Raw genomic sequence first — 144,179 nt, 5'->3', positions numbered from 1 at the left:
AAAACAACAAAAATAATTAAAGGAACTTAACAAATACAACATAGAAACAAAAATTAGTTATGGGAAACTGACAAACACAACATCGAAAAGTAAAATTTTTAAGGGAAATGAGAAACAGTATTTGAAAAAAAAAAAAAGAAATCAAGTGTAACTTGGTGAGATGGTTAAAAAACCCTACTTTTCAACTGCACGTTAGAGAAGATAGCGAGAGAATGGATAAAATCCATCAACACTACTTTGGGTGTTCAATTAGGAGGAAACCCAAATAGAACCATATGTTTTCTGGGTTTTGCAGATGACATGACATTAATTACTGTCTCACTGAATAATTCCTAAGAACAAATCACAGAACTACAGAAATAAGAACACGAAGTACCTTTTGAACAACATACTTCATGACAAATATCGACTACGCCCCACCAAGCCTTAAAATTCGTAACAACACAACATCTACAAAAAACTATTTTATGTACCTAGGAGAATGGATAACAAAGAATACAAAAGAAAAGATAGCCGCAGAAAATAGGGTATGTAGAAAATAGCCGTAGAAAATAGGGTACATAGAATGGAAAGGGCATTCCAAATGACAAAAACGTGTATAGCAAAAAACTTCGTCCTGGACCAGGAAACAGAGACACTGTCAAAAAGTGAAACATTTAAAGTGACAAGATTTGGGGACCTTGAAAAGCTGGAATAAAGTTGAAAGAAGAATTATAAGGAAAATATTGGAACCCAGAAGTAATAATAATGTTTAATACAAATTAACATCACACAGAGAGCTCTCTTTGGAAAAGGAAAAGTTTACTGGTGTAATGAGGAAAAGAAGACTACAGTTTAATTCACACATTTACCGAATAAATAAGAGCCTAACCAAAATGATCTTCAACTTGCTAAACAGCTACAAATTCAAACCCACGTGGTTCACCGAAGTCACCAAAGATATAAAAAACAATGGAATTAGAATGGACATAACAGATAGAGAGCATCTTTTAGGGAAGCAATGAAAGGCAGGATTTCAGGAAAGAAAGAGGTCTAAAATAGCAAGAAAATAGACCCAGAAAGAAAGGGAACGACACTCTCGAATGATGAAGGAAGTCTGGGACACAAAGGAACGTAACCAAAGGTGATTTAGCGTACTGTCCATAAGTGTTATTCGAATAAATAAATAAGTCGAATGTGACCATATATTTCAAAATGATTTCTGTGCTTCAAGTAAGTAAAGAACTTAAGAGTGCTCGTACATAAGCATGTCCAAACGTCAAGGAAAAATAATCTTATTTTCAAGATTCTACGTTTATGAAGTCACAGTCTAGCGTCATGTAGCATACAGTGTCTTATATGCTTTTCTAAAGTCACTGCAGCAAGCTGGACCAGTCTGTGACAGCCATGACGGATCTTGTAATCCGAGCCGCCGCGAGTGAAGAGCCAAGCAGAGAATAATGCTCATGCAGTGGCAGCGGGGTGCCATCGGACGGTGAGGCAGAGGAGAGGCGAAGAGAGCGGCGAAGTGCGGAGCCAACAAGTAAGACAAAGTGCGGGCTCCCCGGGGACTCCCCGGGCTACTGATTGCGCTCCCCCCCCCCCCCCCCCGGCTAGAGGAGGCGGGGGCCACCTGGGGCTGAGCGCTTCTTGGGGAGCCGACCCTCCGGCGCGCCACTTTCACGCCACCTCCGTAACAACGGCGCTCAGCATTACTGTCCTCTCTCAAGCTGCGCTAATGAGCTCTCACAGCTTGCGGCCACTTAAAACTACCTGTACCGAGATAAGATACAATCCAAATTATTTCGCTCAGCATTTACGAGGGCCGTCCAGAAAGTAGGTTCCTTTCTCGTATATCATGGGATATAGTGGTGAGAATGGAATTGTCCCTACGCTGACTCATCATGTAGGTCAGTGTGCTTAACGCTGGAACGATTAGAAAGCTCGGTTGCTTCTCGTTCGTCTATAGCTGACGTCGAATATGAGCTTTGCAGCTGAAAATCCTGCCAAAAGTGAAATGCGTTCCGCTGTACAGCTTTCAAGGTGCTACAGTTATTTTTATAAGAATTCAGCTAGAGTTTTTGAACAGCCATGTCAGCATATGCTGCAGACACAGAGCCGCGCGGGATTAGCCGAGCGGTCTAAGGCGTTGCAATCATGGACTGTGTGGCTGCGGAGTTGGAGCCCTCCCTCGGGCATGGGTGTGTGTGTTTGTCCTTAGGATAATTTAGGTTAAGTAGTGTGTAAGCTTAGGGACTGATGACCTTAGCAGGTAAGTCTCATAAGATTTCACACACATTTGAACATTTTTTTGCTCACACAGAAGTCTGAAGCTCTAAATGGCGCAGCGACTGTTTCGGACTTCTTTCCGAGACCGCTCATGACTTGGCTTGTTTTCTGTTCAGACAGACGCCACGAATCACAGTCTCCGAGTAACGGGCCAGAACATCAAAAGTGTGATCGAGGTCTCAGGCTGCCTGCGAGGTCCCTGGTTCGCATGCAGTGGTTGCGTCGTATGTGAAACACTTAATGTCAACTGTAATTACACCAACAATAGTGGGAACAGCTCCGTCTACATAAAGACAGTTTAGACTATCAGATGAAACGTATCCGGACACCCCTCTGTAATGCGGGAATGACCACTAGATGTCACGAGAAGCGTACCCGCCAGAATGGGAACTGATTGTACAGGATTCTTCCTGGGTGTATACATATAATTATAAACAGTCCGCCCCGATAGCTAAGTGGTGCCGGCACGAGTAGCTCAGCGTGTACGGTCAGAGGGCTGCGTGCTCTCTGTAATTAAAAAACTGAGTCAAGGAATCAACGATCAACTTGAACGGATGTCTTGTGACGTCATCCCAGACCAAGCGCAACGAACTATATCGAACAAAATTAAAAACGGTCAGCGTGACGGGCTGCCGTCGTACGGGCCCGGGTTCGCTTCCCGGCTGGGTCGGGGATTTTACCGCTCAGGGACTGGGTGTTGTGGTTTCTTCATCATCATTTCACCCCATCCGGTAAGCAGACCTGCACCAAGGCGGCCGGACCTGCCCCTTACGGGACCTCCCGGCCCATGACGTCAAACGCTCATTTTCATTTTCCACTATAAACAGATGGCTATTGAGGCCTCACTTAGGCCATACGTTACTTAGAGCCGTGTATTATTAGTTGCTCCCTATAAGCTGAAGGCTATGCTACTTTAGTGCTTGACGTCTGGAACAAGAATGGACAAGAGCTCGTTAGAAACTTGATACAAGGTGCGGAGTGGCGCTAGTGGCGCTGGTCGCAACTCGCGGGCCTAACGACCCTAATACGGACCGCGGTCGGTAACTGCAACCCCTAAAAAGTGTGATATCGAACGTTGATACCATAACTTCAACCTTTCTAAAAGTGGTCAAGTCGGTGTGATGTGATGAAGGAGCAACTACAGCTAAACTAGCCTCCGGTAATCCATCGAGGACAGTGAGAAAGCAGCCGGACTTGAGGTACTTGAATAAGTTCAGCTACACTAAGAGCAGGCGGAATCTCGTATACTGACGGACAGAGACTCTCTCAGTGTGGTTGTAAAAAGTCGTATGAAATCAGGGGAAGGAATCGTCAATTCTTAAGTGCTGACACAGTGACTGTGCGTATGGAGTTAGAAAATAACGGTTCGCAACGGTCGAACCGCCGGCACGGTAGCTCAGCGTGTTCGGTCAGAGGGTTAGCTACCCTATGTTATGAATAAACTGAGTGAACGGATCAACGAACAACTTGAACGGGTGTCTTGAGACGTCCGCCCCGAACATATACAACGAACGAAATAGAACAAAATGAGATAAAAAAAAAACGCTGCTCGTAGGCCACAAATGTTTGTAGTCGATGCTAAGCGACGCGTGAGGTGGTCTACAGAGCGATGCCACTGGAAAGTGGGAGAATAGAAACGAGTGATTTGGAGTAGTTTGTGATAATCCGACGGAAGGATTTCCGTTTGACGGATGCCTGGTGAATGTTAGCTGCCATCATGTATGGCGCCAGCAGGAAAGTGTGGAGGACGTGGTGTTACGCTAGGTGTGGTTCTCGTGGTTATGGAGCGGTCACCTTATTGCACCAAAGAAACCACTAAATGTGGAAGGATATGAACATATTTCACGTTTTTTTTTAGTGTATACAGTAGAGGAACAATTCGGAAACGATGAATGTACCAGCATGACAGTGCACCCTCTCTTAAAGTAGCGTCTGAGGCAATGGTTTATGGGTAATAACGTTCCCAAAATGGCCTGGCCTACACTGATTCCTACCTGAACAGATTTGGGACGAATTATAGCGTTGACTAAGTAACGGACTAACTTCGCTCCACGTCCCAGCATCCAACACTTTGTAGAATAATGGGCCGCCGTTCCTCCAAACATATTCACACACTTCACTGAAAATGTCCCATGCGGATTTCAAGTTGTCATAAATGCCATACTTCTGACCAGATGGTCTTCACAAGTAGATAAAAAAAATTAATACTTTGTTCTGAATTCGGAAGGAAAGTGTACTTACTATTGATGAGATTTCGCACATTAACAAAAAAACCAGAGTTTAAAGTAAACTGTTTCAAAATCATTATTATCTATTTCGAATCCCATTGTGGGGTTAAAAAAAGACAGAGAGCGAAATGCGAGAGGTGACAAGCTCCAGTACAACACGACCGCCTGTTAGCTATGCTGCTTCTCGAGATGTAGTTGCAGACTTCAGGTCGGTGACTAATCTTTCGATCGTGTAAACCACGAAGGAATTTTTTTTCGTCCACGCAGACGGTAAACGTCAGGATTTGTGTAGAGCTGTGAGCTCTCAGTACAAGACCTTCGCCAACATGACGTCCGGAAGAAGCCAGTCAAATGGTTCAAATGGCTCTGAGCACTATGGGACTCAACTGCTGAGGTCATTAGTCCCCTAGAACTTAGAACTAGTTAAACCTAACTAACCTAAGGACATCACAAACATCCATGCCCGAAGCAGGATTCGAACCTGCGACCGTAGCGGTCTTGCGGTTCCAGACTGCAGCGCCTTTAACCGCACGGCCACTTCGGCCAAGAAGCCAGTCGTGTCGGACGTTGTCTACATGGTGCAAGATGACTGCATCAGTAAATTTGCTAAAATAAGAGTGAGTGACACAGCCGAAAAGTGTTTAAAAACTCTATGAGCATTGCGTTTTGAAACCCTGCCTCATGCACAAGATGCTAAGATACCCACATCAACCTTTTTTCATGTAACAGTCTTATTCGTCTCGATGGACGTCGGCTGTTCGCAGCGTTACCCAGACACCAACGTCTTACATTTTATTTCGACTGACAGCGTCATTTCAGCTGCTTACTTAACCAGCAGCCTCGTATTCGGCATCACCACTTAGGGGTGAGTACGGTGTTATCTGGGCTACGAAAAGGATGACGCATTCTTACAACTCGACAGGCAGTTAAACATGTGTGAAAGGTGGCTGTAGAACACACAAGCCGCTGGAGTGGTAGCAGTAAGCCCATCTGAGGAAAAAAAATGCAATTAATATATTGTGTATCTTGAAGTTTTCGCGGCGTATTGATTGGTCCATCATATTTCGGGCTTGCAGCCGGATCACGTTGACATCTTGGCACGATATTTCGGCTAACAAACATGCAGCCATCTTCAGGTGAGGCTGCTTTACGACAGATAGCGCAAATGTAGGTAAACCACTACGCATGCGCGGCCCGCTTCTGCTGCAGAGCGCGCCAAATTAGATAGGGGGCGCGGTATTAGCCTTCTCCACTGCGCAGGCGCCGCCGCGCCAATTTTCGGTATATATAGAACGACGCGCACCAGTAATCTTCTCCTTTGTTATGCTCATCCGGCTTGGATCTCCGCCCCCCTCCCTTTTATAAATCCCTCCAAATCCTTGAACGCCATGCTCTCCACCTCGCCTATCGCATCCGTCTCCCCTCCCCCACGCGGATCCTGTATGATCTCATCCCCTTCCCCCACCTCCTCCTTTTCCTTGAAAGGATGCAGATCCTGTACACCTCCCATAAACTCGACCCTCCTCACCTGCTCGTCTCCCCGATCCTCACCCACCCCCGCCCGCTGCCGCGCCTGTATTCCCATGTCTCCATCTCTCAACCCTCATTACCCTCTCCCAAGGTGGCTTCCGCCAGCTCCCCCTCCCTGATGATGTCCTCCTTTGCATCTACCCCTCCTATCAACTTTGACCCTGCCTCACCCCCCACTTCCGGTGTCCTTTCCCTTAGGCACCCTCCCTCCCTTCTCTTCCCTTCCCTTCTCTTTCCTTTTCCCACGTCCCCTCCCTCCACCGCTCTTCCCCCGGGCTTCCCCTCCCCCTTCCTCCCTCCCCCTTTCTCCCCTGCCCGTGGCATCTCTGCTCTCCCCTCTCGCTCTCCCACTCCCCTTCCTCCTCCTCCTCTCTTGGCAGGTCCCCGGACTCACACACGCATAGTGAACATTCGCGCGCCGGAGGTCATCGCCATTAGTGTCTCGTGTGTGTGTCTTCGTTTGTGTTTAGTGTTTGTTCGCCGGAACGCCGCCACTGTTCACGTGTACCATCGCCATCATCCCTGTTTTGTGCGCTGTGTCCACTAGTGTCAGTGATGTTTTCTCATCAGGCGTGAACGGCTCCGTGTTTTTTGTTTTTTGGTGTCTACATTGTTTTGCCCGCCATTTTTGATTGTATTCTCTGTGTCCCCTCTATTTCTTACTTATTGTAAATCTCAAGGCTGAAGATCGGCGTACTCAGCTGCTGACAGCCCGCCTTGTGTAAGGTGATAAAAATTACAATAAAGAAAAAAAAAAAAAAAGAACCAGTAATCTTCAGTCTCGTACTCACCTGAAGATGGCTGCATGTTTGTTAGCCGAAATATCGTGCCAAGATGTCAACGTGATCCGGCTGCAAGCCCGAAATATGATGGACCAATTAATATTTTATTTGCAAAATCACAGCACTGAACATGTGTACTGGAGACAACATGTAAAAATTTCAGTAATATAGATTTGTTACAACTGGCCCTTTCTTAAGGACTGTGTCTTCAAAAAATTTAACAATAAGATAAATGTACCGCTAATTTATAATATGGCAAATCTTTGGCTAGACGGTTCAAAGAGTATCAGCCAAACTTACATAATTTGCTGCAGCAAAATCCTTTACAAGTGAAGCATAGACTCAAATTTTCAAACAACTTGTGGGAATTCTGCCAGGTAATATTCACAGTGACGGCCGATATTTCGGCTGGAGTACACCCTGCCATTTTCGAGGCACAAACAGCAACTGACAGGCCATGTACAGGCAAATTTTAACATCGGTTCTTGAAGTAATTCAGGAAAGATAACACACACACACTGAACACTAGCGCCACCAAAGGAGACCAAAGTCAGAGGTATCGATAGTAAAAGACTATGAACTAGCAAGTGAGGTAACATTCACTGTGTCCTGTTCCTTGACAAACGAGAGAGCGGACTCCAAGCAGAGTTTAGACAAAGACCTCCATCCCTGTTTACAAGGTTTGTCGCTAATTTAATCTCAACAGCCTCCTTAATAACACTGTCCGAGCAGCTGGACGTGCATGCGAATATCGCGCTTTTGTTATACACTCCTGGAAATGGAAAAAAGAACACATTGACACCGGTGTGTCAGACCCACCATACTTGCTCCGGACACTGCGAGAGGGCTGTACAAGCAATGATCACACGCACGGCACAGCGGACACACCAGGAACCGCGGTGTTGGCCGTCGAATGGCGCTAGCTGCGCAGCATTTGTGCACCGCCGCCGTCAGTGTCAGCCAGTTTGCCGTGGCATACGGAGCTCCATCGCAGTCTTTAACACTGGTAGCATGCCGCGACAGCGTGGACGTGAACCGTATGTGCAGTTGACGGACTTTGAGCGAGGGCGTATAGTGGGCATGCGGGAGGCCGGGTGGACGTACCGCCGAATTGCTCAACACGTGGGGCGTGAGGTCTCCACAGTACATCAATGTTGTCGCCAGTGGTCGGCGGAAGGTGCACGTGCCCGTCGACCTGGGACAGGACCGCAGCGACGCACGGATGCACGCCAAGACCGTAGGATCCTACGCAGTGCCGTAGGGGACCGCACCGCCACTTCCCAGCAAATTAGGGACACTGTTGCTCCTGGGGTATCGGCGAGGACCATTCGCAACCGTCTCCATGAAGCTGGGCTACGGTCCCGCACACCGTTAGGCCGTCTTCCGCTCACGCCCCAACATCGTGCAGCCCGCCTCCAGTGGTGTCGCGACAGGCGTGAATGGAGGGACGAATGGAAACGTGTCGTCTTCAGCGATGAGTGTCGCGTCTGCCTTGGTGCCAATGATGGTCGTATGCGTGTTTGGCGCCGTGCAGGTGAGCGTCACAATCAGGACTGCATACGACCGAGGCACACAGGGCCAACACCCGGCATCATGGTGTGGGGAGCGATCTCCTACACTGGCCGTACACCACTGGTGATCGTCGAGGGGACACTGAATAGTGCACGGTACATCCAAACCGTCATCGAACCCATCGTTCTACCATTCCTAGACCGGCAAGGGAACTTGCTGTTCCAACAGGACAATGCACGTCCGCATGTATCCCGTGCCACCCAACGTGCTCTAGAAGGTGTAAGTCAACTACCCTGGCCAGCAAGATCTCCGGATCTGTCCCCCATTGAGCATGTTTGGGACTGGATGAAGCGTCGTCTCACGCGGTCTGCACGTCCAGCACGAACGCTGGTCCAACTGAGGCGCCAGGTGGAAATGGCATGGCAAGCCGTTCCACAGGACTACATCCAGCATCTCTACGATCGTCTCCATGGGAGAATAGCAGCCTGCATTGCTGCGAAAGGTGGATATACACTGTACTAGTGCCGACATTGTGCATGCTCTGTTGCCTGTGTCTATGTGCGTGTGGTTCTGTCAGTGTGATCATGTGATGTATCTGACCCCAGGAATGTGTCAATAAAGTTTCCCCTTCCAGGGACAATGAATTCACGGTGTTCTTATTTCAATTTCCAGGAGTGTATAACAAAGGGTGACCAGTATCCAAACAATGTTCGGCAATAGCAGATCTACTTGTCTGCTGTAATCGTGAATGCCGTTTATGAACAGCACATCGGTCCTCCACGGTCCTGATAGTCTGACCAATATATGCCTTGCCACAGCTACAAGGAATGCGATATACACCCGCCTTACGCAAACCAAGATCATCCTTAACAGAACACAAAAGCACTCTAATTTTAGATGGAGGTCGGTAACACATTTCACATCGTATTTCCGTAAATTACGACCGATCTTGTTTGGAGTACCTCCTACGAAAAGCAAAATGGCAGTAGACTTACGTGTCGACTCAATACTATCATCAATCACCCGATGCACAGTTGGTCGATAGCGCAAAGCACGTTCAATCTGTCTTCCACTATACCAATTTTGACGAGATGTAACTTCAACATGGGCCAGCTCATCCGGCAAAGCCTCACTGTCGGAAATGAAATGTGCCCTGTATACCAAGGTACGAAGAAGTACCCCTTCACGCTGAGCCGGATGGTGACAACTATCAGCCTCTAAATACAAGGCCAAATTAGATATAAACAATAGAAATTAATTACAAGCCAAAAAGATGACAGTGTTAAGCCATTACAGTTAAGAAAAGAAGTGAAGTAACGTTAAGTCGGATTATCTAGGTGTAATGCAACTGCAGCTCTTTGACAGTGACAGTTAGATTAACTGATTGTATGACCATACAAGCGAGGCTACTTTGAACCTCCATGCCAGCAAGTATTCGTGGTATTAAAGAAAGGGTAACTAAGTTCATAAATGAAAACTAATGGTTCTACAAATTTAAAAACATAAATGCATTTCTATGCAACTTATTGCATTGCAGAATAGACTGTGCAATATCAGGATCTGTGATCTGCAACTTCAGCTTCCATCAGAAATAATATGCGGTTGTAACCTCCAGAAGATCTTTATTTAATAATCTTCCAACACTAAAAAATGTAATTCTATAATTCACATTCAGTGTAACTGCCCAACAAATAAATTCCGTAACCTACCAATAACACAATGTGACTAATCTCTCAATAAAATTGTGGCTCACTTATAACCTTTCAATAATTGACTGTGAATGTAAACTGGTAAATTTTGGACGTCGGCAGTGCTGCATCATGGCCCTGGAAGATCATTCTGAATAAATAGAAAATTCTTACCTCAATAAGGTCGCCGAATAACGCATATATATCTGCTCCTATAAGAAATTTTTTTGGCACAGCCGTGTGCAATGCTGGCCGATAGATTTGTCGTGTATAAAAAGAACAACTGATTTTTCTTTGCAATAATCTGGATGACTAAGGATTGGAGAAATTAGTAAATTCTTTAAATTAAAATGAATGGTTGTCAAAAGTTACTATTTATGAGAAAGATTATTATTAAGAGATTTTTTAAAAACATTTACATGGGACTTGATATAACAATACTACACATGCGCGAGGCTGCTTTTACCTTATACTACAACGCTCAGGCTCCGCCATCGCTCCCCACGACCGGCCCAGCCAACTCCATACACACGACTGCTCGCTAGCAACTACTTACTGCTACTGCTACACAGTTCCTACTGCAGTCAACACTGCTCTTTGGTCTGAGATTCTCTTATAGCTTACATATCGCAGACAGCACGTGAGCAATCCATCGAAATTACATCTACTCGAGTGCGCTAACAACAAATTCCTTAATCATGGACCTCTTACATAACCCTCCACTGGGGGGCAAAAATTTGGCAGCGATGGTGAGTCAATTGGACTTGCCATGAGCAACAAATTTTTCTATAATCTATTTAGTTTACTAAGGCTACAGCACAGAGTATATACATTATTGATAAGTGCAGAACATATTACGATATGAAATAGAGTGCACACGCACTGAGTATAGAACTTATCAAGAAATGACAAAATGTATACGCAATGAGTACAGAACATATTAAGAAATGAAATACTGTATACGCAATGAGTACAAAACATTTTAACAAATGACATAAAGTGCACACGCACTGTATAAGTCTTTAGCATTTTTTTTAAATGAACTGAAAACATTAAGAAAAGAAATAAAGTGCACACGCACTGTAAAAGTCTTTAGCATATTTAGGACAACTGATCTTATTAACAAATGAAATGAAGTGCACATGCACTGTATATGTCTTTATCATTTGGCAAGAATTTAAACGCACTGTATAAGTCTTTACCATTTTACAAGAACTAGGAAAGGAATGGGAAGGATTGCATCATGGTTGTAGCACAGTAGGTTGCACGTAGCTGCACTGAAAGTCCATATCTTTCTACAGAAGCACAATACCAAGTGAGACAATCTGAATTTCTCTTCCCTGAAGTATTTATCAGTGTAGCCAAGATACTGAAATGTTGTATTAATATTGTTTGTTATCATTTTGGTAGTACATTAGGTACATCAAACTGTAGGACCATAATGACATCTCCTTCGGTCAGAGTGGTGGACAGCATAATATGTCAACACCACATTCTTGTAGAATCGATACTCTTACATCAACATAGAATTAGTGCAAAAACCAAATATAGTGCTCCATGATCATGAGCATGGACAGGACATACGGATATAGCAGTAATTGCTGGTAATAAGGTCAGAAGGTGAAGGACATTAAGTCTTATCCTAGTTATCATTGAGAATTACATTAGTGTATCAACCGATTTGAATAATTATTGGCACTCATTGGTTAGTTACTGAACATTTCTGTACTATGTATGGAGTATTACAGAACATTATTCATAAGTCATCTCGTTGCAGTAATTATTACAGAACATTATTCGTAAGACATCTAATTACAGTAACTAGTGGCATCATCAGTCTTCTCATTACAGTAATCATTAGCATCATAAGACATCTCATTACAGTAATCAGCGGCATTCATTGGCCAGTTACTAAACATGTAGCAAGTATTGAGTATTACAAAACACTATTCATAACTCATCTGATTGCAGTAATTATTGGCATTCATTTATGAATATGTCATCTCATTACAGTAATCAGTGGCATTCATTGTCCACTTACAAAGCATTTTTTTCGTTATTCAGACGTCATCATTCAAAACAAGAGTTAATTATTGGCATAGGATTTATGCACAAGTCATCATATTACAGTAATCATTGGTATAGCATTTATGCAGTGTTAAAAAACATCATTCATAATACATCTCATTACAGTAATCATTGGCATAGCATTCATGCATTATTACAAAACATCATTCAGTATTACTCAGAACTCATCATTCAAGTGACATAGGACATATTTAAAATGTAACACACTGTAACTATTACTCAAGGTCTGTAGTCCAATAATACATAGATATAATGGATTCAATACATCTGAGAAATTTGCATTATATTTAGGACTGGAAATATATCTTCCACTGGTAGCATTATTTAGTTGTATACCGGTAATAGTTGGGACCGGTAATAAGTTTTTTTTTTTTTTTTGCTAGCAATGCATTGCGTTGGGATCGATAATTAATTGCTGGGGCATGAAAATATTTGCTTTTGACTTATTGCTGGAAATAAGGATTAATAACGTCATGAGTCATGAGTCAGCTGTAGCAAGGTTATGAAACAAAGACAGTATATGTGATCACATTCATAAATGATAGACACAACTGGGTAAAAAAAAGAAAAATGCAAGTACTAGAACAGATTTAATAACTAACTGCTTATAACGCATTAACATCATGAAAAGCTTCTCCTGGAAAAAATACAAAATGGATTATTGAGCTGAAAGAAGAAATGTATTCATATTATGCTGAAAAGTAGTAAACTTCGAATTAACAGGTAATGAAACGTGTACTCAATATCTGTGTACTGTTGCTGTCTTTCCCAAAGCATTTTCTGGCTCCATAATGTGCGTAACTTGAATGAGTATACCAAATTAATTTGTTAACAAGCTCGTCAGGAATACATAATAACCAGTTGTTGCTGTCAGGGTGAATGTTATTGCGTACAGTGTAATGGTTTCTAATGGTAACATTATTCCTATCTTGCCAAAGGTGTTTAATTGCTTTCCATACGTTGTCTTTGCTCTGCTCCTGTGCTATGTCTCGTAATGACGACGAAATGAAATTTTCAAGTGCGACTTGTTGAATATACATGACGCTAAAATTTGCTTGGCAGAAGTTGGTTGCGATGTCTTGCTGATTGTTGCTGAGAGAACGGGATAGTGCGTCTGCTACAATATTTTACGAAAAGTAAAAACTGTATAGCTCTATGATCTGTGTAAACGGTAGTGTGTCTTCCATAAAGAAAATGCCTAAATCTGGTAAATGCCCATACAACACATAATGTTTCGAGTTCTGTAACAGAATAATTGCGTTCAGCAGGTGACAGAATCCGACTTGCAAAGGCGATATTTTTAATTACTGTATTACCGTCTTCTTCAATTTCATGAAAAATGTGTACGCCTAAAGCGGTGTTCGAACTGTCGGTGGCAATGGAAAAATTTCTAGTAAGATCTGGGTGTGATAAAAGAGGTGCATTCAACAAGGCATGTTTTAGATTGACAAATTCAGACTGTGCTTGGCTATCCCAGGACCAAATAGCGTTTTTACCCGTCAGCTGGCATAATCTAGGGGTGTCTAAAGCAGAGTAATGAATAAATTTGCGGAGAAAGTTAATTAAACCCAAAAAGCAGCTTAGTTGTTTCTTCGTCGTAGGAACAGTAATGTCACGTAAAGCTTGAAGTTTTTCCGGGTCAGGCGCAATGCCTTCTGCTGAAATTACATGTCCAAGAAATTTTATGGAAGTTTTGCCAAAGTGTGATTTGCTAAGATTAACTGTGAGTCCTTGTGCACGAAAAGTTTGCAACAGTTGTTCAAGAATCAGATTGTGTTCATACCAGTGAGCTTCTGCGATAAGGATGTCGTCTACATATGTTGTGATTCTGTCGTAGGTTCTGTCGGAAGTATAGTATTCAAACCGCGAATAAATGCTGCTGAAGAAATTGTTAAACCGAACGGTAATTTGCAAAATTGATAACAATCACCAAAACAGAGAAATGCTGTGTACTTTCTGCAGTTCGGATCGAGCTGAATTTGCCAAAATCCCAATTTCAAATCTAATGTGGAATAAATAGCAGTACCATGAAATTTCTGTAGAAGTTCTTCTAGTTTCTGTGGGCGATCTGTTTCATTAATAATAGTGTCATTGATGTGACGCGAATCAGTACGAGGCGAAGTGATCCATCCTTTTTCTTAATAATATGGAGCGGGTTTATGTACGGACTAACTGCCGGTTCTATAATACCTTGGTCAAGCATAGCTTGCAATTCTTTCTTAACTTGTTCTCTGTGAATATACGGAATAGGATAATGTTTGGCTTTAAACGTGTCGTGCTGTTTAACTTGAAATTCATACATGAAACCAGACATAGTACCAGGGATGTTGTCAAAAACTGGAGCTTGCTGTAAAAGAATTTTGCGTAGCTGCGTACGTTCGTCGTCTGTATTTGCGCTGCTTTGTTTTACTTTATCAGAAATCATTTGCATAACGTCGTAGTCAGCTTCGTCTGGTGTATTATAGTTGTGTACGTACGTATCTGTGAACAATGTGGAATGACAGTCCGTGTTACGCGATGTAGAAAAGACCTCTGTTCGATTAATTGCCTGTTCATCTGCAGATAAAGCGTGCTGATTCTAATGCCAGTTGTACATTCTCATTCTTTAACATTAAACAGGAATTTTGAAAGTCAATAATTGCGTCATGTTGTACCAAAAAATTCGTACCTAGAATAACGTCTGTTGTCAATAAGGGAACAATCCAAACATTTGAGTGGAACGTATGACCTGCAATACAAAATTATCAGTGTATCTGTAATTTTACATCTACTCCTTTACCAGATACTGCTCCTTTTACTTTAGTTTTGCCTAATGGTAACGTAGGATAAATATTCTCTTTGTTGCATTCGTTGAAGGTTTCTTCATTTATAACTGACATAGGTGATCCAGAATCGATTACTGCTGAAAATGTGGATGATCCGATCTTTACTTCAATGACAGTGTGGGGAATGGCCTTTTGAATAACTGGCTTTTCATGCAAAAGAGTGTCTTGGATGTCGTCAAAAGTAATAACATTTTCGTAAATAACATTCTGCGTGTCAAAAGCAGTGCTTACGTTGTTGGAAGATGCAACCTGTACTGTATCTAGTCAAATTCTTTCTGACGTGCTGTTATTTGCGGGAGGATGCTGTGGCATCTCGACTATTTGTACTGTTCTGTTATTTCTTCTGGATGATACCGACTGTCTGGTTCATTCATGATAATCTGTTGTTGTGGTTGATTATGCTGCTGGTAAGATCGACTGTTATTAAACGTACGCTGAAAACTGTGGTCTTTACTTTTACGTTTGTCATAATAATCGCTGCTATACGGCGCATTGCGATATGAGTTGAAATGGTGTGTTTTCTGCACGTAGTGATTTCCTTGTTGCTGTGCGTTACCATTTGGTGGAGCCGACGCTATACGTGTAGGAGGCGAAACATTAAAGCTTGGTTGACCTTGCAGACTACATTGTTCGTTAGGTATGCTAAGCGACTGGTTATGTTGATGTTGTGGGGAAAAGCCTCTATTGTTGCCAAACTGTCTTTGCTGTTGCTGATAACTGTGAGGATACTGATAATTAAAATTTTGTCTGTTATTAAAGTTCTGGTGGTTGTCATTCCTGAACCGTCTGTCACCTGTGCTATTAAAATAGCGTGGCTGATCGTAATTGCTGTATGCTTGTTGGCCTTGGTTATGATGTGAAAAATTTTTGTTAATGAAGGAATAGTCTGATTGCTGAACTTCCAAAAGCTGTAATAGATCTCTAAATGCCGAAATATTTTCTTTCTGCTGTCCTGTTAAAAGTGATTCTCTTAACGATCGTGGTAATTTAGAAATGCATAATTGGATAAGTGCTGATTCACTGCATGGCTCACTTAAGTATTGGTTTTGTGGGACCATGTGTTCAAAAAATTGCGTGACAGTGGGAAAATTTGAGTTCTCGTAATTCCGTAAGCTAATTAATTGATCCTTGATTCCGCGCTGTGTCGTCTTCGACCAATACGCTGACAGAAAAGCATTCTGAAATTCTTCTACCGAATAACATTGTCTCGCTATCGGTCTCATACGAGTTGCCGGTTCGCCTTCCAGAAAACTGCAAATAAATTCGAGTTTGAGTGTTACGGGCCAAGTTGGTGGAAAAGCAAAGCTAAATTGTATCCAATCCAAAGGGTGAATCTGTGTTCTGTCATTTTTAAATACTTTAAATTTCCTAACGGATAGAAAGTGCTTGTAATCAAAATTTTCATCTCTGAATGTCTGAACAGGTTCAGGATTGTATGCTAATCTGTTTGTCTGTGACTGTTCGGAATCTAAGTCACGTACTCTCTGTAAATTACCTAAATTACATTGGCTGTGTGAATGTGAGAAATGTTCGGGGAGTGGCGTATGCTGTGTCGTGTTACAGGCTGAGACATTTCTAATCTCTGTCATCTCTTGCTGTAAAGACGACACTCATCTACGCAATGTATTATTGGACGAACTTATCTCACTGATTGTCTGCTGTAAATTTTGGAATTCGGGTGTTTGATTGAAAGAAATTGGTGACGTGTCGTCTAATTTGGTATCATTGTTATTTTCGATAAAGTCAATACGACTGGCCAATTCATCAAATTTTTCAGTCAGTGCTTTTACCTGATCGTCATTTTTAGTGTCACAAACATTAATTTGTTTTTGGATTTTACGGGTGGTTTTGTTCAATTTCTTAACGTCTGCTTTAATGGCGTCGGGATCCTGTATTAATTCTAATTGTTCTAGTCTGTTGGTCATTGTCTGAAAGTCTACTGTATATTTATTTTCCAAAGTGTGAATATTAGTATCTGTTTTTGTTTTTAGATCGGTTATTTCGCCATACAATTCAGTGTTCAACTGTTTAATAGTATTGATTTCGTCTGATACTGTACAATGTTGTTGTCTACGTATGTTTTTGCTTTCGTAAATAACTTACGCTTATCTTCCTGTCTCTGTGCAGTAATTGTTTCCATGACTTGTTTCTTTACTTTGTTCTGTTCCTGTATAAATTTACGGTAACGCGTTTCACTGATTTGTAGGTGGTGATTAAAACGTTCGTCAATTTGGCTGTTTTGTAGTTCAAATTTCATGTCTACTTTCGCATCAAGTGTGCGTGAAAGTTCTGATGACATTCATTTAAACTCGTCGCGTAACTGTGTTGCGTTTTCAGAACATTGCTTAGTGACTGCACTAATTTCATCTCTAAGTAATTTGGTTGTGGTTGCATGTGTATTACTTAATTCTTGTGCCACAGATCTAATTTCTTCACTACTGTTCCTAGCACAAGCCTTAATTTCCTCACGTAATTGTTCTTTAGTATCATGACATTGCACGGCAACGGCTGCAATCTGTTCACTAAGTTGTTTGAAATTATTGTCTTGTTTTTCATTCGACTGTTTGAGATTTTCATTAAGTTGTTTGTTTGAGTCATCAACTGTTTGAGATTTTCATTAAGTTGTTTGTTCGATTCATTGAGTTGTTGTATGAGATTTTCATTAATTTGTTGTTTGAGATTTTCATTATTTTCATTAATCTGTTGTTTGAGATTTTCATTAAGTTGTAGCAATAATGCCATAACTCGATCCATGCCAAAATTAGCTGCTGTATTCTCTGTGCTGTGTGATGGTGTATGTGCATTTGTCACGTTTTGTGTACCGGTAACCATTTGGTCATTGTCTGATTCACAAAAATGTTTGCCAATCGGATGTGCACTGTTGGTCATTACATCGGAATCAAATAAACTTGACGTGTTTTGTGAATATTGTTCACCTTCGTTAGAATCATTTATCTGTTCACTGTGTAAATTTTGCAAATCAGGTGTGTTAAACTGGGCAGCGTTCATTGTAACGAATCGTCCTGCGTCATCAATTGCCGTTAAATTAAGTGTGGACATAACTGAATGTGTTTGTTCATCATTTGGAATTATGTCATTAGTAGTGATCAGTACACAATGATTATCTGTAATTAGAGCATTATCACTACGACACTGAGTGTCACTAGTATCATCGGTCAAATTATTCGAGTCGGCTTTTTCACTCATTGCACATCGCGATGTACTGTTAGCAGTTTTGCGCGGCATTTTCACAAATCAAAGTTAAGCACAAAATGAAACAAAGACAAAGCAAAAATGGAACAAATACAATTACAACAAAGAGCAATAAATTGCCGATGATATGTGAAAGAAAGAGTGACAAATTAGTAAATGCGTTGCGCCAGATGCAAACTACATTTAAGTAAATAAGAGCAGATATATAACTGACTACCTCTCAGAAATTCACAAAAATACGATCCTGACCGGTTGTCGACATGTGTAACCTCCCAAAGATCTTTATTTAATAACCTCCCAACACTAAAAAATATAATTCTATAATTCACATTGAGTGTAACTGCCCAACAGATAAATTCCGTAACCTACCAATAATACAATGTGACTAATCTCTCAATAAAATTGTGGCTCACTTATAACCTTTCAATAATTGACTGTGAATGTAAACTGGTAAATTTTGGACGTCAGCAGTGCTGCATCATGGCCCTGAAAGATCATTCTGAATAAATAGAAAAGGTCGCCGAACAACGCATATATGTCTGCTCCTATAAGAAATTTTTTTGGCACAGCCGAGTGCAATGCTGGCCGATAGATTTGTCGTGTATAAAAAGAACAACTGATTTTTCTTTGCAATAATCGGGATGACCAAGGATTGGAGAAATTAGTAAAATCTTTACATTAAAATGAATGATTTTCAAAAGTTACTATTTATGAGAAAGATTATTATTAAGAGATTTTTTTAAAAACATTTACATGGGACTTGATATAACAATACTACATATGCGCGAGGCTGCTTTTACCTTAACTACAACGCTCAGGCTCCGCCATCGCTCCCCACGACTGGCCCAGCCAACTCCATACACACGACTGCTCGCTAGCAACTACTTACTGCTACTGCTACACAGTTCCTACTGCAGTCAACACTGCTCTTTGGTCTGAGATTCTCTTATAGCTTACATATCGCAGACAGCGCGTGAGCAATCCATCGAAATTACATCTGCTAGAGTGCGCTAACAACAAATTCCTAAATCATGGACCTCTTACACGGTGTACAGCAATAAGTTAGTGACTAAGTTTCTTGAAACACTTTCAATAAATGCCTGCTCTTTGCTGAGTAACAGAATTATTCTAAAGGAGCACACACACACACACACACACACACACACACACAACACACAGCACACACACCTGAGCCAAATGACACACAGTTTGCAAATACTGACGTCTAACACAATGTTGCAGTTTTAGAGTTGCATTACAAGCACGAAATGCTCACCATTCGTATACATCGGTGGCCGAAGCTATTGCTAAGGCGTCAGCCAGAGTGTACGGTTCCCGGGGGCTAGGTGTTTGTATTGTCCTCCTCATTTCATCATCAGCATCTTCATTCGTGACAGTGGCTACGCTGGACTGTGTAAAAATTGGAATGTGTAAAATTGCGACTTTGTACGGGCGCTGATGATCGCGCATTTGAGCGTCCCGCAAACCAAACATCATCGTCGCAGGGTACGGATGTAGACGACGTATCGTCATGTACCAGTACCGCTGTCCCATGGTCAGCAAAGCTCCTACCGCGGCCACTACTAAACCCAGTTCCGGAATAACAGATAAGCCGCTTCCGTCCGCCATCTGAACAGCTGAGCTCCAGGCTACACCGCGGATAGAGCCCGTCCCACTTCGCAGTGCTACTCATCAGTAACTTCGCAACCCGGCAACAGCGACACACCCCTCTTGCAGATAGCAGCGGCACAATCTCCACCACGCGATTCTCCCCGAACGTCTGCTTCCCATAAACAGCAGTTTCCTCCGTAAATAGCAAGTGTCCGCCAATCGCGAGCCATTAAAAACAGCTTAGCTGGAAAGAGCGGTCGCCAGCGATGTTCTGTGGTGCCACGACTCCACCTCCCTTCCTTAATGCGGAACTGGGAGCCCAAGACTGAGATCTCTTCTCTTGGAGCTCGTGGGATTGTCAATTACGTCATGTCTCTTTATCTGCCTCAGGTGGGACCTAATCTTCCTCCCTGTCTTGACATCCTTTAGCAGAAAGTCCACCAGTGGAAGTCACTCAACAATTATATGGCCCAGAAAACGTGTGTAACTGCTTTGCGTGACACCTTGACTTGCTTTGCTCTGCCCCTAAAAGTTCCCAAGAAAACCTTATTTCCTTTCTTGAGATACGTAGCCTTCCGTTCCGTAACGTATCAGATTTTCTACCGGAGATGCACAAGCCTGCTGTTGTTCCTCGCCACCTCCCGCATTTTTTTTTAAATTCCTGCAGGTGTACATTCTTTGGCAACAAATAACACAAATTCGGTGATGGTGAATTTAGAGGAAAGGGAAACATCAACTTAGAAAATGGCTCTGTGCACTATGGGACTTAACATCTGAGGTCAAAAGTCCGCTAGACTTAGAACTACTTAATCCTAACCAGCCTAAGGACATCACACACATCCATGCCAGAGGCAGGATTCGAACCGTAGCGGTTGCGCGGTTCCGGACTGAAACACCTAGAACCGCTCGTCCACAGCGGCCGGCCATCAATTTAGACTGCGTGGGTTTGTGAAATTCATGATGGTTGGTATTAAATGAGAAGGATTATCAAATTAGGGATCAGTCCCATCGCCTCTCAGACCCAGAATGATATGCAATGGGGGTGGCTTTCAAATTTCCATTAACTCTTTTTTCTTTCTGCAAAAGAGGGTGGTGGGTAATATGGTGTTGCATTTATTTATGTATGCCCCAGTTAAGGCAAAATTGCTTGAAGTCTTTGGATACGAAAGCAGGAGCACTGTAATTAACTAGAGCTTATGGTGGGCCAAATCTTGCAAAGATTTCTCTGGAAAATGTTCAATAGTCGAGGCAGTGGTGGTATTTCTGTTAGGAATTAACCAGGTAATACTCGTGAATGCATCAGCCACTATGAGAAAAAACCGGTTCGCCTCTTTGGTATGAAGTAATGGCCTTAAATAATCGATGGAAATTTTCCCTATGAGTTGGAACTCACTGTTATAACGAGAAAACCATTCCAAGGACTGGTACTGGGGTTGGCGCTCTAGCGCTGCTCGCAAGCAGAGGAATCTTAACATAAAAGAAAAGTTAACCTAGAAGGCACTAAATCAGGCCGTTCGTAAGTCTAGTTTTCTGAAACCTCAAATGCCCTCCACACAAAGACTCGTGGAAATATTTCAGTATACCCGGAATTAGGCCCTGTGGCACACACAACTTGGGTTCTTTATCTTTTCTATCCAGAAAACATGAAAGGCCCTTTTCAAGGGAATACCTTAACAAAGTTCCACCAGCATTTAGTCTTTCAGAAATAGGTCGTAAATCAGAATCCTTGCTGTTCAGGTTTCAGATCTTCAAATAAGGATGCGATTTCAGTCAAAACTCCATGCCGCTAATGGATGGTACGTTAACTCTGAGTTCCTCAGCCCCATAGTCATCCACTTGCAAACGTACCGCTTAATGCGAGTGGAATTGGGTTCTGCCTGCCTCTGATGTGACAAACCTCAAATTGGAAAGCAGAAATCAGTAAGAAATCCGGCAATTTTTTTAAAAAATTACTGTCCTTATAAAATGGACGTTGGATTTCTTATCTTTCGGCACAGGGAATGAATGGACAGCCGGGGTGCGACCATGGTCAATGGCGACCCCATTCCTGACACCCTTTGTCTCAAAAATATCTTCTCTCGAACCAGGTTCGCCTTAGTAGATTTAACTGTGGTCTCTGCTTCCTTGAGGCGCTGGAACTCTTGGCGGAGATGATCCAGATGTTCCAGAAAGCTGCCACTGTGTACGACCGTGTCGTCCATGTAGTTATACACAGACCTCAATTAGAAGTCTCCCAGTACGGAATTCAGTAACCGTGGCAACAGCGCTGCTCCTGTGGCCAAGCCAAACAGTAGTATGCTTGGTTGAGATCCAGGACTGGTAGCTGCAATCCAAGGTTCTATTTAATCATGCCTTTTGCCTTCTTCTTGAACATCCATAAAAACATTCATCCCCTAACACACACTTCTTCATATATATATATATATATATATATATATATATATATATATATATATATATATATATATATATATATAATTAATTTTTTTTGTCATCAGTCTTCTGACTGGTTTGATGCAGCCCGCCACGAATTTTCCTCTTCTTCATCTCAGAGTAGCACTTGTAACCGACGTCCTCAATTATCTGCTGGATGTATTCTAAACTCTGTTTTCCTCTACAGATTTTGCCGTCTACAGCTCCCTTTAGTAGTACCATGGGAAGTCAGTCGCTGATGTCTTAACAGAAGTCCTATCATCCTGTCCCTTTCTCTTGTCAGTGTTTTCCACATATTCCTTTTCTCTCAGATTCTGCACAGAACCTCGTCATTCCTTGCCTTATCAGTCCACCTAATTTTCAACATTCGTCTGTAGCACTCACTACATCTCAAATACTTCGATTCTCTTCTGTTCCGGTTTTCCCACAATCCACGTTTCACTACCATGCATTGCTGTGCTCCAAATGTACATTCTCAGAAATTTATTCCTCAAATAAAGGCCCAAGTTATATACTAGTAGACTTCTCTTGGTCAGGAATGCTCTTTTTGCCAGTGCTAGTCTGCTTTTGACGCCCTCCTTGCTCCGTCCGACATTGGTTATTTTGCTGCGTATGAAGCAGAATTCCTTAACATAATCTACTTCGTGACCATCAGTCCTGATGTTAAATTTCTCGCTGTTCTCATTTTTGCTACTTCTCATTACTTTCGTCTTCCTTCGGTTTTCTCTCTATCCATATTCTGTACTCATTAGACTATAGATTCCATTCAGCAGATCGCGTAATTCTTCTTCACTTTCACGCAGATAGCAACGGCCTCAGCGAATCGTCTAATTGGTACCTCTTCACCTTGAATTTTAATTCCACTACTGAAACTTTTTTTTATTTCCATCATTGCTTCTTCAATGTACAGAATGAACAGTAGGGGCAAAAGACTACATTCGTCTCTTACACCCGTTTTAATCCGAGAATTTCGTTCCTGGTCATCTACTCTTATTATTCCCTCTTGGTTCTTGTACATATTGTGTATTACCCGTCTCTCTCTACATCTTACCCCTACTTTTATCAGAATTTCGAACATCTTGCAACATTTTACATTGTCAAACGCTTTTCCTAGGTGGACAAATCCTATGAACGTGCTTTGATTTTTCTTTAGTGTTGCTTCCATTATCAACCGCAGTCTCAGAGTTGCCTCTCTGGTGCCCTCACCTTTCCTAAAGCCAAACTGATCGTTATCTAATTCCTCCTCAATTTTCTCTTCCATTCTTCTGCATATTATTCTTGTCCACAGTTGGGATGCATGAGTTGTTAAGCTGATTGTGCGACAATTCTCGCACTTGTCAGCGCTTGAATTCTTCGCAATTTGGTGGATGATATTTTTCCGAAAGTCAGACGGTGTACTACCAGACTGATACATTCTACACACAACCTTGAATAGTAATTTTGTTACTACTTCCTGTAATGATCTTAGAAGATCTGATGGAATGTTATCGAGCTGTTCTGCCTTATTTGATCTTAAGTCCTCCTAAGGTCTCTTTAATTCTGATTCTAATACTGGATCCCCTATCTCTTCTAAATCAACTCCTGTTTCTTCTTCTATCATTTCGGACAAATCTTTATCTTCATAGAGGCCTCCAATGTGCTCTTTCCACCTATCCGCTCTCTCCTCTGCATTCAACAATGGAATTCCGGTTGCACTCTTAATGTTACCGTCCTTGCTTTTAATTTCACCGAAGGTTGTTTTGACTTTCCTATATGCTGAGTCAGTCCTTCCGACTACCATTTCTTTTTCGATTTCGTCACATTTTTCATGCAACCATTTATTCTTACCATCCCTTCACCTCCTATTTATTACACTCCTTGTATTTCTGTATTCCTGAGTTTCCTGGAACATTTTTGTACGTCTTTCTTTCATCGATCAGCTGTAGTGTTTCTTCTGTTACCCATGGTCTCTTTACAGTCACATTCTTTGTATCTATGTTTTTCTTTCCAGCTTCTGTCACTGTCCTTTTTAGAGATGTCCATTCCTCATCAACTGTACTGTCTACTGGACTATTCTTTATTGCTGTGTCTACAGCCTTAGAGAAATAAAAGCTGGAAATTCCGTGTGGCTAGGCCCTCCCGTTGGGTAGGCCGTTCGCCTGGTGCAAGTCTTTCAAATTGACGCCACTTCGGCGTCTTGCGTGTCGATGTGGATGAAATGATGATGATAAAGACAACACAACACCCAATCATTGAGCGGGCCGTTAGGTATGACATTCCGTCGCGTTGACCACTCAGTTACCAGGGCGGACCTTAGAGAACTTCAAGTATATCTCGTCATTCCTTAGTACTCATTCCGTATCCCACTTCTTTGTGTATTGATTGTTTCTCACTAATCTCTTAAAATTCAGCCTACTCTTCATTACTAATACATTATGATCTGAGTCTATACTTGCTTCTGAGTACGCCTTACAATCTAGATTCTAATTTCGGGATCTCTGACTGATCTTGATGTAATCTAACTAAAATCTTCCCTTATCCGGCCTTTTCAAAGTGTACATCCTCCTGTTGTGATTCTTGAACAGAGTATTCGCTATTGCTAGCTCAAATTAATTACAGAACTGAATTAGTCTTACTCCTCTCTCACTGCTTTTCCCAAGCCCATACTCTCCTGCAAACTTTTCTTCTACTCCTTCCCCTACAGCTGCATTCCAGTCCGTCAGTACTATTAGATTTTCATCTCTCTTTGCGTATTATATTACCATTTCAGTATCCTCAGATACTTCCTCAATTTCTTCATCTTCAATTTGCGATGCTGGCATCTGTACTTGAACTATTATTGTCTTTATTGCTTTGCTGTCGATTCTGATAAGAATAACCCTACCACTGAACTGAAATCTCTCTCCTACCGTCCTATTCATAACGAATCCTACTCCCAATATATCATTTTCTGCTGCTGCTGATATTACTCTATGTTGTCCTGACCAGAAATCGTCGTCTTCTTTCCATTTCATTTCACTGAACCTACTGTATCTAGACTGAGCCTTTGCATTTCCCTTTTCAGATTTTCCAGATTCTCTACCACATTCAAGCTTCTCTGACATTTCACCCTCCGACACGTAGAACGTTAACCTTTTGTTGATTATTCAATCTTTTCCTCGTGGTCACTTCCCCCTTGGCAGTACCCTCCCGGAGATGGGGGACTATTTCGGAATCACGATGACTGTTTCTACTACAGGCCTCATGTCATGTCTATACACGTTATCTGTCTTTAATGCAGTGGTTTCCATTGCTTTCTGCGTCCTCATGCCGTTGATAATTGCTGATTCTTCCGCCTTTAGGGGCAGTTTCCTACCCCAAGGTCAAGAGTGTGCCCTGAACCTCTGTTCACTGCTCCGCTCCTTTTGACAAGGCCGTTGGCAGAATGAGGGTGACTTCTTATGCCGGAAGTCTGCGGCCGCCAGTGCTGATTATTAATGGAAACTGATGCTGTGGCGGGTTTGGAACCCCTGGACCGAGAACGCTTTAATTATGAATCAAAGACGCTATACCTATATCACGGGTCAAATTCTTTATATCTTACTGACTGCCGAAAAACCAATATTTGTGGATTTAGCTTTAAACATTTTTAATATAACGAAATGTTTTCTTAAAAATGTTCACCCTCTATTTCACCCCGTTATGGGCTGAATTTCCAAGAACATTAAAAGACGTATTTTCTTTTATATCCAATAGAGAACCTAATTATAAATTTTGATAGATTTAACTTTGAAAATGATTTCATAATGAAATAATTTTATAAAACTTTTAATTATCTATATCACTTCCTTATTGGCTGAATTTTCAAAAAACACTTAAAAAACAAATTCTTTTATTTGGCAACCGAGTAGTCAAATACCGATTTTCATAGATGTAGCTTTAAAAATGTTTTAGTAGTTCTTTAACAATCATTGATTTTCAAGAACTTTTACCCATTATTTTGCTCCCTTAGTGGCTGAATGAGATGAAGAAGCTTGCACAGGATAAGGTAGCATGGAGAGCTGCATCAAACCAGTCTCAGGACTGAAGACCACAACAACAACAACAGTAGCTGAATTTCCAAAAATGCTGAAACATATATTTTTTAGTTTTGAGTGGTAAACCACATACCAATTGCCATAATGCTACCTTCAAAATTGCTTGAATAGCGAAATATTTTCAAAAAGCCTTTTATCCCCTGTTTCACCCCCTATGGAATAGAATTTCGAACTATACCTTCTTAAACGATGCCTATAGTACAAGATCCACACCCTCTCCATATCTGAAGTTTCTTTCCTGAAAGGTTTGGGCTCGACAGTGATGAGTCAGTGAATCAGTCTGGTCCTATTTCGCCCCCTTAAGGGTTGAATTTCCAAAAACAGTGATACGTATCTTTTCATTTCCAACCGAGAAGCCAATACCAGTTTTCATAAATTTAGGTTTAAAAATGCTTCCAAAATATTTGCTTAATGAAATATATCCACTAAACTATCATCCACTCTTTCACCCCTTTACGGGTTCAACTTTCAAAAACATTGAAAGACGTATTTTTCTTTCAATAGATGTAGCTTTAAAAATAGTTTAGTAGATCTCTAATAACGATTTATTTAAAAAAAACTTTCACACACTATTTCACTCCCATAGAGGTTAGATTTCCAAAATTGCAGAACTGATTAGTTCTTTATTTGTGACCAAGAAACCAAATACCATTTGTCATAGATTTAGCTTCAAAACTGCCTTAAGGGGCTCCGGAAAGGCTCAAAATCATGAAAAGTTCAATTTTTACTTTTTTGCGTTTTCTGAATCTGCAGACTATTACCTTTTAATAGATATATAATTTATTCAATTCCGAAGACTACAACTATTTTTAAATTTTTTTTGAAATGTGTTCTACATGGGCGTGACCCACTGTGGCGCTGTTAAACTGCTGTCAAATGGTGTTATTATTAACGTCCGTGTTCATCAGGTACATTTTAGTGATGTGAGATAAAGTATGTGTTGTGGCTAACCTGTGATGGTTCAATATATATCGCTGGTGTGATTGTCGATTGTTTCATGTTTATTTACTCTGTCGTTATCTCGAAAATATTCGTAATTAATTCTGTTTCTTGAGTCTCTGTTTTGTTGAAGTATAATAATAAGTAAAAGTAAAGTTACTAGAAATCCTCTGAAGGCTTTTAAGAAAAGGAGAAATGTTGGAAAGCCAAAGGTATTTAGAAATATGGGAATGAAGATGGGTTCTAACATGGTACGAGCGATGCTTGCTTTAGACAAGGAACGCCTTCGGGCTGCAGACAGGGCTGTAAAGAGTCTAGAAATACAAGCAAGAGTAAACAGAAGGAGGAACAAGAGGAAGCTGGAGGAGGAGTTTGCAGAGGATGAAGATAATCCATCCTATGGACCTGGAATGCACTAAAAAGTTAATCCAATCTTTGTCGCTCGATTCCCAAAACTTTTATTTTCTCATACTAATTACATGTTTTCTAAGGGTCTTCCAAACATATTTGTTTCAAACTTTCAGTAAATGTTACACAGTACCTTCTGCATAATTTAACACAGCCTTTTCCCAAAAAACTGTATATTTTTGAATATATAAATAAAAAATTGCAAAAAAAGTTGTGAATTTTCATTACAAATGAAAAAAAATCGTCTTTAATAACTGAACTAAAATTTTGTAAAATCCCTGTGTTAAGTTGTAGCCCATATTCCAGTAAATAATCTGTAAAAAGTTCAACTTCCTACCTCACATACTTTGTGAGGAAAGATGTAATTTATAAGCGTTATTTTAACATTGCAAGTATAGGGCGTTCCGGAGCCTCTTAAGAACGACATATGTTCAAAAAACCTTTCATCCTCTACTTCATACGCTTAGGGGTAAAATTCGAAAAATCTCTTCGTAAACAACGCCTACCGTATATCATCAACACCTTCTCCAAATTTCATGTTTGTATCTTTAGCTGATTGGGCTGGGCGATGATGAGTAGGCAATCATGACACTACCTTTTGTATATACACTGGTGAGCCAAAACATTATCATCACCTACTTAATAGCTTGTTTGTCCGTCTTTGGAACGAAATACATCACTGATTCTGTGTATAAGTATCCGACAGTTTGGTTATACGTTTGTGGAGATATGATGTCTATGTACGGGTCGTGTTATTCACGTAAATAACGGGCCGGCTCCGAGACACGGACAACTATATTGCTGAAAGGTGACATCGCTGCCGGGGAAAACATCAGAATGAAGGGACGCAAGGGACGCAGCTGCCAGCGTGTCTTCGATTACTACCACAGGTCCCATGCAAACGCAGAAGAATATCTTCCATAGCATAACACTGCTACCACCATCCTGCGTCCGTGGTGCTCGCCACATTTCACCTCGATGACGGCGTTTGTGGACACGACCATCGACCCAGTGTAGCCAAAATGTAATCCACCCGATGAGCCGACAAGTTCCCATTGATCAACCGTTGGGTCGAATTCCTATGGTCCGTCACTGTATGATGAACGGTGCGCTCCGAAACACTTGTGCGTGCGCTAGCGTTGTGCTCTTTCGGCAGAGATGCTACAGATAAACATCTATCGTACTTTATAGAGCAGAAAAGCCTCCGAACCACACGTTCTGTGAAGAGCCGTGGACGTCCAGCAATTTAGCGCCTAGTGATAGTTTCACTGTCCTTCTCTTTCCATAGATGCTCACGACAGCAGCACGTGAACATTTCATCAGCTTCGCTGGTTTCGAGACACTCGTTCGCAGGCTCTGCGTAATAATAATCTTCCCTTTGTCAAAGCCGCTTAACACAATGCGTTTCCCCATTTGCAGCACGTATCTTCGCTAGGGTGGTTTCCCGTCCGTGTTTGCTACGCTTACGAGCTTTGATTACTGCGTCATGTGACCGCACCGCCACCAAGTGGCATCCAGCGTCACGCTGGGCAGTTGTCAAAATGATCTGGCGTGTCAGTGTATATATAGTGGTTTATAAATTTAAGGTACTTTACTGACGGCCTTCGCTTCTAGCTTTTGCATTTCACTACTTGCTTGTGATCGCTCGCTTGGGAACTGTTTACTGAGTAATTACTGGTAGCCGTTACTAGCAACGCGTACGAGAAGTGTTCCGCTTCCTTTTCTTGAACTTCTGATGGGAGATAAAATTTTCTTCACTTAAACTGCGGGGAACTGGAACTGACATACTGCCGCTGCATGATGTTTCTTTTCTCTTGTATTTTATGTGTGTTTTAGAGGCAGCTAATGTGAGTTGCTCCAACCATCTATTCTAATGCGTCCCGGTCCGCGGCGACGTCAGAGCCTATGTTGTTTAGGCTCATTAGCTTGCGTAGTTCCTCTGGGAATTTAATGCCCGATTCTACCACATTTACTGTGCTCGAGAATTGATGCCACAGTTGTATTTATTGTTCTCGAGATTTTATGCCTTATACAAAGTATTTATTATTAATTTCTGTTTGATTGTTTTGCGTCTCCCCAAGGTTAACTAGTGATGCCATTGACTGCTCAGTTTAAATTCTATAACCTTACTGTGTCTCAATTAAGGTAGTTGCTTTTCTTTTTAGACAAAGAAAACTATTGTCTTCTGTCATACGTGTTTCTGTGTTTTAAGTGCATCTGCATTAATAAATGCCTCTTAGCTTTTCTTTTAACGAATGATGTTCAATTTCGAGTCGCCCAGTCCATCCTCGTCCAAACTCAATAAGTGTGCACTGGCACGAAATAGTGGTCGTCCACTTTACTCAAGAAACAGAGGCTCAATTACCTGGTAAACGAGTTAAACATCAGTAACAATTTTAAGGCACAAATATGGATTTTTCTGTCCCTTTATACATCACACAAAGAAAGATCACGAATAAGTCATGTATAGCTCTATTCAAGTGCGCAACAATACGCGCCCTTCACCGTGGAACTACGTTCAGATACGTCGGGTGACAGATTTCTTAAATCTCTACTAAGCACAATGGGAAGATGAGGAGTGGCCAGCGCGATTCGCACTGATGACGTTACTGCGTTCCATGCCACACACACAGAACTGATGTAGTTATAGCAGCCTCACACGACAAGACGCACTAAGACCACGCCCTGCAAGCAATCACATGGAAATTCTTAATTCCACACGAGTTCTGGTGTATCGTGGGAACGGGCGGTAGGATCTATCAAACGCTGCCTGAGGCAGCTTTTAGGATGCTCGCGGTTGGGCGATGAAGGCCTTACCACAATCTTGATCAGCATTGAATTCGCTCTAAGTTCAAGGAAAATCAGGCACTAGGAGGAGGAATCTCAACCACTGACATCCGCACATTTCCTTTCAGATGGCAGACTCAGAACATTGGCAACAGGTCTAGATCCATCAGTTGGAAGGGATTTGTCCACGGAATTTCAACGACAGGCGAACTCTGTAGAAGACTTGTAGAGCAGCTGCAAGAAACGGTACCTAGTCCTGCTCAAAAGCATCCTTGAAGTTCACCGAGGACAAATTCGAAGACTCCCGCTGGGCGACGTCGTTGTTATACAGGGGAATGTTTCCCTCGCCGCATGTAGAGTCAGGGGCGTACAGAAATCCTTCAGGACGGAATTTAAGGGAAGATGCGAACTGTATCGCCGCAAACTCCAGAAGGGTCCTTAATCTCACGTTCAGCTCAAATGATTAACATTCTAGAACTTACTGCATGTTGATACGTTCACTTAGAGACAGTCAGACGATATTTACTATTATTTATGTGTTATAAGCTCTAAAGGTACGTTCAGCTGTGAAAAATGAATAGTATCCTGTTGCGTCGGTGTCATTGTGTGTCCATAATATAGCTAGCAAGCAACATATGTAATGGTTGTCATTGTTTTCTTTTGGCAACCTAAATGGGCGTTCCTGCAACACAAGTAGGTCATTTATAAGAATAACGTTCCAATTACCTGGCTAACCACCCACTACCTCCTAGGAGGGGAATCTATATACATAAAATCAACATGTGCAACCATTTACGCTATCGTGATAAAAATTGTTAACCTTAAACTGAAACGAAATCAAACAATCCAAAAATGATCTTTCTGCACATACAAACTGCGAAACGTACTTTATCCAATACCTGAATGTCTGTAATTCCCTCCAAGTTCCGTAATTACTTGCCTATGCGTACTGATCAGATGTTTGCTACAATGGCAATGAACAGTTTTAAGAAAATGTAGATATTTTCTGGTGAGCTGCTTAAATATCACGACGAGTAAAGGGCTCCCCGTTCTTCCCCTGAAGCTCCAGAAGTACATTTGTTCCACATGATGAATTACAAGTCAGGAGGATTCACACAGTTCTGTCTGCAAGAAATCTATCGAATCTTTCGCACATGCGGGACGATATTTTGGAAGTACTATTACTAAATGACAGTGCCACACCATGTGATAGGCTTTTTGGAAATCAGAAACTCAGACGTCAGACTGAACGTGGATATTTACTTCCGCACCATGATTTTGCAGTCAAGGGAAGTGATGCGAAATAGTAGACTGGCATCATCCACACAGAGATTTAGTTCTACGAATCTGTAATGCGGTTCTTAAAAGCTACAGCTGTTAGATGTGGGGTCATTTGTGCATGTAGATAACATAAAAAGCACCTTATCAAATTAAGTACTCTCTGCTTTATCTATTTGCTTCAATTGATTTTAGATAAAGTGATTTCTTATCTCTAAACGTTTTATTTTTAAGCACTTGACACAGTCGAAAGCTCGGACCGTAGTACGACCGTCTGCTATGAAACAGTTCCGGAAAACAGCACTCATAGCTTATTCTCGCATATGAACCTTTTCCTGACTTTATGACATACTAAAACTTCAGTGGCTCATCTGACAGTCTGACAATTTAGATCTTGCTTCGCTTAAATAATCTTGCCGTCCACATGCTCTCTGTGATATTGGTTAGCATTTTCGCCGATAAAAGTAGAGCTTCTGTTAAATGCGATACCATGATCAGAGTTTCACGTTCCGTCAACGACTATCATCAGATGATGGAGCACGAGCTCGTAATGGGAAAAGACAGTTATTTTTAAGAAGGAATATCCCAGCGTTTACCTTAAACGATTTAGTTAATCACCAAAAACTTAAATCTGAACGGCATTGAAAATGTTAGTAAGCCATAGCATATTTACACCGAAGAGCCAAAGAAACTGGAACACCTGCCTAATATCATGAAGGGCCCTCGCGAGCACCCATAAGTGCCCCAAAACGATGTGGCATTGACTCGACTAATGTCTGAAGTAGTGCTGGAGGGAACTGACACCTTGAATCCTTCAGCGCTGTCCATAAATCCCTAAGAGTACGAGGAGCTGGAGAGCTCTTCTGAACAGCACGTTGCAAGGCATCCCAGATGTGCTCAGTAATGTTCATGTCCGGGGAGTTTTACGGCCAGCGGAAGTGTTTAAACTCAGAAGAGTGTTCCTGTAGCCACTCTGTAGCACTTGTGGACATGTGGGGTGTCGTATTGTCTTGCTGGAATTGCCCACATCCGTCGGAATGCACATGGACATGAATGGATGCAGGTAATCAGACAGGTTGCTTACTCATACCTAGACGTACCAGGGACCTCATATCACTCTAAATGCATACACCCCACAGCGTTATATGGTCTTCATCATCTTGAATATTCCCCTGCAGACATACAGGGTCCATGGATTCATGAGGTTGTCACCACACACGTACACGTCCGTACGTTCGATACAGTTTGAAACGAGACTCGCCCGAATAGGCAACATGTTTCCAGTCATCAAGAGTCCAATGCCGATGTTGACGGTCCCAGGCAAGGAGTAACGCTTTATGTCGTGTAGTCATCAAGGGTACCAAGAGTGGTCTTTCCGCTCCGAAAGTCCGTATCGATGGCGTTTCGTTGAATTGTTGGCACACTGGCACTTGTTGATGGCCCAGCACTGAAATCTGCAGCAATTCTGTCACGGTGAACGAATCTCTAGTCGTCATTGGTTCCCTTCTTGCAGGATTTTTTCCCAGCCCCAGCGATGTCGGAGAGTGATGTTTTACCGTATTTCTGATATTCATGGCACACTCGTGAAGTGGTCGTACCGAAAAATCCCCACTTTATCGTTACCTCGAAGATCCTGTGCCCCATCGCTCGTGCGCCGACTATAATAGCACATTCAAACTTGATAACCTGCCACTGTAGCAGCGGTGACAGGGCTAATAACTGCACCAGACACTTGTCTTATACAGGCGCTGCCGACCGTAGCTCCGTATTCTGCCTGTTTACATATCGCTGTATTTGAATATGCGACCCTATACCATTTTATTTGGTTCTTCAGTATAGTCTTAGCCTCAGATTAGTTGTACTTACTGATTTTGGGTTGAAAGTTTAATCTGCTTGCGTTGGCAGTGGCCCTGACTTGCATTATGGTATAACGTTGCTATAACGTGTTATGCCTACTTACGAATAATGTAAGACCGTTAATTACGAAAAAACACATAGCAGATTTATAATCCTACGGGAAATACCCACAGCTCTCCCTAGTCAATAGCCGGCCGCGGTGGCCGAGCGGTTCTAGGCGCTTCAGTCCGGAACCGCGCGACTGCTACGGTCGCAGGTTCAAATGATGCCTCGGGCATGGATGTGTGTGATGTCTTTAGGTTAGTTAGGTTTAAGTAGTTCTAGGGGCTGATGACCTCAGATGTTGTCCCATAGAGCTCAGAGCCATTTGAACCTAGTCAATAAAAATACTTACAATCAAGCATGACGAGCATGTGCAGCGCTCGTTACATTTACTTAATAATAAGAGAATGATGGATGAGATTGGCCACTGTGCACAACGATAACAGACTCACGCTGACAACAACAATCTCAGGTGTTCAGTTGGTTATATTTGTTACTTGTGATTCCCCTTATCGTGGAAAAGTTGTAGTAGAATTTAAAGGTTCTTGTAGTTTAATCAAGTTGCAGTACAAGAAACATTTGTTTTCTCTAATTATTGGCCAATTGGCCACAATACGCTAGTAGTTGACAGGGAGCAGCGTTTTCTAAAAATATGGACTGAACTCATACAAAAAGACCCAGTTGAGGTACCAAATTGTGTGGAGGACTGCCCTCAGAAACCGCAACAAGTTGTCCTTGTCTGGGCAGCTCGTGAATTCAACAAGAGTGAGGCAAAACCACAAATTATAATAAAACGGACAACTCAAGTTATGTGCCAGAACAAGTAAGTATTGAACTGACCAGTGTACGGATTGTGCAGCTGCTGACTGCGAAACTTATATTTCACCAAATTCAGCAAAGTATGTACCCATCATCACCAGATGGCAGGTGGGACACCAGCTGCACAACAGCTGAAATACGAATTCCACGACACTTACTTTACCATCCTCAAATCATTCGCTTCAAAAGCTCTGTTTGTATAGGACGATTCATTACTCCCGCCAGTGTGAAAGGCAAGAACAGCGCTTATTTCATGAAAAAAAAATGGAAACGCAGCAGAAACTTCCTACTCTCGGCATACAAAACTCATATTAACAAACACGAGGTTGCTATTGACTTAGAGCAGTGTCTCCTTGGTTGGTGAGTCTCTTCATGCCAAGGACGCTGGCGGGATGATTCAGTTCGACTTGATGACAAACATTATAGAGCAAAAGCAACCGTATTTCTCACACTGGTTAGCAGTGTCGAGGGGACTCGACCTTAGATGCTCGTGCAGAGAAGGCAAAACGTCATGCTCAATTATTCTCTGGGCTGGAATTGGGGGCACGGCATCTGTTGCCCTCTAGCTATGCCAGATATTGGTTCTGCCCACGAAAGCATAAGGCAGACTGCAGCTTCACTTCCACAAAAACTGCTGTTTTGTGAGACTCACCTTTCCTAATGAGGGTCAATGACTGCCTTCTGCCGACAACAGGACCCTGAAACCACTCTTGGAGTGGGCCTTCCTAGTATGAAAAACCCTTAGCATTAGCTATACATGACAGTAAGGTCATTTCACCCTTTCATCCGTCTTTCAAACAGAAAAATATTTCCAAAATTGCAGTAGTTCTTCATTGCACGTCTTACGCATCCCAGAAATTGATTAATTCAAACAACCACCAGACCTGAAAGAAACTCGTACTATTCTTCCATCAGGAATGGACAATGGCAGTGCATTATGTTGCCTGCTTCATTTATAACAGAAAATATTAGATGAATGTTAGCATCATACCTCTATTAACAATTTTCTGGTGTGGAGCCGGATCCCGTCGACAGTGTGACACGATATTTCGACCCAGAAACGTCCGCCTATCTTCAGGTGAGTAGACAACTACTGAAGAGCCCAGGTGCATTCACGGTATTTATCCCGAATCTAACGCATACGAAATGTGTTGGTGTCTTTCGGTGCATGCTTCAGGTGGTGGCATGCGCGAGACAGCCGAGTTGTGTGTGCTACCCTCGGTAGTGGAAGTGACAGATGATCTAATCATTGAGTGTCGAATGAAATCGTCGATTCCGCTGCGACTAGATAATTTTGATTTTAGGATTCCAAGTTTTGGCCAGTTGTCAATAGTTCCCACGATTTGTAAGATTATTGGCAAAACGTATTTCCACCCATTCTTTGATTACTGAAGCCCAAAAACTGGAAACTGTAGCTAAAATTGTTCCATTGTATTCCATTGATGTACAAAGGAATCACAGTGTTTCGCTACAGCTGCTTCTAACGGTTGCCGAAGACAGGTATCTCTTTTGTGTTCTGTACAAAGCTCATGGACAGTTCATGTCGTATGGCGTGTAAAAAAGGGGACGTTTACAAAATGACGTGTGAGTGTGATGCTGCATGTATAGGCCAGACGACACGACCTGTCCGGGGGAGTAGTACAGAACACAAAATATGCACCTGTCTTCGACAACCGTTAAAATCATCAGTAGCAGAACACCATATTTCCATGGGACACTCAATCGGATACAATAGAACAACAGTTTTAGCTCCAGTTTCCAGTTTTTCGGATTCAGTAATCAAAGTATCGACGGAAATTCGTCTTGCCGATAATCTTATAATTCGTGACAACGGCTTTTAATGGATAAAAATTGGAATCCTAAAATGGAAATAATCCGGTCACCGCGGAATCCGATTCGACGGGTTCAGTCGCTAGTGATGAAATCATCCCTCACTTCCTCCAACGAGGGTAACACACACAAATTGACTGCTCCTCGTATGTCACTACCTGACACAAGCGCTGAGAGATGACAGAACGTTTCGTATGCGCGAGCTTCGTCATAAGTACCGTGAATGCACCTGGGCTCTTCAGTAGTTGTCTACTCACCTGAAGATGGACGGATGTCTCTGGGGCGGAATACAGTGGCAGAGTGTCGACGGGATCCGGCTGCACACTCGAAAATTACTAGAAGAAGAAATACGACGGGAAGATTTCAGAAATTATATGATACCTCTAGTTTGTACACAGATATCTGTCATGTTAGCGATATTTAAACATAATAGCAGGAATGTTCATTTTCTAAGAGTAAATATAAAATTAACATTTTAGCCTGGGTTCACAGTGCAGGCTTGATGCTAGGAGGATAGTCCTGATCTCTGATCTAATTCATCAATTTTTCATGTTACGCTATAATGATGTTGTCTAATATGGGGATGTCAGCAGAATTTGCCGGTTTGAGGGCGCCATGTTACGGATTGCGCTCCTCCCCCCCCCCCCCCCCCCTCCTCTCCGCCGGGGAGGTTCGAGTCCTCCCTCGGGCATAGGCGTGTGTGTTGTTCTTAGCTAAGTTAGTTTCAGTAGCGTGTAAGTCTAGGGACCGATGACCTCAGCAATTAGGTCCCTTAGGAATCCACACACAGCAAACGTTTTCTAATTTGTTTTTTACAGTTTCCAGTCGTACAACATCTTAATCTGATCAAAAGAACAAAAAATACAATAATGAAGTAGGTTTAAAATGAAATTTAGTGGTTATGGCCTAGTGGGTAAAAATATGTTGCATTTGTTATGTTTGTCCAATGAAAAAATAAGTGAGTGTGAATAATAATGTACAGTTTTTTGTGGTTCCTAAGTTTTTAAAACCAAAGTAAGCATGTTTGCACGTGAAGCATAAGCTGATTATACATAAACTTATTTTCTAAGAAAATGCATAAACTGCGAATACTCTTTTATCTGAGATGCAATCCAATTGCATAAAGCTGTTGTATACCTGTGCTCTCTGGAGACATGGCCACTTCTCTAGCTTAGAGTTAGCTGAACCCTGGTGCTGTTGACACTTGCAATGTGCGGTCAACATGCCGTTAACAACAGGCGCCTGCAAGTGACTTCCGCACGTGAGCCCTCCGGCCTACTTACTGATGGCCTCTCCTTGTGTCTGCCGGCAGGCCATCTGCTTCTGAAACAGTTGTAAGATTCAGTCAGCAATTCTGTACACGACATTATCCCAGCACATGATAATCCTGACCGGAATTTCTTCCATGAGAGGACCTTAGAACGAATGTGAACGTATAGCTGTGGAAAATTTAGTATAAAAGTATTTTAAGTTGATGTTTATTTTTAGTTTGGTAGCAAAAATCAAGGTAAATGAAAACATAGTTTCCATAGGAAAAGTTAGGTGCAAATTATGAAAACCTCCTTACTTATGACACAAATCTCGTTCCCTCCAAAATGTTAATTTTAACAACGTAGTGGTGGCCTACGGTACGTCTGCCAGTGTTATGGTTTACGTGAGATGTGCTTAGCGGGTTCAGGGAGGGTGATGTAATCCAAATTAGGCAACATTTTCCCCCAAAACTGACTGGAAAATGTACAAAGATGACAAAGAGGAAGACAAAATTCTAACATAAATATCGTCAAGAACACTCAGCACCCTACTGGCAAAATCTGTCATCTCACGTACCTTCAAAACATTTTGTAAGTGCCCAGGGCATAATTCCATGCCACTGGTAATCCAAAGACTCATAACATGTCTGCAGTGCATTCTGTGACCCCACAGAACATGAAATCCATAAATCCTCCTTATGTTACACACAAAAATCACCTCACATCACAATACTTCTGCCTACACCCGACCCAACTACAATATAAGTGTCAAAAACTAATGGTTTCCCAAAATGAAGATTTACCACATCACAGAGAAACTTGTTTTACACAAGAAGTGGACAGAATGTCAAAGGAAAACGAGGTGAGGCACTGTAAAAAGAAACGTAATTGAAAGGAACGATACATAACGTGTTGTTACCTAACACATACTTGATGCTTCTGAAAGAGAAAAAATAACACATATTATCAGGATTCTTTGACGATTCTCGCTGATTTTGGTTGTACTTAATTACTAAAACATTCGCAAAACTGGCATTACCTTCCCACAACACGGAGTTATCACGCCATGCAATCAAGAGTACGGCAAACATACAAACACCCAGGTTCAATATATATATGATTTGTGAATTACTTGCAGCTGCAAAGCCCTACTCATCATTCTGTCACAGACAAATGCATACAAAGGTAGCAACCATAGCGTCAGACAAAATACATAAAAACTTACTGCTAAACACAAACAAGAACTTTTGGGTAAGGAGCACATACTAACTAAATTACATAATTAGCATACGCTGCACAACATAAACTAAAGCAACCTTACTATACAAATGTTTTCATATGCGAGAGGTCGTGTGTTTCATTTATCCTTCCAATGCGTTACATCTCCAAAATGTCCGCATTAGCAAAAACAAGATTTTTTTATCTGGCACGATCCAATGTACAAGAAGAATAAATTGTGGGATTTATTCTTCGTTTTGTGAGAGAAGTGATGGTTTCTCACCAGCACTTTCTGTCCTGAATAGAAGAAACGCTGCTTCCTATGCTTTGCATCCCTCCTATGCGATTGTAATGGTGCTTTCCTGACGTTGGTAATTGCTTCCACAATCTGCTGCCTATGCCTAACCCGCTGCTGTGGTGGAAAAGCAACCACTTTCTAGTTCTGTCCTCTGGTCCCTGATTTAATACAACCTTTGTTGAAACCATTTTAGTTGAATTGTGAGGAAACCGATTCATCACTAACTTGAAATCCTTTACATACTCTGAAATGCCATGCCTTTTGTCGCAGAAGATCCGAAAAAGTTTACCGAACTCGCAGCTGGTTATCTATGCTGGATTTGTTTGCAGATGGTAGTTTATCCTCAATCTCTGTAGCATTCCGTTCCTCGTCTTCATATGCAGATCTCCACATGAGGTATAAGTGGAAAATTTACTAAGTGGAAGAAGTGCTTGTCACCAAACTTCTGTCCATTGACAGACACTGACCCAGATCCCACATACGACTCCCTCACATTAGCTCTGTCCTGCCTCACTGACGGCATGCCACTGGGCTCCAAACTCATAAAAATACGCCCGCTTATGACTGACTCTCAGCTTACTTTCTACTAGGGGGATCAATAACTCTGCGACTCGTGTTCGCCTAGTCTTCCTCATTAGCACCTCCAGATCTCGTTCAAGCAAAGCACATTTGTCAGTTGCCGAAACCTGTAGCTTCAAATTCAGCTTTCTCATCCACAACCTGCATTCTCTGGGATATTGAGGTATTTGCTTTCTCTGTGGTCTGTATTATCTGGGAAAGTGAGGTGTCAGTTTCGTCCACTTTTATCAAATTTGACTCAGCCAGACCCACGTTTGTTTTGTACTGTTTCTGACATCGCTCCCAGCACTTCGTCCACTGTTTTAAATCGGAAACCGATTATATTGTTGAGTGCTCTGATCTCTTTCTGTTTGGTTTGACTTTCTTATTTCTCTCCTTTGCTCATTTCCTATCGGCTTCAGTTTTTTTCTCTGCTGCACATCTTTCTTATATACCAGGACTTTACTATCTCTGTCTTGAATTTCTTTCCTGTCAGCTCCCGCTTTTTCCCTTTTGCTTAGGCTTTTTCTAGCCTCTGTTTGAACCAAAATGGAACATTCCCGATGATTCCAGAATTGGAGTTAATCTGTGTCACTGTCGACACTGTTTCCCATATCGTGCTAGTTTCATTCTCTTCAGTTGTCGGTACACTTTCCTGTGTTCAGGTAACGCAGTAGCTGTGGATATCCCCTCGTCATGGAATTCCGACACGACTTCCTATGATTCCATTGAACGCACCTGGTTAAAATCTCTTCGCGTCTCTCCAGAGCGCATTCGACTAGAACCATCCTTGTATGCAAGAGATGAAGTCAAAACCTACTGGTACGCGGGATAGCTGGGCGGTCCAGGGCGCCTTGTGACGGTTCGAGCGGCTCCCTCCGTCGGAGGTTCGAGTTCTCACTCGGGCATGGGTGTGTGTGTTGTCCTTAGCGTAAGTCAGTTTAAGTTAGATTAAATGGTGTGTAAGCCCAGGGACCGATGATCTCAGCGGTTTGGTCCCATAGGAACGTACCACAAATTTCCAAAAATTTAAAAGATTTCCAGTTTCAAAACCTACTCACAGTGAACTATCGCTAAATACCTCTAAGCACAAAAATACCTTCACACATAATGCAAAAATCTTCACGTACAATGTAAATTTATTTAAAAACAAAAAAACGCACAAGCTGCAGGTACACACGAGGTTTGGGCCATTAATAGTGGCAACTATTTATTTACAGCTCGTGCAAAATAGATACGTGTTTCAAAGTTTTGCTGACCTTCAAAGTAGTCACCAGCATTGTGTATAGCCCGTTGCCAGCGACGTGGTAGTCGTAGGATACTCTCAGCAGTGCCAGTTGTGTTTACAGCACTGGACAACAATGAAAATGTTACTGGCTTAAATATAGTAAATTTACATGTATTCCCATCTGCTGAATTCAAAAATCACCATAAAAATGACATATTAGCTCTTGGTTTGAAGATAAAGTGACATTTAATTTTTTAGAGTGAAGATTTTAAATTTGGGGGATTTTTTTTTTTTTTTGGAGTTGGCACACCTGTCAAATAACAAAACACAAATGCTCTTCAGCTGTTTGTAAGTCATAAACATAGATACTGTTGCTATGACTGTGAATTACATGTAGTTTCTACTCAAATTAATGCAAAATTTCTGGTTCGCGAGTGCTTTTTTAGCGTAAAATTTGTAAAAATGCAACGAACATGTGTAAATATGCTTAATAACTTTTGTTACATTTGTGGTGAAATAACATTTTCCTCACAGAAACGCAATTTGACGCCTCTTGCAAAGACTGCCTATCAGTATTATTTCGGTATGAAACTAGGGGACCAGGATAAGTCTTTGGCTCCACATATATGTTGCAACGCATGTTCAGTTACACTGCGAGAATGGCTGAAAAAGAAGAAACGATCTCTGGCTTTCGCTGTGCCTATGATTTGGCGGGAGCCTACGAACCATACAGATGACTTCTATTTCTGCCTGACTCCACCTATAAAGGCAGGATTGCCTATGAAGAAAAGAAGAACAGTTCAGTACCCGAATCTTCCATCTGCTATTCGATCCATTCCACATTCGGATAGTTTACCAGCTCCTACTCCACCCGAAAATTGTGTGTTTGAAGTAGAAAATGAAGACAATGTGGAATATGAAGAACCAAAAAAGCCTTCCACATCCCATGACCCTGATTTTGAGGGAAAAGATGATAAACCGCAGAGACTGAGTCAAGCGGAATTGAGTGATCTCATTAGAGACCTTGGCCATTCAAAGGAGAATGCAGAAATTCTTCGGTCACGACTACAGCGATGGAATCTTCTCCAAACTGATGTGAGAATCTCACAGTACAGAAAACGTCACATGGAACTGCTTCCCTTTTTTGAGAAGAAAAATAATCTTGTTGTTTGCTGTGACATTAATGGCTTGATGAAATCATTGAATTTGAACTATGATCCAACTGTATGGAGCCTATTCATAGACTCCTCCAAGCTTAGTTTGAAAACTGTGTTACTTCACAACGGGAACCTTCTTTCATCCTGTTAGTCATGCTGTTCACATGAAGGAGACATATGCAAATATCACAGCTCACTTGGACTCAATTAAATATCATGAACACAAATGGAAAATCTGTGGTGATCTAAAAGTCATTGCCATACGCTTAGGGATGCAACTGGATTACACAAAGCATTGCTGCTTCTTATGTATGTGGGACAGTAGAGATAGGAAACTGCAGTATATTAAAGAAGACTGGCCTGCAAGAAATCTTCACCCTAGCGAGAAAAATGTCGTTGCCAAGCCTCTTGTGGACCCAAAAGACGTTCTTCTTCCACCCCCGCATATCAAGCTGGGTTTGATGAAAACCTTTGTCAAACCTATGAACCGAGAAGTACGGGCCTTTAAGTACATAAGAGAGAAATTTTCGAAATTAAATGATGCAAAAGTTAAGGAAGGCGTTTTTGTCGGACCACAAATAAGAGAACTTGTAAAGGATCCTGCATTTGACCAAGTTTTGGAGGGGAAAGAAAAGGAAGCTTGGGAAGCCTTCAAGGGTGTTGTTCATGGATTTTTAGGCAACAAAAGAGATGACAACTACATGCATTTGGTGACAGTGCTCCTGAAAAAATTCCGTAACCTTGGTTGCAACATGTCCCTTAAGATCCATTTTCTCCACTCCCACCTAGACTTTTTCCCTCCTAGTTGGGGAGCTGTTAGTGATGAACATGATGAGAGAGTCCATCAGGAAATTTCTATTATGGAACAAAGATATCTGGGCCGTTGGAATGAAGTAATGCTTGCGGATTACTGTTGGTCTGTGTGTAGGGATTGTGCGGAACTCCATTACAAGAGGCAAGCTAAAAGACGACGAAGTCAGTAGGCCACCACATGATTCTCTTCAGGCACGACCATCTGCGAAGTATTTTTCCAGAAATTTAGAACTCTTAGCATGTAATTACCAGTTGAAAAAGTCAAATGCAGTTTCATTGTTGTTAGTATGTATGTAATTAAAATGTATCCTTTTCTCTCACCCGTTAATATGTAATACTTCCACCTTGTGTATATCATAGAAACTAGAGCTAATAAAAATTTCTCATTGTCATATTTGTTTTTCTCAAGCAAAAATTAATAGGAATTGCCTCATGAGGTGCTCGAAACATTCAAAAATTATTTTTTGGTAGCCCAGTGCAGTTGGAGCGGCGCGGACTATTGCCCAACGAATTTGGATGTAAGTGTATCATCCGAAACAGCACGTCCTCCAACATCAATTGGGCTACAACCGACGGTATTCAATTACTCGGGCTGACAATAACCCAATTCGTCTCCTCTATTCTCTCGCACACGCAAAGTTTAAGATAGCTGAAACCAAGAGTATATGCAGACGATTACCTAACAACTATAACATTACCAGTGATCATCCATCAGTCCAAATCAAACAGCTGATCTCTGATGACATATTCTCCGAAACAAACTGAACAGTTATGTCGTTCTACTGCCTGCTAATATAATGGCAGGTAATGCACAGCGCACAAACTTCATCGGCACAGCACAATATTTCATACGAGATCAACTGCAAAACAATAAAAGATGCACATATGTATAACCATTTACAAACTAAATAAATAAAGAAACGTTGGCAATTCACTTTTACTTCGTCAGTATTAATAACAATTGTTGGCAATAATAAGGATTGTGTCGGAAATTAATGCGTTTGAAAAACTACTATGATAATGGAAAGAGATAAGTTAATGGATGAAACCAGCCTCTAATTCTTATTCTGATCGTTATTATTGAAAAGAAATGAAAATAGCATTTAAATATGACGGCTTACAGTTACATAAGATCAACAACCATTTAAAGCTGCTGTTTTTTCTGTATAATAGGATTTTACGTCACTGATTAGAACAATGTAGTTCGTGATGACTCCTAGCCAATATTCCTCCAAAACATTTCCCACTTAGCCGATGCTGTCGACCAGTCGTTGACGTCCGTGTCGTTAGTCCATTATCCTTGGGTAAGCCTTGTATTCCAATAATTAATGTCATCTTGTTGATCTCCTTGATTGTGGGCGGCTGTTGCGAATACGACAGGAAAGATCAATCCCCGCAGAATTATTTGCAATTTAACTGTCTGCATACAACGACGAATGTTAAGACACTGTCCTTTCAATTAACGTGTGACGTATATCCACGTTAGACAGCTTAGCCACTGTTTTCGGATTTATGCTTTACTATTAGACACTTTTCACGGTCTATCATCCGCACTACGAAACTATATTAAGTTAATTTTATCGTAAAAAAGTAGCCCGCGGTTTGTATTGAACAACCCGTGCCGTGCACAATTGTCTCCGTAATCACTTTAATTACGTGGCGATCAGAAAACAGACACTCAGTGTTAATTTCGTTCCGTCAATATACGACACTACAATGTGTTACCATATTTTCTGTTTCATTTAGCAGTCTGTGGCGCACACTAAACAGTTTGTGCTCTCTAGGGTGGAAAACGGTATCTTTAAGGCATGCACACAACTTACCGATCTGCACATGAAGGTTTTATGCTTAATGAGTCAAAACGCAGTTCTGGCTAATGCGAAACGCGACACGCAAGGTCGGTAGTTCTTTAATGGTGCTGCACATCTAAGTCCGGCCGCGAACACAATATGTGACAGTGAAAGCGTGGCATAACGATGACCTCAGCTGTCCGTTCTCCTCACAGCAGACTTTTTGTTGGTGCCTTTCTCGGTCGACTTATCGACATGGTTCCACACTGCTCATATATCTCGTTTCAGATTATACTTTCAATCTCTCTGATTACATCGATTTACAGTTTTACCCCAAAACACAGTTCCATATTACTCTGCCGTAAAAACCGAATTTAAATAACATGTTGATAAATAAGAAAGTATACAACATCAGAATAAATGAAATTAGCTATCACATTCATGACAACTACATTACGCAAGCAGAAACATAAATTGCGTAAAGAAATAAATTTACGAAACTTATTCTGAAATAATCTTCTCAGTTTATGTTGAAAAAACACAGAAAACAAGTGAAAGAAAGTATAGGAAAAGGAAAAAAATCTATATCGTTCTGTAGTGTTTGTTATCTTCACAAAGGGAAACGAATTTAAGGACAGTATTATACCAAGAGAAGAGGAAATAGGCAAAGTGAGATGGGAGACATGATACTGCTAGAAGAATCCGACAGGGCACTGGTATGCCTAAGTGGAAAGAAGGCCTCTGGAGTAGAAGAATTTCCAGACAAAATTTATGCAGTTGATGTACAAGATTCTAAGACAGGGAAATGCCCACAGGCTTCAAGAAAATAATAATTTCAATTCCAAGGAAGACAGGTGTGAATAATTCAGAACCAGCTATTTAACAGGTCATATTTGCAGACTATTGACACAAATTATTTGCAGAAAAATGACAAAACTTTTACAAACAGACCTCGAAGAAGACCAGTTTGGGTTCGGAGGAACTGCAGGAATACGTGAGGCAATACTAATCCTACGTCTTGCTTTATAAGCAAGGTTGAGAAAATACAAAACTAAATTTGTAGATTAAGAGAAATGTTTTGACAGCATTGACTGGACTACACTTTTTTAAATATTAATACAGGGAGGAATCGTTATTGTCAACTTACAGAGAAACCACCCGTCTCCGTAGCTGTGTGGTTAGCGCGGCTGACAGCCAAATGGAGGACCTGGATTCGATTCCCGGTACTGCCAGGGATCTTTCCTTGGAGGGAGTATTGTTACGATGTGCACTCAGCCTCATGAGGCCAACTGAGGGTCTACTGCACCGATTAGAAGCGGTCATAAGGTTCAGAAACCCAACAACGACAGGGAGCACGACTTGCTGATCACAAGCCGCTCCATACAGCATCCGATTACGCCATTAGTAGAGGATGACACAGTGGTCGGTTGGGACCGATTAGCCCGTCTAGGGCCTGAACGTAGAACGTTGTCTTCCATATACACTCCTGGAAATTGAAAAAAGAACACATTGACACCGGTGTGTCAGACCCACCATACTTGCTCCGGACACTGCGAGAGGGCTGAACAAGCAATGATCACACGCACGGCACAGCGGACACACCAGGAACCGCGGTGTTGGCCGTCGAATGGCGCTAGCTGCGCAGCATTTGTGCACCGCCGCCGTCAGTGTCAGCCAGTTTGCCGTTGCATACGGAGCTCCATCGCAGTCTTTAACACTGGTAGCATGCCGCGACAGCGTGGACGTGAACCGTATGTGCAGTTGACGGACTTTGAGCGAGGGCGTATAGTGGGAATGCGGGAGGCCGGGTGGACGTACCGCCGAATTGCTCAACACGTGGGGCGTGAGGTCTCCACAGTACATCGATGTTGTCGCCAGTGGTCGGCGGAAGGTGCACGTGCCCGTCGACCTGGGACCGGACCGCAGCGACGCACGGATGCACGCCAAGACCGTAGGATCCTACGCAGTGCCGTAGGGGACCGCACCGCCACTTCCCAGCAAATTAGGGACACTGTTGCTCCTGGGGTGTCGGCGAGGACCATTCGCAACCGTCTCCATGAAGCTGGGCTACGGTCCCGCACACCGTTAGGCCGTCTTCCGCTCACGCCCCAACATCGTGCAGCCCGCCTCCAGTGGTGTCGCGACAGGCGTGAATGGAGGGACGAATGGAGACGTGTCGTCTTCAGCGATGAGAGTCGCTTCTGCCTTGGTGCCAATGATGGTCGTATGCGTGTTTGGCGCCGTGCAGGTGAGCGCCACAATCAGGACTGCATACGACCGAGGCACACAGGGCCAACACCTGGCATCATGGTGTGGGGAGCGATCTCCTACACTGGCCGTACACCACTGGTGATCGTCGAGGGGACACTGAATAGTGCACGGTACATCCAAACCGTCATCGAACCCATCGTTCTACCATTCCTAGACCGGCAAGGGAACTTGCTGTTCCAACAGGACAATGCACGTCCGCATGTATCCCGTGCCACCCAACGTGCTCTAGAAGGTGTAAGTCAACTACCCTGGCCAGCAAGATCTCCGGATCTGTCCCCCATCGAGCATGTTTGGGACTGGATGAAGCGTCGTCTCACGCGGTCTGCACGTCCAGCACGAACGCTGGTCCAACTGAGGCGCCAGGTGGAAATGGCATGGCAAGCCGTTCCACAGGACTACATCCAGCATCTCTACGATCGTCTCCATGGGAGAATAGCAGCCTGCATTGCTGCGAAAGGTGGATATACACTGTACTAGTGCCGACATTGTGCATGCTCTGTTGCCTGTGTCTATGTGCCTGTGGTTCTGTCAGTGTGATCATGTGATGTATCTGACCCCAGGAATGTGTCAATAAAGTTTCCCCTTCCTGGGACAATGAATTCACGGTGTTCTTATTTCAATTTCCAGGAGTGTAGAAACCAAACTGCATTTATAAGAGTCGAAGGCCATCAAAGCGAAGCGAGTGAGACAGTGTTATAGTCTCTTCCTAATGTTATTCGATCTAGAGCTGAACATGCAGTAAAGGAAATCTGGGATAAATTGGGAAATAGTAAGTTCAGGAAGAATAAATAAAAACATTGAGGTTTGCCATTGACATTGAAATTCTGTCAGAGACGGCAAAAAGCCGGCCGGTGTGGCCGAGCGGTTCTAGGCGCTTCAGTCTGGAACCGCGCGACCGTTACGGTCGCAGGTTCGAATCCTGCCTCAGGCTTGGATGTGTTTGATGCCCTTAGGTTAGTTAGGTTTAAGTAGTTCTAAGTTCTCGGGGACTGATGACCTCAGATGTTAAGTCCCATAGTGCTTAGAGCCAGAGAGGGCAAAAGGACTTGGAAGAGCAGTCCAATGGAGTGGATAGTGTCTTGCAAACATCAACAAAAATAGAATGTACTCGAATTAAATCAGGTGATGCTGAGGGGCTGAAATCAGGACATGAGACTAAAAGTAAATGAGTTTAGCTATTCGAATACGAAATAACAGGTGATGGTCGAGATAGAGAAGATAGAAATGATGATTGACACTAGAAAGAAAAACATTTACATGGGATAGAGTAATCTGGAAAGGTGTATCACATGGGTATTCGGAATGAAGACCACAACAACAAGATACGCTATGTGATGAAAAGAATCCGGACACCTGACTGAGCAAGCCGTGGTGCACGAGCGGTTCTAGGCGCTATAGTCTGGAACCGTGTGACCGCTACGGTCCCATGTTCGAATCCTGCCTCGGGCATGGATGTGTGTGATGTCCTTAGGTTGGTTAGGTTTAAGTAGTTCCAAGTTCTAGGGGACTGATAACCTCATAAGTTAAGTCCCATAGTGCTCAGAGCCATTTGAACCATTTTGAACACCTGACTGAAAATTAATTACAAGTTCGTGGCGCCCTCCATCGGTAATGCTTGAATTCAATATAGTGTTGGCTCATCCTTAGCCCTGATGACAGCCTCCACTCTCTTAGGCATACGCTCAATCAGGTGCTGGTAGATTTCTTGGGGAATGGCAGCCCATTCTTCTCGGAGAGCTGAACTGGGGAGAGGTATCAATGTCGGTCGGTAAGGCCTGGTACGAAGTCGGCGTTTCAAAACATCAAAAAGGTGTTCTATAGGATTCAGCTCAGGATTCTGCGCAGGCCAGTCCATTACAGGGTTGTTATTGTCGTGTAACCACGCCGCCACAGGTCGTGCATTATGAACAGGTGCTCGATCATGTTGAAAGATGCAATCGCCATCTCCGAATCGCTCTTCAACAATGGCAAGCAAGAAGGTGCTTAAAACATCAGTGTAGGCCTATGTTGCGATAGTGCCACGCAAAAAACAAGGTGTGCAGGCCCCCTCCATGAAAAACGCGACCACACCAGAACACCATCGCCTCCGAATTTTACTATTGGCACTACATACGCTGGCAGATAACGTTTAGCGACATTCGCCATACCCACACCCTGCCATCGGATCGTCACATTGTGTACCGTGGTTCGTCACTCCACATAACGTTTTTCCACTTTTCATAAGCCAATGTTAATGCTCCTTACACCAAGCGAGGCGTCGTTTGGCATTTGCTGGCGTGATGTGTGGCTTATGAGCAACCGCTAGACCATGAAATCCAAATTTTATACCTCCCGCCTAACTGTCATAGTACTTGCAGTGGATCCTGATGCAGTTTGGAATTCCTGTATGATGGTCTAGATATATGTCTCCCTATTACTCATTATGACTCTCTTCAACTGTCGGCGGTCTCTTACAGTCAACAGACGAGGTCGGCCTGTGCGCTTTTGTGCTGTACGTGTCCCTTCACGTTTCCACTTCACTGTCACTTCTGAAACAATGGGCCTAGAGATGTTTAGGAGAGTGGAAATCTCGCGTACAGACGTATGACACAAGTGTCACCCAATCACCTGACCACGTTCAAAGTCCGTGAGTTCGGCGGAGTGGCCCATTCTGCTCTCTCACGATGTCTAATAACTACTGAGGTCGCTGATATGGAGTACAACGCACCTAATGTGAAAAACCTATGTTTCTGGGGGTGTCCGGATACTTTTGATCACATAGTGTAGTCTACATTGCATCTTTTTCAGTTGAGACAAGCTGGTCGCCTACAAATTGTAATTGGTACACTGTATTATCATTTATAGGATTTCTGTGTCTATACCTTCTTCTTCCAACGTTGTTGCCTTCTCCCAGATATATTTTACACAATGCGAGCAAAATGTAATATCCTTGACGTAATGTTTTACAACTTGAAATCCAGGTCATAAATAATTTCCAATTTCGATATTTGATATAGAATTTTTGTAATGGTTGAATTGCGTTTATTATGTTTGGATTTATTTCCGTTTGTTTTAAAGTCTTCCACGTCGTAGCCTAAGGTACACTACCATAAGATTCTTCTGTATCTACAAATACCAAACCTGAGAATGTGCCCGATCTCTCTTTCTTCTCAATTTCGTGTCGTAAACAAAAATAATCAATTGGTGACCTACCTAACCAAATATCTGTCTGTTCTTCCGCCTTCATTTCTTTGTATTCTTGTTCTACATTACGTGTATAATACTTATTCTATAAAGTCTACTAAGCTTCCCGGCAACCGTTACATCGGTATAATTGTAACAATCATCTTTTCTTCTTTTCTCACGTGTCATTGAAAGACAACCTATTAGCAAGGTATTTGGTACATCGTCCCTGTTTAGATATTTCAGAAATAGTAGAAATACGCAATGTCATCTGTAGGGAAACTACAAATGAAAAATAAACTACTATTGTAAAGAACCATATTGAAGGTATATGGGAAATATATTTTGGCTGTTCAGTAAACCTTCAACTTCTACAGTCACCTCTTCATATTTCTCTAAATTCCTGTCACGCAGTGGTCCCGTCTCTTCATACGAGGAAAGAAAAAGGAGTGAACGAACGTCAAGTCAGCAGAATACGAGGTTGAAAAAAAATTTAACAGCCCATAGGGGCAATATGTCGAATTATATTCAATGCTGCCCCGTTACTTCGGAGCACCTTACCGCGACTCTACATTTCGACAACCTCCCACAACCGCCTCGGGGAATAATAGTAGTATGCCCTGTGGCGAATGATTTGACCCTCCTTTTGATATTCTTCTGGCAGTGTTTCACTCAGTCGTTATCTCCTATGGAACAACACAAAACTATACATTTTTCTTTCTTTAATTGGCATCAGTTATCTTAAGATTGTATGCGCTAACATGTAAGGAGAAAGTGCTATGCAAATTGATTTTATTATCTTGAGTTGTAATATTATTCGCAGTATACCTCTGTATATTGTCTATGTATGTCTGGAACCTTAGGCCCAGTAGAAAAAAAAATAAAAATAAAACGTCTGTGTAAAAGTTTTGCGAGTGAAGAGGTAACAGCCGATGAACGAGTTGTTTCAAGGCGGAGCTGTTGTGTAAGACGGGAAGATTGCAGGTGTGTTGCAATTTTGAGAAGTCTGTTAATTTGTGAAAAGTGTGACGACGAATTTGTGGGACTCTAAAGGGGTTGTTTGTATGTAAAAGTAGGCTTCCGCGGCCGTTGTCACAGTCAATAAAATTCTTCTGGGTTTGACGCCGCATTGTCATCCATAAAATTCCGACGTTTCGGCGTCTGTTGCAAGGCGACTTCCTCAGGGTGTATTGCTAACTGCTCTTGTGCAAAATGTTTTAGAAAAGATTTCTGTAAGGTGCGAAAATTGACAATTGACCCTAAATAATGAAAAGTGTGAGGTCCTCCACATGAATGCTAAAAGGAATCCCTTAAAATTCGTTTACACGATAAGTCAGTCAAATCTAAAGGCCGTAAATTCAACTAAATAGCTAGGAATTACAACGAATAACTTAAGGTCGTAAATTCAACTAGATAACTAGGAATTACAGCGAATTACTTAAATTGAAAGAAATACATAGAAATTTTGTTTAGAGGGCAAACCAAAGACTGCGTTTGATTGGCAGGACACTTAATAAATGTAACAAATCTACTGTAGAGACTACCTACACTTTGCTTTTCCGCCCTCTTTTGGAGTACTGCTTTGCGGTCTGTGATCCTTACCAGATAGGATCGACGGAGTACATCAAGAAAGTTCCAAGAAGAGCAGCAATACACCCTGAGGAAGGCACCTTGCAACAGACGCCGAAACGTCGGAATTTTACAGATGACAATGCCGTCTAAAACCCAGAATAATTATATTGACTGTCTAAAGGGGTTATTCTGTTTCATGTCCTCCATCATAGTGCGACGACCAACCCGAAAGTACATTGTTCTACTCTCAAGAAATTGAGGAAAAGACTTCAGCGTGTTCATCCTCTCCGTGACAATGCAAGTCTTCACACAAGCCTGCACACTCTAGAGGGGCTTACAAAACCTCATTAGGCTGTTATTCCTCCTCCACCCTACAACCTGAGTCTCGCACCTTCAGACGTGTTTAGCCCAATGAAGGACGCACTCCCGGAGAAGCAGTACATGGATTATTGGGATGTTATCGAAGCATCAAGAGGTTGGCTCCGATGTAGACCACTAAGGTGAGTAAGGTCGTCACACTGAACGGAGATAATGGTGAAAAGTAGATTTTTCTAGTCAAAAGAGTGGTAAATAATATGGTGTGCTGTAATCGCGAATTATACCAACCTGTTTTCAGAAAAAAGGTATTGCATTACTTGTTGGACTCCTGTCGTATCTAAAAGCGGTAAGTGCGCTGGTGGTTTAGTCTAACGACTGTGTTCTCGTGTAGGAGCGTGGTAAAGAACAAAAAGTAGGAAGGGGAAACGCAAACTAGCGGGGTACCGATTTTATTAAAACGGAGCAGCCTTGAGCAGGAAGCGTGAAGTTTGTTAGCATCGTCGCTGTGAAACCGGCGGTGACTGGGCATGCGGCAGTTTCGCAGCTGCGATTACAGCGGCTGGCGTTATCGCGGCACGAAGTGGGCCGCCGCGCGGGGTCGCGACCGATTACCACGGCGGGCCGGGCAGCTGGGCTGGCGGAATGGGGACAGCCAGCGTAGATACGCCGACACTGGCGGCAGTTGGCAGGTACACGGCACACCGGGCGGTGACGGCTTCTAGCTGCAAATTGCTCTTCTGGAACAACTACGGTGCTTCCTGCGCTTATTCTCTCTCTATGTGCAAAATTCTAGCTTACCTGTGCAACGACACGTTAAGCATCTCCGTGACGTAGGGATTTTATGATTTTGTTCAGCAGCTAGGGTGCGTATTCTTTAAACCAAAATAAAAATCTTTCCAACATATTAATCTTCAACTTTAGAAGCCTCATAAGGGCTTCAGTCACATATAAGCTGATGTCAAATAAGGATCGGGCTTCTTCGTTAAAGAAACAATAAAAAGTGTTGCTTTGTATGTCCTGAAACGAAGGACCTTTTCATCTTCCGATACTTATTTCACGTCGGCGTACCTATATTTTAAGCTTGTATCAAGCTTCAGAAGACGACAGAAGATGTTGGAACTGGTAAAGTGAAACTAAATTTTTTCATGCAACTGGTCTAAATAATATAAGAATTCTGTACTTAACAACACGAATCTCCTCCAGTTTACGTTAAGAAATGATAACTCTGGACTCAACATTGAGCTACAAAGACTGAGCTCTGGCGTAGTTGACATTCATTAGATCGCCGGCCTTTGTTTCCGAGCGGTTCTAGGCGCTTCCGTCCAGAATTGCGCTGCTGCTACAGTCGCAGGTTTGAACCATGCCTTGGCCATGGATGTGTGTGATGTTCTTAGGTTAGTTAGCTTTAAGTAGTTCTAAGTTCTAGGGGACTGATGACCTCAGATGTTAAGTCCCATAGTGCTTAGAGCCATTTGAACATTCATTAGATCACCATGGCGTCACTTCTCACCTACTTATGCTTCCTTTATCACCTTCACAGATGCACCCTGCGCATGACAGAAATGAGAACTCGTCAAGGTAAAGAGCAGTGCATAGAGCTTGGTCACTGTTTACTTCACTCTACAACGACGAAGAAAGCCGATAAAATCAGTGTTACCCGTCATTAGACGGAATTTGCACATTGATTCCTCCTTGCAGTTGTGCCTTGTGAATGGCAGGGTGTGCTCCTGTCGAAATATCGGCGGTGGTCGACGACGTCACCCGGCAGCAAACCCGTAAGTTATTTGAAAGTCAGACACTATTGCTAGACGTCAGTACCGCAACTGGCTATTACAGTCCCGCATGATTGACAAGCTGGTTCTGAACCGTTCTTTTTTTACTTGATAATCGTAGCTGCTTTTATCGGAACACCTAAATTCGAAGAGCAACTAGATCAGTAAAATCTTCATCAGTTACATCAACAGTCACTGCGTAGTGTGAAAATAGGCGTGTGGAATTACTGGAATACGAATTATTTGACCGATCTGTTTTCACTAAACCGTAACTTTCGCAGTTATATACTGCAATATTTTTTCAGAGAACTAACTTCTAATGAAAAGAGTTACAGTTATATCGTGTAGGACAGTGCAAGAGTACGTGTATGACTATTCACGAAGGGACTATCTATTTTTCAAGAAGGGAGACGTACTCTGTGTGTGCTTTGTTCACATTGCACTATTGTGGATAAAATAATGCACTTATAAGCACACAGGAGACTTTTATACACTACTGCAAACACCGTTCGACAGCAGCTTACAGAGCGAGGTGGCGCAGTGGTTAGCACACTGGACTCGCATGCGGGAGGACGACGGTTGAATCCCGCGTTCGGCCATCGTGATTTAGGTTTTCAGTGATTTCCCTATGTCGCTCCAGGCATCTGCCGGAATGGTTCCTTTGAAAGGGCACGCACGACCGACTTCCTTTCCCGTTCTTCCCTAACTGATGAGTCCGATGACCTTGCTGTTTGGTCTCTTCCCCCAAAACAACCCAACCCAACCCAACAGCAGCGTATTTCGCGAGTTCTCCCAATCAGCATTAAGATAAAATAGGTCGCGTGTGCAGCAGCATATTTTATGTCAGCAGGAAGGAAAATGTTGTTGTTCTTTATAAGGAAATGAGCGTTACTGGCGACTACTTTTATGTGAAACGTGACATTAATTTATAATGGTAAGTGAAAGACTGAACTTGGGTGTTCGTCAATGCCCGCTGCGACAGTGGTGACTAAATCGCCTCGTTGATGTCGAGACCAGAGGTTAACTCTCGAAAAATTACGGATGATTTTAACTAGATGGTTCAGCAAGTTATCAAACACCAACACAACAACATAAGCTTTACTCGTACAATGGTCAAAAACAATCTCGTTTAACCGTCTAAGTGAAAATACTGCTAATTGCAGAATATATCAGTCAACTTTGTTCACGCATCGACTCTGACATAGGGACAAACAGAGAACAATCTCAGACACCTCTGCTCAGGTGTTAGCGCTGTCTGACGCTTGACCCAACTCATGCTAACAGTACTGCAGAAAACATTGCTAGAGCAGCAGCACTTAACTGATCCGTGTCTCGGTTACGTAGGAAAGTTGACTTCGCAGCCGTCACAATTAGCAAACAGTTACTTTCATCACCAGCACAGATTTATGTTGTGGAGTGCCTAGAACTAATAATATCAGCCTCAGAGTTTTACGTGGAGGACACTGACTTTCCCTGACTATGTGCCGTATCAGGCCTCGAATCTCTCGTATTAACTGCGCCATCACATATTTGACTCGAAGACACTATACACAAGCTTGGTGTGGTTTTAATCCTTGAGTTCTCTTATATATAATAGTTCACAGTAACTTACACATATTCATACATGTGTAAGTGATTAGAAGATAGTCCTTTGATCTAAAATAGTTGCCGGTCGGTAAAGATACATTATAAAATAATGCTGTTCTTAAACACATTATATGCTTACAGCATCACTCGTTGATATATCGTGTGCTGTCTCTTGGTAGGCTGTGTATTGTATTTTTTAACATTATCTTCATCACACTTTCATCCACTTTACTGTTATCTTGTATTGTCTGTATGAACGAATGGATAGTGTCTTCAAAAGCCGTTGTGAGGAACACGAGAACAAAAGTAAAACATGGGTAATGGAATGTATTATAATTAGATACTGGGAAACCGAACTTGATATGAGACCTTAAAAGCAGTAGTCGGTGTAAAGAGGAAAAAAGCACAAAATGGTAATAGCAAGAAATGCATGTATGGAAAAGACAAATTCTCAACGCGGTTTAAATTTAAGCGTTACAAAATATTTCCTGGAAGTATTAGCATGCTGTGTTGCCTTGTATGGAAGTGATATTTGGTCGACAAACAGTACACTCGAGAACATAAGCTTTATAAATATGGTAGTAGAGAGAAATGCTAAAAAATAGATTTGTAAATCGAGTAACCAATGACTGGGTAAGTTTAAGCTATCATCAACCTGAAGGATGGTTTCAAGATCACAGTGATTTACTAAGCGTGACCCTGTTGGAAGCCGTACACCCTTATCTTCCCTTTAAACTGACTTAGCCACCCAGTTCTATGGAACATCCGAACCACGGTGCACCTTGGCATTTTTCACAAAAATTACCTGAGGTGAAACAAGTGATAAGTGACAAGTGAACATCAGAACGAAATACTGAACTCTAGAGCTCCTGATCCATGATGTGTCATTTAACCATTAAGTCATCGAGTCCTGAAACACTTGAGCTTTATGACACAATGTGACTAAAAGGAGGGGCCATCCCAACACACCAAGGAGCACAAGCAGATCAAAGTGGATATTAGTTGCTGTAGTTATGTACTGATGATGATACGTGCACAGTGTGGACTAGCTGCATCCAACCCATCTTTGGATTTAAGACTACGTCACCACAAACAAAATGAATAAGGCCTTAGGCCATGAACTGCTTCTGTAGCATACGGTTCTGGTGTCTTTTAACACGCTGAATGCCACGAGATCGCCGCAGACACAGTAAAGCCTCACGTCGGACTCCATAAGCCCTCCTGCAGCCACTTTGGACGGCTTGTTTATAATGCAATCACAGTCACATGCGGTTTCTTGATGAAACACATTCTGTCGATGAAAGTGGCCTGTAAATACGATTCTGGGTTTACGACGTATTATCAGTTAAGCCTTTGTCGCAGTTGTTCCTGCCTATGATTCTGCTTGATGTAGATTTTTTGCCGTTCATTGCCATCACCATTAGCCGTCGTCACTGCTGTCGCTATCGGTTGACTCCATAAACCCATCTTCTTCGGCACCAAACTTGTTGAATAACGGACATCGAAATTGTCAGTAATTCTTTATCACTGAAACCAGTCATTTTTCTGCGTTTACGTTGTCGTGTCCTTTCGCTGCTTAACGGTACGGGATCCATTTGAGCCAGAATCATTTACGTTCGTATTATATGATGTAGTTAATCTCACTGTTCACACCAAAATATAAATTAGCAGTCAATTTTATCATGGATGCACAGCAAAGTTGACATTTCGTAAGAACTAGTAGCAAAAACTATGTTGAAAGTAAAGTTGCAAAACATGCAGTTCAAAATGTTGAACAAGATATTTTATCCGATTTCCTGTACACCGCTGTCAACTAAATTAAGGAATACACATTAATGCACAGTACTGCGCTATATCTATATTACCAGGCAGTCGTCACAGGATATGGAAACAGGATCCAGTCGCTGGTTGCCACTCTAAATGTTTACAGGGCCGGCACGAATTTTATTTTCAACGTTTCATATAAATAGTGATCGAATTAAAAAGTTAAAATACAGACACAATCAACATATGTGAAAGGTTCAAGACAGTAACATGAGGATAGTTATAAACTGTGAATACGTCTTGGGGCAGCGTAAGTCACCGCGCGCAAAAACCCAGGTTCATTTATCTATTATTTGACAATTAGGGCACCTATTGACATGCATCAAACTTTAAACATAACTTCAAATCTTTGGGAAACTTTTTTTTTTTTGCTGACAAGAGCCACAAAACGATAAAAGGAGACAAAAAAGTTTATAGCTTACTACTTTCTCACTCTTCGCGTAGTAAAACTGCCGCATCAGGTTTGAACTTTTAACTTATTACTTGTTTACCATTAGTTGTATTGCAATGCATTTTGCAAACGGTACACCCATATACGAGGGAATGTACCTACAAAATTACGACGGCGCTCTAAAATACTAATGCCTCCGATTTTTCTTATAAGAACACTGTTAAAGCTTTTTAAATAAAACGAACTTTATTGACATTCTATACTTTTATTCTTTATGTTCACTGATCTATTTCTCAGCATAGTTAGCATGGCGACGATACGTCTCTCGCAACGGGAGACTAGTTTCTTGATGCCGTCATTGTAGAATGAGCTTGTTGAGGGAGTCACATCTTCACTTCTGCTTTCACCGCTTCATGACTATTACAGTGAAGCTCTCAGAGGCGTTCTTTAAGTTATTGAAACAGATGAAAATAGCATTGGGACAAGTCGGGACTGTGTGGAGGATGATCGATAAAAGTGCACCCGAGAAATCTGATTGGTCAAACCGAAAAGTGTTCACACATGTCCAATCTCCCTTGTTCCATGTGAGAAGAGAGGCTCGGCCACTTCCCTTTATTATGAACACGATCAAGGCAAAGTCGTACATTACCGATGTTGATATAACCATCACCGTACACAACTTTCATTCTTCTGTGAACTTCAAATGGAGGTGCATTTTCTGACTCGATTACTAACTGACCAACATAATTACGTTGCACAGCGCCATGTTAACACGCTACAATTCGGAACCCTCTAGTGGCAGAGGTTTACAGCTGCGGCAGGGAAGCGGGAAAGCCGACCAAACACACTATGTGATCAAAAGCATCCGGACACGCCCAAAAACGTACGTTTTTCATATTAGGTGCATTGTGCTGATTCCTACTGCCAGGTACTCCATATCAGCGACCTCAGTAGTCATTAGACATCGTGAGAGAGCAGACTGGAGCCTTCCGCGGGACTCACGGACTTCGAACGAGGTCAGGTGATTGGGTGTCGTCTGTACGCGAGATTTCCACACTCCTGAACATCTCCAGATCCACTGTTTCCGATGTGATAGTGAAGTGGAAACGTGAAGGGACACATACAGCATAAAAGCGTACTGGCCGACCTCGCCTGTTGACTGACAGAGACCGCCGACAGTTGAAGAGGGGCGTAATGTGTAATAGGCAGACATCTATCCAGATCATCACACAGGAATTCCAAACTGCATCAGAATCCATTGCAAGTACTTTGACAGATGGGAGGTGAGAAAAGTTAGATTTCATGCTTGAGCGGCTGTCATAAGCGACACATCGCGCCGGTAAATGCCTAACGACGCCTCGCTTACTGTAAGGAAGGTAAACATTGGACGATTGAACGATGTTGTGGGGAGTGACGGATAACGGTACACAATGTGACGATCCGATGGCAGGGTGTTGGCATTGCGAATGACCGGTGAACGTAATCTGCCAGAGTGTATAGTGCCAACAGTAAAATCCGGAGCCGGAGGTGTTATCGTGTGGTCGTTTTTTTCATGGAGGGGGCTTGCACCACTTGTTGTTTTGCATGGCACTATCACAGCACAGGCCTACATTGATGTTTTAAGCACCTTCTTGCTTCCCACTGTTGAAGAGCAATTCGGGGATGGCGATTGCATCTTTCAACACGATCGAGCACCTGTTCATAATGCACGGCCTGTGGCGGCGTGGTTACACGACAATAACAACCCTGTAATGGACTGGCCTGCGCAGAATCCTGAGCTGAATCCTATAGAACACCTTTGTGATGTTTTGATACGCCGACTTCGTGCAGACCGCAACGACCGACATTGATACCTCTCCTCAGTGCAGCACTCCGTGAATAATAAGCTGCCATTCCCCAAGAAACCTTCCAGCACCTGATTGAACGTATGCCTGCGAGAGTGGAAGCTGTCATCAAGGCTAAGGGTGGGCCAACACCATATTGAATTCAAGCGTTACCGATGGAGGACGCCACGAACTTGTAAGTCATTTTCAGCCAGGTGTCTGGTCACTTTTTGATCACATAGTGTATTTGCTGACGTGTAATACCTTCACCGACATTGAGAACAGAGTAAACAACTGGAAGGTGTTACTTTTTAGCGCGCTCTCGTGTATTATTCAGTGACACATAGTTTAGGAGATAACACACCATAAACATTAATGTGCATGGAAAACCAGCTTTTGCCTAAAATGGAGCACAAATTACCCAGGATTAGATTTTAAAACTACCGTAGACTACCAAAAGAACTCTCTTAAATGCATAACGTCAAACATGTAACCCATTACTAACTGTAGAGTAGTCAGAAGTCTGAATCTGTTTTATACATGGAAGTTGGATTCTGGTGCTCTACTAAACAAGCGCTGCGTGTGGCCAGCGGCGGACACACGGCGTCTGGCGTGAGGCTCTGCTGAGTTCGCAGGCGGCCTCGTGACAGTCAGTGTCTTAAGCACTTCGTTCCCTTACTGGAAGTAAACAGCAGGACACTGAGATAGGATATCTTCAGGCAGTTACAAGATCCAGTCCGCAATGGCGACTAGGTGAGTAAGATATAACTAGCGACAAGTACGTGTTACGAGACCTTGTTCAGTAGCATTTGGGCGACCGGCTGGTAAGGGAAGGATGAGGGTGGGGAATGGTGAGGGGGCGGGAGGGGAAGGGGAACTTGGCGCGGCGCACGTGAGCCTGGCGGGAACCGGTGTGAGCAGTTCGGCGCTGCCCTACGCGGCGCGGCGCAGTGCTGTCTGTCCCGCGCGCAGCGATCAGCGTCTCCCGACACGGTAAGCGGCCGGCGCGGCTCCACGGCTGCACGCAGCTGCGCTCAGCTCTGCCCCGCTGCCGCCCGACAGTGAACCCGCTGCCCGGCGCTTTGTGACGTGTGTGGCTCGCATTTCAAGCGGCGGACCGCCATGACTGGCACGTCACCAGAGCGTTGCGAAGTCGCTGCTGCGACACCACCGCGTCGACGCGTAACCAGTGCTCCGCGTCGCGAACTAACAAGCCTTAAGTGCTACCCGAGGAACAGAGCGTGAGCTGCAAGGTAACTTGGTGAAGATCAAAAATGCGAGCCGCCCCGCGACTGATCTGTTAGAAAGATTCACAGCCCTACAATGGAAAATTCAGTTTAGAAATAACCATGGGGCTGCTGCTTCGTGCCGATTTTGTTTCGAACATGAAACTTCGCCTTTCAGGCGCAACGGTAATACCTGCCGAGGTATCCGTGCCGACTCGTGACCTGCCCTCCTCGCTGTTTCAGTTTAGCCAGTGCCTTTTCCCGACAGGCAGGCAATGCATGCAGGGGAGACAATGTGAAGTTTCCAGAATGAGATTTTCACTCTGAAGCGGAGTGTACGCTTATATGAAACTACCTGGCAGATTAAAACTGTGTGACGAACCGAGACTCGAACTCGGGACCTTAGCCTTTCGCGGGCAAGTTGTCTACCAACTGAGCTACCCAAGCACGACTCACGACCCGTCTTCACAGCTTCAATTCTGCCAGTACCTCGCCTCCTACCTTCCAAACTTCACAGAAGCTCTTCTGCGACCAGTGGCAGAATTGAAGTTGTGAGGACGGGTCGTGAGTCGTGCTTGGGTAGCTCTGATGGTAGAGCACTTGCCCGCGAAAGGCAAAGGTCCCCAGTTCGAGTCTCGGTCCGGCACACAGTTTTAATCTGCCATTAAGTTTCAATGTGAAGTTTGGAAACTTTGAGAAAGAGGACCATTCAGACATGACGCTGTAAGGATGGATAGTGAGATGTGCCTGTGTGAATAAGCAATGTCCGTAAAAGTCAAATACCGTCACACAATGTTAATCTCACAGGACGTTTCTGTACATAGTCCGCTGCACGGTGAGAACACGTTCCGGAACATTAAGCTGCTGCTAACCTATTCACCGCCATTTCACTCCACCAGGAGTGGTTCAAATGGCTCTGAGCACTATGTGACTTAACAGCTGAGGTCATCAGTCCCCTAGAACTTAGAACTACTTAAACCTAACTAACCTAAGGACATCACACACATCCATGCCCGAGGCAGGATTCGAACCTGCGACCGTATCAGTCGCGCGGTTCCGGACTGAAGTGCCTAGAACCGCACGGCCACTCCGGCCGGCCAGGAGTGGCAGTCTGTCAAGATACAGGGGTTCGGCGTAAAAATATAGAAAATATGGAAATGCTTCCTTCAACATGGACGCATATGCTAGCCAAGCCTGCAGCTTACGCTGTTGTGTTTGACTGTGAGCGGCAACTGTGCAATGTCGCCAATACAAGCGTCAGTCGAGGTCAGTTCTGTGTGGTTGTGTCGCAGCTGGACGAAGTCGAGCGTGGGTAAATTGTTAGTGCACGTACGGTGGGCACTTCCGTAATGAAGGCAGACGAAGTGTTACGTGTTCCAAGAGAGACTGTATAGTGGATTTATACCGCATACAGTGAACGCCCGAAAACAATAGCCCCTAAGACACAACGAAGACGAAAGTGTGAGCTGAGTCATCGTGAAGGATGGTTGTAAGACGAAGAATAGATGGACGATAGTTGCAAAAGCCACTGCAGAAGAGAATGTCACACTCGCTAACTCGGTCTGCACCGAAACAACACGAAAGGACATCCATAAGCAGGGAACTGAAGGGCAAGCTGGTATTCCAAAACCACACATCAGTGATCCAGATGTCCGTAACAGATGGAGCCGAAGTCATAAAACCTGGACTATGGTAAAAGAGGAATCTTGTTTCAAACTTTTTCCAGCATCTGGCATAGTTTACGCCCCAAGATTGTAATACGGCAGAGGTTCGGTGATGATATGGGCAGTCATATCGTAGTATTCCATGGGCCCCATAGCTGTCCTACAAGGTCACATTACTTCATAGGATTATGTGACTATTTTGGTGGATCAGGTCTATCCCATGGTCAATGGCGATGCTGTATTCCAACACGACAGTGACCCTCTCCACACAGCTCGTATCGTCCAGGTCTGGTTTTGTGAGCACGAGGATGAATCGTCACATCTACCCAGATATCAAAGTTATTACATTTTCTAGCGTACTTTGAAGAGAAGGGCTGGTGATCGCTTGTCAATTCATTATCGTTAGCTGAACCACCCCCCCCCCCCCCCCCTATTTTGCAAGAAGAATCGTATAAGACACATTTATCCTCTCCGAGACGACTAGAAGATATTTTCGATGCCAACGGTTTTCTTACACCGCATTAGACATGATAATGTTTTCTGTTTTTATTATTTCTTTCTTTTTATCCAAACCGTCTATAGTGGAGAGCTTCTGCTGTGTTTGTGAAGAAGTACATCTAAGCTGCAAATTGGTCCATGAGGTATTCTTAAATAACTCATACCGTAATGACACTAGACATAAAAAGCAATGGCCGTGTTTCGAGTTCTAGGCCACCATATATGCTGACATCTGTCAGAAGGCTTTGTTTTAGTTACTACTATTAGATACGCTTTTAGAATGACTAATGTAGCACAGAACGTGGCTGATACGTTATATAAGCACATAACGCCACGCCAGTCAGCTCTGCGCGGTTCACTACTGTGAACGGTGGAGCAGTTTTTCGGTGTCCCGCGGTCTGGGGTCATGTTCAGATGATGGGCTGGTCTTTACTTAACGTTTCTAGGCTTCAATTTACACAAAATGAAACAAACCGCAGCAGCTCTTGAACGAATAATATTTTATTGTTTATAACCGGTTTTGGAATAATATAATTGCGACTTTTGTCATAACTGTTAGATGGAAGCAATACGCTACAACTATGGATAAACAGTCATTCAAAACTGAAAATTTACCATAAACCGATGACTGTGCATTATTGACATAACGCATAACGTAACTACCTTTGTTTTCCGCCCTATGTCGTCTCTGGGACAAAAAATTCAGTGTTCCACTTTATAAAGGAGGAAACCTAAGAAGTTATCAATATGAAAATATGCCTTAGAAAACCACTGTTTCTAGAATCACGAAACACCTACCGATAATAAAAAAAGGGAAAGGATCACAAAATAGCCGGCCGGAGTGGCCGTGCGGTTCTAGGCGCTACAGTCTGGAGCCGCGTGACCGCTACGGTCGCAGGTTCGTCCTGCCTCGGGCATGGATGTGTGTGCTGTCCTTAGGTTAGTTAGGTTTAAGTAGTTCTAAGTTCTAGGGGACTGATGACCACAGCAGTTAAGTCCCATAGTGCTCAGAGCCAACCACACAATACGCGAAACAGATTCACATAGGACGACGCAATCATCGCCTCCCTTGTTTGGCCGTACTGAAAGAAAACAATGAACAGTTGGGGGAAGAGACTAGCGCGAGCGCGCGCCATATGTGCAGCAAATCAAGTTGCTGCATACAGCTATTGTAGGTTTAAGACCGCGAACGGGGAACCAGGATAAAAGACTGTGGATACTCTAAACGGTAGGGAGGAAATAAAACCCAAGCATCTAGATTAAAATCACAAAACTGTGTAACCAATACATTAACCAGTTTTGTAGAAAAAGATTAGACCAGTTGACATAATTAGAGTTAGAGGAGGAAATTCTCCAAAACAGACAAAAATTTAAAAAATGTAGACTTTCACGGCCGGAAATATGATGTTCATTATAATTATCCGGGCTGTTATGCCGTGGTCGGTTGATGAATTCTGTGTCGATTCCCAACGTTTCGTCTCCGACTGCGGGAGACATCTTCAAGGGGGTCCGTAGCTCGATGGAAGGTCCAACACACCCACTGGCTCGCTACTGACTGCCGCTAAATTCCGTGTCCGCGCGCTCCCACGCCGCGGCGTGACGTCACGTGTTTTGAAAACGTCAGTGCAATTGGCCGCTGTCCGTCGCCGTCGATCGCCGTTGCCATCACCCAGTAGTGGGCGGGTGGTACACATCTTCTTTAGCACCGGCATCCATATACCGTTTAATTTCACGTCCTCCTTCTTTCGGTTGAAATTATTGGGTGTTTAGCGATTTCGATTGCCTCCCTGTAGAGCCTTTCGTAATATCCGCTTGTGGCCGCTAGTACTTGTGTCTCCTCGAAACGAATATTGTGGTTCCCAGGCTGGAAAGCATGCTCCGCAACAGCTGATCGTTCCGTTTCTCCTCTTCTACAATTTCCCTTGTGCTCTTCCAAAGAACTGTTTCTAAACGTTTTGAGGTTGAGAGTGGACGCTTCGTCGAATTTCTGTCTCTTAAATTAGATTAAATATCCGATATTTAGCTACAGTGAGCAAAACTTGGTGGTTACACAGCTTTGTGTCTTATATCTAGATGTACAGCAGCGTTTAGAGCACACACACTCGTTTATTGGGTTTACCTGATATCGTTTTAAAGCTTCCACCTGTCATAGCTACAGTACTTGCAACAACTTGGTTTGCGTCACGCGTGACGGGCGCTCTCACTCGGCTCTCCTCTCAGCAGTTTTCCTGTTAGACTGAATTTTCTCATGTCGAGAAAAGAGGAGGAGCGATCTGCTTCATTTGATAAAATACTTTCTATAGCCAAGATCACTGTAATACTTCTTTATTTTCGACAACCAGTTTCGACAGACTTCACTGTCATCGTCTGGTCTGTAACACAGTGCACGTACATTTAATATATCTCCTATCATGATTTACGAGGTAATATTTGAGAAAAACAAACTTTTTTTCATTGACATTACAAGAAACGGAAAAGGAAATTGTACATTTACAAACCTTCAAAACTTTTCATTGCAAAAATTGTTCGTTGTGATTTGGAAGCTCATGCTAAGTTGTCATATTAATGTAACACATTATACAAACGTTTGTCAGGATTAAAAATAAAACATTTACGATCAAAAAGCACCTCGTGCAAGTGGCCATGTCCGTATATGCCGCGCTCACAGATGACTGTTAAGCATTAAAAATCACAATAAACAGTATATGCAGATTAGCACATCTGTTTACGTTAGCTTGAAATGTTCCATTCTTTGATGATCCTTCTTAGACGGCGTATACGCTACCTGAATGGCAGCGTTGCGAAGTTAACACGTGTACAGCGTGTTACAGCCAATAGATGGCTGTCGATATTATAAGATCAGAACGCTACATACGAGTATACGTACTTGGCCATGTGCACCAGGTGCTTTTTGATTGAAGAGGTTTTATTTCTGATAAACTTGTATAATGTGCTACATTTTACCCACTAATATGCCAACTTGCTATGACGTTCCAACTCACAATGAAGGCGTTTCGAAACAAAAATATTTGAAGGTATGTAAATGTAATTACGCCATAAATCACAAAAGGAGATATATTACATGCACTATGTTACAGACCAGGAAATGCCAGGAAAGTGTGTCTAAATCGTTTGTCAAAAATGAAGAAGTAGAAATGCCATCTTGGCTATAGGGAGTTTGTTACCAAGTAAGACCAGACGTGCAAAACGGTGTTTCCTGTCGGAACTCTATGTAAGTGTCTTTCGTATATTGTCCTCTTCCTCTTTTTAATATTTTGTAGGTGTTTCGTGATTCTGCAGATAATGGCCTTCAATAGATTTTTTCGTTTTGGTAACATCTTAGGTTCCCTACTTTATTAGCTGGGAATTGAAGCTTTCGTTCCACGGACGTCGTAGGGTAGAAGAAAAACTTAGTTCTTTTACGCTTTATGTTAATAATGCCTAGTCATCAATTTACTGCTACATTGTCATTTTTGAATGAATATTTATTACTGTATACAAAACACAACAATTTCCCCCCGTCCCTAACGTTGACTTCCGTATTTGACAACACAACCACGACAAAACTCATGATACATTTCCATTTCTGTCTCATCTACATACGTGTAGACGTCCGGCATCTTGTTGTACAAGTCGAAACAAACAAGTCGTGACGCAGCCGCCAAGGTCTTCTCCAGTATCAGCGTAGCGAAATGCGTCGAGCCAGAGGCACTGACGAGTTTCAATCTATTATTTCAAGGGTTCTATGCGGATTTATTGAACGTGAAGTTAAATATGTCAAAAATATAAACGTATTGAGCTACTTTACCTGTTTTTTGAACACAATAGTTCACATAAATACAGTAGAGAAAGTATACAGAACAACCAAGTGTTCCTTTGCACAGAATTTTTGTGTTGTGGCTCTGCGGGTGTATTGAAGATCACCAGACAGCACAAAACCTGGAAAACTTGACAGCTGATTATTTGTCAGTTCAGAGAGAGTTTTCTTTCGGAGAAGCGTGAGACGGACGGATACCGGTGCTTGAGGAGGAAATGCACATAACTTCGCCTTATCTCACAGTATTCGTGAAAGCTTATGAGAGCTTTCCCAATCAATTTCCAACAAATATGTTGACACAATAAGGTAATTAAGATAATACCTGCTGAAAATAAATTCAGGTGTACACCGCAAGGTTGGTTTTAACGTTACCTGGCTCTCGTTTTAAGCACGCCGTATTGAAGGCGGATACGCCCTCTCATTATTCCAACTTGTGAATGTCGCTACCACCCTGACATTGTACCGCGTCACCAGCAGTTTAAAGTGGAATCCCAACTATGGTAAGAGCTATTTTCATATGGAGACCGTATTGATAGATTTCTTTTTCAAAAGTACCAGTCATTGGACCTTTTTTTAGTTTAATGCTGGTTTTCAGGTTCGATCATGAGAGGAACTTACTGTGTCTACGCATCTAAAATACCCAACAGCGTCCTCAATGATTTTCGCAAATTTCTTTCTTACTATTGTTCCTTACTGAGCCAAAGCTGGCAAATAACGTATCAACACTCCCATTATTAATTTAAAGAATGTTCAGACTGGTACGTGTTTCCTTAGTCGTACCACACTTGCACAGCATATCTTAAATACCATAAAAGAGGAAGCGGGATGGAATCATGAATGGTAGTCACACTTTATAAGTAAGACACTTTATTGGCATTACGCCTTTAAAAAATAATTTAAGAATTACAAATTATGGACGAGCCGCTAGATAAAACTTTGTAAATACAATTAGAAACCCAACGTACTCAGTACTCTAACAAACAATTCCAAATTACTGAAAAACTTGAGAACTTCAAACTCCCATATAGGACTTCTCTCAAAATAGATATAATGAAACAGTTACAGGTAAGGATGACTTAATAACACTTGAGCACTAGTGCCAAACTAAGGTGACATTACATAACATGATAGAATCACTTAATTAAAAAAACTACAACAGAGACACTGATCTTAAGAAAATAAATGTTTACGTACCGAGATGTGTTAAAAAAATTACTAGATAAAGCTGCGCAAGGAACTCAGCAGATGTTATGCAGTTAAAGGTGTAGTCAGTTGCCAGTCCGTAACAATTAAGAAAACAAGTCCATAATCAAACACGTTACATACAAACGAAGTACTAAGCTTTGAAGGGGGATATGTGACCATCTCCAGTAGTGGCCGGGTTCATGGGCACTGCCAGGCCTGGACCTCGGATGAGATTTCACTCCCCGCTAAGGTGCTGGCACAATAAAAAGTTTCTAATCCACACTGGGCAAAACTTTGGACTCAAACATAGACAAGTGCACGAAGAGTGCAGGCTTTAAAAACAGCAACATAAAATAATTTGACTGCAAGAGACACAAAAAACTTCTGAGGCAATTTTCAAATAACGGCCACTATTTAACTAGGCCAAGAAAGGCTCCCATAATAATAATAAAGTCTAAAATCACTGACTACGTCGGTGAACAAACAATCACGACGACTTATTCCGTGTCAGTTACACATTACGAGGGAGCGGGTTCCACAGCTTCACCGCTTCCCTTCAAATTTTGTTCCCAGCTAAGTCACAGAACTTGTATCTCCAAGTTGCCCATGTCAGCAAAACGCCCAACCAGTTTCACACCACAACGTGTAACGGTCATTGTGGTGTCACCGCCAGACACCACACTTGCTAGGTGGTAGCCTTTAAATCGGCCGCGGTCCATTAGTATACGTCGGACCCGCGTGTCAGTGATTGCAGCTCGAGCGCCACCACACGGCAGGTCTAGAGAGACTTCCTAGCACTCGCCCCAGTTGTACAGCCCACTTTGCTAGCGACGGTTAACAGACAAATACGCTCTCATTTGCCGAGACGATTGTTAGCATAGCCTTCAGCTACGTCATTTGCTACGACCTAGCAAGGCGCCGTATTCAATTGATATTTACTATGTGAAGCATGTGTCATCAAGAGCGATGTACACCAATTATGGATTAAAGTTAAGTATTACAGCAACGAATGACACGAGCTCTCGAGGGTTACCTGTCGAAGGCTATGAACCAACTCGCTTCGCCTGCGAAGCCGCAAGATAAGACACGCGAAAAGCAAAGATAGCTTACATCAACCACAATCGATCTCAGCGATACAGGTACAAAATAAGACTGGCGCCAGCTGGCCACGCCTCACAGACCACATTTCATACATGTTTTCTAGAACCATTCAATTTCGAGATTATCTTTCCGTAGCTTATCGTCCTAATGTAGCATCACTACAGAAAATCTTTCAAGTTCATCGTCTACGGTTTTCCCACGGTCCATATTTCTCTTCCGTAGAACACTGTGTTCAAGTCCCTTTCCTTCAATTCTGAGCCTACATTTTTCACCAGTAGATCTCTGACGTTAAGGGGATCGTTCTTGTCATGTGTGCATGTACCGTCATCCCTCTACGTCGTACTATTTTTCGTAACCTTCCAGCCGAAAAGAAATTTTTTTCACAACTTCTCCTCTCGTGTCAACTCTAGTTCTGTGTTTAGCAATTAGCTTCTTTCTGTTTCCCGTCTGAAAATGTTTAGTAGCTTTGGTTATTACTAATACCTACTCTGTTTTGTGCAAACTCCTCACTTCATCCAGCATTTCTTCTAACCCTTCCACTGAAGTAAGAGTCTCATGATGTTAGCTAACATGAGGACTCTAATAGTCAAAATTTTTCACTAGGTCTATAAGTTCCACACATTATCTTGATTTTTGTCTATTACTCCTTCCGTTACTTAGCACAGACTGAGAGTTTCCTCTCCACTATCTTTACAATTTTCGAAGTAGGTTAGAATTTATTATTTGAACTGTGAACCATACAATCATTTCCCAGATTATCAAAAATCTAATTAAACGTTCTATCTCGACAAAGGTTTATGACCTTCATGTTGTCGCTCCTGACAGCTTGTGGGGGAAGCCTGCTGTTGACTGATGCGTTGGAGGTGAAATTTGATTGGTGAGGGTTAGTTAGGTGAATCTGACTCAGTCTGGTTGGGATAATGGTTTACATTGCTACAGCTCATCAAGTTTATGCTACGACGGATGAGTAACCGAGCTAAAAGAAAATAGATCTAAGACACTAACACCAGATGTCCTTTCGAAAACCATCATGGAATAAACGACTTAATGTCCCGTTCCAAGGTATTATTTGTAGAGAGATTCCCGCCATCAGTTCCCTATTGTTTCGGCTGATGAGACGTCGTGAAGAGGTAGTTAGTACAGAAAACTGTCCACTGATTTGATCACAACTTGCACACTGCTATCGTTGCTACCACTCACGAACCAAACCAAATCCAGCATCTGGGCGAGCTTGGTGACAGCTATTTGTGTTAATAAATGCAATCAGTAAGTAAGTCTTTATAATATGACTTATAGATTTCCAGGTATCTCTGAATGAAACGCGCGGGGGGACACAAAGTAATTTCTTAAATAGGTGAAATTCAGTCAAACTGGTTCGGGTAATGGTTTACAGAATTACTTCTCATCAGGTACTGTGCACCTTCCTTTAAAGAAGAAGGGGCGCCAAATTAACAAAGATTAGCTAATTTTAATTGCAAATGATCAATACTTAGTACAACTGCTTCTCCTCGCTGACTGTAACCTCGCTTAAACAGAAGTAGCTGTAAAAATAATTGAGATTATGTTTTTACACCCAGTCGTCGACATCTGTACAGATGAAAGCACATCTTGGATGGAGAAGGATGCAAAAGCCGTTTCCGAAGAGCCATCTCGCCAATCGCATTAAGCAATATGTGGAAATCATCTGGATAACCGTCCTTCCGATAGAGTTCATTGTCCCACCTGTGTGCAGCCCATTAGACATTCGTGAATTGTATGTTACAACCGCTATCATCCGCATAAATCATCCTACTCCTTAAATTTCCCACTGGACATAGCAGTTCTTCGCATACTTTGATACGCGTCTCGTGGGACTGAGACTGATGTACATCAGTCGTTGTACCTTTTGTTCCTCATTAGTGTAACTACTTTGAGAATTGTATTTCAAGCAGTTTCTAGAGCTCGATACTTATTGTCACGTATGCGGTTGTTATAGTAAAAGAAACACAACCTTTTGCTTTTCGCTCTAAAATTTTTCGCTTTCCTTTACAGAGAACTGAAAGACTCCATTATGAAAGCACGCATTACGCAAGTAAAACATCGTCATTATCGAAGCTCAGTTTCACTGAGTCGTACTAAACATTGCTAGCTGTAACAGGCCCGTAACGGAAATGAGAAAACGTTATGGGTGCTCTAAAATGCGTAACTTAAGAGCTATGGTCATTTGTTCAGTAGATATGTTCCACAGTAGAAACGATGAACAAGTACTCACGCATTTTAGAGTCCATATTTACTGGCCTTTCTTTATTCTTTTGGCTCATACTACCTCCTCCAAAAATACGGAAACCAAAGTGTACGCAGTAGAAGAGATGTGTTTCACAATATCGAAGATGAACAAGTGCTCATAGCTCTTAAAGTACACTTTTTAATGCCCGTGTGCATTAGCCTTTTTTTTTTTCATACTCTTCCACCGCTGGAAGTTTCCTACCCTACGCTCTTACCAGCGTTAGTACCGGTATGTGTATTCCACTGTCAGAGGAATCAGAACGATTTTCGCTTATAACTTTCGATTCGTCCGATTCGGGACCATGGTGTCTTACCTCAAACCGATACATTTAGCCTTCCCATCATCCGTGAACTTTTGTAACATCAGAACGTAATCGATTGATGCAGCAAGTACAAGTGGAACGGTGGAGAAATAGCTTGAATGTGGTTCGACGTATCCTCTGCCGGGCGCCTTGATTGTGCAATTGGAGAGTAAGCATGTAGATGTAAATGTGCAAATGTGTGCCCTTTTTGTTCTTCGCAAGAAGCGAACACTTACTTCAGATTGTATAACGTGACCACGATCATTTTAGTGGTGGACTATAACACTCTTGCAGAAAAAACAGTAATTATTTTGTTTCTTGTTTCTTGTCTGTGATGAACACAGCGACAATTCTTAGTCATTCTCCAAGAATTTCACGTCTGCATCTCATAATGCATTCGTTAACTGAGTTATGTGATACTACACTACTGGCTCCCGGCGAGCAAAATGATATCTGCTGTTTCACATTTTCCTAAGAATATGACAATGTAAATGGCGCTATAAAAGGTCGATGACACTCCCGCGTCAGATTCTTCTTTTTTCCCAGTTATGATCCCTTTATCAACGTTGTGTACATTATGTATACCATTGTGTGCCCGTCTGCATTAGGACGGCCTGTCTTAAGTATTACCACTGGCGTATCTCATACTGTCGGATGAACTCATAAAAGAATCTGCTACACCACGCTATTGTTCTTCGAAGAGTTACTGCCAGATGAAGGCAAAGTAGGTGCTCGTAGTACTATTAATCACATAGTGGCTTAAAGTGAAGATTATTGACACAAGTTGCTGAAGGGAACATACTGGACTGGAATCACTGGCCACGGCTTGAAAAATAATACACAGCAGTGATACAGCTGAACATCAGTAGATGCCTCCTTCCATTTGCCAAATGTCACACGAAACGAGATCTATTTATCATCTGTTCAGATCTCTGCCTACTTGTTGCAAAACAGTAATTCAGTAACAGTTGTCTACTGAGTAAAAAGGTTTTGTTATCAAGGTAAGTATTGCAGGAAAAACTCATTTTTTCTCACAGGAACATTAAAACTACGACGCATTTAGTAGTACCGACATTCCCATGCATTTGCGTTGCTTCTTCATGAATAAACATTTTTTGAACGTTGAAGTAAGTAAGTTCGGTAACACGTTGCCCTTTTCAAAGTGTCTGGTATTTTTATGTCTTTACGGTTACCCTAAAAAAAAATTGCTCTAAGCACTATGGGACTTAACATCTGAGGTCATCAATCCCCCAGACTTAGAACTACTTAAACCTAAGGACATCACACGCATCCATGCCCGAGGCAGGATTCGAACCTGCGACCGTAGCAGCAGCGCGGTTCCACACTGAAGCGCCTAGATCTGTGCGGCCACACCGGCCGGCATGGTTACCCTTTTTTATGTTACAAAGCTTTATATAACATGTTTAACTGAAACAATTAAGTAAATTGGACGGTGCTATGTCGAATTACATTCTTATTACTGTATGACGAAATAAAAGAATGTGGGGAAATTAATATAAACTCTTACTTAGACAATAGTACTATTTCCCTACATTTCAATAGGTCCTGAGACGTGTACCCGAACGCTGGGCAGATTCTTAATCATAGCATTCGGAACTGGTGCTAAATATTTCAAAACACGCACAACTTAGCGTATTTCCCGAGAGATGCGATTGCTGTCTTGTATTCACCGGGAGCACTGCTTTTGTATTATTTCATTTTCCTCGTCTCACAGAAAGCATTATACAGTAGACCCAGTAGTCGAAAACAGCTCTAAATAGGGGCGACAGTAGAATATTGAAGAGAAAAAATTACAACCAAAGGCATCATAGACTCAGCGTCAGAGAATATGTTTTAATGTACATATTCCGTTGTGCTAAAACAAACGCTGTCGGGAGTAACATACAAAATGTTTCACAAAGATATTATCAGCCCCTGATAGCTGAGTGGTCAGCGCGACGGAATGTCATACCTAACGGCCCGGGTTCGATTCCTAACTGGGTCGGAGATTTTCTCCGCTCAGGGGTTGGGTGTTGCGTTGTCTTTATCATCATCATTTCATCCCCATCGACACGCAAGTCGTCGAAGTGGCGTCAACTCGAAAGACTTGCACCAGTCGAACGGTTGACCCGACGGGAGGCCCTAGCCACACGGCATTTATTACAAGCATATTCAAATATTTTAATATGTTAATCTACAAGTAAAACTAAAGGAAAAAGTTCATGGTAAACATAGGCCCGCAAATTTTTAGTTATGAAGTTACGGCTAATAAAAGGTTCTGCCTGAAATTTAGCAACTTCGCTAATATGAAGCCATCGCAAAACTGTACGAGGTTAAAGTAAAGCACGATTTCCATTTTTTTTTTTTGTTGTTATTGGTCTGGTGAATCTAATAAAACATGTCCCGGACGCGTATCTGCAGTAGTTTTCCAGAACATCCACAGAAGCAAAGATTCAAGTAAATTTGTTTACTTTCCATTAAGAATGCAGAAACTTTTATGTCATTGTTGGCAACCGCTAATGAGTTGTTTCAGTCGTTTCCTAACCTTGAAACGAGTTAGTTTTCTGTATTTTTCAGTGAAAGAACATAATAACAACAGTTTTTTTAAGTGAAACCACATGGTAACTGTTGTACTTTGTAGATTATTTATGAAACAGGGATGCCATTCAAATTTACAACAGATGAATACGCCGATGTGGTGTTTATATACGGCAAATGTAATGATAGTGATACGGCTGCAGTTAACGAATATCGCGTACGTTATCCAACGCGGGGGATTCCTAATGCACGAACCATTAGCCGAGTATTTCGAATGTTACCTAGAGTTCATAATCAGTATGAGCCCTCGATACGTGAAGACGATGATGAGTACATCATGGCTGCTGTTCAACGAAGCCCCTATACGACATATCTCTGAACGATTAGGCATTTCACAATCTAAGGTATGGCGTAGTACAATGATCTGTATCCTTGCCATAAACAAAAACTTCATCATTTACATCCGACAGATCCTGACCTTCGCTTGGAGTTGTGCAACTGGTTGAATACTAAACGGGCAGTTACACAAATGCATTTTATTTACTGACGAGGCACAGTTTACTCGAGATGGTATAAAAACCTTACGTAACGAGCTCATATGGTCTGAAGCAAACTCACATGCAACAGTGCATGCAATTTCCAGCAACGATTTGTGGTGTGGTATAACCAACATACACTATACTGGACCATTCATTTTCCGATGACGTCTAACTGGCGAGACCTATTTACAATTCCTTCAACAAGAAATGTCCTACTTGCTCGTAGATGTTCACTTGCTACCCGACTGCAAATGTATCTTATATTTTCAACATGACGGCGCGCCTCCACACTTCACCAACGCCGTTACTACACTTTTAAATGAACATTTTCATCAGAAATGGATTGATCATGGTGCTACACGCCTGTGACTACCCAGATCTCTCGGTTTAACGCCAATGGATTTTTGTGTAAGGGGATGGATGAAGGGCGTAGTTTATGAGGATAAAGTCAATACACGTGAGGCATTACTTGCTCGCATTATCAATGCAATAGACGAAATTAAGAACAACCCTGTGAAACTGAAACGAGCAACGAAATCTGTTCATACACGTGCAGCTAAGATCACTGAACCTGGTGGAGACATTTTTCAACATTTATTATGAATGTATTGTCAAAGTGTATGTACACCGTACAAATTCCTTAACACTGAGCTTTGTTTCTTTCCGGTTTAACATGAATTCGCGTGTTCTATGGTATTAATAAAAGCAGATTATCTGACACATTCATGCAGTTTCAGCTAACGTTATTACCATCATTTTTCCAAAATTGAATTCTCTACAACTTCTGTTGAAAACTTTGTGCAATTGTTTGGAATTAGAAAGCAAATTGGGCCAAGTAGTTAATAAATTAAAAATTTTACGAAATTACGTCTTTTCCTCTCTGGATGTTCTGGACTGCAGATACACGTCTGGGACATGTTTCATTAGATTCACCAGGTCAATAACAACAAAATAAATAGTGCTTTACTATAACGTCGTACAGTTTTGCGATGGCTTGATATTAGCGAAGTTGCTAAATTTCAGGTAAAATCTTTTATTAGCCGTATCTACGTAACTATTTGCGGACCTTTGTTTATATGAACTTTTTTCCTTAGTTTTACTTGTAGAATACCATATTAAAATATTTGCATGTCTTCGTGAATCACCCTGTTTTGTTCATCGATTGGTAACCTTGACTTTTACTGTAAAAGACGATTTGGCCCTGCAAGGCATTTTCACGGTTCTTTGTGGGTTCAATTACTACTCTGACGTAGAAGGGAGTTACTACCAGAGACTATAAACAATTTGTAAGCTCAGATATATATCATCTAGTATATTGGTTTTTGTATTACATTTTTAATGGTTCTAATGAGAACTAAGCATCACAGACAGTCGTAGATGTTGACTCACAGTTTGATAGTATGACACAAGCCTCGACCTCTGCCCTAGTCAGTGCGAACACTATCAGGACACTGTAATTAGCTATAATGACGAGTGTATGGGGCGACTTTCTCCTTATTTCCTGAAATTCTAGGGAAATTCTATGGAATTCCTCTTGGAAGTTATCAGACTTCAGCTATGTTAAGACAGGTAGCTGAGGAGAAGATTAGTGTTTAACATCCCTTCGACGACGAGGTCGTTACAATAGGAAAAACAGCTCGGATTAGGGAAGGATTGAGAAGGATAGCGGCTGTGCTCTTTCGAAGGAACCATGTCAGAATTTGCCATAAGCTATTCAGAGAAATCAAGGAACACCTAAAACAGAATGGCCAGACGCGGGATTGAGACGTCGTGCTCCCAAATGCGAGTCCCGTGTGCTAACGACTGCGCTACCCTACTCGTTCAATACAGGTAAACTGTAATACGTAACTATTGTAAGTAGGCTGTTTAGGTTTTCATATTGGTAACGCCACGTAGCGCTCTGTATGAAAATCACTGGCTGTGCTGTGTGCAGTCTGTGGCTGGGTGGCATTGTTGTAATATTCGCTATTGTAGTGTTGGGCTGTTGGCTGTTAACAGCGCGTAGCGTTGCGCAGTTGGAGGTGAGCCGCCAGCAGTGGTGGATGTGGGGAGAGAAATGGCGGAGTTTTGAAATTTGTAAGACTGGATGTCATGAACTGCTATGGTGGTGGTGGTGGTGGTTAGTGTTTAACGTCCCGTCGACAACGAGGTCATTAGAGACGGAGCGCAAGCTCGGGTTAGGGAAGGATTGGGAAGGAAATCGGCCGTGCCCTTTCAAAGGAACCATCCCGGCATTTGCCTGAAACGATTTAGGGAAATCACGGAAAACCTAAATCAGGATGGCTGGAGACGGGATTGAACCGTCGTCCTCCCGAATGCGAGTCCAGTGTGAACTGCTACGTATATTATAATTTTTCAACGGTATTAAGGTAAATACATTGCTTGTTCTCTATTAAAATCTTTCATTTGCTAACTATGCCTATCAGTAGTTAGTGCCTTCCGTAGTTTGAATCTTTTATTTAGCTGGCAGTAGTGGCGCTCGCTGTATTGCAGTAGTTCGAGTAACGAAGATTTCTGTGAGGTAAGTGATTTGTGAAAGGTATAGGTTAATGTCAGTCAGGGCCATTCTTTTGTAGGGATTTTTGAAAGTGAGACTGCGTTGCGCTAAAAATATTGTGTGTCAGTTTAAGCACAGTCATTTATAATTGTTCAAAGGCGACGTTTCACTATACAGAGAGATAGCACTACGCGATTCGTCGAAACAAATCTCTGTGCTTTCGTTTACTTTTATTAGTCCTGAACTGATTTACATAAAAGAGGGATCTGCGTGTTAGGATTAGGTATCACTGAGAGTTCTCATCAAATGACAGTAGCACAGTAGGGGGTTATCCTACTGTGCGCAACGCAAGAACATCGCAACTGATAATACAAGCTCGTCAGGAGCTCTGCCTTCTAATTAAACGTTATTCAAGTGTGTCTGTTAAGTAGCACCATTATCAAACAGTCGCTAATCACTCGTTAGCCCTCAAGTGATTTTAAAATACTATACAAATAATACCTCAAGACCAAAGTCCTAAGTACATTGATTAATATATTTGTCCCGCTCTACATCTGCTTCTACCTGTACATGGATACTCTGCAAATCACACTTATGTGCCTGGCAGAGGGTTAATAGAACCAGCTTCACAATAATTCTATATTATTCCGCTCCCGAGCAGCGCACGAAAAAAAGAAATGCCGATATCTTTCCGTGCGAGTTCCGATTCCCTTATCTTCTTATGATGATCGTTTCTCCCTATGTAGGTCAGCGTCAACAAAATATGTACGCATTCGGAGGAGAAAGTTGCTGATGAAAAACGCCTTTGTTTTAATTATGTCCACCGCTGTTCCTGTACCATGTCCGTGACACTGCCTCCCCTATTTCCCGATAATACAGAAAGCGCTGGTCTTCTTTGAGCTTTCTCTACGTATCCGGTAATCCTACCAGATAAGCATCCAACACTTTCTGACTGAAATCGATCATACGTAGCAAATTAAGTGAGAAATTCAAAAAAAAATGGTTCAAATGGCTCTGAGCACTATGGGACTCAACATCTTAGGTCATAAGTCCCCTAGAACTTAGAACTACTTAAACCTAACTAACCTAAGGACATCACACACATCCATGCCCCAGGCAGGATTCGAACCTGCGACCGTAGCAGTCCCGCGGTTCCGGACTGCAGCGCCAGAACCGCTAGACCACCGCGGCCGGCGAGAAATTCAATGGCTCGAATACATATCAGCTAAGGTTCGTTTTCAGTGCTGTTTAGTATCGTTCTGTTTTTAGGGCGTGTTAAATGAAAGCCTTACCTGTGTAATAAACGAAAATTCGTTCCGGTAACCTATGACCCGGTAAGCTTATGTGCAGCAGTGTACATCTGCACAAGAACGGTCGCGGGAACAGTGTAAACGTACCCGCCCCAATAGCAACTTTTTCTTATGACGAATAACGTTTTATTATCTGTTTCGTGTGTAGTGAATCCGTGGAACAAGTGGAATCCGTTGCAGAATGGAGGTCGACTATGACGATGAATAACTGAAGCGCCGGCGACTTTGGCCGAGCGGTTCTAAGCGCTTCATTCCGGAACCGTGCGACAGCTGCCTCGGGCATGCATGTGTGTGGTGGCCTTAGGTTAGTTAGGTTTAAGTAGTTTTAAGTTCTAGGGGACTGATGACCTCAGATCTTAGGTCCCATAGTGCTCAGAGCCATTTGAATATCTGAAGCAGCAGCAAGGCTACAAAATATCTAGGAAGATCCTAAATGGCTTGAGATCCGAGATTGAAGTTCTGTTTCGGGTGGTTGGATCAGTCGCGATACAAAACCGCTAGACGATTTTGAATGCCTCTGCCGTAACTGCAAATATTATTCACTATTCAACATATGAAATTGTCAGGATATGCTTCAGTTTCATAAAGTCTGCAAGTTAGACGCCCAACAATTGACTTTTGTACTCAAAATCGACGTTTCGATACGACTGAACAACTTCTGCTGTACTTTGAACAGTAAGGAGATAGCCGGCCGAGTGGTCTCGCGGTTCTAGGCGCGCAGTCCAGAACCGTGCGACTGCTACGGTCGCAGGTTCGAATCCTGCGTCGGGCATGGATGTGTGTGATGACCTTAGGTTAGTTAGGTTTAAGTAGTTCTAAGTTCTAGGGGACTGATGACCACAGCAGTTGAGTCCCATAGTGCTCAGAGCCATTTGAACCATTTTTGAAGTAAGGAGATAGCTTGGTTGTAAGACCATTCTGCCACAAGAGTTATGGAGTGATGCTACGCGTTTAATGGTAATTTTGGGATCACTTCGTTTGCTCCTCCTTTTTTATTTGCACATTACGTCAAGACTTTGGTGCATTTGCCTTCTGAGGCCAAAATTATCCACAAGACGAAGCATACCTTCAAAATACAGAACATTAAAGATGTAAATATGAGTATATGAATGTGTAGGGAATATAAATTTTCACACAGCACTTCCTCCGTGGAAGTCTCTGTTCTTTCCAAAGGAGTGTGCTACTTCCGTAAGTCTTCTCAGTGAGAACAGCATCGTGCCCGTGACTGACAAGTGGTGATAGTCACACGTGCTGCAGTCAAAGAACGAGAACGATGGATCGCCATTCAACAAAGAAGTTACGTAAGTGCTATCGTATGATACCAGTGATTTCGTAACAGAAGTAGTCAGGAGTCATGGAAAACCATATATTGTACCTCAGAACTGCAACTGATATGGTTTGGGTTGGAATCAAATCAAAGGCAGTCGCAAGAACGTTTAAAGCATCTGAAAGTGATTTAAATCTCACTAGATAAGAGACGTGGAAATCACGTGTAGTTTGTTTGAACTTGATCTTAATGCCAAAAATCTTTTATGTGCAGTCAACTCAAGTAACCAAAAAATGGTTCAAACGGCTCTGAGCACTATGCGACTTAACTTCTGAGGTCATCAGTGGCCTAGAACTTAGAACTACTTAAACCTAACTAACCTAAGGACATCACACACATCCATGCCCGAGGCAGGATTCGAACCTGCGACCGTAGCGGTCGCTCGGGTCCAGACTGTAGCGCCTAGAACCGCACAGCCACTCCGGCCGGCCAACTCAAGTAACCCGCATTTAACAATACATTTCTTCCAGACTTACATTAGTCACTCCTACTACTACGACTTTGGCTTGCACCTCAATAACTTACTTTCGATCCACGCATCTACACTGTTGGCCACCGTAAATGCAACACCCTGAAGGAAGCATCCGAATCAATTGAAATTTACACCATGAGTTTGCAGCGATGAGATATGCAACTGATTAGAATTTCAGCGCAGACGCACATCACGCGCGCCTGTGGCGCCACCTCATAGCGCCATTTAAGGCTTGGCGATTTCGACGAGTGTACGTTCGGCACGTGTGTTTACCTTGTGGTTGTTTCACAAGACGATCAGTTATGCCTCGTAGACAACAGCGAACATCGTTTGATCAAGTATCCGAGTTCGACAGAGGAAGGATAGTGGCTTACCGAGATTGTGGGTTATCATACAGAGAAATCGCTAGTTGTGTTGGACGAAACCAAACAACTGTAATGCGGATATGTGACCGTTGGATGCAGGAGGGTACGACGGACCGACGTGGTCGATCGCATTCACCTCGGTGCACTACTGCACGTGCTGGTAGGCAAATTGTGCGCATGGCAGTGACGGATCGCCCAGTGACATCCCGAACCATAGCACAGCACATTGCGTCTGTAACGCATCATCCAGTGTCTGCGCGTACCATTCGACGCCGTTTACAGCAGAGTGGTCTGTCCGCAAGACGTCCATTGCTTCGTCTACCATTGACGCAGAACCACAGACGTCTCCGTCGCCAATGGTGTGATGACAGACGGATGTGGACGGCAGAATGGAATGACGTTGTCTTTACTGACGAGGGCACGCTTCTGTCTGCAGCACCACGATGGTCGGATTCGAGTGTGGAGACACCGTGGAGAGAGGATGCTGGACAGCTGCATTATGCACCGCCACACTGGTCTTGCACCGGGTATTATGGTATGGGGCGGTATTGGATATTACTCTCGCACGCCTCTAGTACGCATTGCCAGTACGTTAAATAGCCGGCGCTACATATCCGAGGTGCTGGAGCCAGTTGTCCTTCCTTAACTTCAGGGCTCGGCCACAGCCATATTTCAACAGGATAATGCGCGACCACACGTGGCACGCATTGTTCAAAGGTTCTTCGTCTATAACCAGATTGAATTGCTTCCCTGGCCGGCTCGCTCTCCGGATCTTTCGCCGATAGAAAACATGTGGTCCACGGTTGCTCAACGTGTGACCCAGATTACATCCCCAGCTGCCACATCAGATGATCTTTGGCAAGGTGTGGAAGCTGCTTGGGCTGCTGTACCCCAGGAACACATCCAACGTCTCTTTAACTCAATGCCGAGACGTGTGGCAGCGGTGATCTCCAACAATGGCGGCTACTCTGGCTACTGATTCTGGCAGGAACCACATGTCACAGACGTCTGTAAACGTAATCATTTGATACTTGGTCAACATGTTATCTACAAAATAAATTTTGTTGTGCTACCTCTTGTCTTTCTTGGTGTTGCATTTACGGTGGCCAGCAGTGTATATTACATCTACACTCCACAAAACCACTCTGCGGTGTTTCCCCGGAGGGTACTTCTGATCCCATTATCCTTTGCCCGCTACCCTATTCCATTTATAAATAGCGCGTGACGAGAGACCTATGTATGAGCTACAGTTTTTCTTATTATCTCGTTGCGGTCATTTTACGAAACGTATACCGCAGAAAGTAATATGATATCCGACACTCAACGTTCACAGAATTTCAACAGTAAACATCTCAGTGATGCACAACAACTCTCTTGTAGCGTCTGCCATTGGAGTTTATTGAGCACCTTCTTAAATCTATCACATTGACTAAACGAACAAAAGCGCTGCTCTTCGTTGAACCTTCTTTATTTCTTCGAGACACCCAACTTGACCAGTACGAGTAGTACTCAAGAAACAGACGAACAAATATTTTGTAGACACTTTTTTCGTCGACAGAGTCATTACCGAAATATTATCCCAATTAAATCCATCTGCTTTATCTACTGTTTTCTTTAGGACATCATTTCACTTTAGGTGTCCACGGATGGCTACTCCTAGGTATTTTACGGTATTTACTGGATAGAGTAATTTATCGCCAGTAGCGTAATGTAACAGTAGAGCATCTGTTGGCGTATACTCAGGCAATATATTACATTTATTGACGATCAGGATCGAATGCTACTCTCTGCTCCAATCTTCGTAGCAGCTAGATTAGATGAAAGTATTCAAGAAAGTAATTCAAGGACGAGCTTCGCTGATATCTGCAGCCGTGATGCCTGTGTAGCTTCGCACAGCTATTGAATAGTGCTTGGCGAACGACTCAAAGCGAACACAGTTCTCGATGTGCTTCTAAATACGCAAAACCGAGCTAAGACTCGGGAGCATAATACGTTCTGGGAATGACAAAGGAATATTCATCATATTATTTTTGCCAAAGCAATCTGGCAAGGTATACTTAGTCACTGGAAAATCCCATCCTACACAGAGATGACCGTGATTTTCAGAGAGTAATTCCAAGTCAGGTCGCTCAAGAGTGCCTTCCAGCCGTATCACTGGTCTCAGACAACGAAAATATTCTACAATTCTACACACCATAAAGCTGTATATCGTCTTGCGAGTCTTCCAGCGATGATTCATGGCAGACAAGCGAGCGTCTATCCATACTATGAAGCTGTGAATGTGCCTCGTAGATGTTGTCTACCTGTCACCAATCAACAGCAGTAAAATTCCGATGCTCTCGAATACATTCATTTCTTTTCTGTCGTTGTACCACCATTAGAATAGCTGCAGATATGATCTATTTGTTTCATATCTCCGTACATAGGTGGGTTCACTTAAATGATGTCACATATCCGTCTAGTTGGTCCTTGGTTTATCGGGACGACAGGTTGTACCACAATGTCATGCAAGGCGGCTTTCGTGCACTGAACTGGTCGACGTTCATTACAGATATCAATGGCACGTGGAGATTATCTTTCCCATAACAGTAGTTTACCACTGTATCTACCTTGGAAATACTAGCTAGCTCCAACAACCAGAAAACCTAAGATCAACCTATCACTCATTTTGCACACCTACTTCACCACTTCACACACCATCGGCCATGAGCTACGCGCTACGTATGACAGTAAGGAGGTAATTCTGAATATTTGACGGACAATGTGTTTGCAGCTGATTTAACGCAAACGGGTAAACCTAATGGCTTGTTTAAAAATTACAGCTCTTTTAGCTATGGTCCCATTATAGGTGATAACGCCTTACCTTCCTCCAACCTACGAACTGACTTGCCAGCCATTGTAAAGGGGGGACAACCTTCGAACTGGCTTGCCAGCCATTATAAGTGGCCCCACACTTCAACGTGTATCTGAAACACGTCAAAATTTCACATTTTCCTTCTATACGAATCATGATCAGAACTGGAAGAAAGGATATGTGACAGAAATAATTTCTAGCTGCGACTGAGATTTGATTCTGGGACATATGCATTCGCACTCTCGCGTTTACCTATTAAGTCGCTCAGTGATGAAGGCACATTGCGAAGATGTTTTAATAAATATCTAATGATATTAGCGTTAATCATATCAACACCTAATTTATTCTTACTTCATAAGCAAAGGGTTGATTGTTCTTCAAGTTTATCTTCGTCTACACAGACAAACATAACTGAATACTTTGGGTGATGTGCACTGAAACGCATATTATGTCAGTTCCGTCTATTCTCCGTGTTATTTTAATGGAGTGATTGCTTTGTCAATGTATGTGGTCATCTCCGTTTAGTAAGTAAGAACAGTCGTTGCGATATGTGGGAAATCATTGTTATAGAAGCAGATTCATTTTTTTAAAAAATGACGAGTAATAGATCTGATGCTCATATGTTTTCTTTTTTTTTCTGGGAATGAGTTAGATGAAAGATGGGCGCTATTACCAAACATTAACACCTTGGAATAGAACGGTGCCTGAGTATAAGAAACTTCTCAACAATATGTTGGCGTTACACGGCGAAAAGTGTTGCCTAAAAGCCTTTTAAGATGATGCAGTCCGATACGATCAGACGATAGCGTTATTTTGGGATACGATCGCTTTAATAACCGACTACCGATATTCAAATGAGGATAGAAGCACGAGGCTCTTTGCATTCCATCCATAAAGAGAAAACAGTGGCGAAATGTTCCACCGCCCCATTCTGCTATTTCGAGGGTGCCCAATAAAAGCGACCGAAATGCGAAGACTGCTACAACCCGCGAAACAGCGGCCGGAACGGTTGCCCTAGGAATAAATGGCTCTAATTCTATGACCACGGGCCGGCGAGTGGTGCGCGCCGCGGGCCGTTAGCAGTCGGTTTTATGGGGTGGAACACGGCGTCTGCATTATGCAACAGCGCGCGGTCCCAGGGTCGAGCACCTGTGGCCAGGTGGCCTCAGTCCCCGCCCTCCACTTGCTGCAGGAAGCAGCCAGGGAACACCGCCCACAGCCGGAATGTAGACCTTCGGAAACCTGCTCCTCACCAGCCTGTCCAGGGGATCGGGCATCTTGGGTGTGCTACCCTGTTAGCACAGCTGTTTGTTGTTGAAGAATCCCAGGAATGAACAACATGTGGCAAAACATTTCATTGACAGGTTTCCGAAAAGCATTGATTTCCAAGGAGGAAACTGACTCGTTGCCTTGACTTGTACCATAGCCTTGCTCGAACGTGTGAGAACTATATTACGCCGAATACGAACGTTGTGCATATCCAATGCGTTAAGGAGGAAATGCATGTATAAGGGGAAATCTCGCCATTAGTTTCTTTAGTTGCTGATAAATAATAAGAAAAGGCCGTATTTTTTCGGCAGAGAACAGAAAAAATTGGATTCGACTGGGACGCTTTATAGTGAAGTGTGCCACAGGGTTCTGTTTTAGCTCCATATATTCAGCTGTACGCGTGTACAGAGAGTGACGGGGCAGGTCACCTGAGCAACTCAGCGTCTTTTCGTGACAAAAGACGATCTTTCAAACAAAAGCTGGTTATGATTTAAATAATGAAAAACTGCACCAGTTGCTTAGTTTTTCACGCTTAGCTCGACGCGTTTTGAGAATTTAGTCACATTTCCGAGAGCATTTATCTATATTAATATTTTTACCAATGTTTCCAGTGTGATTTTCCGCCACTTGCGCTGTAGATCTCTTTCTGAGGTTATACTACAATCAGGAAATCGGACAAACTCAATACTGGAGTGTTTTTATATACTAATTTTCGAAATGGTATTTTTGTTTGTCTGATTACAGATGTTGTGCCTCCTCCAGAACGCAAACGTCACCACTTCCAAATCATCACTTACACTGCTTGTACTCAAAACACACTACAATGATATTACGACCCTATGGTTTCACAATTAGGTCGTACACAGTCAGAGGCGCTACAGTGATTTTGGATTACATTATATATATATATATATATATATATATATATATATATATATATATATATATATATATATATATATATAACTGTCAATTACAAAATTGATTTTAACCACTATTGACTTTTGAATTTTCGATCACATTTTTTATTAAATATGTGAGGAAATGTACATATTTATGAAAATTACTACGCTTATTATAAGCCGGCCGGTGTGGCCGAGCGGTTCTAGGCGCTTCAGTCTGGAACCGAGCGACCGCTACGGTCGCAGTTTCAAATCCTGCCTCGAGCATGGATGTGTGTGATGTCCTTAGGTTACTTACGTTTAAGTAGTTCTAAGTTCTAGGGGACTGATGACCTCACATGTTAAGTTCCATAGTGCTCAGAGCCATTTGAACCATTTTTGAGCTTATTATATGCAAGAGAAAAATATGAAAAATCAACTGTTTCACTATCTAGTTTGTCATTAAGAATTTTTTTCTCCTAGATCTTTGTGGTGAATAAAAATTTCAAGCTCCTTCATTAAATACTTTTTGTGGTTTTTTGGAAGTGGTGGAGAATTGTATATTCCTGAGTCTGAGAATTTATCTTTTTTTATTGTTTACGATGTGGTCTAATTTCTGTTATAGTTTATTGTTTGTGGAGAAAGTTACTTTCTCTTTATGTGACCTAGGTCTATTCCTTGTACTTTGAGAAATGTTATCTATGTAAGGAATGCTAGCCCAACACTTGGTTATGTTGCTGATCGTTATGAAGTTGAGCTGGGAATGCCATTGGCCTCTGCGATTTGTTTAATGGTGTCTAATTATTTAGTTAGAGAATGAGAGCCATAATTCAGTAGTCAACAGTGCTAAAATTTAATTTTATGATTGACAGCTTTATGTAATGTATTGCAAGAACACTGTAACACTTCTGACTGTGCTAAAACTCTTTGTGAAACCGTAGGGTCGTAATATCATTGTGAGTGGCGTGTTTTGATCACAAAACAAATAATGGACATGATGGTTCACGTGTGTGTGACATTCTGTGTAATGGAGGAGGTACAATGCTTTTAAGTAGACAAATAAAGTACACATTTCTAACATTAGCGTACAAAAACACCCTAAGATTCTTTTCGTCCGATTTTCCGATTGCAGTATAACCTCAAAAAGACATCTGCAGAAAATCACACATGGAAACATACTCATGTAAACAAATATAACTGAAAATGATAATTAATTCTCGAAACACATTGTGCTAAGCATAAAAAATAAGTAACTGGTGCAGTTTTTCTTTATTTAAACATGAATGACACAGTTACAGACTTTCCTAAAACATCGAATAAGATGAATGAAATTAGAATCTGGTTAGCTTGAAGAGGGACATCGTGTGGTGTTCATCGTTTTTTGTGGGTGGAAAGGTAGAGGAGATACGATAGTCACTTTTGTTATATTAAATAGATTGTCATATTATCTTATTTACATTTTGATAATAGGTTTGAAGAAATGCACAATACATTAGGTTGTACAGTAATTATTTCACATCATATTGTGGTGTTGAGCTTTTGCAGGTGCATTTGCAGACGCATGTGGTGAGACTGGGATGAAATAATCAGTTAGTATTGTAATGAACGTTGTTACAACACGTGTTCAAAATGTTGACCTTTAGGAGTCATATATGCGATTGGAATTGGAAAGTACAGCAAGTACAATTTCATCAGTTCCGATAGCAGAACAAGCTCCTTTAACACGATCTTTCATATCCTCGCGAGTGTTGGAATTTAATTATAAACTTGTTGTTTCAACTAATCCCGAAAGTAAAACTTTAGAGGCATTAAGTCTGGCAAACGTGCAAGCTATTTTGTGTTTCCGGACCGACCAATCCAAAGTTATTCAAATCTGTTGTTCAGAATCTCTGTAATTCTCCGTGCATAATGTGCAGGTACCACATGATTTGTCGTATGTCGAGTGGGATGTCTTCTAGCAATAGTGGCAGCACGTCTCTTAAGGAATCAAAATACCTTGCAGCATATAAGTTACCATCAATAAAATAGGGACCAATAATTTGATTCTTTAGAAGACTGCACCACACGTTGCCTGATCAAAGTCTTCGTTTGTCCTCTCTTCTCAGCCTTCGTAGAGTTTCAGAGGACCAATAATTGGCGTGTGCATGGTTTATAAATGATGCTACATCTGTAAATAATATTTTGGTCAAGAACATGTCATCTAACTGCAGTTTCCATTGCCCCATTCGTGAATTGTACCCCTCGTAGCAACTCACCGCCATGGACCTCCTGATAAAGTGATATGTCGTATGGGTGAAATGGAATGCAATATTCACAAAACACTTCGTTCACTGATTACATCCTCGCGTTCGAACTGTCTTGTACTAACATGTGAATAGCGTTCTACAGCCGCTAAGATATCAGAGCACGTCGCTCGTCAGTTGCTGATTTGTGCCACTTACTTTTTTTTATTACTGTGGACGTTACCTATTTCCTGAAATGTTTATATTGTGTTTCCAAAGAGAGATTCACGACGATGCTGCACGATCAGTGTATCTCTCAGCATACAATCCTACTGCTACTCTCATATGCTGGTGACATTTGCAATAACCATATTACATTTCATTTGCGTAGAATATTGTGAAGGTCTGATAACTTTATGAAGGCATCGTAAGCTCGCTACGACAGCAAATCGCAGACTAATGGTTAATGCGATAGATAAACAAAGGAATCCTGCAGTGAGTGGAATGTTGTTTACATTCGATGCTCTTCGTGCAATGAGTGTAATCTTTTTTCCATTTGATGTAACCTGTAAAGTAAACAATCAATGTACCTGTTATTTGTCGCTGATGCTCTATGATCAACGGACACTCGTACATAACCAAACCCAACACAACCCAACACAGTGAACGTGTTATCAAAATAATGTTAAAAGGCAAATAATATAAAATGCCAATATATTTATTATTATTATATTTGACTATCATATCTCCTACAAGCTAATACCAACGAAAAAAGCAAGCCGGACGGAGTGGCCGTGCGGTTCTAAGCGCTACAGTCTGGAACCGAGCGACCTCTTCGGTGGCAGGTTCGAATCCTGCCTCGGGCATGGATGTGTGTGATGTCCTTAGGTTAGTTAGGTTTAATTAGTTCTAACTTCTAGGCGACTGATGACCTCAGAAGTTAAGTCGCATAGTGCTCAGAGCCATTTGAACCATTTTTTTAAGGCTAAACAGATTTTGTTTGGAAGATTTTGTTGTATAACTAAAAGTGGCAGAGTATTCGAGTGGCCTATATTAAGTGCCTCACCATGTATATAACGGAGGCCGTTTCATCTCTGTATATCTATATCAAACGACAACCACTGGAACCCGCTTACTGTAGTTAATCCTAGATCTTAGCTATAATTTTTCCCCTCACAATTCATTCCATTCCCAAACTGAGTATAGCTTGGTGCCTCACACTGTATCCTGGCTACCCACATAGTATTCACGATTATTCGCTAATATCATTTTTCAAAGGCTTCTGTTCTCTTATTAATTCCATTCAAGAACGCCTCAAACAAATACTTTGAAATGTTTTTGGCTCTGTGTTGTGCCCAACTTTGAGATGCTATACAAGAGAGGGAAATTCCTTTCAGACACCAAAAAGTGCAATGCTCGTTAGAGATCGATCAAACACATTAATGTTCCGAAGTACGGACATCTATTTGTCATCGGAAACACTGTTGTAGTAAGACAACAAATTAGATGAGCAAATGACTGACTTTTTATTATTTAAGGGTCACCTAATCAAGATCAGTAGCAGGAAATAAGGTTTCAAAATGCAAAGAAAGTCTGCCTTCAAAAATATTGATTATTGACTCAAAGTTCTACATGAAATACAAAGAAAACGAGTGATAATCTATTATTAGTGAAACGAACATTAAATCTCGCAAAATTTACAGCAAAGGATGGCTCACTAGAAGCTCAAAAGCATAATGAATGTACCGCTAACACTTTGGAGGTTACCTAAAAAGTGTGTCATTGGACTATTTCGCGGCGACATGACTCAATAAACTTTTCTCCGTTTTCAAGCAGCGCAAATTCGAATAAAATTCTCGAGCGTATTTCCGCCATCGTCTTCAGGAGTAAAAAGCACTGTCTGCGTGGGCTGGGGCCGTGTGGTTCTAGGCGCTTCAGTCTGGAACCGCGTGACGGCTACGGTCGCAGGTTCGAATCCTGCCTCGGGCATGGATGTGTGTGATGTCCTTAGGTTAGTTAGGTTTAATTAGTTCTAACTTCTAGGCGACTGATGACCTCAGAAGTTAAGTCCCATAGTGCTCAGAGCCATTTTTTTTTTTTTTTTTTTTTTTTTTTTTTTGCGTGGGCTGGCGAGTATCTCACAGTGTTAACTGCTCCCTCTTGGATTGGGTTGGCATGGTTATCCAGTCATATAGGCACGACAGCAGTCTTTGGCACCAACCAGAGTCGGCCGGAAAGACACCAGCGCAGAGGGTGAGTTGAGCAGCTCGTAGCAGCTCCGCCCCACCACGGGACCGAGTCAAATCAGGTAGCCGGATGGCCGGCGCCACGTTCGAAACTACCTAAAAAATACCCGAAAGACTGCTTGGGAAATGCGATAAGCTCCTAACGGTACAGCTCGCAACTACGAAGTAAACGAATTCAAGATCCTTGAAACAATACAAGTAATGAGGACCAAGCTACGTAGCAGATCATGATCGTGGTTGTGAGTGTTAGCTGCTTATAAAGCAAATAGCGCAAACGCAAATTCGAAAATTCACAAGTGTTCCAGGTTGAAGCTGGATCAAATGTCTCCCTTTGCATGACCGGGCAATACACTTCAACCACAACGAAAGAACTCTCCAAAACTTAGGCCCTCTGTTTTCCAGAACAAACACTAAATGGAGGGGAGGATTTCCGCCTTTTACAACAGCAACCAGTGAGAATTTCCACAAATTCATGTAAATTCATGGGTACCCTGCCAAATTTTCTCATCCATAGCTTATGGAACGTGACTTGACTTTGAAAAAGATTGTTACGGGCTGACAGCAGTCTCCCATTCACTGGTCGTGAACTTCGTGCCACGTCACAGAGACGAACCAGCTTTTTTCAGTGGACGACAAAGTCTAGAATGAAACATATATAATTCTCTCGTGGTGCACGGCATAGCTGCACAAAGGCAATCCAACGTCTGCCTACAGAAGGTGGTTTTTGTCACAGTTAGTGATTCTCTAGGGATCGGCAGTGGCTTAGCACAGGTTGTAAAGGCGAACGCCGCATGTGCCGACAAAAGTAGAAGGCGGGCCTGGCTTCACCGACTTGCGGAAACCACAATCCCTTGGGAATTTATTTCCCATACATAGTCAGCCCTGGCGACCAAAACCAGAAATGCACATCTGGTTTTGCTTGTCCCCGTTAAGACGATTTGAAGCTGTACTCCTAAGCTAATAAGCGACGTACTCTTCTCCGGCATTCTCAAGGAAAATAAAGAAATTGAAAATAATTATACATCAATAGCGATATGTGACTGTAGCGTTATAACTGTCAGAAAACTCTTCCTAAAACCTAAATTTATATTACACTATATGCTAAAATATTTCCATTTTTCAGAAACACATTGCTTGCTGTTACCAGTGTTTTATATGCTCTCTACATTGGCCATCGTCACTGAGGTTGCTGCCTAGACAGGAAAACGCTTCTACTATTTTATGTCTGATTTCGTTATTTAATTGCCTCAGCATCGTCTGGCAAAATTAGAGTGTCATCTTCTCCCTGAAATGTAATTCCTCTCCAAATTTTTCTTGTTTCTTTCACACCTAGCCTGGTGTGCAGATTGAGTGACAATCTTGTCACACTACCTTGTCAGTTATGATTTCTCTTCCATGTTCTTCGCCTCTTATAACAGCAGCATGGTTTCAGTATAAGTTTTAAACAATTTTTCCATCCATGTGTCTCATTTATTGGTTGGTTGATCTGGGGGAGGGAACCAAACAGTGAGACCATCAGTCCCATCGAATTAGGGAAGGATGAAGAAGGAAGTCGGCTGTGCCCTTGCTATTTAGGGAAATCACAGAAAACATAAATCCGATGGTCAGACACAGGTAGTAGCGGGGCAAAGAGAAGACAAGCACGCTCTGTTAATACAAGTTGTCTACATCAGAGGCAAGTAAACAATCAGGGGCAAACCAGTTGTTCTCCTTTGATTGACAGGTCCTTAACCTATTGCTCTTCTAAGAGGATTATGACGCCTGAGGATGATTTGTCATTCTGAGAAACTTCTGCCCACCCCTCCCCCTTCCTCTCCTCCTCCCAAACCCTTTAGAAACCTTCAACAATCCTCCCCCCCCCTCCCACTCGCTGATACAGGTAGACTTTCAGACCTGAGTTATTTGAGTAGCCTTCTTCCGCTCTATCAATTTGACGGACTAATAAATCAAACTGACCAATTAATTAACCTCTCCCCCTCCAGGAAATCCCCCCCAGCCGTCCCCCACCCCTCGCCCGCTGGCAGGAAAAAGACTCGTTGATTGGTCATTTGGTGGAAATCGATTGCAGTGTATCGAATATTGTTTACACAATTTAGGCAATGTGTGAAATATTGTTTATTCAAATAATTTATGGGATACAAAACCATGTATGGAATAAAGTTTATTTATTTATCTATTTAAAGAATTTAACTGGAAATCGACTGCAGTTTATGGAATATTGTTTAAACAACTTAGACAATGTGTGAAATACTGTTTATTTAAACAATTCATGAGATACAAGGTAATCTATGGAATAATTAAACAATCGCGATTCTTTTTCGATCAGATCGCGTAAGAAAACACGAAATTACACTGTCATAGGCTGCTTAAATATATCTGAAAATCTTACGTCTCGCCACGCTGCAGGCTGCCTGGAGTCGGGACGTGCCAGAGAGATTTTGAAAACGCCAGTGGGCTCGCCGCACCGCTGTCGGCTGCGTCTCTAGTGGTCACGACTTGTTTCTGCATGCGTGAACCAACCCGTCAGATACCAGCTCATGCGAGAGACGCCTTCCTTCCAAAGCAAGTACCTGACTGGGAGTCGATCCTGAACTACTGTTGAACTTAATAAATAATTGATTGCCGGTCACATGATCGTGTTGTAGGGAATATGATACGGACGTGGTAGCTATTTCACACACACACACAAATTGACGATGTCACAAAAATAGCAGCAGGCTGACTCTAAATGCACTTTAAAAAAAGATGGTTGCGTACAAAGGAAGAAAGAGAGAGAGAGAGACAGACAGAGAGATAGAGAGACAGAGCTGTAGTCACAAATGTTGCTTCAGACGATGTGCCACGGAAAATATTAATTAAGTCGTTAATATAGCGTTTAAACAATTTTGCTTCACACAGCTTAGAAATATTCAAAATAAAAACGATCGACACTGCAAGTAGTTTGCATGCATAAACAACAGTGTTATGTTCTTGACGAGAAATTTCATTAAATAATCCAACGTCACGATTTGAAGCAGTGCTGTATGAAATGATTGTTGGAGTTCCCAACCATTACAGGTCTGCTAAGTGTATTTTCTTTTTTAAAGTGCTATAGAATTCTTAAGTTAACTGGGTCTCTCCTTCACATCAAGACAAGAAAGAGGGAGGAAAAGGTCTAACAAGTGATCGGATAGTAACAACAACAAATACCTCTGCAAGACAGAGTCCACTGCGATGCATTGACAAGCGCTGAATATTACACACCTAAATCAGGATCCAGTCTGTAGCAGTAGTTACCATGGCTAGGCATCAGAGATCGCTATGAATCGGGAATTTGATGTCGCATTTGCGATTTTCAAGCACTATAGAATTCCTAAGTAGACTGGTTCTCTCTGCTACATTCAGAAGGATGAGAAAGAGGGAGGACCTACTGCGTGATAGGATAGAGACGACAACAACAACAAATGTCTCTGCAAGACAGAGAGGCGCTAAAGATGACACTCTTAAACCATGATCCAGTGCGTAGTAGTAGTAGAAGATGTCATGGCTTGGCGTCAGAGATCGCTATCAGTCGGGAACTTGACGTCGCGATTGGGTGTTCAAGCACTATACAATTCCTAAATTGGTTCTCTCCGCTGTATTCGGGAGGAGAAAGAGCTACTGCATGACAGGATAGAGACAACAGCAAGTACTACTGCAGGACAGAGTCCACTGCGATGTATTGAGAAGCACTAAACACAACACGCTTAAACCACGATTCAGTCCATAGCAACATGGCTAGATGTCTGAGATACGAATGGACAGTGACATATTACGAGGAAATAAACACCACGATCAGTAACCACTGAAGATGTAACAGTCTTCATCCAATTTACCACCACCCCTGTTAGTCTTACGATTGCACACAGGAGTCGGATGTTATGCTGTATCGCTCATGTGTGGGATAATATTGTCGTTTCGCCTTAGCGTCACATCTCTAGAATGTCTCCTCTCTTCACTGTTAAGGTATTATTTAGCATCAGTCTACTCTCCTCCTCCAGAACACGTAATTTTATTGATTTTTCTCGGTACATTTCATTGTATTTACCTCTAATTTTATATATTCTGTTTCGGTAATATTACTAGATTTCCGCGATTTTACGTATTTCATCGTATTTCCCTCCATTTTTACGTATCTCACATCAATTTTTCGTGATTCTGCCTGGCTCTCCTCGAATTTTACCCATTTTATGTCATCTTCCACATTTTTTTCCACAGTTTTCCGTATGTACATGGTAATATTGCTGACATACCCATGTGCTCTTTGATTTTCTACGAGAATATTTTATCTTATACACCAACCTTCTAAGAAATCCTAAGACTTGCCCTCTGCCTGATGATCCACTTGCTTGCATTTAGGATGGGTCGAACATGAAAAGCATAGTAACAGTCGTTTCGTCCCTTTACGAAACTGGAGATTCGATTTATGTCGAAGATGTGGCAAAGAAGTGGGCTACTTCTCACAAATCTTCATTCGTCTAGAGGTGGATACCGAAACAGGTTTCCATCAATGGACATGTTTCATTAGTATGATTCGGAACTCCTGTGATGACTGTGGTTTGGGGATTTGGAGAGGCTTGCTGTTAACGATCGCAGATAACTACTGCTCTAAGTCAAACACAGAATAATTTTATACGGCTGTTGCGAACATAGCATATTTTTGAACTATAAGCGGCCTTGAACTTCGTAAATGGCAGGCGTCGTACCCCTCTTGTGACCTATATAATGTCTCTGTTACAAAGAATCGATGTTTTCTTTGGTGTGCAAGGTAGTAGTTTTATCACTTTACAGTTTGTCACTATAGTTTATCGTAGAGAATTCTGCATGAACAAAATATGTCTTGCGCTGGGAATATATTTCGTACATTGGAATATTAACAGCATTGCATTCTGCACGACTAATATGTCAGAAGCCACACGACTCTAGCATTATAGCATATTTTAAGCACAGAACCATGTAGCCTTAGGAATGCATGTGTTTATGTTCCATGATTATTTCTCTCTTGGTACTCACCCTAGACCCTAGAACAGTGGTTCTGAATTGATGGCGCATTTGAGCTATGTAAAAAGCATCAAACAACGTCTGGCTGAGGCTCCATGCATAAACCACTCGTTTGTTATCATCACAAGACTCCCATACCTATATATAATATGTTCAAGAGTTGGCAATGAATGGTTGTACTGCACAGTAGTCTATCTACATTCGCTATCTACTCATCTTTTGGTCTTTTGCCCACCAGTTTCCAGGTGGGGGAGGAAAGGGGAGGGTTGGTTGGTTTCCCAGAATGGGAGGAGTAATTAATTGATCAATATAAGGCCTGAAAGTGTACCTGTATCATCGAGGGGGAGGGGGAGGAATAGCAGCTCCCTGAGGGTTTGGGAGAAGAAGAGGGAGGGGAAGGGGTCGGGAGAGGTTTCCCAGAAGGACAGATCATCCCCAGAGTTCATAATCCTCTTAGCAGAACAGTGGGTTAGAGCCCTGTCAGTCAATTGAGAACAATTGATTTGCCCATGAATGTATACTTGCCTCTGATGTAGGCAACCCACACAAGCAGAAGTCGCTCGTGCTCTATTTTCCCCGTTATTGCAGGTGTGAACCAGCGTCCTCTCGATGTCTTATACCTGTTATGTTTAAAATGTTCAGAGCTAGGGAGACAGGATGTGGGAGTGGTAAGGCGCTGAGCATAAAATATAACCCTTTTAACACATTTATTTACGACAGAGGCCAAGTTTAACGTCAACAGAGATGAGAAATACTTCTTCAAGCAAAATTCAGTTACGAAATCACAGGGGATTTCACGAATCCCAGCGGACACTTCATTGCACGCAGGAAATTGTGCTCAGGCGTTATTCCTGCATCAACTCTAGTAGTATATGTGTGGAAATTTCTTTTATGCGTCAGAGAAAGTAAGTCGTCGTGTGCCTATGAACGGGCTTGCAAAGTCTAAACGAATTCGTGACCAGAGCTGCGTGGGAGGAGGCTGGAAATTCCTGGTGTTTCTAGCAAGGCTGGTAGTTGGTGAGAGTGTGCTGAACGTCTTTGTGAATATCTCGTCAGTACACGTCCGTCTTGTGAAAACAACGCCGCAATGGCATTCATGCTGTAGCTGCTGTATGTTTCGTCGCAGGAAGTCTTTTGCCGTTTTCCGCCTGTAGGAGGAGAACTCTTCTAAAAACGAGGACTGCCTATCGGTAGTGCCAATATAGCGCAACAACCGGCTTGTTGATCAACTTTCTGTCAGCTGGTCACTCATGTGTGATTGACGTACTTCATCACATTGTATGGGGTCGCTCGGAATTAACTTGCTGTTCAATTTAGCGTGAAACTACGATAAATGTAGTATTATTAACGAAAATTCTGAAGTTGTCCTCCTCCAGACTAGGAATGTTGTTTAACTTCAGAGTTCTACAGCCTCGTGACCATCATCTGGGGTGACCAGAGCGAGTCCACACAAGCAAATAACATTTTGAGGTAATAATGAACACTTTATTACGAAAAAACAGAAAACGGAACAATTTTTCAGGACGCAATTCCGTGAAGTCCGAACACACAAAAGTTGTAATCGTACTGATTTTGGTCGGCCGTTATGTTGATTCACAATGCAGCCAGTAATGTGTGAATGACAGGACCTGACCTACAGCAATTCGCCGGTCTCATCCATACTGAGGGTAGGCAGAAGTGTAGGACACACCATTCTCATTACTTATACCACGATTCTCTGAATTACAAGGCGGCCCATAGACAACCGAGTAGGGTTATTTCTTATGATCGCACAGAACTTCAGGAGAAAAACGGAACATTTTTTTTTGAAGAGACAGTATATACATTCGTTAACCTCGCCCCTTTGAAGCTTACAATGAAGAGGCCCACATTGTAATTAGGGTCCCTCCAGAGAGGTAAAATATCAGAGTTTGATTATGGATCATTCATTATTACTTTATTAATGAAATACTCAGCATCACACATCTTCTTTATTATAATTTGTTATTCGAAGTGAGGTGTTGTTGTGTTGTGGTCTTCAGTCCTGAGACTGGTTTGATGCAGCTCTCCATGCTACTCTATCCTGTGCAAGCTTCTTCATCTCCCAGTACCTACTGCAACCTACATCCTTCTGAATCTGCTTAGTTTATTCATCTCTTGGTCTCCCTCTACGATTTTTACCCTCCACGCTGCCCTCCAATACTAAATTTGTGACCCTTGATGCCTCAGAACATGTCCTAGCAACCGATCCCTTCTTCTGGTCAAGCTGTTCCACAAACTTCTCCCCAATCCTATTCAATACTTCCTCATTAGTTATGTGATCTACCCATCTAATCTTCAGCATTCTTCTGTAGCACCACATTTCAAAATCTTCTATTCTCTTCTTGTCCAAACTATTTATCGTCCATGTTTCACTTCCATACATGGCTACACTCCATACAAATACTTTCAGAAATGACTTCCTGACACTTAAATCTATACTCGATGTTAACAAATTTCTCTTCTTCAGAAACGCTTTCCTTGCCATTGCCAGTCTACATTTTATATCCTCTCTACTTCGACCATCATCGGTTATTTTGCTCCCCAAATAGCAAAACTCCTTTACTACTTTAAGTGTCTCATTTCCTAATCTAATTCCCTCAGCATCACCCGACTTAATTCGACTACATTCCATTATCGTCGTTTTGCTTTGTCGATGTTCATCGTACATCCTCCTTTCAAGACACTGTCCATTCCGTTCAACTGCTCTTCCAAGTCCTTTGCTGTCTCTGACAGAATTACAATGTCATCAGCGTACCTCAAAGTTTTTATTTCTTCTCAATGGATTTTAATACCTACTCCGAATTTTTCTTTTGTTTCCTTTACTGGTTGCTCAATATACAGATTGAATAACATCGGAGAGAGGCTACAACCCTGTCTCACTCCCTTCCCAACAACTGCTTCCCTTAAATGTCCCTCGACTCTTATAACTGCCATCTGGTTTCTGTACAAATTGTAAATAGCCTTTCGCTCCCTGTATTTTACCCCTGCCACCTTTAGAATTTCAAAGAGAGTATTCCAGTCAACATTGTCAAAAGCTTTCTCTAAGTCTACAAATGCTAGAAACGTAGGTTTGCCTTTCCTTAATCTTTCTTCTAAGATAAGTCGTAAGGTCAGTATTGCCTCACGTGTTCCAGTATTTCTACGGAATCCAAACTGATCTTCCCCGAGGTCGGCTTCTACCAGTTTTTCCATTCGTCTGTAAAGAATTCGTGTTAGTATTTTGCAGCTGTGGCTTATTAAACTGATTGTTCGGTAATTTTCACATCTGTCAACACCTGCTTTCTTTGGGATTGGAAGTATTATATTCTTCTTGAAGTCTGAGGGTATTTCGCCTGTTTCATACATCTTGCTCACCAGATGGCATAGTTTTGTCAGGACTGGCTCTCCCAAGGCCGTCAGTAGTTCCAATGGAATGTTGTCTACTCCGGGGGCCTTGTTTCGACTCAGGTCTTTCAGTGCTCTGTCAAACTCTTCACGCAGTATCGTATCTCCCATTTCATCTTCATCTACATCCTCTTCCATTTCCATAATATTGTCCTCAAGTACATCGCCGTTGTATAGACCCTCTATATACTCCTTCCACATTTCTGCCTTCCCTTCTTTGCTTAGAACTGGGTTTCCATCTGAGCTCTTGATGTTCATACAAGTGGTTCTCTTATCTCCAAAGTTCTCTTTAATTTTCCTGTAGGCAGTATCTATCTTGCCCCTAGTGAGATAAGCCTCTACATCTTTACATTTGTCCTCTAGCCATCCTTGCTTAGCCATTTTGCACTTCCTGTCGATCTCATTTTTGAGACGTTTGTATTCCTTTTTGCCTGCTTCATTTACTGCATTTTTATATTTTCTCCTTTCATCAATTAAATTCAATATTTCTTCTGTTACCCAAGGATTTCTACTAGCCCTCGTCTTTTTACCTACTTGATCCTCTGCTGCCTTCACTACTTCATCCCTCAAAGCTACACATTCTTCTTCTACTGTATTTCTTTCCCCCATTCCTGTCAATTGTTCCCTTATGCTCTCCCTGAAACTCTGTACAACCTCTGGTTCTTTCAGTTTATCCAGGTCCCATCTCCTTAAGTTCCCACCTTTTTGCAGTTTCTTCAGTTTTAATCTACTGGTCATAACCAATAGATTGTGGTCAGAGTCCACATCTGCCCCTGCAAATGTCTTATAATTTAAAACCTGGTTCCTAAATCTCTGTCTTACCATTATATAACCTATCTGATACCTTTTAGTATCTCCGGGATTCTTCCACGTATACAACCTTCTTTTATGATTTTTGAACCAAGTGTTAGCTGTGATTAAGTTGTGCTCTGTGCAAAATTCTACCAGGCGGCTTCCTCTTTCATTTCTTAGCCCCAATCCATATTCACCTGCTACGTTTCCTTGTCTCCCTTTTCATACTACCGAATTCCAGTCACCCATGACTATTAAATTTTCGTCAGCCTTCACTATCTGAATAATTTCTTTTATTTCATCATACATTTCTTCAATTTCTTCGTCATCTGCAGAGCTAGTTGGCATATAAACTTGTATTACTGTAGTAGGTGTGGGCTTCGTATCTATCTTGGCCACTATAATGCGTTCACTATGCTGTTTGTAGTAGCTTACCCGCATTCCTATTTTCCTATTCATTATTAAACCTACTCCTGCATTACCCCTATTTGATTTTGTGTTTATAACCCTGTAGTCACCTGACCAGAAGTCTTGTTCCTCCTGCCACCGAACTTCACTAATTCCTACTATATCTAACTTTAACCTGTCCATTTCCCTTTTTAAATTTTCTAACCTACCTGCCCGATTAAGTGATCTGATATTCCACGCTCCGATCCGTAGAACGCCAGTTTTCTTTCTCCTGGTAACGACATCCTCTTGAGTAGTCCCCGCCCGGAGATCCGAATGGGGGACTATTTTACCTCCGGAATATTTTACCCAAGAGGACGCCATCATCATTTAATCATACAGTAAAGCTGCATGCCCTCGGGAAAAATTACGGCCGTAGTTTCCCCTTGCTTTCAACCGTTCGTAGTATCAGCACAGCAAGGCCGTTTTGGTTATTGTTACAAGGCCAGATCAGTCAATCATCCAGACTGTTGCCCTTGCAACTACTGAAAAGGCTGCTGCCCCTCTTCAGGAACCACACGTTTGTCTGGCCTCTCAACAGATACCCCTCCGTTGTGGTTGCACCTACGGTACGGCTATCTGTATCGCTGAGGCACGCAAGCCTCCTCACCAACGGCAAGGTCCATGGTTCATGGGGGGAGGCGAAGTGAGGTATGTAGTAAGAAAACTAATCTGCGAGAATTAAAACATATATCTTACCCAAAACGATATACGAGGGCCATCAGTGATCTTATTTTTCCTTCCATTCTGGTGCTTGAATCACGAGTATAAGTTCTATTTTCTTGGTTGCCATATTGTTTGATCCAGTCCGTCATGTGATTGGCTTATACATATTTGCGAACTATGGACAGAAATCCCCAACAAACTACCAAACCGATTGTTCAGCGCCTGTTGTCACTGACTACTCATAGTTTGTGCACCACCAACGAGCCTCTTAGTCACTCAGAATACTATGCAATGATATCCTGTAGTAACTTGTGTACTCTTTCAAGCAATTGGCAGTGCATGTTATTTGTATTGAGACATGTATGTCTCTCAAGTGTTCTCAACTGAATTTGGTATCCCCCATAGTACCACACTGACCTCATCAACGTGTGACTGTAGCGCGGTGCATGTTTTAGAGTAGCCATTCGCCTGTAAGACAGCGTATGCGGACACGATCATCGACCTTGTGTAACCAGAAACGTGATTCGTCCAACTAAGTTTCACGTATCCTCTCAGCCATGGTCCAATTTTGATGATCCCATGCCCACTGTAGTGGTAATTGACATGTCACTGGGTCGTCATCTGTAGGTCCCCATGTTTAACCATTTGCGCTGAACGATGTGCTCCAAAACATTGTACCCTGTCGTCATAGCTACCAGAGATTACCTCCCTTTCCGATTTACAGACGGGGCTTGGTTCTGAATTCCACGATCTGTGACGAAGCGTGGACGCCTTGTCGCTTATTCTTGGTTTCACTGTCCTTTAACTGCTTTCCAGAGCTGCTCAAAACTACTCACGACAGTAGCACGCGAACACTGGACGAAGCTGCGGTGGTTCCTTCGCGTTTCCACATCACAGTCACATCACCTGCAATCGATATGAACTGCTGCAGAAGGTTTTCAATGTCTGCAATGGATTTGTCACTCAGGTGATTACCAGTGACTCGTCCAGGTAACTGAGCTTTCTATACTGACCTATTAGGCTGATGCTTTTCTCTACTAATAACATAATACTCCCCACCTCCTTTCATTGTGCCATTTCGGCCTCTCGTGATATAAAGTGGTTAATTCCGCATTAAATAGGGGTGCCTGGATACTTTTGGTTAGATAGGTGTACTTTACTTACCGTGTCATACGTCTGCAACGCTGTCAAGTGGCATTAAATCTGAAGATGGGCAGTGATCATAATGTTTCGGCTCATCATTGCACGTAGTTTCTTACCTAGTTCTGTTACAGTGCAAACCATTCAATATTACGTGATTAATGTTTACCAAAATACACACAGGTGTCGCAGAAATGTGACAAACGTGGATGAGGTCTTGGGAAACAGATCAAAGACAAGAATCGGTCACCATCACTGAACAGGAAACAACATTAAGAGACACTCCACGTACGGCCTGTCAGCGTACAAAGTCACTTTTCCTGCCTAACGGATTGGCCTAGTAGCAGGCGCCGGCCACTGTAAATTGGGCGCTCTGTAGTGTCGTTCTATCAAATTTTCGGACACGGGTTCCTATCCTCGATTTGTTCCTCAAGGCACCCTCTACGGCCCATCGAAGTTTGTCACAAAACTTCTGGGACACCCAGTGCACAAATTTAAACTCCTAATGCCATTAACACAACATTATTCTCTTACTCTTGGTTATATCATACTGTTGAACACAAAAATAATACCTTTCATTAGATCCAATTTGGATACAGGAGCAAGTGAATTCAAATGCACATTGTGATGAAGAAATATTGAATATTCGGTATTACTAATACGCATTTAGTATTACAAAATTCATTTTGAAATGTTCAAGAAATAATATTTTCTTCGACATACTCCGCCACACACCGCTTGGTTGCTAGCGGAGCATATATGTAGATGTAGATAAAGACATACATTAATTACACATTAATTTTTGAAGAGGCATACTCTGATATTGGAGTTCGCTTAGGAGGATGAAATAGTGGGTGAAATGTTTTCTAAGGTATGAAAATTACTATGACTGAGTAGAGCCAGACAATTCAGATTCCAACAGAAGACCTATATAGCCTTTTGTCCAACGATATGATCAATTCCTGTATGTCCCACATCCTTCTGTTGTCTCAGTTTCTGCGTTAACCGCATGTTCACTTGCAGCGCTGCCTCTTTTGGCCCTCTGTGCCGTCGATTGTTATAAGAGACAGTGAAATGAGAACGAGACAAATGGAAACCAAGTAAGTAAACTGTTTGTTACTTCAAAAGTAATCGCCATAACTGTTAATACATTAAATAAAATGTATATGTCGTGTGACTAGGGGTTGGGTTGTTTGGGGAAGGAGACCAGACAGCGAGGTCATCGGTCTCATCGGATTAGAGAAGGATGGGGAAGGAAGTCGGCCGTGCCCTTTCGAAGGAACCATCCCGACATTTGTCTGGAGCGATTTAGGGAAATCACGGAAAACCTAACTCAGGATGGCCGGACACGGGATTGAACCGTCGTCCTCCCGAATGCGTGTGACTAGGGCCTCCCGTCGGGTACACCGTTCTCCGGGTGCAAATCTTTTGATTTGACGCCACTTAGGCGACTTGCGCGTCGATGGGGATGAAATGATGATGAGTAGGACAACGCAACAGCCAGTCCCTCAGCGGAGAAAATCTCCGACCCAGTCGGGAATCGAACCCGGGCATTACCCTGTAACAGAATGACGCCGTGTGTCAGCACTCCATGTGTACACTTCGCAGATATTGAAGCGCACCCTCTAGTCCAAACGCTCAAGAATGTTGATGCACGTCATCATTCTGTTCTAGGATAATGCCCACCCACATGTTGCTACCGTTGTTTCGACTATACTGCAGACGTTTCGCTGCGAAGCCCTTACACATCCTCCATACAGATTCGACCTCTCCACACGTGATTTCCATATTTTTGGAGACATCAAGAAATTCATTCGTGGCCGTCGATTTGCTTCGAAGAGTTGCATGTCTGGGAACAATCATGACTCCATAAGTAACCTTAAACATTTTTCCGTGAAGGCATCGATAGTTTTGTCTCGTAGCGGGATAAATGTATTAACTGTTACGGAGATTACATTTCAAATAATAAATAGTTTAATCAAATTCTTCCTCTGTCTCGTTTCCATTTGACTGTTCCTTATATACTGAAGCGCCAAAGAAACTGGTATCGGCATACGTATTCAAACACAGATATACGTTAACAGGCAGAATACGGTGCTGCGGTCGGCAACGCCTATATAACACAGAAAGTGTCTGGCGCAATTGTTAGATCGGTTACTGCTGCTACAGTGGCAAGTTATCAAGATTTAAGTGAGTTTGAACATGGTGTTACAGTCGGCGCACGAGCGATGGCACATTGCATGTCCGAGGTAGCGATGAAGGGGGGATTTTCCCGTACAAACATTTCACGAGTGTACCGTGAATGTCAGTATCCCAAAAACCATCAAATCTCCGACAACGCTGCGGCGGGAAAAAGATCCAGCAAGAACGGGACCAACGACGACTGAAGAGAATCGTTAAAAGTGACAGAAATGGAACCGTTCCGCAAATTGTTTCAGATTTCAATGCTGGGCCATCAACAAGTGTCAGCGAGCGAACAGTTCAACGAAACATCATCGACATTGGCTTTCGGAGCCGAAGGCCGACCCGTGTACCCTTGGTGACTGTACGACGCAAAGCTTTACGCCTCGCCTGGGCCCGCCAACACCGACATTGGAATGTTGATGACTAGAAATATGTTTCCTGGTCGGACGATTCTCGTTTCAAATTATATCGAGCGCATGGACGTATACGGGTATGGAGACAACCTCATGAATGAACTCTGCATGTCAGCAAGGGACTGTTAAAGCTGGTAGAGGCTCTGTAATGGTGTAGGATGTGTGAAGCTGAATTGGTATGGGATCCTTGATACTTCTAGATACGAACTTTGTCAGGCGACACGTACCTAAGCGTCCTGTCTGATCACCTTCATGCACATATGTTCATTGCGCATTCCGACGGACTTCGACAATTACAGCAGAACAATGCGACGCCCCACACACCCAAAATTGCTACAGAGTAGTTCCAGGAACTTTCTTCTTGTGAGTTTAAACACTTCGTCTGCCCACCAAACTTCCCAGACATGAACATTATTGAGCTTATCTGGGATATCTTACAACGTGCTGTTCAGAAAAGATCTCCATCCCCACCCCCCTTCCCTCGTATTCTTACGCATTTGTGGACAGCCCTGCACGATTCATGGTGTCAGTTTTCTCCAACACTACTTCAGTCATTAATCAAGTCCATGCCACGTCGTGTTGCTGCACTTCTGCGTGCTCGCGGGGTCCCTACACAATATTAGGCAGGTGCACCAGTTTCTTTGGCTCTTCAGTGTATGAGAATGATGTACCTGTATAGTTTACAGTATAGAATTTGATGCAGGATGAGTATAATAGGTATAATTTTTAACAGGACATATAATTACCGACTGTTTCCATATCACTATTGTAGTTGTGATTCTGTATGCTCTTTTTTTGCTTATGACTATAACGGCCGGCCGAAGTGGCCGTGCGGTTAAAGGCGCTGCAGTCTGGAACCGCAAGACCGCTACGGTCGCAGGTTCGAATCCTGCCTCGGGCATGGATGTGTGTGATGTCCTTAGGTTAGTTAGGTTTAACTAGTTCTAAGTTCTAGGGGACTAATGACCTCAGCAGTTGAGTCCCATAGTGCTCAGAGCCACTTGAACCACTTGACTATAACGTAACCTCATTTGGTGTACTTTATTATACTGTGAGTACTTGCTTGGAATTTTATGTTAGGTGATGATCGAAACCGCTAGTTAGTGAAAGGCTTTGTTCAATCATCAGCTTATTTTCGTCAGCGTCATCTTCTTTGTTTACTGGCTGTGGGGCACCGTTCGCATACAATAATTTTTGCTCTTACGTACTTTTTATACATCCGTGTGACCTAGGCGATGGACATGCCACATAAGCTGACTAATTGCGACTCTGAGTTTTTAATTTTTTTATTACTCAGCTATAATTTATTGTGGCATACGTGCCAACTAAGACCGTTTTATCGGAAGACTTTGTCCGTTCCCCTGAGGTTGTGATGCTGAATCTGGCTGTCTAAGGCACCAGGGTACGTGCAGGAGCGTTGAGGTTAGTGGGAGTCACTTGTTAAATTTGGTTACACTAGAAGAACGTCGATCAAAATTACAAGCTCTGTCCTTCACTGACACCATAGTAATTGGGGCGTATTTCCCAAATAACTTCTGTGTGTGAAATGTCCCAACTGCATTTTTAAATTGACGACCTCTTTTCCCCACCAAGAACGGCTTAATATTCTAATGAACTTGATATTCTAATGAACGCTCCGTAAAATTGCCATTTCTTTCCTATCGTGTCCATGCACAAATGGCTCTGAGCACTATGGGACTCAACTGCTGTGGTCATAAGTCCCATAGAACTTAGAACTACTTAAACCTAACTAACCTAAGGACAGCACACAACACCCAGCCATCACGAGGCAGAGAAAATCCCTGACCCCGCCGGGAATCGAACCCGGGAACCCGGGCGTGGGAAGCGAGAACGCTACCGCACGACCACGAGATGCGGGCCATGCACAATCTGACCTTGCACGGAGATGCCATTTTCACGATAAAATCGTAGTCATCACACGCTGGCTGAGAGTTACACATAACAAGCACTATCTTATCAGGAAAGCAGTAGCTAATCAGTACGAGGTCTGCTGTATCGCTGGAACTGAAGCAACATTGCTCACTAGTGTTGTGACTGTCGAACTACGTGCGCCTTACCATTCCGTGTACCCGCAGAGCATGGAGACGCCGGAGGGCTTTAGGATAGTGCGCGCGCAGCCGTCGGACCGCGACCGTGTGGAGCGGTTGGCGAGGACCGCCTTCTACCCGGACGAGCCGATGAACGTGGCTCTGGGCAACACTAGGGGCCCGCCCACAGACCAGCTGCTGTTCCTCTCGGCGCTCGACGAACCTCACTCGCTGATCGCCGAGGACGTCAGCACCGGGGAGGCCGTCGGCATGTGCATCAACGGCATCGTCTCGCCCGAAGTCCACGAGAAGAAGAAACAACTACAGGTGCGCCACCCTAGTACGAGTAAGATCGCGTCTGAAATATCGTACTACATGTTCCTCTAGTTATTTGCGTTTGTTCTTCACCACTTTTCATATTTTCTCAGAATATTCTCACCTCTGTACCACGTAGCTCAAATAATGTAATTACAAATGGTTCAAATGGCTCTGAGCACTATGGGACTCAACATCTTAGGTCATAAGTCCCCTAGAACTTAGAACTACTTAAACCTAACTAACCTAAGGACATCACACACACCCATGCCCGAGGCAGGATTCGAACCTGCGACCGTAGCAGTCCCGCGGTTCCGGACTGCAGCGCCAGAACCGCTAGACCACCGCGGCCGGCAATGTAATTACAGTCGGACTTACTGTGTAATGTTGTTTTCTTCTTAATTACACTACTGACCATTAAAATTGCTACACCACGAAGATGACGTGCTACAGACGCGAAATTTAAGCAACAGAAAGAAGATGCTGTGATATGCAAATGATTAGCTTTTCAGAGCATTCACACAAGGTTGGCGACGGTGGCGACACCTACAAAATGCTGACATGAGAAAACTTTCCAACCGATTTCTCATACACAAACAGCAGTTGACCGGCGTTGCCTGGTGAAACGTTGAAGTGATGCCTCCTGTGAGGAGGAGAAATGCGTACCATCAGGTTTCCAACTTTGATAAAGGTCGTATTGGAGCCTATCGCGACTGTGGTTTAACGTATCGCGACATTGCTGCTCGCGTTGGTCGAGATCCAATGACTGTTAGCAAAATATGGAATCGGTGGGTTCAGGAGGGTAATACGGAACGCCGTGCTGGATCCCAACGGCCTCGCATCTCTAGTAGTCGAGATGACAGGCATCTTATCCGCATGGCTGTAACGGATCGTGCAGCCACGTCTCGATCACTGAGTCATCAGATGGGGACGTTTGCAAGACAACAACCATCTGCATGAACAGTTCGACGACGTTTGCAACAGCATGGACTATCAGCTCTGAGACCAAGGCTGCGGTTACCCTTGACGCTTTAACACAGACAGGAGCGCCTGCGATGGTGTATTCAACGACGAACCTGGGTGCACGAATGGCAAAACGTCAGTTTTTCGGAAGAATCCTGTTTACAGCATCATGATGGTCGCATCCGCGTTTGGCGACATCGCGGTGAACGCACATTGGAAGCGTCTATTTGTATAACCATACTGGCGTATCACCCGGCGTGATGGTATGGGGTACCATTGCTTACACGTCTCGGTCACCTCTTGTTTGCATTGACGGCACTTTGAACAGTGGACGTTACATTTCAGATGTGTTACGACCCGTGGCTCTACCCTTCATTCAATACATGCGAAACCCTTCATTTAACCGAGCGAGGTGGCGCAGTGGTTAGCACACTGGACTCGCATTCGGGAGGACGACGGTTCAATCCCGTCTCCGGCCATCCTGATTTAGGTTTTTCGTGATTTCCCTAAATCGTTTCAGGCGAATGCCGGGATGGTTCCTTTGAAGGGGCACGGCCGATTTCCTTCCCAATCCTTCCCTAACCCGAGCTTGCGCTCCGTCTCTAATGACCTCGTTGTCGACGGGACGTTAAACACTAACCACCACCACCACCACCACCAAACCCTACATTTCAGCAGGATAACGCACGACCGCACGTTGCAGGTCCTGTACGGGCCCCAGGATACAGAAAATGTTCGACTGCTGCCCTGGCCAGCACGTTCTCCAGATCCCTCAGCAATTGAAAACGTCTGGTCAATAGTGGCCGAGCAACTGGCTCGTCACAGTACGCCAGTCACTGCTCTTGATGAACTGCAGTATCGTGTTGAAGCTGCATGGGCAGCTGTACCTGAACACACGATCCAAGCTCTGTTTGACTCAGGCGTATCAAGGCCGATATTACGACCAGAGGTGGTTGTTGTGGGTACTGATTTCTCAGGATCTATGCACCCAAATTGTGTGAAAATATAACCACATGTCAGTTCTAGTATAATATATTTGTCCAATGAATGCCCTTTTATCATGTGCATTTCTTCTTGGTGTAGCAAGTTTAATGGCCAGTAGTGTATAATTCATTGTGAAAAGTAGAATTGTGAGCTCAGCAGAGATTGGTCTTCCTGCTGACGTTCTACAACATATGCACTCGCTAGTTACAGCTGAAAACAAGATGTGGAAGAGAAATCGCTTAACCATTGTCCGTCACCTAAAAGACTTGGCGGGAGTTTTCTCTTGCATTTGGACCTAGCTATCTGGAACGTGTGTGATTCACAAAACCCTTAACGACTTCTATACAAAAGGGCATATTTACATTTGTAATTAGATGATCTATCGGCCCCGTTAAGGCCACCTGGCGGCCTTACAAACCATCCTGGGAGTGCCAAACAATTAAAAAAATAAGTAAATAAATAAATAAACAAGAACTTCTGATGTAGTTAGTGGACTAGGGATAGCGTCTTTCACTGTTTATCAAACTATGATTGGTCCCAGGTTCTATCCTCCCAGATTCTATCCTAGCTACTGCATAAATTTTGAGTAAATATCATCAGCAAGGTTGCCGTAAGATTTCCGCTACTAGAAGTCAAATTCGTCCTACGAACAGCCTTGTCAGAGAGAGCGGAGGAGTGGGCTGACGTATGGGATATACTGTTGTCTTATGTGTGGGAAATTGCCCCTAAAATTCGGAGGAATTCGCAATGATCAACGTCATGAGGATGCAGAAGGCCTTCTGCATTGGAAACCACTGAATTAAAGACACACTATGTCTGTCCAAGAACATATGGCCTGTAATGGAAAAAATTTCATAGTGCTTCCTCCACTGACAAAAGAAATTCTGGGTTACTCACCCATACGAATCTCTGGGAGGGAATGCCTAACGAGAGGCAACCGCAACTAAAAATCTGAATAATCAACGAAAAAAATTCTACAAATCGGAGCGTCGTATATCAAGAATATGGTAACGAATCTAAACATCTGACAAGAGAGACTGTAAGCTTCAGTTTATAGTACACTGAGTGACGTCAAATGGAAAGAAGGATTTCTGGTCAGACGAATACAGGATAATATAAACAATAGCAGAAAATAGTATATTGCTCAAAGCACGTCCTGAATTGGATGGTAGGTAAGAAAGTGTGTTACTTTGGGCGATTCAGTAGTAGGATTCTTCTGATCAGAATCGATAGGATACCAACGATAACAACAACACTTCAGGTATTCAACGAGAATTCAAAAAGTGAGTTAAACATTCATATGTCAGGTCAAGAAACTTTTATTGAATCCTAAACTTGAAAACTCTACAAGTACGTAGGTAGCATTATTTTTCAACTTGGTTGCCAAGTCTCTGTAAAATCCAGCCGGATTGCCCCATCAGTTATTCAGTTCCTCAACGATGCAAATCCGCTCCTTGATCATGGAGCTATTAGAGAACCGCTGTGTAAACTTCACGTTGGAAAACCTCTTTCGCCCACTATCAGCTTGCCGAAAATATGCCAGCGAGCCGAAACATTACGACCACCTATTTAAAAGCGTGTTGTTCCACTTTTCAAACATAGTACAACAGAGATTCTGTTTGGCATGGATTCTACAAGCCGTTGACAGGATTCCAGAAGAATGTCGCACTAGACGTCTACATACACGTCAAGCAATTCCCGCAAATTACGGGATGGTAGTTTATGCCCGATATGTGTTCCAATGAGTACACATTGGGCCCATTACCTGGCCAAGACATCAATGTGAGTTCACTGTAATGCCCCTCAAACCACTGTAGCACGATTCTGAGTTGCAACACTAACATTTATCCTGCAGGAATTCGTCACTGCCATAGCGGGAGACTTCAAGCATGAAGCGATGCAGGTGACCCGCAGTAATGTTCACGCAGTTCACTGCTCTCATGATGCCTTCAATTACCACCGCAGGTCTCATGGAAATCCAACTCAATGTCCCAGATAGCATAATTATGCCCTCACCGACCTACATCTGCGGTCCCGCGCGTGTTTCAGGCAGCCATTCACCGCGATGACCGCGTGTAATGTCCCAACTATAGACCTGTTGTAACAGCAAATGCGATTCATTCGGTAGGCGACACGTTTCTGTTGACCCATGGCGAAAACTTAGTGATGCTGGGTCGTTGGGTCAAAACAAGAACATGTAGTGGTCGTGTGATTCGGAGCTCCACCAGTTTTCTGACTAGTTTGATGAGGCCCGCCATGAATTTCTCTTCTGTGCCAACCTCTTCATCTCAGAGTAGCTCTTGCCACCTACGTTCTCACCTATTTGCTGAATGTACTCCAATTTATGTCTTCCTCTACAGGTTTTCCCTCTACAGCTACCTCTAGTGCCACGGAAGTCATTCCCTGATGTTTTAACAGATGTCCTATCATCCTGTACCTTCTCCTTGTCACTGTTTTCCACACATTCCTTTCCTCTCCGATTCTGCACAGAGCCTCCTTATTCCTTACCTTATTAACCTACCTAATTTTCAACTTTTGTCTGTAGCACCACATCTCAAATGCTTCGATTCTCTTCAATTCTGGTTTTCCAACAGTCCCTGTTTCATATCCGTACAATGCTGTGTTCGAGACATACAGTCTCAGAAATTTCTCCTGCAAATCAGGGCCTATGTATAATACTAGTACTGATCGTCATCTAACACATGCTCAAGCCTCTTTTCCATTCTTCTGTATATTATTCTCGTAAGCAACTAGGATGCATGAGGTGCTAAGCTGATTATGCGATATTTCTCACACTTGTCAGCTCTTGAGCTCTTCGGAATTGTGTGGATGATATTTTTCCGAAAATCAGATGGCCTGTGGCCAGATTCAGACATTCTATACACAAAGTGAATAGTTGTATCTTCGCTATAATGACTGCCCATTCGTCTCTCTTCCTCTTACATTCTTTCTTTACTGCGTAACGTGCCCACAATTTACCCTGGGGGCAGCCACCCTCTCGATGGACAGTAGTCATTTATGTGTTGGCTCATCAGTCTGTGTAAATCACATTGTGGAAGGTCTAGAATTCCTGATTGGCATCACGCATGTTTGTGCTGCCTTGGTAAAATTGTTGGCACGCTTTCACTACGGATGGACATGACATTTCATTTGGTCCATATAACACCAGGATTTCAAGGTGAATCTGTGTACAAATTAGACGTTTTACATACAAGAATTGTACTGTACTGCATACTTCAGCTTCGGAATACGTTTCCAATTGCCACGTCATTTCACTCCCAAACTGTGGCCCACCTGTTATCCGTACCGATGGAGAACTGTGTCTGCCGGACACCCAGAAGAACGTGCCACCCTCGTTGCTCAGCGGTCTAAGCGGCACTGAATGAGTAACTCAGTATCTGAATGTAGCCAGCGAACTTCTGCAGTAAACTTCAGCTAGTAACAGCGAATGAAGTGTTCGCAAAACACAAAAGGAGGAGGTATAGTTGAAAAGGCCTGGAGACACGTGAAGATACCAGCCGGTTTACGTCATGGTGGGGCAGATATTCTGATATCAGATATCTATTGTAATCCAAACCCAGGAGCAGATCTAGATCCTGATCAAAATGTCTTGTGATCTAGAGACGGACGAAAATAAGAGAGTCACCAGGCGGAATTTACGCAGATAGAGGTAGTATGCTGAGGAATGATGATATGCGTTTGAAATTTTCTGAGGATTCAGGTAACGTGAAAATAATACCTCAGTATGCAGTTCCGTTGAGGAGGAATAGACATCTATCAAAGTAGCTGCAACAGAAACTGTACTGACAATTGTATGTCCAAAGAAGGTAGCTACATAGAAGCGTTGGGTAATAGAAGAAATATTCCGACTCACCGACGAATTCAGGAGTTACAAAAACGCTCGGGAAAAGACAGGAATACAGCGATGTATGCAACTTTGGATTGAAACGAACATAAATTGAATGTAAGCTAAGATGAAATGGTTGCAAGAAGAACATGAAGAAATGAAACAATAATGGTGATCGAAAAAGCAGCTTCGGCAGAGAGAAAAATCAAAACAAACTTAGGTGAAATTGAAGACAAAGTTACAAATATTAAGCAAAAAATGGTTCAAATGGCTGTAAGCACCAAGGGACTTATTATCTGCGTTCATCAGTCCCTTAGACTTAGAACTACATAAACCTAACTAATCTAAGGACGTCACACACATCCATATCCGAGGCAGGATTCGAACCTGTGACCGTAGCAGCCGCGTGGGTCCGAACTGAAAAATATTAAGCGTGCAGGAGAAGTCCCGTTGCTAAACATTCAGCATAGAACGGGTAGACGGCAATAATACTCTGAACGCATCTGTGAGGGGGAGGATATGTCTGATAACGTGATAATAGAAGAAATGGAAGTAGATTTGGAAGACATAGGAGAGTCAGTATTACAGCCAGAATTTAACAGAGCTTTAGAAGACTTACTGTCAAATAAGGGTGAAGCCATAGACAAAGTTTCTCCTAAATTTCTAAAATCATATGAGGATTGGCAGCCAAACGACTATTGAAGTTGGTGTGTAGAATCCATTGGACTGAGACATCAGACACGGAAAAACAACTCAGTTCCAAAGACAGCAGAGGCAGATAAAAGTGAGTACTGCATAGTCATAGTAATGGTTTTTTGCATTGAACGTGTCTACAAGAACAATGTGTAGAAGAATGGAGAAGAAAATCGAGATTCTGTTACATGGTGCTGAATTCGGCTTAATGACAGATAACGGCTCCAGAGACGCATTGCGCTTGATAATGGAAGCAAGACAACAAAAATGAAGATACTTTAATAGAACGTGTCGACCAAGAAAAAGAGTTCAGCAGTGTAAAATACTGCCAGATGTTCAAAATTCTCAGAAAAGCTGGTTGTATGCTACAGGAAAAGGCTTGATTTGCGTAAGTTTCAAGAAGGAATAATAAGACTGGAAAAACAAGAACCAAATGCTCTGATTAAAAAACGTGTAACCTTGGGATGCAGTTTTTGTCCCCAATAGTTCAGTCTTCCCAAGAAACAAAGACTGAAATAAAAGACATTTTCAGGGATGTGATTAAAATCAAGCATGAAAGGATATCGATGGTAAGATTCGCTGGTGACATTGCTACACTCAACGTAAGCGGGAAAGAATTATTACAGGACGTACTTAATATACTGCTCGCAGAACATTGATAGAGAATAAAACGAAAATTAACTAAGGTAATGCATAGTGGTAGAAACAAGGTTAACCGGAAACCTATTATCAAAATTTGGGACCTTGAAGTTCACTGAAGTGCCAAGGAAACTGATATAGGCATGCGTATTCAAATACAGAGAAACGTAAACAGGCAGAAAACGGCGCAACGATCGGCAACGCCTATATAACACAACATGTGTCTGGCTCAGTTGATAGATTGGTTACTGCTGCTACAATGGCAGGTTATCAAGATTTAGGTGAATTTAAACGTGGTGTTATAGTCGGCGCACAGCACAGCATCTCCGAGGTAGCGATGATAGTAAGGATTTTCCCGTACAACCATTTACGAGTGTATAATGAATATCAGGATTCAGGAAAAACATCAAATCTCCGACACCGCTGCGGCAGGAAAAAGATCCTGCAAGTACGGGACCAACGACGACTGGAGAGAATCTTTCAATGTGACAGAGGTGGAAATCTTCCGAAAATTCCTGCAGATTTCAATTCTGGGCCATCAACAAGTGTCAGCGTGCGAATCATTCACCGAAACATCATCGATATCGGCTTTCGGATCCCAAGGCCCACTGGTGTACTCTTGATGGCTGGACCACACAAAGCTTTACGCCTCTCCTGGACCCGTCCACACCGACATTGGACTGTTGATGACTGGAAACATGTTGCCTGGTCGGACGAGTCTCGTCTCATACTATATCGAGCGGATAGGCGTTTAGGTGGGTATGGAGACAACCTGACGAGTCCATGGATCCAGCATATCAGCACGGGAATGTTCACTATGGTGGAGGCTCTGTAATGGTGTGCAGCATATGCAGTTGGAGTGATAGGGTACCCCTGATGCATCTAGATACGACTGACAGGCGACACTAAGTAAGAATCCTGTCTGATCATCTGCAAGTCCTGTCTGGCCACCTGCATCCATTCATGTTCATTGTGCTACTCCAGAAGGACAACGCGATACCCACACGTCCACAATTGCTAAAGAGTGGTTCCAGGAACACTCTTCTGAGTTTAAACACTTCCGCTGGCCATCTAACTCCCCAGACATGAACATTACTGAGCATATCTGGGATACTTTGCAATATGCTGTTCAGAAGAGATCTCCACCCCCTCGTACTCTTACGCATTTATGGAGCCCTGCAGGATTCATGGTATAAGTTCCCTCCAGCACTATCTCAGACATTAGTCGTATCCACGCCACGTCATGCTGCAGCATTTCTGCGTGCTCGCGGGGCCCTACACGATATTAGGCAGGTGTACCAGTTTCTTTGGCTCTTGTAACGTGTAATATGTAAAAGAGCCAAGAGGGGATAATTAGAGTGGTCGACAAAGAACTAAGTGCTTGGATTAAAAAGAATGTAAGACAGTGATCTAGTCTTGTAACCTTACTGTTCACTCTTTAAATTGAAGAAGCAATCATGGAAATAAAAGAAAAGTTGAGGACAAGAATTAAAATTCATAGTGGGAGGATATTAATAGTACGATTAGCTGCTGACGTTAATACCCTGAGTGAGTGTGAAGTAGAATTTCATGATCTCCTGAGTGGAATGAACAGTCTAATGAGTACAAAATATGGATTGAGAGTAAATCGAAGAAAGACGAAAGTAATGAGTAGTAGCAGAAATGAGAACGGCGAGGAACTTAACATCAGGATTGATGGTCACAAAGTAAATGAAGTCTATATAAAAGTTTTCTGGTATGGTACCGCGTGATATAGTTTAAAACTACTGCTGGATAAAACGAATGTTTCTGCCACGGTTTCATCGGCCTTCTTCTGGGTCTACTGGTGCGTTCTGGCTATGCAGTGTTCCTTACATTTTGTTATTTTGTATTTCAGTGCGCATGCTATTACGTCAGAATTTTAAAAAGAGGCCTCTTTATTTTAATAGGTTACTGCGGTGGAGAGAGAGCGTAGCCTCTGTTGGCTATTGGGTCTTGTATTATGTGATATGATTGGTAGTCACCAGCGAATGCGAAGTTGGCCCTGTTTACCAAGTGCTGGACGTCGGCCGCCCGGCGCCAGTTACTCGCCGGTAGTGCTCGCGCCTCGTGTTGACAGTGCGGTCTGTTGGCCTCTGATTGCTGCTAGCCAATATTGGGCAAACCTTAGTCCATCGTCTCTGTACATTTTCTTAAGGTGTTTTGATGGCCTCTCCGATTTTTCGTTTCGTCATAACCGGCTGCTTGGCCCACACACAGGCTTCGATGAATTTTATTTCTTTTCCGCAACATTGCTGATGTTCTGCCACTGCAGATTCGTTGTGTTGCTCTAGACGAATATAGCCCTCGTGTTCCCGAATGCACGTTGCTATTGGCCTGCCAGTCTCGCCGATGTATGCCTCTCCACATTCGCATTCCACCTTGTACACGCCTGCAGTGTGTAATACAGCCACCTTGTCCTTAATGGAGCCTAGCACGTCCTTACTGCGACCACTATAGAAGACAGGCTGCACCCCAACCCGGCGAAAGTGTTTGCCCATTCGTTCACTAACATCTTTTACATAAGGTAATCGCACTGCTGGCTGCAGTTTGTCTATTTCTTCCTTATCTTGCTTACCTGTATTCGTCGACAATGCTGTGTGGATCGACTTATGGCTGTAGTCATTGGCTAGAAACCGTTTTTCGTAGCCTTTTAAGCTCAGATATTACGTTTTGAGCATCATTTAGGCGCTGCGCACGGATTTCCAATGAACGCATGACCGAGTTCATCTGCGCTGTGTGGTGGTAGGACTGAGCGTGCCGATACCTGTCTGTATGTGCAGGTTTGCGATATACTCCGTGCCCCAGTATGCCCTCCGTTATCCTGTATACTTCAACGTCTATAAATGGAACTGCACCATTCTTATCTACTTGGAGCGTGAATTGCATCTTCCCGTGCGTGTTGTTCAAATATTCGTGAAACTTGTGTGGCTCCGTTTCAGCATGAGGTCATATAGGTAACGTGTTGTCCACGTTTCTGAACCAGCAACGTGGGTGTAAAGGAGCTGAACCAAGGTCCGTTGTTTCAAAGGCTTCCAAGAATACTGAAAGTGACAAACGAAATAAACTATCTTTTTAAAATTATGACGTAATGACATGCGCAGCGAGCAGTAATAACTACATACTAGGGACACTGCATAGCTATAACGCACCAGTGGATCCAGAAGAAGGCTGCTGTAACCGTGGCTGAAACGTTCGTTTTCTCCAGCAGTAGGTTTAAACAATATGACGCGGTATCAAACCCGGAAAACATCTGTGCCGACTGATTGGCCGCGGAAGCCAATGAAAGTATAAAAGTAGATGAAGTTAAGGAATTCTACTACCTAGGTAGCAAAATAAACAGTGACGGACGGAGCAAGGAGGACATCAAAAGCAAAGTAACACTGGCAAAAAGGGCATTCCCGGCCAAGAGAAGTCTTCTAGCACCAACCATAGGCCTTAATTTGAGCAAGAAATTTCTGGGAATTTACGTTTGGAGCACAGCATCGGATGGTTGTGAAAGATGGACTGTGGGAAAACCGGAACCGAAGAGAATCGAAGCATTTGAGATGTGGTCCTACAGACCAATGTTGAAAATTGGATGCACTGATAAGGTAAGGAATGAGGAGGTTCTGCGCAGAATCGGAGGGGACAGGAATATATGGAAAACACTGACAAGGGGATGGGACAGTATGATAGGACGTGTGTTAAGGCATCAAGGAATGGCTTCCATGGTACCAGAGGGAGCTGTAGGGGGCAGAAACTGTACAGGAAGACAGAGGAAGACAAACATTGGAACATATCCAGCAAATAATTGACAAAGTTGGTTGCAAGTGCCTCTGTGAGATTAATGGGTTGGTAGAGGAGAGGAATTCGTGGCGGGCCGCGTCAAACAAGTCAGAAGACTGGTGAAAAACAAAATGTAACCAGGCGTCCGTTAAGTGTCGGAAAATGGCCTTAAGTTCGTTTCTCTTTTCAAGACTTCATCTACCAGCAGGACAAAGGAACGTGTCACATGGCTTGTAGTCTACGTGCGTGTTTCTAATAGCACCAGGATGAGTTTAGCATTCTACCCTGTCCACCACCCTCCGAGGATTTAAACCCAATCAAGGATCTGTGGGAAGACCTCAGTCGGGCTGTTCGCGCCATAGATCCTCAGACCAGAAACGCAGCGCAGCTGGCCACTGTATTGGAGTAGACATGGGTCCCATCCCTGCTGGTACCTTCCAGTGTCGCACTGACTCTTTCCCTGCACGTCCCGCAGTGGATAGCACTCCGAAAGGTGGTCATTCAGCATTTCGGAAGGTGATCACGTAATGTAACTGGATAGCATATTTTACGCAATATAGAAGAAACTGGTATGTCTGTGTGTGTGTGTGTGTGTGTGTTTCTGTGTTTGTGTTCTTCACAGTGCAGAGAACTGATAGTTAACAAGAAATTAAATATCTGCTAAATGCAACATATAATAAGAACCTGTGAAATAAATAAAAGCTACAACATATGGAATATGTAGTATACCTGTAGGTAAATCAGTAGGAAGTCAACAGATTAGGTTTGTATCACATTAATGGGTAACAGAAAGAAGACAAACAAAACCAAACACACTCACTCACACACACACACACACACACACATACACACACACACACACACACACACACACACACACACACACACACACACACAAACACATATGGTATACTCATTTTGTTACAAATTCGGCTGCTTTGTTCGATTTTTTCTTCTGCTTATTGTTTTCACCATTTGATTAACATGCATAAATATTAATACATAAAAGGACAGCTAACTTCTTTCCTTTTCGTCATATTGTCCACTTACCTTCATACTATTACAATGGTCTGTTCACAAATCTCACTGAAGGGCTAAAATAAATTTTACGAGGGACGACAGTATCAGAAGTTCATGTACAATGTAGTACACCATTTAGCTCTTTGTGAGTGGAACGGGGAGGAATGTGGACGCACGCTTGAGAGAGAAATATGTCACACACGTTTTCAACAGTTATTTGATTTGTTTCTACTTGTAAATTATTCTGTTTAGTGGGAATTTGCTAAATAAGTACGCCAGTGTGTTACCAGTAGGCAAAATTATGTACTAACGTACATAAAGGACAGAAATGCACAAATATCGAAGTAAAGTAATGAAGGGGCAGATCGCATCATCACCAATGTTGGGCAAATTCGGTGTTTTTCCAGACATTTTCAAAGATACATGCAATTATTCTGCCATGTCGTCGTAGAGAAGTGTATTGGAACAGACTCGACAGTTGTATAAAGTGCCATGAAAACCTAAAACTAATTGTGGCTGTTCCAGAAAGAAAAAGTTAGATCAGATTGGATTAGATTGGATTAGATTTACTTTCATTCCAATTGATCCGTAGTGAGGAGGTCCTCCAGGATGTAGAACATGTCAGAAAAACAACAATACATGAAAAATATTTACAACTAAAACTAATAAGCCAATGTACCATACCACAGGTCCCAAGTGGAATGATCGCCATTTTTTAATGAACACTATATGAAAGAGTCATTTTACAATTACTAATGCACTGAATTTAAAATCAAAAAGATTTTTATTTATTTATAAGGTAATAAACGTGTAATACAACTACTATAATACTTATTTACAATGAACACATTACTGCACTGAAATGGTGCAGAAGTTAGATTGTACTTACACACACACACACATATTTACAATGAACACATTACTCCACTGAGATTGTGCAGAAATTATATTGTATATATATATATATATATATATATATATATATATATATATATATATATATATATAAATCAGTTGGTTTTACTGAGAAATTCATCAACAGAGTAGAAGGAGCTGGCCACCAATAAATGCTTTAGGCGTCTCTTAAACTGAATTTCATTGGTTGTTAAGCTTTTTATGGCAAGTTATTGAAAATGTGAGTTCCTGAATAATGCACACCTTTTTGTACAGGACTAAGTGACTTTAAATCCTTGTGAAGATTATTCTTATTTTTAATATTGATTCCATGAACTGAGCTGTTGGTTTGAAAAAATGATATATTTTTAATGACAAATTTAATTAAGGAATAAATATATTGGGAAGCAGTAGTTAGTATCCCTAGTTCCCTAAACAGGCTTCTGCAGGATGTTCTTCAGTTCACACCACTTATAACTCTTATGCACGTTTTTGTGCCCGGAAAACCTTATCTTGGCGTGATGAATTACCCCAAAAAATAATCCCATATGACATTATGGAATGAAAGTAAGCATAGTATGCCAGCAGTTTTCATTTTTATATCCCCTATGTCTGACACAATTCGCATTGCAAATAGAGATTTGTTAAGTCGCTTCAGCAGTTCTGTGGTGTGCTCCTCCCAGTTGAATTTCTTATCAAGCTGTAATCCTAAGAATTTAACACTGTACACTTCTTCTATCTGCTTGTCATCGTTTGTTAGGCATATACTCGTGGGACACCCCTTGCAAGTTCACAACTGCATGTAGTGTGGTTTTTTTCAAAGTTTAGTGACAAAGAATTGGCTAGGGACCAGTCATTAATGTCCACAAATATTTTATTAACTGATCTTTCTAAGACTACACTTGATCTGCTATTTATTGCAATGTTTGTATCATTGGCAAACAAAACGAACTTGGCATCTGGTAATGTTACTGATGAAAGGTCATTGATATACACAAGAAAAAGTAAGGGCCCCAAAATGGAACCTTGTGGGACTCCGCATGTAATTAGTTCCCAGTTGGATGATGCCTGATAGCTTGATACATGTCTCTTTCCTAATAACACCAGGTACATCTGACCTGTGTCACGTGGACAAGGACAGAGCCTAGTTTATTTCAGGTATCGAATAAAATCTACAGCACTAGTCATGTAATGACATTCAAAATTTATAGAGAGCATCATGGGCAAACCTCCACCTTCCAGTTGTTACGTGACCATGGTGACAACACAATATCTGTTTTGCACGTCTCAAGCTCACTCCAGACGTATTTCCACTCTGCGGCTGTACTGAAAGGAGAGTGTGCCGGTGTTTCAGCCGCAGGACGAGGTGCTGCGCACGGTGCTGCGTGTGCTGCGCGCGGTGTGGTCCGAGGCGAACGTGTGGTCGCAGACGGCTGCTCGGAGCGCCCTCGAGGTGCGCATCCTGGCCGTGGCTAGTTCCGCGCGCGGCCGCGGACTGGCTGCGGCGCTGCTGGCGGAGTCGCTGCGGATGGCCAAGGAGGAGCTGCGGCTGCCGCTGGCGCTCATCCTCTGCACCAGCGCATTCTCCGCCAAGCTGTCGCGGCAAGCGGGCATGCGGCTCGTCTACGAGAAGCCGTACTGCCAAACCGACATGCCGGCGCAGCCGCCACAGCCGCACGACAGGATCGCGATTTACATGCTGGACCTACAGGAGTAGCAGGTAACTTGGCATTCTTTACAGCGTATACTGGAGTGGTCAATAAGTAACGTAACTAGTGGACTTTTTCATTGAATAGTTACGTACTTTTATTTTATTATGGGTGGACTGGCAGATGTCCAAGTGTTTCATTATAAAATTTATGGTAACAGTGAAATTGACACCAAAACAATGGTGATGCACATTTTCTTTATCATGATGCGTTGTGTGGTGGAAGCTCCTGAAAGTTGTCGCTCGAGAATGGAATATGGTAATATATGATCACTCATATTAAAGTTCCTGAAATTAGCACACACCACTTCACTCCCGCATGCAAATGTCAGCATAGCTGTCTTAAAAGAACTTCTTCTTCTTTTGCTTGCGCCTTTGTACCCCAGTTTTCGCAGGGTCGGCGTGGTTACAATAGGCAAGGTTAATTGGAAGGGTGGCCAGATGTCCTTCCTGCCGGCACCCCATACCCACTGGGATGGAATCAGTGTACCCCAGCTGTCTGCATCTACCGTAAATCATGAATGAGAGCGAACGTGTTGCAAATGTCTGCGAGTCGTGTAACTGAGGCGGGACGTCGGAACCAGCCCGGTATTCAGCTAGGGGGATGTGGAAAACCGACTAAGAACCACATCCAGGCTGGCCAGCACACCGACTGTCATCACTAATCCGATGGGCGGAGTCGATCCGGGGCCGGTGCACCTACCTGAGTCCAGGAAGCAGCTCACTAGCGCTCTCGGCTAACCTGGCGGGTCTGTCTTAACAAACGAATCGTCGAATAATACTAGATGTGTTATTAGTGTGTCCAAATATCACATTACGTCAAATACCAAATAGATCTTTCTGTATCATGTATTGCATACAGTCATGGCCAAAATTTGCACGAATAGACAGTGTGTGGGGGTTAAAATCGTAGAGGGAGACCAAGAGATGAATACACTAAGTAGATTCAGAAGGATGTAGGTTGCAGTAAGTACTGAGAGATGAAGAAGCTTGCACAGGATAGAGTAGCATGGAGAACTGCATCAAATCAGTTTCAGGACTGAAGACCACAACAACAACAACAGACAGTGTGTACAAAAATTCAGTGCCCAAGCTAACAGCGATAGTGACAGAAACAAAAATAAATACCTTTTGTAAAGCAATCATATGATGCACCCATGGTCTAGGAGTAGCACATTCGATTCATAGTCAAAGCGTATTTGGTGCCGGATTCGAATCCGACCGCTGCTTAAATTTTGATTAATAATCAGCATTGACAGCCGAACACTTCCGGCATAAAAAGTCACCCTCATTCTCTCAACGGGCTTGCCAAAGAGGGCAGAGGTGAGGACAGAGGTTTAGGTCACTCTCTTGTCCTAGGGGTGGGAAACTGCCCCTAAAGGTGGAAGAATCAGCAATGGTCAACGTCAAGAGGATGCAGAAGGCAATGGAAACCACTGCATTAAAAACACGTAGCATGTATCCACAGGACATGCGGCCTGTAATTGAAGAAGGTCATGATGATCATTCGCAAAAGATTCCGGGATAGTCCCCCATTGGAATATTCGGGAGGGAACTGCCAAGGAGGAGGTTACCATGAGAAAAAGATTGAATAACCAATGAAAGAAAAACGTTTCACGAATCGGGAAGTGGAATGTCAGATGCCTGAACGTGGTAGGGAAACCAGAAAATCTGAAAATGGAAATACAAAAACTCAATCTAGATATAGTAGGGGGTCAGCGAAGTGGAAAGAAGAGATAAGTATAGCATAATATGAACAGCAGCAGAAATTGGTGTAACATCAGTAGGAATCGTTATGAATAGGAAGGTAGGGCAGATAGCGTGTTTCTGTGAACAGTTCAGTGACGTGTTCTTATCAGAAGCGACAGCATACCAACATCGACAACGATAGTTGAGGTATACATGCCGACATCGCAAGCTGAAGATGAAGAGACAGAGAGGTTATTGAAAGGGTGATACAGTATGTAAAGGGGGATGAAAATCCAATAGTCACGGGGGAGTGGAATGCAGACTAATTGAGGTTTGTAACAAGTTTCAGCTAGTAATAGCGAATACCCTGTTCAAGAATCACAAGAGGAGGAGGTATATTTGGAAAACGCCGGGTGATGCGGGAAGATTTCAGATTACATCATGCTCAGACAGAGATTCCGAAATCAGATACACGAGGAAGTGGGATACGGGAGTACTAATGAATGACAACATATGGTTGAAGTTCACTAAGGCTATAGATAAAGCAATAAGGAACATCTCAGGAGGCAGTACGGTTGAAGAGGAATGGACATCTCTAAAAAGGACCATCATAGAAGTTGGGAAGGAAAACATAGGTACAAAGAAGGTAACTGGCAAGAAACCATGGGTAACAAAGAAATACTTCACTTGATTGATGAAAGGTGGAGGTACAAAAATGTTCTGCAGAACTCAGGAATAGAGAAAACAAGTCGCTGAGGAAGGAAATAAATAGAAGGTGCAGGGAAGCTAAGACGAAATGGCTGCAGGAAAAATATGAAGACACCAAAAAAGAAATTATTGTCAGAAGCACAGACTCAGCATACAGGAAAGTTAAAACAACCTTCAGTGACATTAAAAGCAAGGGTGATAACATTAAGAGTGCAACAGGAATTCCACAGTTAAATGCAGAGGAGAGAGTGAATAGGTGGAAAAAATACATTGAAAGCCTGAATGAGGGGGAAGATTTGTCTGATGTGTTAGAAGAAGAAACAGGGGTCGATTTAGAAGAGACAGGGACCCAGTATTAGAATCAGAATTTAAAAGAGCTTTGGAGGACTTAAGGTCAAGTAAGGCAGAAGGGATGGATAACATTCTGTCAGAATTTCTAAAATAATTCTGGGAAGTGGCAACAAAACTACTATTCACTTCGGTGTGTAGAATATTTGAGTCTGGCGACATATCATCTGACTTTCGGAAAAGCATTATTCACACAATTCTGAAGACAGCAATAGCTGCCAAGTGCGAGAATTATCGGACAATCAGCCCAACAGGTCACGCATCCAAGTTGCTTACAAGAATAATATACCCAAGAATGGAAAAGAAAATTGAGGATGCGCTAGATGACGATCAGTTTGGCTTTCGGAAAGATAAAGGCACGATAAAGGCAATTCTGACGCTGCGATTAATAATGGAAGCAAAGCTAAAGAAAAATCAAGACCTTTCATACGATATATCGATCTAAAAACAGCGTTCGACAATGTAAAATGATCGAAATTCTGAGAAAAGTAGGGGTAAGCTATATGTACAACAGCCAAGAGGGAATAATGAGAGTGGACCACCAAGAACGAAGTGCTCGTATTAAAAAGGGTGTAAGACAAGGACGTAGCCTTTCGCCCCTACTATTCAATCTGTACATCGAGGAAGAAATGATGGAAATAAAAGGAAGGTTCAGGAGTGAAACTAAAATTCAAGGTGAAAGGATAGGAACGATACGATTTGCTGATGACATTGTATCGTGAGTGAAAGTGAAGAAGAATTACATGATCTGCTGAGTGGAATGAACAGTCTACTGAGTAAATAGTATGGACTGAGAATAAATCGAAGAAAGACGAAGGTAATGAGAAGTAGTAGAAATGAGAACAGCGAGAAACTTAACATCAGGATTGATGGTCACAAAGTAGATGAAGTTAAGGAATTCTGCTACGTAGGCAGTAAAATAACCAATTACGTACGGAGCAAGGAGGACATCGAAGGCAGACTAGCTAGGACAAAAAAGGCATTCCCGCCCAAGAGAAGTCTACTAATACCAAATATCGGCCTTAATTTGAGGAAAAAATTTCTGAGAATGTACATTTGGAGTAAAGCTCTGTATCGTATTGAAGCATGGATTGTGGGAAAACCGGAACAGAAGAGACTCGAAGAATTTGAGATGTGATTCTACAGACGAATGTTGAAAATTAGGTGGAATGATAAGGTAAGGAATGAGGAGGTTTTACGCAGAATCGGAGAGGAAAGGAATATGTGGAAAACACTGATAAGGAGATGGGACAGGATGATAGAACTTTTATTAAGACATGAGAGAATGACTGCGATGGTACTAGAGGGAGCTGTAGAGGGTAAAAACTGTAGAGAAAGATAGAGATTGGAATACACACAGCAAATAACTGAGAACATAGGTTGCAACTGCTGCTCTGAGATGAAGAGGTTGGCGCAGGAAAGTAATTCGTGGTGGGCCGCACCATACCAATCAGAAGACTGATGACAAAAAAAAAGCAATCATATGTTGGAAATCCATATTCTTAGAGTATTGAATAATCAAGAGTTTATTACGTGTGTTTGACAATAAAATGGTGTTAAATGTTTTATTGTTCTGCTCACCATCAATTTACAAAAAATGTTCAAATGAGTACCATTAACCTCAGTGCAGAGCTGTTATAGACACAGGAGAAAGTCTCATGTTCTCATGAAAATTCCTGGTGCATCCTGGATTTGTATGGCTGCTAAAAGCATTCTTGCAACAAATTCCACCTCCGAGTCAATGTAGAATACACCTCAGCTTTAATGTAGCCCCAGGGAAAGAAGTCTGATAGGGTGAGGTCCGAGAATTGGCTAGTCAATGTACAGGTCGTCCACATGTGGAGTGCTGCACAATGACAAAGCAGCTGTCATGTAAGCGCTAGTGCTACCTACTGTTTACTGACTCAGTGTCCGACGGTATGACATCGCAGCATGCTACATACGCAACCTAACATATGGTGTAACTACATTAGACACATTGACTTTTATTTGCTCTATGTCTACATTACTTATCCATGCTCAGTGTTCACACAGTATCGGTTTCATACACATGGTTGCTTTACAAAATATATTTGCTTTTGTCTTGTTTATCATCCTTGTTAGTTTGGGCACTGATTTTTTCAACACCCTGTTGACAACATACAGAGCACACCTTTTACTGTTTATTACCAGATTTATGTCAACCAAAGAACAACATACATACATAGACAACTCATTAATTGAATAAAAATGTAAATAAGAAATCATCTCTTACAGGATGTGCTGAAATATGCCAGGTAGCAGACAAGGATTCTCAGGGATGGGGGTCGACTGTGGGATGCAGGGACAAAATGTACTGTAGAAGAGACCAATGTGGTCTAGGTGTGGAGAATTTATGAGCTGGTTGTAACACATACGTTTGTACACCTTGTCAAATCAAATAACATGTGTAGATAGAAGAGAAAAACTGTTGAAATACAGTTTTAAGATGGAACCATTGATGAACACCTGTTGTCATTCAAGTCTGAACAATGTGCAGTAATGTCTTCGTGTTTCAAGAAAGCATCCCAAATTGAAATTCGTATGAAACTGCCCTACCTGTTGGTGTACCAGTGTGGACTGTCCAAGAATCTCCAAAAAGTTATGTGCCACTCACAGCTAACTAACAAGACGTAATAACAGTGGCCATAAGATATTCTGAGTGATGGAGAGTTGAGTATCAAACCTTGATGATGATGATAGTTTTCAGTTTAAAGGGATTGATGCTCTCCATTTCAACCAGTTTCTGAGTGAACATTGCTATGGAAACTGCATGTAATAAGCATGTGTACATGGATGCCTAGCAAAAGGCCATTGCTCACAGCACCACGTCTTCAACCAGCAAGTGACACAGACACTGAATTGCAGACATGATACATGATCAGATTATTCTTTGTTTTGCTTTTGCACAAATCAAACACAGCATGGAATGTCCCATTGGCCCAATCAAGTTAGCATCAACATGAATCTGCATGTTTATTTCAACGCCAAGTGGTGGCTTTTCTTCTACATCTTTCTGATGAGTATGCTGTTGACAGCCACAACTTGTAATATGAGAAAAGATGATGAAACGTACCAATCAACGTCTCAATTTGGTAGTTCTACAGGATATAATCATGAACAAATTGCTCCAAGTGGACAATGCATCTCTGAAGACACCTGTGGACTGCCTTCATGAGTGAATTAACGCTATTTTCAAAGTTACAACAGGTGTTGCTTTGTATTAGCGTGATGTATTATTCCGCTGAGGTGATTAAATTTATTGTCATTCCTTTTCTTGTCATTATAGAGGATATCCAATGGTGATCTGTGCGATGGAAACCAGATGAAAATAATGCTGCTTTTCCTATCGGCTGCGTACATATTTGGACCATAAACTCCATAAAACGCAATTTACTGGTGCAATGATGTAAGATAGAATACATAGAAAGTGATTAACTGCGTCTGGTAATTTACCTACATGCTAATTGTGTTAACTATTGTTTAGTGTAGGTCTGTAAATTTAAATTACGCTAATAGTGTTAATTGTTGTTTAGTATATAATGCAATGACTTAACGCAAATATAGGTATAATATTATTTTTATTCCATACACCAGTCTAATAGTTTTAACTACATTACCACATGGGTGCGAGTCTATCGCCGTACATTAATTTCTGCTTGTCTAAATACTTTTCCCCAACAATTTATTCGCTAGCGCAGTCACATAAAATTTCAAAAGAAATAACATTTTTCAGCCATCAGTGCCCATCTTAGTATCTACAGTGTGCATAAATGTTAAAAGAATTAATAATGAATATGTCGAAATTTTACAAGTATTGTTGCTTGTTCCAGTTACAGTACCTGTGACAAAGATACTGAAACCAAAGCAGGGGAATGCACCTTGCAGGTCTTCAGGCGAATAAACTATGTTTGTTCAGTCGTTTGTAGACTGTGTGTCTGTAGACGACTGTTCCAGTGCCTGCCGTAAGGTCCCAAGTAAGGCTACCTGCAGTACTCCGTGGCCCTCTGTGGGCACTGATGGTGAGATATCGGTCTACTTGTGGTTTTGCACACTGTGAACGTCCAGTACTGTAGCACCTGGACACGTTTCCTGTCTGCTGGAATCGTTGCCATAATCTTGAGATCACACTTTGTGTCACACGGAGGGCTCCTGCTACTACCTGCTGTATTTGACCAGCCTCCAGTCGCCCTAGTATTCTACCCCTCATAACGTCATCAATATGTGTTCTTTGGGCCGTTTTAGACACACAGTCACCATTAGCACGTCCGAAAACGTCTGCACACTTACTCGCTGCACCGTACTCCGACATGCACCAACACACCTCTGCGTATGTGGACTGCTGCCAGCGCCACCGTGCGACGTCCGCAGGTCAAATGCACGCCATGGTCATACCCCTGAGCTGATTTAAACCCGCAAACCACACACCAGAGCGTTGTTTCACCATATATCAGCATTATCCTTAATTAATGAGCGTGTATGTAAATCGCAACACCAAGAAGTTGCGCGCATAAACGAAAGTCGGTAGCCGTGTTTCTACATCTAAATAATGATGTCTATTTATATTTCGCACCAGTCGTACTACTAGCGCCATCATGAGGATTCAAATCAGGTTTGCTTTAAATACACGCTGTAAAGGTAGTGAGCATTAGTTACCTTTGAGACTGGACGAGGGGAGTTCAGTTAGGCCAGTATGCCTTTAAGTCGACAAGGCGCCATTATCAACACCTCGATTAGTGTCAACGAGGTAATGCACTAGGGCAGCTAGAAGCTCGATGTCCTTTCTTGGTAGGGATGTAGCCACTGTACGTTATTTCTGATAGTGGTGGTCACGAGAATGTACTGTCACAAGAAGACTGGGCTCTAGATGGCCACTTGGTACTACTGACAGAGAAGGTCATCGTATTCGGCACATGGGTCTGGCGCATCGTACTTCATCTGCAGCAGCCGTTTGATCAGCAGTTGGCACCACAGTGACTCATAGAACTGTTACAAAACACTTACTTCAAGGACAGCTCCGATCCAGACGATCTGTAGCTTGTGTTCCACAGACCCAACGCATCGACCGTTTTTGACTTCAGTGGTGTCAAGTGAGAGCTCATTGGAGGGCAGTGTGGAGATTGTTGTGTTTTCTGAGGAAAACTGGTTCTGCCTCGCTGCTAGTGATGGTCGTTTGCTGGTTAGGAGACTAGGGTGAAGGCCTGCAATCAATCTGTCTGCGTGCTAGACAGACTGGACCTACACCTGGACTTATGGTCTGGGGTACGATTTCTCATGACACCAGGAGCACCCTCGCGGTTATCCCGTGCACCCTGACTGCCAATTTGTACGTCAGTCTCGTGATTCGGACACCAGGAGCACCCTCGCGGTTATCCCGTGCACCCTGACTGCCAATTTGTACGTCAGTCTCGTGATTCGGCCTTTCGTACTGCCATTCATGAACGGCATTCCAGAGGGCGTTTTCCAGGAGGATAATGCTCACCCGTATTCACTGTTGTAAACAAACGTGCTCTTGCCTTGCCCTGCTTAATCGTCAGATCTGCCTCCAATCAAGCACATTTTGGACATCGTTGGACGACAACTCCATCGTCATCCACAAACAATACTAACCGTTCCTGTATTGATCGACCATGTGTAACAGGCATGGAACTCTATCTCGCAAACTGACACACGGTACATGTGCATCCACGACAGCATGCTTGCATTCAACATTCTGATGGTTACCCCAGTTACTAATGTACCACTATTTCAATTTTTCAGTGTCTTATCTCGCGCTTACATTAACCTGTGATCTTCGGACGTTAATCATTTAAAAATGTAACCTAGAGAAAAGCATTCCCAACATTTAATTACTCTACATTAATTGCCTTGTTGTGCTGCGATTTTTTTCCGTCGGTGTCTACGAGAAGGTGCCTACAGGTCACCAGTGAAGACAAGGTCAAAACATCTAAAGTACGAGACAACTGCAAGTGACACAGTCCATAACAAGCAGACTTGAGAATAAAAACCTTCAGTGGTTGGGCTTGTTAAAAGAGTAAATAGTGACAGGCGACATAAGAAGTTTGCTAATGTGGGCCCCGAGAAGAGACGCCCGCCTTTGTCGTACGAATTATACACTGATCGAGTAATAGATGAAAAGAGGTTAACGGCTTTCGATTAGAATAACCGAGACTACTGGAAGGAGAAAACGACTAACCTATATGGAAAAAATTAAAGAAGAAGAAGGAGGAGATAATGAAGCTTATGTGGTAAAATAGAGACATATAAATATCAGTAGTAGCAAACATACTAACAGATCAAGAGACCGTGAAGAAAACGCATTGTCAGTGAGAATACTTCTAGGGTCATGTACATAAAGAATAGACAGCTGGTCGGTATATAAGGGAGTGCTTACGCGCTTTTCGGCCTAAATATCTGCAGCAACAAATTGAAACAAGTGAATACGTAGAATGTGTAGTTTTAGTCAAAGTAATCACTACATTAAAAGTCTGAAACCAGACAGCATAACTTATTTTCAGATCGTATGTATGTGTGATATGAAGGTATATTGCATAGAATAATATGAATATCTAACAATCAGTTGAATTTATTTCAAATAATATTGTGAGGAACACAGTTACACGTAATACAAAAATGAATAATGGAAATCACTCCATGAACAAAATGGTTAGAAATCCATAGTAGATAGTGGCCAGCAGCATGTTTTACAATTCGATACGAGGGTATAACATTTTATTTTATAACTGTAATAACGTTCAGTCACAGGAACACTGAGTGAACATGATAAATATGATCTTTAATCGATGAACAGAGGCTGTAAGGAAATAAGGAAACACTGCGAGAAAAGCACGTAGATGCTACCAGCTTGTGTTGTTACACAGTAGTTGACCACGAACGGCACCTGTGCAATCTCCTCAATACGCTACAAGTGTCAGTCGTGGACAGAAGAGCGTTCTGTGTAGTTTAGGGCGCATTATGTCAGAGCTAACTGCATTCGAACGTGGGGAATTCGTTGATCCTTGTATGGTGGGTGCTACCGTAACCAGCCGAATTGCTGATTTTTCAAGAAGTGCGATATCGAAAATTTATACCGCATACACGAAAAGCAGTAAAACTCCACGCGCTGCGTCATAACACGGGGTGAAACTGTGCGTTGAGTGATCGTGCCAGACTGTCGTTGAAGAGGATTGTGAGGTAAAATAAGAGGACGGTAACCTCAAATGTCACTGCAGAACTGAATGTCGCACTCGTGAATCCAGTCACCATCAGAACAATACGGTGCTGGGAATTACAGGGCTACCTGGAATTTCGAGATCACCCATGAGTTATGCAAATGCCTGTAACGAGAAAACGTATGTGGTAAGAAGTAGTGGAAGGAAGTCATTTGGTGGGCTGAGTCTTCTTGCACACTGTTTCCAAATTTATGGCCGACGTTATGTCCCAAGAGTGAAACATGATGAGGGTTCGGTGATGATGTGGGCAGCCATATTGTGGTATTTCATGGGACTCAAAACTACTCTGCAAGGTCATATTACTGCCAAGGATTATTTGACCATTTTGATTAATCAGGCGCCTCCTGTGGTGCAATTTTTGATCCACAGTGGACCAGTTCACACTGCTTCCATCGTCCAGGACTTGTTTGTAGAGCACCATGGCAGACAGTCGCATCTCGCCTGGTTTCCCTGCACCATATTTAGCCATAGAATGTGTTTGTGGTGTTTTCTCCACCCTGTGTATTGTCGTGCCTACAGTGATGCATATCTTCCTATATACACTCCTGGAAATTGAAATAAGAACACCGTGAATTCATTGTCCCAGGAAGGGGAAACTTTATTGACACATTCCTGGGGTCAGATACATCACATGATCACACTGACGGAACCACAGGCACATAGACACAGGCAACAGAGCATGCACAATGTCGGCACTAGTACAGTGTATATCCACCTTTCGCAGCAATGCAGGCTGCTATTCTCCCATGGAGACGATCGTAGAGATGCTGGATGTACTCCTGTGGGACGGCTTGCCATGCCATTTCCACCTGGCGCCTCAGTTGGACCAGCGTTCGTGCTGGACGTGCAGACCCAAACATGCTCAATGGGGGACAGATCCGGAGATCTTGCTGGCCAGGGTAGTTGACTTACACCTTCTAGAGCACGTTGGGTGCCACGGGATACATGCGGACGTGCATTGTCCTGTTGGAACAGCAAGTTCCCTTGCCGGTCTAGGAATGGTAGAACGATGGGTTCGATGACGGTTTGGATGTACCGTGCTCTATTCAGTGTCCCCTCGACGATCAGCAGTGGTGTACGGCCAGTGTAGGAGATCGCTCCCCACACCATGATGCCGGGTGTTGGCCCTGTGTGCCTCGGTCGTATGCAGTCCTGATTGTGGCGCTCACCTGCACGGCGCCAAACACGCATACGACCATCATTGGCACCAAGGCAGAAGCGACTCTCATCGCTGAAGACGACACGTCTCCATTCGTCCCTCCATTCACGCCTGTCGCGACACCACTGGAGGCGGGCTGCACGATGTTGGGGCGTGAGCGGAAGACGGCCTAACGGTGTGCGGGACCGTAGCCCAGCTTCATGGAGACGGTTGCGAATGGTCCTCGCCGATACCCCAGGAGCAACAGTGTCCCTAATTTGCTGGGAAGTGGCGGTGCGGTCCCCTACGGCGCTGCGTAGGATCCTACGGTCTTGGCGTGCATCCGTGCGTCGCTGCGGTCCGGTCCCAGGTCGACGGGCACGTGCAGTGCACCTTCCGCCGACCACTGGCGACAACATCGATGTACTGTGGAGACCTCACGCCCCACGTGTTGAGCAATTCGGCGGTACGTCCACCCGGCCTCCCGCATGCCCACTATACGCCCTCGCTCAAAGTCCGTCAACTGCACATACGGTTCACGTCCACGCTGTCGCGGCATGCTACCAGTGTTAAAGACTGCGATGGAGCTCCGTATGCCACGGCAAACTGGCTGACACTGACGGCGGTGGTGCACAAATGCTGCGCAGCTAGCGCCATTCGACGGCCAACACCGCGGTTCCTGGTGTGTCCGCTGTGCCGTGCGTGTGATCATTGCTTGTACAGCCCTCTCGCAGTGTCCGGAGCAAGTATGGTGGGTCTGACACACCGGTGTCAATGTGTTCTTTTTTCCATTTCCAGGAGTGTATTTACACTGCAAACTTCACAGCCAATTCACAGATTGCCATATTAGAACATCTGGAAAACCTGAGATCTCTCAATCTTGTGTTCAACATGTAATTCATCTAATGTGAGCTAATTTCTCACTGAAGGAAAATCTGTCGACTTAAACGGCTTATTAGAAATAAGCTACATCAACTTTCTTCATCTGTAGGAAAATGAAAACTAGTTAAATGAGAGACGTTCATTCACTGCATAAAATAACATTGGCAAGCCAGTTAACATGAGTTGCAGCGCCGATGGTGACTGTTTCTATATCTTGTGCTGTATGGGGTTGCTTTCATTCTATTATTGACTAATTTAAGGCTTTGTTTTCGGTTTCAGGTATTGCAAAGTTGCCGTAACTAACCGAGTGTAGGCAGTGATGGACTAAGGCGATCTTCTCCAGCGACATTTGAAGGAACATGAAAACAAAGGGAACAAAATGTATTTAGACGATTTCTTGCTCTCACAACGATTTGTGGAACAAAGGTTTCCTCGCAGCAGCAATGCATGTGTGAACTTAGTGGGCGACAAGTTCTGTGTGATAAATTCAGTGCACTAACCGCCGGTGGACCAATTCTGCGACAGATAATGAAGAAATAATATAGATAACAGACGTGTAAAAAGAAAATCTTGCTTCATTTATATTACAAAACTGTGATTCAGTTGCTACTCATTATGAGCTAAGAAATAAAATGAAATGATATCATGACTCGTTGCGGTCAGTTAGTGGCAAAAAATGGCTTAATGTTCACATAGCTCCCTCAACTAACTACGCCAGAATTTCAATATTGCCGTTCGTTATCGTATTTCTAGCTTTCTGCAAAACGAAATTTCTGCTTGCAGAAAGATAATTTATTTCACAGAAATAATATTTCCTAGGGACACGTCAAGATGGATCTTGCTTCCTCGGTATGTAGTGAACACATCTTTAAAGCTTACTCTGATATTTTGCAGTGCATAGTAATTTTAATAATCTTTTCTCCGGAGAAATCGAATATTTGTGATTTTGACATTTGCTTTCCTGATAAAAATCCAGAAAATTCATTTTTGCTGGCCCATTATTGTGTTGCATTTGACCTAGTCGTCTTCTTTAAGTGTATGAAACGCGCTAACAGCAACATCCTCAGAAGTATGTCAAACATCCAAATGTTTAATAACCACTCAATTTATTATCGAAACCGAAATTCTGAGAAGATTCAAAGTTCAAATTATCGTTACACAAGCCATTCTGACCAAGAATAAAGCCTGAATTAATCTTTTTTCCACTTTTACTTCGTAGCAAACTACGAATTCAGCTTTCTATTTTGTCACTTCCGATCTAAGTGCATTCTGTCTGGCTATTTTCGGTAAACGATAGGGCTTTCACCTAGAACTCTGTCCTTCATAAGTAAGGTGGTTGTGCACCCAAATGGCCTACCTAATGTTAACTGATTTTATAATTTTTTGAAGATATGGAAAATGCTTTTATTTCATTACAAACTAACTCAAATCAATTGAGCAAACAATAATAATATTTGAAGTAATTAAAACGATTAGTTAAATATAATAACAGATTTTCGAAAAAGTTCTATTCATTTTTTTGGGCATGTCGTGTACTCCCAATGGCCTAACCAACTTCTTTTAGTAACACAAATATAAAACACAAAACACCGATTACATATCATGATTTACAATATGCACTGGAAGTAATATGCATATTTTTTCACCAACTGTTCTTTTCCTCCTAGAAGAGTAATGTTTTTATGGCTGTATTGATGCAAATTTATCTTAAGCAGCATCTTCTTAGCGCGTATTGCTAAACTCGGATTATTTTTTGTTTTCCTTATTTAATCTATCCATTTTCACTCGTTACTTCCCACAGCTGACTGAATGTTCAATAGAGCTGTTCATTTGTTTACAAAATCATATTTGCTATAAGACAGTGTCTTATTCATTCCAGGTTTCCCACTGGACATGTCGGTTATTTTCCTTTTTGGAAATGAGAGTAGCTCCAACATTATAATCACTTTCCTAATAAATTACGGCTTCGTCTAGTCACTCATGCTTAATGGCAGCGTACGAACTCCTCTTCGATTTCTATTTGATGCTTATAGGCTTATAAAGCTCCATAACTGAATCATGTTGAAGTTTGTATTGGTTCTGATATCAGAGCTGATGCATTTAGAGGTCCTGAAGCGTCATGATATTTCAGAAGGTGCAGTTGATGTACATGCAGTCTCAAGAACAGTAGTAAGACCAAATGGAAACAGTCGTTTTGCCTTAAACCCAGACTTTATCTTAAAGCTTGTCATAGCTTTCCCCCAAACGTTGGTGAAGATTTTTACCGAAGCGTTGGCTAGTTAGTGTTTTCTCACCATGATTGTAGCAGTAAATCATTACCTCACGAAACCAGTAATGTTCAGAGGACCTACGCAACCGCTGCGGCTCTTGCGTTGTGGTAGATAGTATACAGGAAAAAACAACTTCGCATTTCACAGTACTCTCCACAGTGTCAAAACCCAAGCGGTTTCCAGTTCATCAAAAAATTTGTTTTTATGATGCCCAAAATGGTCTGACTTTAATCCAAATTTGCATCATTTCGCATCCAAATTAATCTTTCGCCAAAATAGCCTTTTCCAAAAATGCTACAGTCGTCTAAAACAGATTTAATGTTTGAATAATTACCATAAATATTGACAGCTGCCAAGAGTACAAGAGATTGACCTCATTCACAGATAATTCATCACACCAACAGCTTGTACCCCTTGTCAGCTTAAAACTGTATGTACATCAACTACTGGCACAAATGTATATCTATCTGCATATTTCATAGCATTAACCAATGTATTACTCCAACCTTTAGGCAGCTACTATATGCAACATGCAATCTTAAGACTCCTTGCCATGAAATGTTTCCTCTCAATAATCACTCTTTCCTCTCTCCCTCTCTCTCTCTCTATCTCTCACTCTCCCCCCTCCCCCCCTCTCCCTTTCACTCACTCACACACACACACACACACACACACACACACACACACTTTTTCTCTCTCTCTTCCTCTCCTTCCGCCTCCAGCCCCTCACCTCACATCTGTTTATTAACCCCAATCAAAGAATGTAATGTATGTATGATTTTACTGTTGTAGCCAATATGATCATTGTAATTATAGTCTGTAACATTTCACCTAATTGTTATCAATAAGTATGAAGTTTAAGCCATTTTAACATTTCACCTGATTGTATAAACGAGTATGTTTGCTGTTCTAACTTGTCAGGATTGGATTTATATACCACCTGAAGTACACACACATATATTTGACACCTCAAAACAAACACCGCCAAATGCTTAAAGCAATTATTCTGTAATAATATTGTTATGATGTATATTCTTTGCACTTTGCGATTATGTCTTCACTTCTGTTATACGAACTTTGCACCCAGCTGATTCCAGACGCCATATTTATTTACAAATGTGGCAGTATACATGTGATGTGTTACGACAGCAAAAGGAACCTGTGATCACTGAAGGTACTGTAGTTTACTTATTTAATGTTTACCATTAGATATCAGTTTAATTTTTCGTCAAAAGTTATCCTAAACCATATTCTGAAATAGTGTCTCGTTTCTCCACTAGGCAGTGCCACAAGTTCCTCCAAAATAAAAATAAAAAATAAAAAAAATCGTAACACAACACACACACAAATGTAATACTTACTAATGTAAATCCACCCGATGATGGAGGTTTAAACCTTCGAAACGCGTCGTGGAAATATATAAAACGGTGACTGGTAACAGTGAACTTATTGTTTCATTTAATGTCCATTCCTCTTCAACTGTACTGCCTACTGCGCTATTCCTTATTGTTGTATCTATAGCGTTAGAGAACTTCAAATGTATCTCGTCATTCCTTAGTATTTCCGTATCCCACTTCTTTGCGTATTGATTCTTCCTGACTAATGTCTTGAACTTCAGCCTACTCTTCATCACTACTATATTGTGATCTGAGTCTATATCTGCTCCTGGGTACGCCTTACAATCCAGTATCTGATTTCGGAATCTCTGTCTGACCATGATATAATCTAATTGACATCTTCCCGTATCTCCCGGCCTTTTCCAAGTATACCTCCTCCTCTTGTGATTCTTGAACAGGGTATTCGCTATTACTAGCTGAAACTTGTTACAGAACTCAATTAGTCTTTCTCCTCTTTCATTCCTTGTCCCAAGCCCATATTCTCCTGTAACCTTTTCTTCTACTCCTTCCCCTACAACTGCATTCCAGTCGTCCATGACCATTAGATTTTCGTCCCCCTTTACATACTTCATTACCCTTTCAATATCCTCATACACTTTCTCTATCTGTTCATCTTCAGCTTGCGACGTCGGCATGTATACCTGAACTATCGTTGTCGGTGTTGGTATGCTGTCGATTCTGATTAGAACAACCCGGTCACTGAACTGTTCACAGTAACACACCCTCTGCCCTACCTTCCTATTCATAACGAATCCTACACCTGTTATACCATTTTCTGCTGCTGTTGATATTACCCGATACTCATCTCACCAGAAATCCTAGTCTTCTTTCCACTTCACTTCACTGACCCCTACTATTTCTAGATTGAGCCTGTGCATTTACCTTTTCAGATTTTCTAGTTTCCCTACCACGATCAAGCTTCTGACATTCCACGCCCCGACTCGTAGAACGTTATCCTTTCGTTGATTATTCAATCTTTTTCTCATGGTAACCTCCCCCTTGGCAGTCCCCTCCCGGAGATCCGAATGGGGGACTATTCCGGAATCTTTTGCCAATGGAGAGATCATCATGACACTTCTTCAATCACAGGCCACATGTCCTGTGGATACACGTTACGTGTCTTTAATGCAGTGGTTTCCATTGCCTTCTGCATCCTCATGTCGTTTATCACTGCTGATTCTTCCGCCTTTAGGGGCAAGTTCCCACCCCTAGGACAAGAGAGTGCCCTGAACCTCTATCCGCTCCTCCGCCCTCTTTGACAAGGCCGTTGGCAGAATGAGGCTGACTTCTTATGCCGGAAGTCTTCGGCCGCCAATGCTGATTATTTATCAAAATTTAGGCAGTGGCGGGGATCGAATCCGGGACCGAAGACGTTTTCGATTATGAATCAAAGACGCTACCCTAGTGTAGTTGAAATGTTAGGATCCAGAAATTTTGCCTATTTGTGCCTTCTCGTAAGAAGATGACTATGTTTTTCTGCAAAATTTGTAAACAGATCTTGTGATTTTAGCTGTCAGATGAAACCCCACTTTTTCTAACCGTCCATTTCTAGAACACCATTCACCATTTTGTAGTTTAGTATGAATCAACTTTTGTCTCAATGTAACTATTGTTTTGCAATCAGATTTAATATATTTAAAAACAGTCCTCGTGGTCCATGAAATTCCTTTTCATATTCATAATGAGACATCAGATGCTTCGTGGTAACTTCTAATGCTTCGTTGCCACATTACTCTCGTTTCTTAGTAGATCCCGAGCTCCTGTATGAATGTTTAAAAAAAGCCGGTAATATACGCTCAATATGGCCTATTTGTCCATGATAGCTCCCCTTACATGGAAATGATTGTCCACAAAATGATACATAAATTTTTATGGAAATTTATTAGATGCCTCAGAACAATACAGTGCAAGTATTAATCACAGTACCATACTTATAAAAGTATTTCGACAAATCACTAACAGAAGAATGTTTGTGGCAAAAAATTGCAACTCAAGAGCGAAATTCGACATGTAAGAATTCAATTGCTTTGCGTAAACAGGTCACAACAAGTGCACGATTCCTAACACGCAGAGATCGTTGTGGTAGCCGGCAGAAACAAACTGTGCTGCCAAGTTTTGGATTCTTATCACAGTTCCTAGATGCAGCTATTAGACCATATTGACTCTTAGGTCGTGTAGGGTAAAATTTCTTTAATTCTTTTTTATCGGTATAAACCAGTGCATGCAATTCTCAACGCTTATTGAGATCCGTTCATCTGTTATTATCTTCCTGTGCCATAGTGCAGATTAATGTTTAAATGACCGTAATGTGTGGCATGTTTGGATGACTGTATAGGATGGTTCCTTTTGTAACACGTTTTACCCACTCTTTTGTTTTATACTACAGCTCTAATCAACATTATCTTCATAGACGCAGCTTCTCTATTACAGCAGTACATGTGGCACTTCAGTTATATATGTATATGGCAAAGCTCGCATGGCACATAATTGTAAGTTTACCGTTTTTAGACAAGCCGACTTAATATGACTAGCAGATTGTGCGCTCAGGTATGTGACTGTTTCGCTTATGCTTCGATTGATTTCTGATATCTTGTTTTGTAATCATGGTATATTCTGTACTTTTTTTGAAGGTCTGAGGATGGTCATTACGAACTGAAATTAATTTATGCTCCTTAACTGGAATATAAAATCCATAAATAATATCTTCCTGGAGCGATGTGAAAATTTTGATGTGACATCATAATTCATGAAGATTATATGTAACTAATAAGCAACAAAACAGTTACAGAAGTTCAGTGATCAATCGTATTGCTCAGTTGCTGTTTGGCTGAAATTAGATTTAGTTAACTGCTGGTTCCACTGATTAATTCCACAAGTTATTTTGACAACACTTATTACCGCCTCCTCATAAAGTAAACAAAAACCATGGAAGTTACCTTCCTGGAAGTTACTTAATTCATAAATACCAAAAAGCAGACTAAGTATATTCTGCCACAACTGGAACACTACAGAAGTCGTTACTGTTTGAGAGTTAATATAGAGTTTGTTTCACATAACTAAAATCTCTGTATCTGGAATTTGATATATTCTGCCTCAATACTGTTTATATTCAGCGGAGCTCCTGACACCTTTTCAGTTTATAATAACTCTGCTTGTGTACTGAATGTGTCTTAAATATTAGCCGAGACAATGGTAAGTTCCAATTTCGCCGCCCAAGCAGTCTGTTTCTTTTATTTTTTTTTACAAGTTGTAGAGTACCTTTCCCTCCTTGCATTTTATCCCTGGCTCATATCGGAATTTCTCCCAGACAAGATTGCCTATGTTACAGAATATTAAAATTTAGGCAATCACGCGAAGTGTTTGCACTGTGGTATTATAAATTAATGTTAAAAATTCAGTATGTAGATAAACTTTAATTGGAAAAGCGTGATACAGCATATAACCCACAATGAATTCAGTTTACAAAGCATAGTTAAAGAATCAGCCGTTAGTCAGACAGAGCTGCAGGGGAAACTATAAGACTGGAATATGTTGCCGAAATTGTTGAAAAAATAGTGTAGTTAGCGCATGATAAATAAAACCATTCATGAGACGGATGAATATTGAAAAATATTTTATAGTTGGAACATTAATAACTGCTTACAATAAGTTACATATATTCTCGCCGCAGAAATCGTACAGACCTTTTACAACGCCTGAGCGCCCATCAAATAGCTCAAAATATTTTCACCTATGATTCAATAATCAAAATCCCTTATTGTTAGAAGCATTCTCGTTAGTTTCTGTGTTCATAGCCAGTAAGATATTAGCTACAGTAACTACGTTCGCTGAAAATACATTGGTTTCGGAGTATGTATGAAGAGCAGAGAATCCGCCGTAGTGAATTAACATAAATGCAGTACTGATGTACATGTTTGGTAAGTATTATCATATATAATACACCGACAAAGAGTAAAGATTAATCTGTTGACGATTAGCAGGTGAATTCGTGAGTAGAACCCGGCTAAGTCTATTGACGAATGAAAGTATTTTTTTCTCTTTTGGCAGGTGTTTGAGATATAGATACGAGTAGAAACCTTAAACAGTTTTTAAAGTGTTTCGCAAACATCATCGGTTCACTGGATCAATGGTTCACTGGGTATCATATCCGACACCTTCACATCAACAGCGAACAACAGTGAAGTAGAATGAGATTTTCACTCTGCAGCGGAGTGTGCGCTGATATGAAACTTCCTGGCAGATTAAAACTGTGTGCCCGACCGAGACTCGAACTCGGGACCTTTGCCTTTCGCGGGCAAGTGCTCTACCAACTGAGCTACCGAAGCACGACTCACGCCCGGTACTCACAGCTTTACTTCTGCCAGTACCTCGTCTCCTACCTTTCAAACTTTACAGAAGCTCTCCTGCGAACCTTGCAGAACTAGCACTCCCGAAAGAAAGGATATTGCGGAGACATGGCTTAGCCACAGCCTGGGGGATGTTTCCAGAATGAGATTTTCACTCTGCAGCGGAGTGTGCGCTGATATGAAACTTCCTGGCAGATTAAAACTGTGCCCGCGAAAGGCAATGGTCCCAAGTTCGAGTCTCGGTCGGGCACACAGTTTTAATCTGCCAGGAAGTTTCATATCAGCGCACACTCCGCTGCAGAGTGAAAATCTCATTCTGGAAACATCCCCCAGGCTGTGGCTAAGCCATGTCTCCGCAATATCCTTTCTTTCAGGAGTGCTAGTTCTGCAAGGTTCGCAGGAGAGCTTCTGTAAAGTTTGGAAGGTAGGAGACGAGGTACTGGCAGAAGTAAAGCTGTGAGTACCGGGCGTGAGTCGTGCTTCGGTAGCTCAGTTGGTAGAGCACTTGCCCGCGAAAGGCAAAGGTCCCGAGTTCGAGTCTCGGTCGGGCACACAGTTTTAATCTGCCAGGAAGTTTCATATCAGCGCACACTCCGCTGCAGAGTGAAAATCTCATTCTGGAAACATCCCCCAGGCTGTGGCTAAGCCATGTCTCCGCAATATCCTTTCTTTCAGGAATGCTAGTTCTGCAAGGTTTGCGGGAGAGCTTCTGTAAAGTTTGGAAGGTAGGAGACGAGGTACTGGCAGAAGTAAAGCTGCGAGTACCGGGCGTGAGTCGTGCTTCGGTAGCTCAGTTGGTAGAGCACTTGCCCGCGAAAGGCAAAGGTCCCGAGTTCGAGTCTCGGTCGGGCACACAGTTTTAATCTGCCAGGAAGTTTCAACAGTGAAGTAGCTTGTCATAGTTAAGGAGCGTTTCCATACCAGAATATACGGACTTGCCCACGTTTAGCCTGTCTTAGTGACAGCAAAAATCTTAATGATATAACTTATAAGAACAAATAATGAAAGCGCTGTCGAATGAAGCCTATGTGTTAATGAATATCTGACTATATTATTCACGTCAAAACATTAGGAATTAAAGAAACAGGGTCTGCTGTCTGATCGAAGTATACCTTTGTTTGTGAACAAGAAATCATAAAAATTATTTTCACAGAGACCACACATCACCATCCTGATATGAGATGAACGCTTCAATATACAGTGCAAGAATAAAGCATGTAAAAGATAAAAATGAGTGAACCTGCTGCGTCTTGCTAAAAAAGCTCTTCTCATCATGATAGCGAATAGATAGGCTTTGAATACGTCCCTTATTAATGGTACCAAGGTCGGTATTTACGAGAGACGAGATTCATTCAGCGACAATGTCAGGTGAATATGGATCAATGGCAGCAGTCCTGAAGTTTTCTTACAGTTTATAGATGACCATCATCGTGCACGAAAACAGCTGTACAACTACAAATGCGAAGAGTGTCGCTTTCGGCTCCCTGGCTTGAACAGTCATTGAGACATGAGCAGTTCACAGCTATGAGGATTCGAAATGTGAATCATTGTCTGCCCACACCATACACTCGCCCAGTATATCAATGAGAAATAGATCAGAGCAGTGAGAGTTCTCTGTGACAATCAGTGACTGCCTCGACAATACATGCGTATGGTTTTTCAATTAGTAATGGATTTCAAAGATAATCGTCGCCTCCCAAGTGCATTCGTACATTTTGTTGTCCAAACCACAGTGAAATCAATTACGGCAGAAAATGTGTTGCCAGTACCTTGACAAGCTCGTTACAGCCTGAAGCTTTTGTACGTCAATAGTGTTCTCCCTAGTGAAAATCCACATTCAATCCGCGATGCTGCTGACGAAGAAATAAGACAACCAATCATTCAACACTCGAAGTGAAGCTGTATAGTCCATTTTCATGGGGACGTGTCTTTCAGTTTGGTCTGAAGTTTCATAATCCCTGTTGTATTTGACAGTTAACCCAGTTCCTTACAACCACGCTCTTCCTAACACAACTTTATGACTTGGGCAGTTTGCAGTTTTACAACGTTAGTTATGCAACCGTTCGGCAGTGGCTGAAGAATAAATTCACTATCCAGTTGATATACTTTCCAACATTTAAAAAGTCTTCATCCGTATGGAGCAAGGCAATTTCGAACCCAACAAAAATCTTTTATTTATGAACGTCCAATATTTTTTGTTATAACCTGCATCTAACTATTCTACTGTGTAATTTTCTTCGCTAACTCATATTCCCCGATAACCATCTTTTGTACTAAACTTTCCACGTCTGCCTCTCAAGTTGCCTCCGTTATGGCGCAATTTTCCCATACATCATCTCAATTTTGGCCTCAGTTGGTTTTGATGACATCTGAAGTGATTACTCGTGTTAATCTCACTTCAGTCACAACGCAAAATCCTTGTTGTTGCATTTCCCATAATAACTACTCATTATCAACTATACCAATCACTGACAGCCTACTGGATTAAAGACATAGGATAATAATTACAGCTTCCTGTTTCCATTTTACGTCAATGAAGTGCGTTACACATTTCTTTCTCTTTCTCCTATGTCATGATCGCTAGGTATATTTAATAACGTACAAACGGTTTCAATGAAACGTTTATATTCAAAACAGTTAACAAACGAAATACACTCTTGCAGCCTGATCAATGAAAGGATAATTGTGGTCAGAATAAAGATACCAAGTGGTTGTCTATGGGTAACTGGAGTATATACCCCGTAAGAGAGACAGGATGATTACTCTGAAGACTTCCATGATATGTTGCAAAGAACACTATATAAAATAAGCAAAAATGATTATCTGATAATAGTAGGAGACTGAAGTTCAAGGATGGGTAACACCCTCATGACAAACGTTATTCGTTCTGAAGGGAAAACTGTAATAAATAATAATGGATGTAGAGTGAAGGCATTCTCATTAAATGATTACCTGAGAATAACAAACACATTCTTCTGGCGTAAACAGATGAAGAACTCTGCCTTGTCATCGAGAGAGTCTGCCAAAATTACAGACTATGTAATTGCAAATAAGAAGACTAGGTCTCTAATGCAAGACAAAAGGATCTTCAGAGGTCAGATGTCTCTCCAGATCACTTATTGCTGGTCTCGAAAATAAATCTACTTTAAAGATGGATGATATCTGCCAAACAGAAAGAAAAAATGCTGATGCAACATTTAAAATATATTTACATCAAGAAGAGAGTATCCAGTTACTACATCAGAAAAGGTTTGAAGAATACGTAAGATTAAGTACGAGTATAAAAACGGATTACGTCAACCGGGAATGGAATAGCATAAAGTAAGCACTAATTAACGCAGCAACAGAAGCACTTGGCACACAAAAGAAATTTTTTCTTTTTTCT

The 144,179-nt window shown here is 42.4% G+C and overlaps 1 protein-coding gene across 1 annotated transcript; it reads left to right on the top strand.

Annotated features, from left to right (window-relative positions):
• The first annotated feature begins 60,118 nt into the window (after positions 1 to 60,118).
• On the top strand, positions 60,119 to 133,430 carry LOC126237746 (uncharacterized). The gene is made up of 4 exons (XM_049947746.1): positions 60,119 to 60,218; positions 105,966 to 106,244; positions 120,413 to 120,778; positions 133,061 to 133,430. The coding sequence occupies exons 2-3, from the start codon at positions 105,969 to 105,971 to the stop codon at positions 120,773 to 120,775; spliced, it is 639 nt and encodes a 212-aa protein (XP_049803703.1). The 5' UTR covers positions 60,119 to 60,218; positions 105,966 to 105,968; the 3' UTR covers positions 120,776 to 120,778; positions 133,061 to 133,430.
• Positions 133,431 to 144,179: the final 10,749 nt, after the last annotated feature.

Source organism: Schistocerca nitens, chromosome 1, assembly GCF_023898315.1.
Source record: "Schistocerca nitens isolate TAMUIC-IGC-003100 chromosome 1, iqSchNite1.1, whole genome shotgun sequence".
Lineage (NCBI taxonomy): Eukaryota > Metazoa > Arthropoda > Insecta > Orthoptera > Acrididae > Schistocerca > Schistocerca nitens.
Note: the sequence above shows the minus strand (reverse complement) of the source record. Positions and strands in the feature narration are given on the sequence as shown.

What these genes read in the sequence shown, in the direction of transcription:
- LOC126237746 (XM_049947746.1), top strand. Translation starts at nt 105,969, where the DNA reads ATGGAGACGCCGGAGGGCTTTAGGATAGTGCGCGCGCAGCCGTCGGAC. An exon ending in AGAAGAAGAAACAACTACAG is followed by an intron (nt 106,245 to 120,412) that starts GTGCGCCACCCT and finishes CCGGTGTTTCAG; the next exon opens with CCGCAGGACGAGGTGCTGCG.